The sequence below is a fragment of the Teleopsis dalmanni genome, chromosome 2 (genome assembly GCF_002237135.1).
Source record: "Teleopsis dalmanni isolate 2A chromosome 2, ASM223713v2, whole genome shotgun sequence".
Taxonomy (NCBI): Eukaryota; Metazoa; Arthropoda; class Insecta; order Diptera; family Diopsidae; genus Teleopsis; species Teleopsis dalmanni.
In genome coordinates, this window is record NC_051847.1 from 106,336,652 (window position 1) to 106,444,407 (window position 107,756).

At 32.7% G+C, this 107,756-nt stretch overlaps 3 protein-coding genes and 1 pseudogene across 3 annotated transcripts; 2 read left to right on the plus strand and 2 right to left on the minus strand.

The window, feature by feature from the left end:
- Positions 1-2,965: 2,965 nt before the first annotated feature.
- On the minus strand, positions 2,966-3,472 carry LOC119675319. The gene has a single exon (XM_038086514.1). The coding sequence runs from the start codon at positions 3,470-3,472 to the stop codon at positions 2,966-2,968; it is 507 nt and encodes a 168-aa protein (XP_037942442.1).
- A 26,175-nt stretch (positions 3,473-29,647) lies between these two features.
- LOC119675322 lies at positions 29,648-91,360 on the plus strand. The gene is made up of 4 exons (XM_038086515.1): positions 29,648-29,754; positions 86,098-86,566; positions 90,211-90,250; positions 91,227-91,360. Exons 2-4 carry the CDS (start codon positions 86,099-86,101, stop codon positions 91,358-91,360), a joined length of 642 nt encoding a protein of 213 aa, XP_037942443.1. The 5' UTR covers positions 29,648-29,754; position 86,098.
- On the plus strand, positions 49,065-50,878 carry LOC119675321 (annotated as a pseudogene).
- A 15,316-nt stretch (positions 91,361-106,676) lies between the features above and the next one.
- On the minus strand, positions 106,677-107,336 carry LOC119675323. Its single transcript, XM_038086517.1, has one exon. The coding sequence runs from the start codon at positions 107,334-107,336 to the stop codon at positions 106,677-106,679; it is 660 nt and encodes a 219-aa protein (XP_037942445.1).
- Positions 107,337-107,756: the final 420 nt, after the last annotated feature.

Here is a 107,756-nt window from a genome sequence, read left to right on the forward strand (position 1 = left end):
ATATTGTTGCAACTCTAACGCCCATCTGGCAATACGTCCGGTTGGGTTGTTAATTGAGTTTAACCATTTGAGTGCCAGGTGGTCAGTGATAATTGTAAATTGGTATCCTTCTAGGTATGGTCGCATTTTGCGAATTGCCCAAACTATTGCTAAGCATTCCTTTTCAGTGGCTGAATACTTTTCCTCGGTTTGGTTTAAATGCCGGCTTGCATACGCAATGACATGTTCGACGTTGTTGATGGATTGTGTTAATACTGCTCCCAGTCCATGGTTACTTGCGTCTGTCTGGAGAGTAAACGGGAGATTGAAATCTGGACAAGCGAGAACTGGTGCTTCTGTTAGTTTCCTTTTGAGCTCGTCGAAGGCATCTTGTTGTTCTGATCTCCACTTCCAATGTTTGCCCTTTTTTAAGAGTGTGGTTAACGGGTGTATTATTCTGGAGAAATCTGGCACGAATCGCCTATACCATGAAGTGACTCCGATGTATTGTCGTAGTTGTTTTAGACTTGTCGGTGGGTTTAATTTTTGTATCGCTTCAACTTTTTCTGGATCAGTGTGTATACCTTGTTCGCTTTTTACATGTCCTAGGTATTTCGTTGATGTCTTGAAGAACTCGCACTTTTCACTGTTAATTCTTAGGTTTGCTTCGCGAAGTCGCCTTAACACTGTACTTAGGTTTTCTTTGTGTTCCTCGTAGCTGTTGCCCGTGACGATTATATCATCCAAATATGCAAAAGCGTAAGGTTCTAGATCCACCCCTATTACTCGATCTAACGCCCGTTGAAAAGTGGCGGGCGCAGAATGTAGGCCAAAAGGCATCACTTTCCATTAAAATAATCCGCGACCGGGCACGGTGAAGGCTGTATATTGTTTACTACTCTGTTCCATTGGGATTTGCTAGTATCCATCGCGAAGATCCAGACTGCTGATATATTTGGCATTCCTTAACCTATCTAAAATGTGGTGAATGCGAGGTAGAGGGTAAGCATCGGGGATTGATTGTGTGTTTAGTTGACGATAGTCTATACAGAACCTCCACTTGCCATTTTCCTTCCGTACCAACACAATTGGAGCACTGTATGCGCTTCTCGACGGTTCGATGTAATCGTTCTTTAATAGCTCGTTAACATGTTCATTGATGATTGCTTGCATCGCCGGGTTGCGTGGGTAATATTGTTGTTTGATGGGTTGCTCGTGACACATGATAATGCGATGTTCCGTGATGTTACTGGGTCTATTAATCTGTGAAAACTTATCTAATTCCGGTTTCAAATATTCCTTGAATTTTACCTCCATTGTTCCTTGTTTTGATGTTGATACTTGCATGGTGTTTGCTACCGTAGTCCCGTGTTTGTGATATCTAAACTGTAAATTTTGACCTCCGCAAGTTAATGAGGTTCCCATAGCAGCTAAGAAGTCCAGTCCCAAAGTTACCTCATCGATCAGGTTTGGTAGTAGAATTAATCTTAACTTTGTGGTTCTTGTCCCGAGCGTGATAGATGTTGCCAATTGTTGCTTAGTGGGGTGTTGTCCGTCATCCGCCATACGTACTTGTGTGGGTTCAGAGTTAAGGATGATTTTTCCCTTAAGTTTTGCTGCCGTTTGCGAATTGATGAAACTTCGCGAGGATCCTGTATCGATCGTTGCTTTTATGACTTGTTGATTAATAGTTACTTGGGCCGACAGACGTGATTCACTGAGCTTCATACATCCTACTGGTGGGACGGGGTGTTGTCTTGTGGTCTCATCGCCCCGTTCTGTCGATGGACCCTGACTTCGTTTCCCTGGTTCCTGCAGCAATCAATTGTACGTTTTCCTCTTTTCCCGCATTCCCAGCAAAATAAAATGCTTGTGAAACGACAATTCCACCTCAAGTGGCCTTGTTGCCCGCAACGACGACAAGCTGTCCTGACATCTTTGATCTTGTCTTCAGATGCATCAATCACTCTTGCTTTGATCTCCTTAGCCGGTAACGTATTTCTTACTTGACGGTCTGTAGCGGTCAGTGCCTCCAGGTCCCCAGCTAATGTTAACAGCTCGGATAATGACTGGAAGTCTTTCCTACGGATGTACCATTGATACTCGGTACGGCTGTTCCGGTAGATCCTCTCTAATTTTATCTCTTCACTGTATGTTGAATATTGCATGATGTTCTGCAGTGCCAATACATAATCTCTGAACAGTTCCCTGGGTTGTTGCAGGCGGGCTCGTATTTTGTCCTCTAATTGTTCGAAGTATCTTGGGGGCAAGAATAATGCTAATATATCTGCTTTGAATGATGGCCACTCGGTCCATCGCTTGTTGTTATTCCTGAACCAAATCAGTGCCTTGTCTTTTAGTACTTCAGGCATTAGCTTCGGTAATAAGTCCCTATGTATTCCGTACATATCCGCCAGTTCCTCGATCCGTTCTATAAATGGTAGTATTTTGTGTTCCCCTGAGTAGTGGCATTCCCTCTGGCCATTGCTTTTCAATTCCGGTGGGTGGCGGTGTAATCTCACTGGAAACAGATACTGCGATCTCGAGACACCTTAAGTCGTTCCCGGTATCACAATCCAAGGTGTCGTCTGGACTAGCTTCTCTGTATCTCGACAGGTTTTGCGACATTGATGTAGGTGGTCGCCTTGGACAGGTGGGTTTTCGGACATACGCTAACACATCAGGGTGAACAGGAGTAGCCGGTGCATACCGGTTGCCTTTCAATTTTTTCCCTGCAGCTACTATTTTAATTTCACTCTGCTGCGCCTTGAGCTTAGCCGAGTGTTCTCTGAATTTCTGAACGCTTTGCTCCCACTTTGACATGTTGTCGTTTCAAGGTTCTGCGATCGATTGTCTTGTTTGTTGAATGGTATCGTCTTTTATACTTGATTTTTATATGGGAACCGTTATTCTCTTGTTGTTTTAGGTGGTTTATTTTTATTAATTTGTGTTTTTCGTTCTCATGTGGCTTACTTTGTTTATTACTTTAGTTCATAAAATTGGCATATTTCAAGTCCTTGACATGTGCGGTGCGTGTCTGGTGAGTGGTTACATGCGTGGCCTTTACTATGACTGGCGATACCAAGGTGGTTATTCTATATGGACACCCGTAGCGTGGAGCTAGTTTCGCGGTAAACTCCTGGGTTGCTTTTGAGACTGGGTATTCTTTGATCCACACCAGTTGGCCTATGTCTGGTCGCCACGGTCTCCTTCGCAAATTGTAATACTTTGCTTGCGTTCCGGAGGCTTCTACGATGTTTGCCCTGACCGCCGAAAACACCTGTTGTAGTTGTGATTGTTTTTGATCTTGGTTCTTGGTGACTGTTCCGCATCCTGGTGTATATTTGTCAAAGGTTGCGCCTGGTAGTCTGGCTTCTCTACCTTGAACTAAATAAATGGGGCTATAACCCGTAGTTTCAGACACCGCTGAATTGATTGCAAGCTTAACTTCAGGTATAAAGTGGTCCCATGTTCCCATGCCGATTATTGGCATATTGAGCGATCATGGTTTTTATTGTCTTGTTTGCTCGCTCCGTGGGATTTTCTTGCGGTGAGTATGGTGCCGTCCTCTGATGTTTGACTCCAACTTCTTGTATGTAGTTTTCGAAGGATTTGTTGCGGAATTGTGGCCCATTATCTGTGATCAACACCTTAGATACCCCAAAATTTGCGATGATTTTTTCTCGGAATGCGACGATGGTGGCTTCGGTACTGGCCTTTCGTAGTGGAGTCAGTTCCACCCATTTACTGAAGCGGTCAAAAAAAACAAGTAACATCGTTTTCCCCTTGCTCGATCTTGGCAGCGGACCGACAAAGTCTGCTCAAACAGTTGCCCATGGCTCCTCGGGTATTTGGGTGAGCATTTCGCCTGTCGGTTTTAATTGACTGGCTTTGTATTGTGCGCAGACGCGGCAGTTCTTTACATACTGCCCAATGTCTCTGAGCATACCAGGCCAGTAGTATCTGCTAGTTATACGCTGTATTGTCTTCCGTATGCCGAGGTGTCCTGCTGTGGGGCTGTCATGATTTTCTTTAAAGATTTGTGGGTGTAACGACGCTGGTACGCATAACTTCCATGATGTCGTGTTTTCATAATTAGTGAAGTTAAGGATACTGCGATAGAGTTGGCCATTGGCTATTGTGAAATCTGGAAACCTGTCTGGATTTGTCTGTACTTCCTCGAATTTCCTTGTGAACCACTTACAATTACTTTGTCTGGACTTTGGAATTATTCGCGCAATATTTTCAACCGGTTGTCTGGACAACGCATCCGCGATGACATTTAATTTACCTTTTCGATATTGAACTTCGAATTGATATTGTTGCAACTCTAACGCCCATCTGGCAATACGTCCGGTTGGGTTGTTAATTGAGTTTAACCATTTGAGTGCCAGGTGGTCAGTGATAATTGTAAATTGGTATCCTTCGAGGTATGGTCGCATTTTGCGAATTGCCCAAACTATTGCTAAGCATTCTTTTTCAGTGGCTGAATACTTTTCCTCGGTTTGGTTTAAATGCCGGCTTGCATAGGCAATGACATGTTCGACGTTGTTGATGGATTGTGTTAATACTGCTCCCAGTCCATGGTTACTTGCGTCTGTCTGGAGAGTAAACGGGAGATTGAAATCTAGACAAGCGAGAACTGGTGCTTCTGTTAGTTTCCTTTTGAGCTCGTCGAAGGCATTTTGTTGTTCTGATCCCCACTTCCAATGTTTACCCTTTTTTAAGAGTGTGGTTAACGGGTGTATTATTCTGGAGAAATCTGGCACGAATCGCCTATACCATGAAGTGACTCCAATGTATTGTCGTAGTTGTTTTAGACTTGTCGGTGGGTTTAATTTTTGTATCGCTTCAACTTTTTCTGGATCAGTGTGTATACCTTGTTCGCTTATTGCATGTCCTAGGTATTTCGTTGATGTCTTGAAGAACTCGCACTTTTCACTGTTAATTCTTAGGTTTGCTTCGCGAAGTCGTCTTAACACTGTGCTTAGGTTTTCTTTGTGTTCCTCGTAGCTGCTGCCCGTGACGATTATATCATCCAAATATGCAAAAGCGTAAGGTTCTAGATCCACCCCTATTACTCGATCTAACGCTCGTTGAAAAGTGGCGGGCGCAGAATGTAGGCCAAAAGGCATCACTTTCCATTGAAATAATCCGCGACCGGGCACGGTGAAGGCTGTATATTGTTTACTACTCTGTTCCATTGGGATTTGCCAGTATCCATCGCGCAGATCCAGACTGCTGATATATTTGGCATTCCTTAACCTATCTAAAATGTGGTGAATGCGAGGTAGATGTTAAGCATCGGGGATTGATTGTGTGTTTAGTTGGCGATAGTCTAAACAGAACCTCCACTTGCCATTTTTCTTCCGTACCAACACAATTGGAGCACTGTATGCGCTTCTCGACGGTTCGATGTAATCGTTCTTTAATAGCTCGTTAACATGTTCATTGATGATTGCTTGCATCGCCGGGTTGCGTGGGTAATATTGTTGTTTGATGGGTTGCTCGTGACACATGATAATCCGATGTTCCGTGATGTTACTGGGTCCTTTAATCTGTGAAAACTTATCTAATTCCGGTTTCAAAAATTCCTTGAATTCTACCTCCATTGTTCTTTGTTTTGATGTTGATACTTGCATAGTGTTTGCTACCGTAGTCCCATGTTTGTGATATCTAAACTGTAAATTTTGACCTCCGCAAGTTAATAAGGCTCCCATAGCAGCCAAGAAGTCCAGTCCCAAAATTACCTCATCGATCAGGTTTGGTAGTAGAATTAATCTTAACTTTGTGGTTCTTGTCCCGAGCGTGATAGATGTTGCCATTTGTTGCTTGGTGGAGTGTTGTCCGCCATCCGCCATACGTACTTGTGTGTTCCCTTAAGTTTTGCTGCCGTTTGCGAATTGATGAAACTTCGCGAGGATCCTGTATCGATCGTTGCTTTCATGACTAATTGATTAATAGTTACTTGGGCTGACAGACGTGATTCACTGAGCTTCATGCATCCTACTGGTGGGACGGGGTGTTGTCTTGTGGTCTCATCGCCCCGTTCTGTCGATGGACCCTGACCTCGTTTCCCTGGTTCCTGCAGCAATCAATTGTACGTTTTCCTCTTTTTCCGCATTCCCAGCAAAATAAGATGCTTGTAAAACGACAATTCCACCTCAAGTGTCCGTGTTGCACGCAACGACGACAAGCTGTCCTGACATCTTTGATCTTGTCTTCAGATGCATCAATCACTCGTGCTTTGATCTCCTTAGCCGGTAACGTATTTTTTAATTGACGGTCTGTAGCGGTCAGTGCCTCCAGGTCCCCAGCTAATGTTAACAGCTCGGATAATGACTGGAAGTGTTTCCTACGGATGTACCATTGATACTCGGTACGGCTGTTCCGGCAGATCCTCTTTAATTTTATCTCTTCACTGTATGTTGAATATTGCATGATGTTCTGCAGTGCCAATACATAATCTCTGAACAGTTCCCTGGGTTGTTGCAGGCGGGCTCGTATTTTGTCCTCTAATTGTTCGAAGTATCTTGGGGGCAAGAATAATGCTAATATATCTGCTTTGAATGATGGCCACTCGGTCCATCGCTTGTTGTTATTCCTGAACCAAATCAGTGCCTTGTCTTTTAGTACTTCAGGCATTAGCTTCGGTAATAAGTCCCTATGTATTCCGTACATATCCGCCAGTTCTTCGATCTGTTCTATAAATGGTAGTATTTCGTGTTCCCCTGAGTAGTGGCATTCCCATTTTCTGACTTGATTGATTATCACTGGATATTCTGCCATGGTTACACTTCCTCCCTTAGTTATCGAAGGACGTCTATTTTCAATGACTCCCGGTGATGAGCTTCTGATATGTAGTTTAGCGAGTTCCTGTAGCCGGGCGGTATCTTTCTCAACAGCCTCTGAATCCATGAACGTTTAAAGTTTTTTCCGAAGTTCCTCCAGTGAACCACTTGGATCTAATCCGAACTCGTCTGCGTAACTCACCAGTTCCTCCTTTTTCGCGAAGTAAATCCAAGATTTACCTCCTGATGTTAATCGTTTTGCGCTTGTCGAAGCGACTGCTGTTTTACGGCCTGCCTGTCCTGTCACTTCCTTGATTCCTGATGGTACCACCGTTGGTTTGTCTTCCATACTCAACTGAAGATGTTGGTCAGTTTTGTTCCCACTGTCCCTGCTCGGGCGCCAATTGTAACGAACCTTTCTAGCCGGGGTTTTGCTCGCCGGATTCCAGGTGCAGTCCTACAATAAATTTATTTGTTAGGAACAGTGGAACGTGTGAATACACGGTAGATGGTGACGTTGGTGCGGTGATGTGGTTTGAAGAAATGTGAATTTCTTCTTTTTAACAATGTATTTGGCGTAGAAATATTACTTTCGACGCCCCTGAAGAAAAGGTTTGAAGAAATGTGAATTTCTTCTTTAAAACAATGTATTTGGCGTAGAAATATTACTTTCGACGCCCCTGAAGAAAAAAGGTTTGAAGAAATGTGAATTTCTTCTTTAAAACATGTATTTGGTATGGGTGATAATGTTCATGGGTTATTATCACCTTACCGAGTAATTGATTAACGAAATAGGGTTTCGTTATAGGTAATGAGTAATAGAAATTTATATTTCTATTACTAACGAAATGTTAATTTCGTTTTTGCTAATAATTTTTAATAGAAATATGTATTAAAAATTATAATTTATTAACGAAAATATGATTTCGTTTTTAGTAAATGAGTAATAGAAATTTATATTTCTATTACTAACGAAATGTTAATTTCGTTTTTGATAATGAATTTTAATAGAAATGTGAATTTCTATTAAATTAAAAAAAAATTAATAAAAAAGAAATCGAGATGTAAATTTCGATTTGTGGTGCTTTCAGCATGTGTATTGTGGAACAACCTGTTCGCAGCTCGATGTCTTGCTGAATCCCAGTCTACTGCTTTTGCTTCGCCTTTTATACCTGCGATGTGCGAAGCAAACAATATATTTGTTCTTGTAATTGCAACGGTGCATTGTTTACAAGTTTTTCTATTGTTTTTGATGTGTGTTGTTTTTTTTTTATTTTATTTTATTATTTTATATATTTTGTTTTGTATTATTGTGTAGTAAAATTTATGATTGTAAATTTTATGTTACAAATTGCTTAAATAATAAGCAGCTAAAATCGTATGGTTGCCAACACTAAAAATTCGTCTATTGTCAACGATTTTTGGAGGTACATACGAAATTTCGTTATCTACCAACGAATGATTTCGTTAGTTATTCGTATTTCATGTCATTATTGTTCGAAACAAATACGTATTTTTTCTCTTTATAATTTCACTGTTAACACGCGCGAACAATAACATTTCATTCAGAATCAAGTAGAAAAAAATATTCTCATCAGTAATCGCGACAGTTTGTTTATACTATGTATGTATATGTATACATTACGAACTTTGTTAAAGTTGATTCAGCGTTTACATTATCGTTTCGGGTTTTTATTTCGACAGTTGCTGTTTTTGTTGTCTTTTGTTTATATTTGTTTTGTTTACATTTTCTGATGAAAATTATGGATCAAAATATTATCACATTGCTCTGTAGTCAATCTACACAACAAAATAAAATTCTCAATAATGATTAAATTACATACGAATAAGGCGCCGTAAAATAATTGCCAAAATATTGCATTAATAGCGGTAAATAAATATAGAACATTTTACAAATTCTTAGTCTAAGAAAATAACAATTAACAATTTTGTTAAAAACTTGTATAAAAGTTTAAAATATCAAAAATGAATTTGTAAATTATTAATGACATTTATTAAAAATCAATTTCATTTATATTTTTTTATTTTGGTAATCCGATTTCGAGATTAAACACTGTAGTAATAAAAGAAAATTATTTTAATAACAAAAGTTCCTATAAATATAATTGTTGTTATATTTCCTTTTTTATATCCAACTTTTTTTATATAGGTATAGAAAGTTTCTTTCTACTGAAAACCGCTTGCATTCAACTTATTGTTGTCAATACAAATGTAAACAAACAAAAGTGTAAACAAAACGAAATGTCTTTTCGCCATTTTCATACTAAAAACTTATCGATAACGAATTAAATTCGGCACTGTATTCAGGAAAAGGTATTAAATGAAGCCAACTTTCGGTCAAAGTTCGAGTTTTATTGTGCCTATTTTTATATAACAAAATCGACTTTGGTTGCTGGTTTTGCGCTCAAAGTCGATTCCAGCCAGCAAAGTTCGTAATGTAAACATACTATTATTTAATCACAAAAATTATTTCTAAATTTTAATAATGTACAGTGCTTATTAAATACATAACCGAAAAGTGCACAAGGCAAGACTGTTTATTGTGCACTGCTTTTTGCTTAGTCGTTCATCAGGCTTGATATCTGTTGCCTTATAGATATATTATAAGAAGTAGTGAACGCGAGTTATGTATGCCCTCCTATACTAGTATTTATTGTATTATGTTTTATATATATTGTATATTGTATTTTTGTATCATTGCATTTTTCATTTTTATCAAAAGTATATTTTTAACATTCCCTTTTTAAGATATTACAAATAAAAACAAAGTTCACAAAATCATTAAAATAAAAATTGTGTTTTGTTTTGTTACCAATACGTACAAAACAGCTGATAGACACAGCAATTGTGTTTTAACAAAAGTCAGAATTTATAAAAGTGGCGTTGCCACATTTTATACTTTAAGTACTTTTAAAAAACATGTATATTCTATATATTATTACATCAGTGATCATCAAACTATAATTATTTCATAAAAAAACAGTATTTCATGAACAATTATGAATGTACTATATGACGACATTCACTAATTACTGAAAATGGCCTAAATTGCTGTATAATGCTAAATGCAGAAAACACTACCTCGATGAGTGGGACAGTAAACTCCACTCCATTCCCCTATATAACCACGGCTTTCGTGACCCCAGTAACAAATTTTAACACCAACCTGGCTTCCACTCATCTGCTCTAACCCCACAGTCTCACACGGTGGCTTTCGTGCTTCAACCTACTGTCAAAAACAAAGAAAAAAGAAGCATTAAAATAAAAGATCAACCCATAAACAAACAAAGTAAATCAACAACTGAAATAAATATAAGAACAACAAATAAAATCAAATTAATTAATGATAAAAACAAAAACTTAAATAACATTTCTTCAAACAGACAAAAAGACATAATTTCAAACGAAATTAACATGTCCACAAACACCAGCCACATTAGTGGCAAAAATAATGAAGCTCTAAATAAAAAAATGACAGAATTAGAAGCTTTATGCGGCAAACTTCACCAAGAAGTAATTTAACTCAAAAGTGAAAATCAAAAATTAAGATCGCAACTTGTTAACATAGTCCCCATTGTAAACTAAGCTCTAGAAAAAGAGGAAACTACCACAACTTTCGAAAGTAACAAGAAAGAGCTTACTCGAGAAACCCACTGGATCGTTAAAAAAAACAAAAAAGCCTCAAAAAAGCGTAAAGCTACCACATCTCCAAGTGTGTCACCAAATCTTAACAATGTGACACAAAAACAATCAAATGAAATGGAAAAGGCATCAACCATGCTACGTCCACCACTAATAATGGTAACTGTCTTTGATAACTACAACGATGTAAGAAAAATAATAACACAGAGCAAAAATATATTCTTGCTGAAACTTATGAATAAGAACTTATGTAAAATCAGAATTTTTGATGGCAACGACTATCGGGAAGTAATCCGGGTTTTAAATGAAACAAATTACTCATATGAAGTCATATGAGTTCGCACTCATATGAACATAAACTGTTCAGGCCAATAAAAGTTATAGCAAAAAAGAATAAAAAACAATTTAAAAAGATGTATCCGCTCGAAATTTTAAATGTAGTCTATAATAAAAGAAAATTTCGCAAAAAATGACAGCAATCACGTTTATTACAAGATAAAAGAAATCTTAATAATGCCACTCAAAAACTAAGACGAGAAACCTTAAAAGTAAAAATGTCAACAAATATCTTACAAGCTTGACATATGACAGCAAACATAACTATTCTTTCTGGAAAGTTATGAAAAAATATGAAAGACCGATCACTCATAACCCTCTCTTAAAAAAAGATAATAATGAATGGGCGAAAACCAACATAGAAAAGGCACACGTACTGGCTGAATATCTAAGTAACACCTTCAGCCAAGAAGAAACCCAGCGCATAAAACCAAATAACAACATACATGACGAAGCTATTCTGCTGATAAAAAACAAAGAAGTAACTGGGGAAATCAGAAAACTAAAGTTAAAAAATCACCAGGATATGACCTCATAACTAGTGAAGTGTTGAAAAAGCTACCTCCAAAAGAAGTGGCCAAACTTGCACAACTACTTAATGCGGGAATAAAATCAAATTATGTCCCAAGTTATTGGAAAGTTGTTGAAGTAGTGATGGTTCAAAAACCAGATAAGGATCAACATTCTCCTACTTCATCAAAGAAGGATCAAATTAAAACGAGAATTCCGAACTTTTAAATTCCCGCGCTTATCCAATCGGCAAATTTTTTTATTTTCACGCTGGCAACACTATTATACACATTCTGTCAAAGTTTAACGCATATCGTACGATTAGTTTTTGTTTGGCGTCTATACAAAAAAGTTGAAAACTTTTCGTGTGGCGATTTTTATAATGGATCAAAAATTAGAACAACGTGCGTGCATCAAATTTTATGTTGCAAATGGATTCAAGTGTGCCGAAACTATTCAAAAATGTTAAAAAAGGCCTTTGGTGATTTGTGTGTGTCGCAATTACGAGTATACGAATGGTTTAAAAGGTTCAAAGACGATTCAAAGAAGGTTCAAAGACCAGCTTGGACCATGATGAGATCCCTGGCCGCCCAACAACTTCTGTTACTGAAAAAAACATTGAATCGGCGAAGCAGATCGTGTTGGAAAATCGTTGTGAACCGATTAGAGATTGCAGTGTTGTTGGACATCTTATATGGATCGGCCGAACACATTTTAACTAATGTATTGGGTTTACATAATTGTATTGGAAAAAGCTGAATTTTATTCAAAAAAAGCGTCGTTGTGATGTGACCAAAGGGATGATTTCCAACGCAGATAATGATCCCATATTCATCGAACGCATCATAACTGGTGATGAAACAGGGGTCTATGAATTTGACATGCCAATTTGAACACCAAACACCAATCGACAATGGTGCTTCAAAGGTGAGCCGAAACCGAAAAGAGAACGCCAAAGTCAGTCCAAAATCAAAGTAATGCTGACTGTTTTCTTCGATATTCGTGGTATAGTGCAGTATGAATTCCTTCCGGACGGTCAAACGGAGTATTATTTGGCCGTTATGCGTCATTTGCGTGAGGCCATTCGCAAAAAGAGGCCAAGAAAACTCATGGATTTCACATCACGATAACGCACCGGCTCACGCAGCGTTGATTGTGTCACAGTTTTTGGCCAAAAACTTCACCAATATCATCAACCAAGCACCGTACTCTCCAGATATGGCCCCGTGAGACTTTTTCCTCTCCCCCGACTGAAATTGCCATTACGAGGAATGCGTTTTGAGACCACAGAGGCCATAAAAGAGAATTCGCTGCGTGAACTAAAGTCCATACCTTCGGCGGCCTATAAAACTTGTACGAAAAATTGAATCAAGCGTTGGCATGCATGTATTGCCGCAGGAGGAGAGTACTTTGAAGACGATAATAAAGAAAATTATTAAAAATTAAAATTTTGCGTTTTTTTAAATTCTCGTTTTTTTTTGATCATAAGGTATATACAAATCTCTCTCCTGCTAGCCATAGGAAAATTGTTTCAAAAGCTCATCTGTAAAAGACTTGAAAAAATAATTTGCCAAAGGAATCTTATCCCAAATCATCAGTTTGGATTTCGAAAAAAACACACATCGATCGAGCAAGTACACAGAGTTACGCACGAAATCAAAAAGGCTTCAGAAAACAGGGAAACTTGTTCAGCTGTGTTTCTTGATATCTCAAAGGCTTTTGACGGGGTTTGGAACTCTGGTTTGATATATAAGCTAAACAGTATTTTGCCACAGCAATACTGTAAACTACTGAAATCGTATATTGGTGAAGGTACTATCGAATTAAACTACTTGACGCATATTCACAATTACATCCTATAAATCGCGGGGTCACTCAGAGGATTATACTAGGCACATTGCTGTACCTACTTTACACATATGATTTGCAAGTGAACCCAAAGTATATTGTCGGGATTTTTGCAGACGACACGGTATTAATGGCTACAGGTCCAAACAACAAGGTATCTACCACCAAGCTACAAATCGCTCTTCAAAAAATTGAACTGACAGTAAATAGTTCATAACCTAATCACGTAGACTTTACTAACAAAAGAGAAAAACAAATTCCATTATTTCTAAATAGCGTATAAATTCTAGTTGCTAATTCTGCAAAATAACTGGATATGAACCTAGATGTCAAATTAAGATGGAGGGTACACGTCAAGAAAAAATTAACTGAGCTAAATATAAGATATAAAAAATTAACTTGACTTATTAGGGGATCTAAAGTATCTCAGCAAAACAAACTTATGATTTACAAACAAGTCTTCAAGCCGATCTGGCTCTATTTGGGGTTGTGCAAAGAAACATATAATAGATATGATGCAAAGGTTCCAAAACAAAGCAGTCAGGGATGTAGTTAATGCTCCATGGTATGTGCTGATCTATATCGTTACCTTCAAATGCCTACTGTTAATCAAGAAATACAGAAGGTTGCTAAAACACATTATGACAGGTTGAGTCAACACTTAAACAGCACCATTCCGGCGTTACTTTGCAGTGTTACACACAGACGCTTATGCCACTTCAAACCAAATGACGTTTTGGGGCATATCAACCAGCAAGGAGATGACTAGCTCAGATCTATGTGCTCACCTTAGATAAGTAAACTTACTTGTAATATTAATTTTAAAACCTCTTGACTAGTTGTTAATTTAAACTCCACATTTTGTTTTAATATAATAAAAAAAAATCAATAATTGCAAAGAATTATTATTCATTTTCGAAATTTGAACTTTAAATTTTATTTCAACTTTAAATTTTATATAAGCCAAACGAAATCTCAATTTTGTCCAGAGTTGCTATCGAAAGTAGTGCTTATTTTATCTCTTCTTTTGCAACATGCTTACAAAGGAAAAGGCCAAATGTTAATTTTAATTTAAATAAATTTTTATTATAATATAATATATATTGGAATTTTAATATATATAATTAATAACAAATATATGTTTTTTTGCTTTAATCGTTTCAGAAAGCCTCATTATACTACGTTTCCACTGCTTACTTACTAAGTAACTTAGTGAAATTTAGCTTTGCATCGTTTATGTTAGTACAAGTTACTTAAGGAGTGGGAAAGAGCTTTTATGTTTACATTTTAATTGTAAAAAGCTGACATAAAATTTTGTATTGTTAGAAGAAAATAATTCAGCATGACAATCGCAAAAAATTTAAATAATTTAATGCATAATGTTTATTATATTGTTCATAACATGAATGTAGCAGTTGGTTTGTATAGAAAGGAGCGTGCAATGCTTTATAAACAAATACAAATTATTTAATTTTTAGTAAGTTTTATTTCATCTAATAATAACACTAATAACTAATAAATTAAAAATAAAATGCACTATGCCTACATTAATAATAAATAAAGATATAAATACAGTATAACTATATTGAGAATAAACAAACACTTAAAAAATCAAAAATAAAAAATATATATTGAATAGGCACGTTACTACGTCAGTTGCGGCCCTTTCATGCGGATATCCTCTTTCCATCTTCAAAATTGATTAGTCTACTGTAGTATCTCTCTCTGTAGCATCTTTTCATTAATTGTGTTTATTTTCTTTTAGGTGTTTCTTCCATGTGGCCAATATAAATAACTGCTCACCGTCCTCAGTCCACATATTCCAAATTTTCTTGTTTGGAAACAAATATTAATAAAATTTTTTTTTCTTTGAGTTGCAAACATAAAAATGCAATATACAAACTTTTAAGCTCTTATCCATTATCTGTCCTGATATCCAACTGAAATGAATATTTTTTGTTAAATAATATATGATATTGTATACTGATACTGAAGATATATTTTATCAGAGGCGAGGCGTCGAATGGTTCAGAGTGTGCACTGAACACCTTAACAAAGCTTCCTTTTTAGATCTTTTTTTTTATTATGTAAATAATCTCACTATTTTGCTATTTAACATTTTTTATAATAGCTTTTTCAAACATATTAACATAAACACAAAAGGTATAATACAAACAAAACCACACATACATATGTTAGTTACACCCAACATTACTTATAATTAATAAAAGATAAATAATATATTTCAAATAAATGACTAGAGGTTCAATCAACCTAACTGAACCATAAGTTCATACAAAGCGTGGAAATACAATCGAAGTCACTGTTGCTGTTTTATATGGGCAAATGGTTCAGTAAAAAAACTGAACCGGCCATAGTGAATACAAAGTAAAAGAGTAAATGAATGCATGAGAGTTTCTTACTCTTATGTAGAGGTTGGAAATAAATCAAAAACAAAGTCATTATTGCAATTTTATCCTAGCAAATAGTAAAAGTAAAAAAAAATTAAAGAAATTTGAAGTGAAAAATAATATTTAGAAATGGATAAATGTGTGATTAAAGATTTGATTCAAATATCTTTTTTTAAACAATCTTCTGAAAAAATGGTTTTAATTCATAAAATGAATAGACCGACCAACTCCAGATATGAAGAATTTGGTACCTGTTGTAAAAATGTCGAAATCTGTGATAAGTCGCCGTTTTCCTACAGCTATTTACCATAAAAACCATTGGATCACAGGCTGCGAACATTGAAATAAATTGTTTTGTTGGTCTTGTACGCTATTTGCTTGTGGAAAGGACAAAGGACGTTATAGTTGGAATTCAGTTTTGATCAAATGTGAGCACATTGCCAAAAAGCTTTTATCTTTTTGTATATCAATTATATATTTTATTTATAAAAAAATATTTTAAAAAAATCCTACGTCTTGTTGATTTATGTTTACATATTGTTTTTGTCTTAAATATGTCAAATATGTCAAATTCACATAATTTCCAATGTTGCATTCGTCATTTTTGGCATAATTTTGGTCGAATTTTGTTTACTAAAGTAAGTTAAAAAGCACGAAAGCTCTTTGCATGGTAAACAAAATTTACACTGTAAGGAAGGATTTTTTTATACCAAATATCCGCCTACATAAATAAGTACTAAAAACAACACTAATGCAGGACACAAACTAAAGAAACAAAATAAATTATAATGAACTTAGCAAAAGACATTACAATACAGGTTTATTTATTTACATCACATTTCGTTTACATTTAAACACTATAAAGAAAGAAATTTCCCTATCAAATTTCTATCAGCAAAACAGTGTCTGACTGTTAGTACGGTACTTAAGACCACCACACATATAAACGCTACAGTAAGACACTCACCCGAATTAGATGGCACCAAAGTTTTCTGGAGAATGTTAAGTTTGTTAAAAAGTAAATTAAACACAAATTATAATGACATTACATGCGATCCTCTGGTCTGACGAGCCGCGGGCAGGGATACCCAACTTACAAAGAAGCCTGAAGGGAAAAAATATATAATTACGAATTTAATTATATAAAGAAAAATGAATTTTATATATTTGTTACAACTTTGAATTACAATGCAAAATTTACTAAACAATAAATAAGACATTTATTTTACAAACAAAGATTAATAAACATTCAACAACTAAACACTCACTGTTTACATTTTTGTTTATCAACAAATAAAACACACTACAAGCAGCACTTTTTTAGCTTTTTTATTATTTTACGTAAGAAAAGGGTTATTCCATTCATAAAATTTAGTTGATATATTTTTATTAAAAATTCTACATTATAAACAAACAGAGAAAAAAACCACCACCGAAAACAAATTACGATAACACACCGGCACCGGATTTATGCAAAATCACGGGTATTCTTTAAACCACATTAATTAATTGCATTAAAGATTTACTCACATTCATTTTAAGTCACATTGTTCTTATTTTATTTAATTTATTATTTTATTTTAAATCAACAAAATATTCTTTGCGAGAAAGAATATAACACAAACCCGAGAAGTAAACAAAACATAAAACACGGCGAAAGCAAAAGCACACGAAAAAACAAAGTACACGAAAACACAAAAAGCACGAGAAAACACAAATAGCACAAAAAATTACACTAGATATATCAGCGGCAAATCTACCGGTACACTACACTAAAAAGCTCCGGTATATTCGGTTTAAAAGTACGCGCATTTCATACGATCGATGAGTTGTGTTTTTACTTTGTAAGCGACAAGTACGCTGGCTCATTCAGCCAACTGGTTAATTAAACCAAAACTTGGCTGATTCAGTCAAATTATTTATAATTTATTATCCTGGTCGTTTAGCCAAAATAGTTCACTGACCTAGTTTATTCAACCAATTAATTAAATCCATTTCATAAAGTTTCATTCATTTTGAAGGAGAAGACGGTCCCAGGACCTGTCAGAAGTCTTCTACTTACATGAACCGACGCCAACGAAGGAAAATAAAAACCACGCGCTTGAATAACATAATTTTTTTATTACAATAATTTTGAATTATAAGTGAATATTTTTTTTAATTTTGAATTAGAAGTGAACAAGGAAATAAAACATTTGACAATATCGTAAAATTACATCTTTTATTAAGCAGTCTGTCAAAGCGAATATAAATTAAGAATACGCCAGCAAAATTCAATATTTGAACGCTTCCGAAAAAGTGTCGTAACATTACTTAGCAAGTAATGTGCTTAAGCAGTGGGAACGTACTATGACATGCCTTTTTCAGAACTTGTGCTGCCGTGCTTTTTAAAGATCCTTTAAAGGTAAGGCCTTTGATTTTGGCTCATAAGGAGTAAAAAAGCGATAGTAAAAAATACAAATGTGTAGTGGCTACTCACTGCAGAAAAAATTCTTTTTAAAGGCCTTTCCACTCCTTATTTCTGCTACTCGTATGATACTTAAAGATGAATTGCCGATTTCTAATGAAAAGTCTGTTATTACTATTGAAATTGTGGTAAAAAGAATACAGAATCTTTATTTTAATAAAGTTTTGCTTACATAATGAGGAAACGTATTTAAAGAGTTTTTGTGTGGTTACGTATGTAAGTTATATTCTCTTTACCTCTCTGCTATGGAAATTTTAGATTTAATTTTTAAAGTAATAACATTTTGATTGGACAAAGCTTCACATATTCTGTATAAAACATGAACTGTATAAATATACATTCTGAATAGGCAGCAATTTCTCTTTTTAGCCGCGGTAATATCTGGTACGGGTGCTGGTCTCATAAGGCCTCTGTACCACGGTACAAAGTGTTGGCCCTATTGGACACAAAGTTCAGTCAGATATTGTTAAGGTAAATTCAAATTTATTTTTGAAAAATAGGGAGTGGTAGCCCGAACATTCGACGGAAAACTTTGTTCAACAGACTTTCGAATGCACAAATAGCTTTAGAATGCAAATGAAGATTAGTAAAGTAATGAATGTAAACATTGTATTGGCAACAACACAACTTAATGTTCTATAACTTTTATTATATCTTGAATTATTAAATATTTTTTAATGTCTTTTAGTAACCAGTCATATATTTTTAAAAAAATAGATAAAAAAAAGGAAAGGAAAAAATATTTTCCAACGTTCAACACAGCTGAACGGCCAACCCAAAATGTTAATGAATTGTTAATATTAAATATTAAATTTGAAATAGTTTGTTTTCATTATTTTATCTAATTTTAGGCAGCTATCCGTTATATGTCAATATTGAAATAATTGCGAGTAAAAATTAAATAATTCATATCACAAACATATGTGATTTTCTTAAATTTATCTAGTAGAAACTATAGATCAGGGCTGTCCACACTAGATAGGTTTCGACAAAAACAAAAATACGGTTATAATGTCAAATTTAGTTTTATTAATTTATCAATATAAATTCATTTATTTGGTGAACCATAAAAATAAAATAATGTGATTTTACCAGTACACGAAAAGAAAATTTGCGTAATTGCAGTAGATTAAAAGCATGTCGCGGGCCACACAAACATGAGCCGCGGGTCGCATATGACCCACGAGCAGTACTTTGAACAGCCCTGCTGTAGATAGCATAGATCAAAAATTTATTAATTTCACTGTAGCTCGCTATCAGTTTATTTTGATTAGTTAATTGACATCATCTTAAGGGTTAAATAATAAAAGAATTAGATTAAAAAAATTAATTTTACCTATAATTATATACTAAAAGGGTGTGCTTTTATTAAATTATTTTCTTTACAAAAACAATAATTATATTGTCTACTTTTTTGTTCCCTAAAAACAAAGAAAAGGTCAAAATACATGTGAAATCAATGAATTTTAGTATTAAGAATTCAAAAAATTCTGATATTCGTTGTAAAAATACTTATCTAGTCTAAAAATTTGTTTATATTTATTTGAATTTCTGTCATCATTTTGAACCGAGTTTATATCAAAAACATGGAATCCTTACTAAAGATGGTATCCAATAAACTGTTTTTTTATAATTATTAAATTTATTAGTTCAATAAAATTTTGGTAGTGTCACTGCCAAATCTACTTTATAGATTTAATTATATTGTTCAGTACTGAATTCACCTTATCTTATATGCATCTGTCATCGATAAATAATAATGGTCAAAGCATGGTAAAATAAAAATAACATATTAGGGTAATTTGAAAATAATATGTGGAAATGTTTGTTTAGTTTAATAAATATTAAATATTCAATACATTGAAAATAATGAACATAATCAAAAAAACAAACGGCGGCCTATAAAACTTGTACGAAAAATTGAATCAAGCGTTGGCATGCATGTATTGCCGCAGGAGGAGAGTACTTTGAAGACGATAATAAAGAAAATTATTAAAAATTAAAATTTTGCGTTTTTTTAAATTCTCGTTTTTTTTTGATCATAAGGTATATACAAATCTCTCTCCTGCTAGCCATAGGAAAATTGTTTCAAAAGCTCATCTGTAAAAGACTTGAAAAAATAATTTGCCAAAGGAATCTTATCCCAAATCATCAGTTTGGATTTCGAAAAAAACACACATCGATCGAGCAAGTACACAGAGTTACGCACGAAATCAAAAAGGCTTCAGAAAACAGGGAAACTTGTTCAGCTGTGTTTCTTGATATCTCAAAGGCTTTTGACGGGGTTTGGAACTCTGGTTTGATATATAAGCTAAACAGTATTTTGCCACAGCAATACTGTAAACTACTGAAATCGTATATTGGTGAAGGTACTATCGAATTAAACTACTTGACGCATATTCACAATTACATCCTATAAATCGCGGGGTCACTCAGAGGATTATACTAGGCACATTGCTGTACCTACTTTACACATATGATTTGCAAGTGAACCCAAAGTATATTGTCGGGATTTTTGCAGACGACACGGTATTAATGGCTACAGGTCCAAACAACAAGGTATCTACCACCAAGCTACAAATCGCTCTTCAAAAAATTGAACTGACAGTAAATAGTTCATAACCTAATCACGTAGACTTTACTAACAAAAGAGAAAAACAAATTCCATTATTTCTAAATAGCGTATAAATTCTAGTTGCTAATTCTGCAAAATAACTGGATATGAACCTAGATGTCAAATTAAGATGGAGGGTACACGTCAAGAAAAAATTAACTGAGCTAAATATAAGATATAAAAAATTAACTTGACTTATTAGGGGATCTAAAGTATCTCAGCAAAACAAACTTATGATTTACAAACAAGTCTTCAAGCCGATCTGGCTCTATTTGGGGTTGTGCAAAGAAACATATAATAGATATGATGCAAAGGTTCCAAAACAAAGCAGTCAGGGATGTAGTTAATGCTCCATGGTATGTGCTGATCTATATCGTTACCTTCAAATGCCTACTGTTAATCAAGAAATACAGAAGGTTGCTAAAACACATTATGACAGGTTGAGTCAACACTTAAACAGCACCATTCCGGCGTTACTTTGCAGTGTTACACACAGACGCTTATGCCACTTCAAACCAAATGACGTTTTGGGGCATATCAACCAGCAAGGAGATGACTAGCTCAGATCTATGTGCTCACCTTAGATAAGTAAACTTACTTGTAATATTAATTTTAAAACCTCTTGACTAGTTGTTAATTTAAACTCCACATTTTGTTTTAATATAATAAAAAAAAATCAATAATTGCAAAGAATTATTATTCATTTTCGAAATTTGAACTTTAAATTTTATTTCAACTTTAAATTTTATATAAGCCAAACGAAATCTCAATTTTGTCCAGAGTTGCTATCGAAAGTAGTGCTTATTTTATCTCTTCTTTTGCAACATGCTTACAAAGGAAAAGGCCAAATGTTAATTTTAATTTAAATAAATTTTTATTATAATATAATATATATTGGAATTTTAATATATATAATTAATAACAAATATATGTTTTTTTGCTTTAATCGTTTCAGAAAGCCTCATTATACTACGTTTCCACTGCTTACTTACTAAGTAACTTAGTGAAATTTAGCTTTGCATCGTTTATGTTAGTACAAGTTACTTAAGGAGTGGGAAAGAGCTTTTATGTTTACATTTTAATTGTAAAAAGCTGACATAAAATTTTGTATTGTTAGAAGAAAATAATTCAGCATGACAATCGCAAAAAATTTAAATAATTTAATGCATAATGTTTATTATATTGTTCATAACATGAATGTAGCAGTTGGTTTGTATAGAAAGGAGCGTGCAATGCTTTATAAACAAATACAAATTATTTAATTTTTAGTAAGTTTTATTTCATCTAATAATAACACTAATAACTTATAAATTAAAAATAAAATGCACTATGCCTACATTAATAATAAATAAAGATATAAATACAGTATAACTATATCGAGAATAAACAAACACTTAAAAAATCAAAAATAAAAAATATATATTGAATAGGCACGTTACTACGTCAGTTGCGGCCCTTTCATGCGGATATCCTCTTTCCATCTTCAAAATTGATTAGTCTACTGTAGTATCTCTCTCTGTAGCATCTTTTCATTAATTGTGTTTATTTTCTTTTAGGTGTTTCTTCCATGTGGCCAATATAAATAACTGCTCACCGTCCTCAGTCCACATATTCCAAATTTTCTTGTTTGGAAACAAATATTAATAAAATTTTTTTTTTCTTTGAGTTGCAAACATAAAAATGCAATATACAAACTTTTAAGCTCTTATCCATTATCTGTCCTGATATCCAACTGAAATGAATATTTTTTGTTAAATAATATATGATATTGTATACTGATACTGAAGATATATTTTATCAGAGGCGAGGCGTCGAATGGTTCAGAGTGTGCACTGAACACCTTAACAAAGCTTCCTTTTTAGATCTTTTTTTTTATTATGTAAATAATCTCACTATTTTGCTATTTAACATTTTTTATAATAGCTTTTTCAAACATATTAACATAAACACAAAAGGTATAATACAAACAAAACCACACATACATATGTTAGTTACACCCAACATTACTTATAATTAATAAAAGATAAATAATATATTTCAAATAAATGACTAGAGGTTCAATCAACCTAACTGAACCATAAGTTCATACAAAGCGTGGAAATACAATCGAAGTCACTGTTGCTGTTTTATATGGGCAAATGGTTCAGTAAAAAAACTGAACCGGCCATAGTGAATACAAAGTAAAAGAGTAAATGAATGCATGAGAGTTTCTTACTCTTATGTAGAGGTTGGAAATAAATCAAAAACAAAGTCATTATTGCAATTTTATCCTAGCAAATAGTAAAAGTAAAAAAAAAATTAAAGAAATTTGAAGTGAAAAATAATATTTAGAAATGGATAAATGTGTGATTAAAGATTTGATTCAAATATCTTTTTTTAAACAATCTTCTGAAAAAATGGTTTTAATTCATAAAATGAATAGACCGACCAACTCCAGATATGAAGAATTTGGTACCTGTTGTAAAAATGTCGAAATCTGTGATAAGTCGCCGTTTTCCTACAGCTATTTACCATAAAAACCATTGGATCACAGGCTGCGAACATTGAAATAAATTGTTTTGTTGGTCTTGTACGCTATTTGCTTGTGGAAAGGACAAAGGACGTTATAGTTGGAATTCAGTTTTGATCAAATGTGAGCACATTGCCAAAAAGCTTTTATCTTTTTATATATCAATTATATATTTTATTTATAAAAAAATATTTTAAAAAAATCCTACGTCTTGTTGATTTATGTTTACATATTGTTTTTGTCTTAAATATGTCAAATATGTCAAATTCACATAATTTCCAATGTTGCATTCGTCATTTTTGGCATAATTTTGGTCGAATTTTGTTTACTAAAGTAAGTTAAAAAGCACGAAAGCTCTTTGCATGGTAAACAAAATTTACACTGTAAGGAAGGATTTTTTTATACCAAATATCCGCCTACATAAATAAGTACTAAAAACAACACTAATGCAGGACACAAACTAAAGAAACAAAATAAATTATAATGAACTTAGCAAAAGACATTACAATACAGGTTAATTTATTTACATCACATTTCGTTTACATTTAAACACTATAAAGAAAGAAATTTCCCTATCAAATTTCTATCAGCAAAACAGTGTCTGACTGTTAGTACGGTACTTAAGACCACCACACATATAAACGCTACAGTAAGACACTCACCCGAATTAGATGGCACCAAAGTTTTCTGGAGAATGTTAAGTTTGTTAAAAAGTAAATTAAACACAAATTATAATGACATTACATGCGATCCTCTGGTCTGACGAGCCGCGGGCAGGGATACCCAACTTACAAAGAAGCCTGAAGGGAAAAAATATATAATTACGAATTTAATTATATAAAGAAAAATGAATTTTATATATTTGATACAACTTTGAATTACAATGCAAAATTTACTAAACAATAAATAAGACATTTATTTTACAAACAAAGATTAATAAACATTCAACAACTAAACACTCACTGTTTACATTTTTGTTTATCAACAAATAAAACACACTACAAGCAGCACTTTTTTAGCTTTTTTATTATTTTACGTAAGAAAAGGGTTATTCCATTCATAAAATTTAGTTGATATATTTTTATTAAAAATTCTACATTATAAACAAACAGAGAAAAAAACCACCACCGAAAACAAATTACGATAACACACCGGCACCGGATTTATGCAAAATCACGGGTATTCTTTAAACCACATTAATTAATTGCATTAAAGATTTACTCACATTCATTTTAAGTCACATTGTTCTTATTTTATTTAATTTATTATTTTATTTTAAATCAACAAAATATTCTTTGCGAGAAAGAATATAACACAAACCCGAGAAGTAAACAAAACATAAAACACGGCGAAAGCAAAAGCACACGAAAAAACAAAGTACACGAAAACACAAAAAGCACGAGAAAACACAAATAGCACAAAAAATTACACTAGATATATCAGCGGCAAATCTACCGGTACACTACACTAAAAAGCTCCGGTATATTCGGTTTAAAAGTACGCGCATTTCATACGATCGATGAGTTGTGTTTTTACTTTGTAAGCGACAAGTACGCTGGCTCATTCAGCCAACTGGTTAATTAAACCAAAACTTGGCTGATTCAGTCAAATTATTTATAATTTATTATCCTGGTCGTTTAGCCAAAATAGTTCACTGACCTAGTTTATTCAACCAATTAATTAAATCCATTTCATAAAGTTTCATTCATTTTGAAGGAGAAGACGGTCCCAGGACCTGTCAGAAGTCTTCTACTTACATGAACCGACGCCAACGAAGGAAAATAAAAACCACGCGCTTGAATAACACAATTTTTTTATTAAAATAATTTTGAATTATAAGTGAATATTTTTTTTAATTTTGAATTAGAAGTGAACAAGGAAATAAAACATTTGACAATATCGTAAAATTACATCTTTTATTAAGCAGTCTGTCAAAGCGAATATAAATTAAGAATACGCCAGCAAAATTCAATATTTGAACGCTTCCGAAAAAGTGTCGTAACATTACTTAGCAAGTAATGTGCTTAAGCAGTGGGAACGTACTATGACATGCCTTTTTCAGAACTTGTGCTGCCGTGCTTTTTAAAGATCCTTTAAAGGTAAGGCCTTTGATTTTGGCTCATAAGGAGTAAAAAAGCGATAGTAAAAAATACAAATGTGTAGTGGCTACTCACTGCAGAAAAAATTCTTTTTAAAGGCCTTTCCACTCCTTATTTCTGCTACTCGTATGATACTTAAAGATGAATTGCCGATTTCTAATGAAAAGTCTGTTATTACTATTGAAATTGTGGTAAAAAGAATACAGAATCTTTATTTTAATAAAGTTTTGCTTACATAATGAGGAAACGTATTTAAAGAGTTTTTGTGTGGTTACGTATGTAAGTTATATTCTCTTTACCTCTCTGCTATGGAAATTTTAGATTTAATTTTTAAAGTAATAACATTTTGATTGGACAAAGCTTCACATATTCTGTATAAAACATGAACTGTATAAATATACATTCTGAATAGGCAGCAATTTCTCTTTTTAGCCGCGGTAATATCTGGTACGGGTGCTGGTCTCATAAGGCCTCTGTACCACGGTACAAAGTGTTGGCCCTATTGGACACAAAGTTCAGTCAGATATTGTTAAGGTAAATTCAAATTTATTTTTGAAAAATAGGGAGTGGTAGCCCGAACATTCGACGGAAAACTTTGTTCAACAGACTTTCGAATGCACAAATAGCTTTAGAATGCAAATGAAGATTAGTAAAGTAATGAATGTAAACATTGTATTGGCAACAACACAACTTAATGTTCTATAACTTTTATTATATCTTGAATTATTAAATATTTTTTAATGTCTTTTAGTAACCAGTCATATATTTTTAAAAAAATAGATAAAAAAAAGGAAAGGAAAAAATATTTTCCAACGTTCAACACAGCTGAACGGCCAACCCAAAATGTTAATGAATTGTTAATATTAAATATTAAATTTGAAATAGTTTGTTTTCATTATTTTATCTAATTTTAGGCAGCTATCCGTTATATGTCAATATTGAAATAATTGCGAGTAAAAATTAAATAATTCATATCACAAACATATGTGATTTTCTTAAATTTATCTAGTAGAAACTATAGATCAGGGCTGTCCACACTAGATAGGTTTCGACAAAAACAAAAATACGGTTATAATGTCAAATTTAGTTTTATTAATTTATCAATATAAATTCATTTATTTGGTGAACCATAAAAATAAAATAATGTGATTTTACCAGTACACGAAAAGAAAATTTGCGTAATTGCAGTAGATTAAAAGCATGTCGCGGGCCACACAAACATGAGCCGCGGGTCGCATATGACCCACGAGCAGTACTTTGAACAGCCCTGCTGTAGATAGCATAGATCAAAAATTTATTAATTTCACTGTAGCTCGCTATCAGTTTATTTTGATTAGTTAATTGACATCATCTTAAGGGTTAAATAATAAAAGAATTAGATTAAAAAAATTAATTTTACCTATAATTATATACTAAAAGGGTGTGCTTTTATTAAATTATTTTCTTTACAAAAACAATAATTATATTGTCTACTTTTTTGTTCCCTAAAAACAAAGAAAAGGTCAAAATACATGTGAAATCAATAAATTTTAGTATTAAGAATTCAGAAAATTCTGATATTCGTTGTAAAAATACTTATCTAGTCTAAAAATTTGTTTATATTTATTTGAATTTCTGTCATCATTTTGAACCGAGTTTATATCAAAAACATGGAATCCTTACTAAAGATGGTATCCAATAAACTGTTTTTTTATAATTATTAAATTTATTAGTTCAATAAAATTTTGGTAGTGTCACTGCCAAATCTACTTTATAGATTTAATTATATTGTTCAGTACTGAATTCACCTTATCTTATATGCATCTGTCATCGATAAATAATAATGGTCAAAGCATGGTAAAATAAAAATAACATATTAGGGTAATTTGAAAATAATATGTGGAAATGTTTGTTTAGTTTAATAAATATTAAATATTCAATACATTGAAAATAATGAACATAATCAAAAAAACAATTACATCTAAGCAAGACTTGCATTCAAATGCTTTGTTCCATTTGCTATTTATATACAACTTGAAACCAATCTGAATATATTTAACAATAGGTGTGTTATAAGTTGTTCCCAGTAAAAAAAGTCACAGCTTATGCCTCTACATAAAAAAAATCGTACATATAATGAACGAATAAACGAACAATTATCCGATGAATTGTCTGATGAATCAACAAACAATATAAGCGAAGTCATTGGTGGTAGCATGAACGAGCTGTTGAACGATTCTGATTGGTTACAAACTCAACTAAATTTCTCTTTTGAAAAGTAGAGAAATGAAATGCTTCCCAATCTCTCTCGCAAAATGTACTCTTAAAATTGCCAAACACATAAGAGTTAGATGATTCTAAAGTAGTAATAGCAAACAGATATCCCAAAATATTACTGCTGGAATTCTAATTTACCATTGCTTAAGCTTTTGTTCGTGTAGTGATGAGTGCAAGCAATTTTTAATTGTTCTTGAATGTATAACATGTCGCCTTACACTACACAAGTTCGCTGTAGAGTAGTTGTGGATTAGGATTATGTAATCATATTGGTAAGCACAAACATACGAATAAACAACAAACGCACAATGTGAAGTCAAACTAAATATCTAACTTTATGTGTTGCATGCAATGAAATCGAGTTGTACATAGTCGACGCACATCGTGCTTACTGTTTACTGTTTGCCGTTTGTTGTTTGCTGTTTGCTGTTAAGATTTGTCTTTGTTGTGCTTGATATTTATTCCAACACAACAGAGGATTACGATAGATGCTGAGCGCACATTTCAGTAACATTTCAGCGAGTAGCGAGAGAGGTTTTGCGGGAAGTTTATACGCTAAAATTATTTGTATTAAGTTGAATTTATTTGTGCTGTTTACTATTTTTTCGGGTAGTAAAAATGAAAATACTTAAAATCACATTTTGCGATATAAACCGTGCGTTCGAAAAAAAACTAACAATCATGAAAAAACGTAAGAAACCAGAACAGAAGCTTGCCTATCGCAATGCCGCAAGCGTAGACAGTTGATAGGAAGAGCAAAATATTCTGGCAATAATTATTTCTAACACTATTAGCGACCGGATAGTAATAAGTGAATTAATCAATCCATGTATATATACAAGTAGATCAAATAAAAAAATATGTACATTATTTAAAATATATTTTAACTTTCTCTTTTGGTGCAACAAATACATTCCAGCTAATATAAAAACACAAAAAATATTAAATAAGTTTTTATTAAAGGAATTAGTTTTGTTAATTATAAACTTTCAAATCAAAATTGGAATTGCTCTGTTAGAGAATGCTTTATCAAATAGTTCAGAAAATTTTATGTATATATATATATATATATTTGACCCATTAGTTCAAGTCATTATCAATAATAAATTATTGTAACTAGAATTCAACAAAGTATATTTGAGTTTCAAATTTTTATATTTCGATCATGCTTTTCACACTATTTAAAATAAAACAAATTATAAGATTTGGTCGGTTTTTGTTTACGATGTAGAGGATATGGAATCCTATTAAAGCCATATATTTATACTAGATAATAATGACGAAACGAGTTCATTTAGCGAGTTCCGTATCTAAATAAATGATTAAATGTTAAATAATGATTAATAACACACTTTTCTGTAAAAAAGTATTCAAAGTTCCATCTAAGAGTTCAACTATATACCTTATACACATATTGCATTTATATACTTTCATGCTACGAGTAGAATTCAAGGATCACTCCTTTGGGTCGGCGGCAGCAATTAAACAAAGCAATTTTCGCAATAAGCAAAAGTAAGAATATAAGGAAAGGCAACTCAATTAGAAGTAGCTTGTTACTTTTTATTACATATATTTGTTACTCAATTTTTATTATATGGCCAACATTTTTTGTAAAATTATTTTCCCCACTCTTATTTTCATAACAAAAAATTAAGTGTGCTCAAGAGGACAACTGGCAAGACTTAAGTTTGAGTTGAACAAGAGGATGCTCGTGCACGTGTTGGCTTTATTGTTTGCATGAACATTTGCAAATTTAAGCTCAACTGCTACAATAACTCTGGGCCACAAATTAATCTATAGCGTACCGCTTATGAACACGAGCACTTTGCGGGCAACACTTCAAAAGTGAGCCCAGTGCACCTTAATGAACGACTTTCCGCGCGTTCACTTTTGCAAGAGAAAAAATCGAAAGAATCCTTTATTTTAACGAGTAAAATAAACATTGAGAGGTTTTGCCAAATAAATTGCGAAGTCTTTGGACTGAAGTAGTTAGAATAAGATTGTGGCGAACTTATTTGTTTTTGCAGCATTCGTTTCAGAACTTGTTTTATCCTCTAATATACTAACTAATTATGAAAATTCATTTAAAACACAGTACGAATAATAATAGCAGTATATAAGAAATAAAATTCATATACACAATTAAAAGTGCCATACATATGTATTAAGTAATTACGTTAAATAATGTGTCATAACTTACCTAGTCAGTTATAAAACACTTCTCAAATTTCATCAAAGTTGCGCATATAAATAGGGATCTTAAAATTTGAGGTAAGTTAATTTGAAAAAAGTTATTTACTTTCTCTCTGAACTTAATATATTTAAATTAAAACTTGAAATAACATTATATAAAATAAGACTGGATTATCTTACTTGGTATATTGATATAACAATATTCCTGTCTGAAGCGGTCTCAGCGTGCAATCTGACATCTTGAGTTCTACGACCCAGCAGTTGATTTTTTATTTCCATAGAAACGTTTTTTTAGTTGTATGAACAGAAAATTACATGAACTGTACATAAATTGTAATAAACTTAAATTGTACAGAAAGCCAAGTTAAGAATATAAGAATATGAATATAGTATTATTCATTCCATATCTGGACTATATATTTTAAAGGACTGCATAGAATATGCAATTATAAATTTTAATTTCGAATAAACTTATCAAAGGTACATTATGTGAGATATCATCTTTTAGCAAGTTCGATGTAATTAAATTTAGTATTTCTCGGCATAGATCATTATTTTACTAATACATTACTTTCAATAAAATGTTAACATCAATTTTAATAATTTGCAATTTCAAGCCAAGCAGAAGTAGATTTTTGAGTAATACGACTATATCATCATGTTTATGTATAAACTCTTAAGTTTTGAGTTCATGAATACCCTTGATCAACTAATCAAAACAGTAGTTTCTCTTTCTAAGTCTGTTGTATTTGTCTATCCTTTCAAATGGCAAATATGCAAATTACATTTTCAGTTTTTGTGGGTCCAGACAGAAAACAGACTATCCGATGAAGTTAGTTAAGTTAGTTAGAATATTGGCCCCATTTATGAAAGCTCAACACATACTATGGCTGGGGCATGTACTGCGCTGACTTGAACTCATACTTTAAACAATTTATTTTTGCATTCTATTTTCTATCGACGATTAGTTGAAATAAAATTAGCTAGTAAATGGTAAAAAATTCATTTTCAAATGTCAATTGGTATTGCTATAGCAATGGAATTAAATATATTAAAGCAAAAATTGTCCATCTGTAATAAACAGTTGAGATTTACATATCTAAAGCTATCTTTTCAATTTCGTTTTGAAACTCACGTCAGCCCTTGTTTAATCTGGCTGGGTATCTATCAGGCACAATCATTATAACAGATAAAACCAAAGGCGAAAATTTCCAAGCGAAATGAATCGCAATGCAAGTGTACACAAGCAATGATCGGAACAGGTGTTCCACTTATAAGACAAACTTGGATTTAACGCGCGCTGGCAAGTCTGGTACTATTGCACTCTGCGAACTTAAGAGGCAAGTGATTGTTAATAATTTTCTTTAAATGAATGAACACAATATTGGAAATAAACTGCTGTGGAATATTGTAAATAAAAATAAAACAGCCTATTTGTAATAATAATAAACAAAAGGTCTTATTGTATTTAACTTAAGAAAGCACCAGAACACAATAAAAGTATTTAAATATTCGTACGCAAAGTTCTACAGAAAGTTCTACAGAAAGTTAACTAAAACAATGTGTGACGGCAAAACGTATTGAGTACTGATGTCTTTTTTCATATATATCATATTGCAATTGCACGCAAAGATCCTTATTTAGGAATATTTTATGAATAAAGTTCCTTTGTATTATTCTTCATGTTATATTGAACACAAATATATCAACGAATATCTGCCATTTCATCGCCAGATAAGTAGTGAAGCGGAAGTATATTGTGCTTCTATAAAATTGGTTTAAATTCAACTTTGACAGTAGCAGCAAATTTTCATACGCAATGAGTGACATTTCGTAATTGTTGTTGGCTATAAACTTTGATATATACAAACAAGTGCAATAACCAAGTAAACCAGTTTCTAATTATATTAGCGAAACCAATTCAAGCATCCCATATATGCAACTGTTGGTTGGTTGAAAACTACTTCGAAGAAGTAAAGAGACAAATGTTAATATTTTTATTTGTGTCTAAATGTACAAAGTGTTTATTAATTTAGATATATCTGGTCTAGCAGGATTAAAGAAATGCAGGACCTATGCATAAATTTGAAACCTTACCGCTCATGAGAATGCGTACCGATAAGTTACAATCGAGAATAAACGGACAAACGAACGGACAAAAACAATAAAAGAAACAAACCATATTAATAATCTTGGAGGAAATATTTAGATACTTTAGCCGCACTTGTAATATGCAACACTTAAATGCGTACGTTTGAATCAGCATATACCTAAGTGTTTGTGAATATTCGTGTGCTTCAATGTATATTAAAATACTTCACATATTGCAACAGCAGTGATTACATCTGCTAAAGAGCAGAATGACAGGTTTTTATCCAGTTTTGTATAAAACAAAACAACAAAATTAATGAGGAAGAAAATTGCAATAAAAATCTTAAACAAATAAAAAATTCAAAAACAATTGACAGCGAAGTCATATGTATCTAGTGTTTCAAAGTTTCTTGATCTTAAAAAAGAATGGTTAGGGTTATATCCCATCGATCACAAGTCTAGAGTAATAATCATATTTCCATTAGAATAATAAAAAAATTTTTATATTTATATATAATTTCAATTTTTAAAGTCGATTATAAAATTCGATTATTTTCTCAATAAAAAGGTTTTTGAACAGAATTGAAATAAGAAAATTTCACTTTTAATTAATTCAATTTTTGGCTGATCATATTGCCATATACTCGTAATCAGTGTTTTTTTTTACCCTGTCAAATTTGAAGCTCAGGGTCAGACTTGGCTTGTATTGTTCTAACTTGGAGTGTTGTGTATTTGTTAAGGTTTATTAACAAATTTACTGCCTATAGAACAATTGATATAGTTTTAGAGACTACATATTTATATTCTTCACAGACTTTTACACCATTATCGCTTCTTCATTATGACATATAAAACAAGTTCATTAACCTAAAATCTTCTAAAAATCTCTGTATGTATGAAATCGATAAAGTGGTGACTTTGTGAGTTCTATAACAATCTGCAGCAGTTTAACTAATTGACATTATTTAACTGAAAGTAAAAATTACTGCTTGATTTTTAGGAAAATTTTCCAAACTGATTCCGTAACGCTTGGTCTACCAAAGAAGGATTCAGTTTAAAATATGTTTAAATAATGATTACATTTTTTTTATGATTTATTTATTATTTCAACAATGAAGTAAATAATATACAATACTTTCCGAAATTGTTGAAATTCTATCCAGAACTTTTCTAAGAAATGATATATAGCAAGATTTTGTGTTGATAATTATCTGCTTGCCCACCCCACCACATGCGCTAGGATGATGCAATTCAGTATGTGGTTTATCTAAAATGGAGTTATTATATAATATTGTATAAATAACTGAAAAAGTAGGAAATTTTTTCATATATTAAAAAAACTTAGTTTACTTTACTAGATAGTCAAGTATTTGTTGCATATTTTTTAAATTTATTTGAATGCAAAATCTACTACCAGCACCTTTACATCATTTAATTTAAATGAAAGTCAACGACATTGCGTGTGGATAATGTTGAAATGCCAGTTCAAGGAAGGCTTTGTGCTTTTGTGTCGCTCTCGCAGCGACTTGATTATTGTTTTTATATAGAACTGCATACCAATGGTCGCGATATTTCTGCTCTCGCGTGCAAACAGAAAACTAGTTTTAATTGCACCCAGTCAATCTCTGAACATGTTTGAATGCGTACTAATCCTATAAATTTGTTACAAATGCAAAGATATGTACATTTAGTAACAGTTGCTTTGTCACAGATTCGCTTCGGAACCAAGAAGATTGTGAACATTTTCATATATTGCAGATTAGGAGTTTTTAGAAAAAGTTTGTAGGTTTCATGAAGTATGAATAATATTTGAACTATTTCGCAAATGCAAATATTTGTAAATTTAGCATGAATTGAACAGTTTAAAGCATTCATATAGTCTGGACTTTTCCAATTATTTGTGCAAATTAAAATGATGTGTTTCGAAATAAACAGCACTAGTATAAAATCAGGTGTATACGGTAACCTATAAGATCAAGCAATTTAAATTCATTTGAATCAATACAATAACTGAAGAATTAGTCAGCGCATTATTAAAAGTACACTATTTGATTGAATTTTTTCTAATTGCGCTATGGTAAGTAGAGGTTTGTGCATATTATCTTCAGTCCATCTCAAAAAAAAATTTTCATGAAAATAAAAATTGTAAATTGTAAATTGTAAACTAGTTTTCTTAGGCAAAGCTCAATCTTACCTAACTGCACTACGCCATAGCAAAACAACATATAAGTGAAACACTTGACCGCAACAAACCCATTATACTCGAATTTGCTGCAACAGGTTGTTGACGATGTTGTTTGGCGTGATATGTGATATATATGGCTTACTAAGAAATTTTCGGTTGAAAACATAAATTGATATGCGTTTTGCGTATACCGAAAACCTACATCATATTCAATCTGCAAAATATTTCAAATTCGTAGCGAAAATAATGAAAATTTTAACTGTTAAAAGCATAAGTCTTTAGCCAATATTTTGCTTGTTTCTGGAAATTTTAAATTTTCGCAAACTGCAAAGAAATAGAGTATTAGATACATTTTTAGGGCAGACACAGAGCGAAATGCGATTGTCGTATTGTGTAAAAAGACTTCGGTATGAAGTACTTTGGTTTTTTAACAAAGAAATTTTAACAAATGATGAAATGCTAAAAATACTCTTCCCTGCTACTTATATTATAAACGTATATATTGTTATCGTCAGCACCTCACAGAATGTTTGCGAAGAACTCTAAGACACATGTTTAAACAATTGGATGCTTTTCACATATGTGCGGCATGTGCGATGCATGTGCCTTCAATTGTTTCTTTGTTTTTCTGGTATTACATAGAACACCACTACCACTGCCACATATAATCTTTAGAATATTGTTTTTCTGTAATAGCGTTTCTATATTTGAAAAGTAAGAATGATTATAAAATCCTGCAAAAGTGGTTATCCGGTTGCAAACCTATAAAATTTTTTGTGCGTAAAAAATATTTCTTACAATATCACTAAGTGAAGCAAGTGAATCAATAATATTTTGTATTCATAAAAATAAATTGGAAAGATCAAAGTAGCAATTACTTAACAATGTGTGCATCTGCGCAAGATGACCAGATAATTATAAACATATAAGGGACTGGTTTTATTTGACACTAAGGATTTGCCCAACGCCATGCCGGCTATTCGCATACCAAAAGTGGTTTTCACCCTTTTTCTCAAACGATGGTATGTGCGTGGAGTGACTTAAAATGACAAAAATTGTGCAATATAGTATTCAGTAAATGAACACCCTTGGGAATCAATAAAAGGTTGTCCTTTCCTTTGGTCAGTTTGCATACTTTAATAGTAAAACCAAACGCGATACTACAAAAATATCAATGAGTGCAGATATTGGCTAAGCATATGTAACTAATCTTCAGCCAAATTCATTCATAATTTAACATGTCATAAAATTAACTGAACTCAACCTTTTTGTACACCACACCATTAAATTATACCCCAATTGGCAATCGCGGTTAACAAACCTTAAGAACTCAATTGAACTTCATGGATGTTTTTTTTATGACTTCATAGAGTAGAAAATAAATAATTGAGTAGTTCATCTTAAAATGAATTTAAATCTTTTAATATCAAACGGCAATTTTAATTACTCAAATATAAATTTTTATATAACTGTAAAGAAGATCTGATAGTATTTTTCAAAATAAGAACGTCAAGTGTTTTCTCAATATTTTTTATTGAGAAAAAACGATAACTGGTGCCTATGAGCTTACATTTGATAGAAACGGTACAGAATTCATGAAATAGCAAACTCCACAAGAGTCTAGCAAAAGCTGACAGAAAAGAAATGTGTCACATATCTCAATATTTTCTTATGATGAACATTATTTAAAAAAAATCCAACCTTTACCTTTTGTTTTTTCAGGTTCTTCTATACAGAATATATAACTACGCTTAGAGTTCCCTTTTCTTTTTTTTTAGTCAACAATTTGCTAGAACTTTGTTCAAACTCGAACCTTATGAATACTTCTATGAAAAATAGATCTTGGAATGCGTAACTCAACATTCAATAATCAACAGTTGATCGCTCTTCGTAGTTCTTTCCGAGATATCAGTAAAAAAAAGGCATTGCAAATAGGGCAGAACGGCAAATTTATTATAGTAGTAAGTAAAGGAATAGGGTAAAAAATTTAAAGATATAACCAATAATAATAATAATTCCCTATAATAAAAGATATTCATTTTACATTTACAAATACAATTTTCTTACTCTCAGAAGTTTTAAGTCTGTAGAGTAACGAGTACCGAGAGACAGCTTAAGCAACTTATATATGTAGTTACACTGCTGCAACACGAAACGATTTCGGCAGTAACGCTTCTATGATACAAGTGATCACAAATAAGACGGATGAACATTTTTGAGTAAATATATAAGAAGTTGTAAGAGAGTTTACAACAACAAATAGATATAGAACAGCAATAACTTAAGAAGGTTGAGCAGTTAATGAAAGTTAACTCGAGCAATGCGACTTCTATATTAATCTGCCTTGTCGCGATAATTTGTATATTAGAATACACTTTTCATTTATCTTTTATCATTCATCTCTCCTGGCTTGCGAATTAGTAGCGGCGTTTAAGGTGGGCATGGTGGGTTAATGCTTTAGTGCGAGGGATATAAATAGGCGATAAATCTAAATCAAAAAATAATTTTCCATTTAGTATCATTTCTTTTTATCGTATCAACGTGAGGAACTAAATCAGTAACAAATATTGGATATCAAAATTATCCAGTATTATAGCAGTCCAGTATCAAACAAGTGACATTCATAGGCTTTAAGTACATCGGGCACTAAAATCGAAAAAAGAATGTTCAAGTTTCTTATGACGTTTCCAGTTAAGTGCAATACTTAAAAATTTTAACCTCATATTTCTTTGGTGATTTAGTATGACGTAATTTTTGAAATGAATTTTGTTCGTTAATACTTTCAATCAGCGGATTTGGTTCTTCGTAAATCTACAGAACTGTTGAAAAATTTGTGTGATACATGGAATAGTGTTGAGCAACGTTTTCAAAAACACTACTTTAACAGCGAAAAAATTACCTACAGAGCTTAGAATTAAACCTGTTTTTAAAACCAAAAGACTGGCATAATAAATGCCAACCTGTAGAAAATACCTGCGACAAGTCTTTTTGAAGTTGAATTTTTCACCAGACTTTTGGACATTACACTGAGTTTACTTAAAGAACATTTTATTCAGAATAAATGTGTTTTATGTTCAAAAGAGAACATAAATATATATGAATATTTAATATTATTATTATATACAAAACAGCACAATACGTAGTTTCTTATGTCCTGTTATTTTCAAAAGTATTTTCCTGTTTTTGATATAAAACAGTTTATATAATTTCAATTATTTCATAATTCTAATTGTTCTAATTGTTCTAATTGTTTATAGGTTTCGATAATAGCTATTGACGCAGTAGTACTCTTACCCAGGGTACTGGTAGTGCTAAATTTATCACTGATACGATAAAAAGGCATTTAATGATAAAATATATCTTCAATTAATATCTTCTTAAAAAGTATGGTTTGAAACTGGATTTATAAAAAGTAAAAATATTATGATATTTTATGATAATATTTAGGAAATTATAAAATGGTCTCATTCAATTCTATCACAAAGTGTAAATGTTTTTTAATTCTTATTCTTCAAAATGGTTATTTGCTTGGTAATATAAAGACAATAGTCCTAACATGGTACTCATCCAAAGAGTTGGTGTTTGAGCAGAACTACTAAATACCTCAATGTGTCAGTTAAAAAGGAGTTGTAATTAAAACAATATATCTTTTAAATTTCAACACGACTTCGAGTTCTCATTTATTACACATAAATTGAAATACAGGTGCATTAGGAAAATATAAAAATTTCTGTAATCAGGAAATAGAAAAGAAAATAATATAAAAATATAAAAAATATTTTAAATAAATATTAATTTTTAGAGATGCTAGTAGCTCTACTCAACATTTTTTGTTTGTTAAATCTAATAGTGCAGTCCCTAGCATGTCCATTTCTTCCGGAGTAGGTGGCTTCTTCTTCTTCTACTGTGTTTTTTTTTTAAATAAGTAATGTATGATTTTCGTCCGTGACGAATACTTACATTTCTGGTTGATTTAGATTAAAATTAATAAAACTCTGCCAGCGTTTCACGTAGCGTATTTGCTACGCTCTTGCAATAGAACTGCCATCAGATAAACAATTCTCACTGGCTAATATACCACAATTTCTAAAAAAAGTGTGCAGGTATCAACGATGCTAATCGTAAGAGTCGCTTGCAATATAAGTCGGTGGCTTTTGATTAACAGCACTTTATATTTCTGTTAGTAATGAATCCATTTTATTGTAATTCCACTTTGCTTTTCCAATCACTGCCTTTTAATAATTATTTATCATCGTTACAAGTCGTTCCCAAAAAGGCGTTTCATAACACTTCGTTTTATAAAATATGTAAACCATTCCAGACTTTAATGCCATTGCTGACTGTGAATTAATAAATCCGAGTATTTTTCATAAAGATTTCAAGTTTTTTAGACTGTTTCTTTGAATTTTATGATAATATCTGTGATGATATGATATATAACAGCTATGATAATAGCTTGAGTTTCTCGTCGATTTTAAAATCTTTATCAGATATTATAACGTTAGTGTGCCGACGAAGTCTATATCAGTCTATATCGTATAGTTTACTAATAATGACCCTTTCGATAAGTACTTTAGTGCAAGATTCTGATGCACTTTTTCGATAAAGCCTTTTGCAAATTCAGCATCGCTGTAGAATGCTTTTGATAACTTGCCACCATTTAATAATCTAAAATTGTTTCCATGCCTTAACTTCTGGTGAGTATCTAGACATACCTAGTGATATTATTAGATAGGTAATATTTCTGGATTAACTAAATTTTCTTATTCAACCGTTAGTAAACGGCTGGAAAGTCTTAATAAACCATCAAATAAAATAGAATTAAGTTCAATGGTTTTTGAATCCGGTACAAGTTGTTGTTCTCTACGCAAGTACAATATTTAAAATATTTTGCCAACCACTAATTTAAATTACATATATAGCGTTCTGATTTATTTCATCTACAGTAAATTTATTACCCACATTTCTAACAAAAGGTGCGCTTACATGAACATTCCATTCTTTTATTCTGCAAAAAAGACATGATGGACTAAATTTCAAAACTTCTGACAGAATTAGTTGTTTAAAATCAAAACGAGTCAACAAATCAGAAGAATTATATATGCTCCTCCAGTTATTCTAGTCACACAAATATATATCTGTAAGTTTGTTGATTTCACTAACTTTGTAGTATATGGCTTGTTTTGCTATTTCACCATCATCACCATCATGTTTCATTGCAGATATGCTATATAACATATAGACCCATGTGCAATAGAACTTGCATCTGCAAAAACATGTTACTTTAAAGTTGACAAATTTGATTTTGCCAAACATCGTTTTACTATGATATCCTGTAAATAACATAAGTCATAAGGTCATTCAATAAAATTATTTATTAGCTTACCTAGGCATCATCCAATCCCATTTAATGTTTTTCTAAATTTCTTGCAAAGTTTTAACGGTAAAATGGTCTCAAATTCATACACATTGACCGTTACCATTAATATACTACATTCAGTTTGGTTGGTCTTAGGTTTTTCGAGCTTTTTATAAGATGATCCAAATTCATGAATAAATTATCCTCATAAAAACCACATCTAACTCCAAGCAATTTTTGTATTGGAGATTGCTCCTCACTATTTTTTTGGCAATTTTTATTGTCATAAGCTTGCACTTCTAGACGTCCACTTCCGCAAATCAAAATTGCGATTTTTTCGAAAACTATAATATTAACTCTGTTGAAATGTAGGTGAACTAATTATTAATTGTCCACATAAAACGATTATTGGTTCCACGTTGTTTTGCCAATGATGCTATATTGTTGGTTCTGAAAAAAAGGACTGAACATTATTCCAAATGTTACATGTTTCATATTATAATTAACAATCACTGCAAGATTACCGTCGGAAGTTTTTATTGTTTGATATTCTAAATCAATGAGCTCACACATCATATTTAATATTTTAAATTTATTTTCGTTTTTAAATAATTTTAAATTTAGAATTCTTAGACATATGAGCGCAATATTATTTTATTATATTATATTATATTATATCATATTATATTATATTATATTATATTATATAATATATATTATAATAATATTATATATTATATTATATATTATTAAAATATTATATATTATATTATATATTATTATAATATTATATATTATATTATATATTATTATAATATTATATATTATATTATATATTATTATAATATTATATATTATATTATATATTATTATAATATTATATATTATATTATATATTATTATAATATTATATATTATATTATATATTATTATAATATTATATATTATATTATATATTATTATAATATTATATATTATATTATATATTATTATAATATTATATATTATATTATATATTATTATAATATTATATATTATATTATATATTATTATAATATTATATATTATATTATATTATATTATATTATATTATATTATATTATATTATATTATATTATATTATATTATATTATGTGCATGAACATGCAGCGCAACTTATGCATGATTTCTGTAAACTCATTGGAATATTTGAAACTGGGTATTTGTCGCTTGTTGATATCGCTTACAAATAGTTTGCAAATAGACTACTAATAGACTAATAGAAGAATCCTTGACGAATGTGACCCACTTATTAAAGGTAATTCTACTTTTGTTGTTATTTTTTCCGGCTGTTCTATTGATTTATTGTTGGCGTTGTGTTTATTATTTATTTTATTTTCGAACTTTGATTCACATGATAGTCGCTGCAATTCAAATATTTCATCCATTGATTTTTACAGAATTTTGGTATGTGGTTTACATTACCGTTTCTGAAGCAGTTACCTTTCCTTTTTAGAGTCTCCTTCCATTGTTCCATTGAAATTTTATTATGTGCACATTAACTTGTCCTATATTTCATTCTTTCACAAAAAATACATTTTTGATGTGCACATTCAGAGTAAAACAAGTTAACTGCTGTTCCTTGTGTAAATTTCATTCTATCATTTTTTTCGTTTTCTCCTTGATATAAATGTAGTCGAATGACATTATTGCTCTTTCCAATACTTCTACTCCAACTCTTAAATGTTGCAACAACGTCATCAACAGATCACCATTTTGATATTTTTTATACTTCCGTCTACATTTTCTAAAGCAGTTGAAGTTTGCACTGTGGAATGAAGTGAGGTTTTTTGGCTCTCTATAAAATTCATAAGGTATTTGATTCCATTTGATTCACTATGAACTTCTTTAATACTAAGATATTTTTGTATATATTTTTTAGTTTTTTTTTATTTGTCACCATATTCCAAACAATAATATTATTCCATCCTTGTACCTACTTTCAGTTTTAATAAATCTAGGTTTTTTTTATTTTGTATAATTAAACGTAGGTATAGCATCCAATTTTACATAATCACGTAGAACGACATTAAGTTGTTTCCAAAAAATATCCACTTTTTGAAGTCCCTGTTGAATTCATTCAGCTCTATAGGCTTAAGTTTTGTTCTGATATCACAGTTTAAATTTTCAAATCGTTGTAATATGGTGCGTGGTCCTTCATTAGGTCCTTGCAGTTTGTTATTAATGAAAATAGTTGCTGTGTTTTATGCTTAATTTTTGATATACTACTAATTTCTTTATCATCTTAATCGACTATACTCCAACACAACTTTATCTCTTTATCTTAATTTTTTGTGTGCAGAAGCTCAATTATTAAGCTCTAACTGAATATATATGCATTTATATTACCTGATGCCATAATACTGCTATATATATACCATGCATTTTTGAAAGCATTAGGGCTGCATTAATGATATATTTAATTCATGACGTTAAAATTATTTTTTGTCTAGAATATTACTAAAAAAATAGCTTATTATGCTCACAAAAAGATCTGAAATATTTTGATAGTTAAATTATAAATAATTTGATTGAAGGGAATTTGATAGTTTTGTTACAACACTTATATACTCAGACACATACGAAAACTGAAATAGTTCAGTTATCGAAACTACACGAATTTTATAACGTACTGTACCTACGATACTAAAAGCAACTCCAAATGAACTAACCGCATACCAAATCTTTTATCTTGTAGTCGAAAGGTTTACTTATTCTTATATTGCAACATCGGCATTAATTATAATTGGATTTCACAACTCAACGTCTGCAATCAATCTTTATAAATTCAAAACTTCTGCCTTTTAGAACCGATGCAAAGGCTCATAGTTCAACTAAAATAAAAGTAGGCATCGGGAGCCAAAAGCATATCCGTCTAACTGATTAGAGACGGAAACCCAAATCACAGCATTAATTCGTGAATTTTCGAAATGAGACCAGCACATTTAAGCAAACCTAAATCAGCAGTTAGGTTGCCTTATAAAACATCAATTATACATTTAAAATAATATTATTTGTAATATTTAATATTAATTGACGAAGATAGAAATTTGATCCCTACGTGATATAAACAAGATAACTAGATGGGAAGGGTGATTTAGTTTTCAAATAGGACGTTGCTAAGGCTTTCTAGTGATTTATAGAGTTTTGCTAAATCTGGACGACATAGCACCTCAAGACTTTTCTCTTAACTATTAAAAACATGAATGTGAAAATAAATACTTAAATACATAAAACTAAAGCATTAAGTTGTGGAAAACATGGAAAGTTGCAGGACTTTCTTTAAAACAATAAATTTGTTCCAAATTCCATAATAAAAACAAAAAAGTTTTTTAACCCACACGTGTAATTTTTTCCCGCAACAAAGCTAAATCAGGAGGTGTTGTACGGCTTATGGTACCGTCGTGCTGAAAGACATAAAATGCCGCAAAAACATTCCCGAATGTTGAAATGGATAAATATAGATCTTTTTTTTAAACCAAAACCATAGAAATATAAAGAGATGTAATTTGTTTCTGTTAAGAAATCAAAAATTCTGAAAAGGTGCACGCAATGGGGGAAACATATCTGTTCAAACATAAAAACATAAAAACTATCGAACTTATTATTTCATGCATGATCGCTAATATTTTGATAGTAGAGACGGCAATCAAACCAATAGAAATGATTCATAAGTATTTTCGGTAACAAATGCCGGTGCTAATGAAATAGCTTCATAATAATACGTATTATTCATAAATCATAGCATATACTTGGGTGAGTATGAATGACTCGATGACTCGTGTGAGTGCTGTATGAAATTTTGTGTGAGCGTTGTTGTTGTTAGCATTGTAAATGCTTGTATTTTGTTTGTGTTCTAGAATATTTCTTGTACATTAAAATAGGCGTTGTTGTAAGAGGAAATTATATTTACTTATTATTTCAGATTAAAATACTATTTTCCTTTAAAAAAATAAGGTATAGGAAAATAAATACTTGTAAGTTAGAACAATAAATAATTTAAATAAATTACAGGTCGATTTCAGATACCTATCTATCTTTCAACATTGAGTATTAATCCTAATTTTTAGAAATATAAATATTTAAATTTTATGACTAAATTTATTACACAAAAGTTTTCATGGTTTAATATTATATTATTGTTAAGCAAGGAAAATCGAAACTATATGAAAATGATAGGAAAATAATTCCTGGAATACTTATACCCTTTAATACATAGTTATGATTTTCTTTGATTTGTTTAAGCAGTAATTATATTAGGGATATTCACTCTCTCTTGCAAACTCATTGCAAGGTGCACGAAATTCAAGACTGCTAATTCAAGAATCGCATTATCAAAATGAATCAGCTGTTTTTGCAGCCGTATCACATTGAGCACAGAAAAATAAAAATATAACAATTCCGTGAACAAGTGATATACAAAAATGTATTGATATTTTAATTGAAAATAGTGGTTTTAATATTTTGACTGAAAGTATTAACATATAACATATAAATTCTGCTTCCTCCTCCAAAAATTCTGTTTGGGGCACTTCCTGTTCCATAAAATTCTTATGGGGCTGCAACCTTTTCTTTTTAGTTGCTGGTGCTCCATCTCCCATTTTTACCTGAAAATATATCAGAAAATTTTAAATAAGCAAAATTTGTATAATATTTTAACAAACTTACCTTTCGCAACCAAACTCAAATTTAAAATGAGAAGCAACAAATGTCAAAACACCTGATTTCTGCCATTTTTGTTTTATTGCAAGTAAATATACATAGGTGTTATTATAGGAAGATTGCAAGCTTTATGTGTGTGCGTGTATTTTGTTGTCGTTAATTGCATGCTCGTACAATCTATGCTCTTCGTGCACCTTGCAAGAGAGAGTGAGTAAATCATTTGCATAATTTTAGTGTCGAATGTCGATATTTATGAGTATCATATGAGCAGAATATAAATCATTATAAGTACTGTCAGCTGTTTGTATGAATCAGGTAATATCAAATCAACGAAAAAGAGAGTCAAACTTATAAATGAATCGCAGTCAATGATTCGAGTATGGTTCGAGTGTTGAGTACTCATTACAGTTCTCTGATACACAGTTCATGCGTAAGAAACTATGATATGTCATATGTATTATTTTGAACAACCTCCAGCAAAAAACAAAATGTGTTCGATTCCATCCAGTAAAATGAATCCAAAAAATCCGATTATATGCAAAAAACACTAGCAAGTTTGAGGTAAAATCAAAATTTTTCGATTTCCATCAAACTTTTTTGTCAAACTCCAAATGTTGCTATTACGCATTAAATTTGTCACAAAATTCACATTTCACAAAAAAATTTGACAAAAAATGTAATACGCTCTTAAAGCTAATGCTAATTACATATTAAGAAAAATAATTACACATCTAAAAATATTGTCTTACCTACCCATGCATACAAAGATATTTAATAAGTGTTCGATAACAAAGAATAATAGAAAAAATGTTTCTCTGTCCAATTAGTAAGAAACTTTAATTCGTCTTGGGCTCCCTTCTTACGCGTGCAGCAGAAGCTGTGTAGGCATTTGCGGTAATATTAGAGTTTTCTCTATTTGGTTGTGCCTAAGCAAATTATGTTGTGTTCGCTATTAGTTTGAAATAATAAGTTCGATAGTTTTTATGTTTGAACAGACAAGCAAATTACATGTATTCACACAGGGCGTTTTACTAATATTCACTATCAGTTGCTACAGTATTTATACGCATATACCAAGCCCTTCTACAATGTTGTTTTACATGTACCGCTTAATAAATTGAAATCTATGAGATGTTGTATTAATAATAACTGTAACTATAATAATACATATTTAATAACTATAATACATATTTAACAATTCAATAACAAAATAACATATTAAACAAATTAAATTAATAATTTATGTATAAGTTTAATATCATATCAATATGGAATAAACACAACTTTTCACACACTGCATATAACATCAAACCAAATTTTTTCAAAATAAAGAGTTTGTACTTAGCACCATATATGTTTATGCAATGATCAAACAAAATCGAACACACTTGAAACGTATGAACGTGTGGCCAACTTTTCCACACACAAAGCGGCTATTATTCGCTGGAGCTACAGCTAAAAGGGGAGAGACGAAATTTAAAAGAAATGTACTGAAATGTGAGCTGCAGATTTGACCGCACAAGCACTGCAAATCAACATGTTGGATTCATTTGCATGCAGTTGACATTCGAAAATAAGACAGAAGATTACTCTCATACAATTCCCACTATATAAAAATCTATTTCTGATATTACAAGAGTGAGCACTATTCTGTTAATTTTCTGTTGTGCACAACTAACGACAGAAATTTGTGAACACATTTGCAACGTATAAATGTGCGGCCAACTTCTCCGCACACGAAAGACCCCAGCCAGCATTTAGACGATTCATTTATCGCTAATCGTGAAAATTAGTCGCTTATTACTCGCCTTGCGATTGTTAAGTGATTGTTCTCTCAAAATTATTAATTTGCTCCTTTTGTTTTACCTGTAAATCTCGACGATTGTTCGACGAATGTGTTTTTGTTACTCCCATATTACGCACTTGGACGCTCTATGGCTCTATGGTCTCAAAACACATTTCTCGCAATGACAATTTGAGTCAGGGGAAGAGGAAAAAGTCGCACGGGGCCATATCTGGAGAGAACGGTGCTTGGTTGATGGTATTGGTGGAGTTTTTGGCCAAAAACTGCGGCTTTTTTTTTGCATGAAATTCAGCTTTTTTGCCACCAGCCGAGAAGCGACGCGTTTCAAACCCAAAACATCAGTTAAAATGTGTTCGGCCGATCCATATGAGATGCCCAACAACACTGCAATCTCTAATCGGTTCACAACGATTTTTCAATGATTTGTTCAGTAACAGATGTTGTTGGACGGCCAGGGATCTCATCATGGTCCAAGCTTGTCTTTGAACCTTCTTTGAATTGTCTTTGAACCTTTTAAACCATTCGTATACTCGTGGTTGCGACACACGCAAATCGCCAAAGGCCTTTTTTTTAACATTTTTTAACAGTTTCGGCACACTTGAATCCATTTGCAACACAAAATCTGATGCACGCACGTTGTTTTTGATCCATTATAAAAATCGCTACACGAAAATTTTTCGACTTTTTGCATAGACGCTAAACAAAAACTAATCGTACGATATGTGTAAAACTTTGACAGAATGTGTATAATAGTGTTGCCAGCGTAAAAATTTAAAAAATTTACCGATTGGATAAGCGCGGAATTCAAAAATAGTCCTCTCGTTCTTTTTTGATCAGAAGGTATAGGTAAGTAATATTTTGATTTCTTATTATTCAAAGTTAATAACTTTAAATATGTGATATACTAAATACAATGTAATTCTATTTCTGAATTGAAATTGTAATCAATATTACAATATTTATAATGGATGCGCCAGATCGATCGTTTATATTGGGATTATATCGAGATATTATTCGTTCGTACGTGACAATACTATAGCTGCACATTATTATTTAGTAGCATCTAATTTAATATCTATCTAATATCTAGTATTTAAAAAAAATATAATTAATATTAGCATCAAGTTATCAATAAGAAATTGAACTACTTTTAATATTTATTTCTTGTGATTTTATTTTATTATATTATTTTATTTTTGTAAATATAATTAATTATAAATATATATTAAAATTTACTAATATTGTTTTTAGTAATTTTAATAAACAATTTAATAAACCATTTTACCCTTACCTTTTTTTAAATTTTATTTTCGCTGTTTCTTTTCTATCTCTTCTGAGTAGCGGAGTAACGCTACTCTTTGATACATATAAAAAAGTACATTTTTCTCTGCGGTGTATACGAAAGAATAAGTTTTTACGCTTCTCTGCGATGCATATAGAAGAGTAATTTGTTACGCATCTAAGCGACTCGTCGATAAACGGACAAATTCTCAGAACGAAAGCATCGTCTGCGACTCTCAGACGCGCTCTTCCGTGATTAAATTGCTCAGCATTACGATTCGCAGAAAATTCTTTCGCGATTGAAAATGTTTGCTGGGACGAAATATAATAGAAATGTTCTGCGATTTGAGCTGCAAAGTTATAAGCACAATTAACAACTATAGCAGCTAAGAGAAGAAAATTGATTGAGTTTTCTTAGACAATTATATTCAATTGTTTTTGCTAAAACTTTAATCTTTAAAAAATATAAATTGAAACGTAATAAATAATATTAATTTTTGATATAAAGATATTTGATAAATTTATATATATTATTTGATATTTCACAAATTATGTTAGGGTGTGCGCGGCACACCTCCTCGCCATAGATCAGTCATCAGTGAAGAATACATATATTGTTTATTACTTGTCACACTTTTGAATCCTTTTAAAAAAAATATTTTTTTAATATTCTTTTACTTAATTTATCCAACAATAAATTTTTAAGAGTTAATAAACAAAAAATATAATAAATATTTTAATAAAATAGTTTTTGCTTAAAACTTCCAAAAATTTTTGTATGAAGCGGGTAGCTGTTGACTTTACAAACATGAAATTTTTAGTAATCCAAACAGCGGACCTGCACAATTTAAATAAAATTTTGTTTTTGTTGGATAGCGCACCCGGTAACACGTCAATGAAAACCATTGCAAAATTAAATGAATTACGATGCGAATTGCTTCCTCACCCACCTTATTCTCCAGATTTGACTCCCAATGACTATTACTTCTTTCCAAACATGAAAAGATAGCTCTAGGGAAACAGATTTACATCAAAAGATAAAGTGAAATGTGAAACTGAGGTGTGTTTTGAAGGACTTGATTAATCGTATTATTTAAAAGGTACTCAGATGTAGAAAGATAATTAGACTCGTTGTGTCGAGCTAAAAGGGGACTATATTCAAGCATAAAGCATAGTTTTCCAGAAAAAGAAATTTTTATTATTTGGGCCAGGTGTTTATGTATATATATTTTTCGCAATTTTACTATTTAACATATATACTCTTATACTCAAATGTCATTTAAAATAAGTGTAATCTTATTAATGCCTTCATCTAAAGCGTGTTCTAAAAACTTTTCTGGAAAGCGATCCATTTCGGGCGTTACTTTTTCTTTGCAATGCTATAAGATCTGTACTACTTCGAGGTAACTACTACCTGAATCACCTTGATTTTTATTTGTCTAAATTATTGTTTAAATAAGTCGTTTTGAATAGCTAAAACCAATTGTATTTTCTGTTATACCTAAAAGTTTATAAAAGTACGTTTGCATTTCGTTGCGCCGACTTATGTGGTTTTCGATTGGTAAATCGGAGCCAAAATGTATAACACTCGAGATAAATTTATAACAAACCAATGCAATTTCCATTTTTGATTGTTAAATCTGTATAACACTCAAGATTAATGTATAATACTTGAGATTAATTTATAACAATCTGGATTTTTTGCCAGAGTAGCAAGATTACCCTGAAATTAACAGCTGTTTTATATGATTTGATACGAAAAAAAGCAGAGTTGATAATTTTGTTGTAAATGTGAGAAAGAAGTTGGTGTGAATATTAAAATTCAATTTGTTTATTTATGCAATTTGTAAAAATAATTTATGCAGTTTAGAGAAAATTTATGAGTCAGTCGTTTAACTGAAGAAAAAATAATTGATCAGTTCGGAAAATCTTCGCATTATAAACATAAAATACGTGCTGGCGGAAAGATGAGAAACAGTTCTGAAACGCATGTCTTATATTTTTGTGGTGTGTTAATAACTCTTACATACAACTCAACTTGCAGGTTTGCGGGCAAAAAAACCACTCACAGAGAAGTAGCCAATTTATTCTATGTAGCACCTTCAAGTGTACCTAAACATATATCTTGCGAATCGGATTTTTTACTCGATATATCAACCAAAGTTATAAGAATTCCAAGCGGTGATGAAACAGATAGCAACGCTCAACAATTTTTTCAAGTAAGATCTTTCAATACATTAGAGAGTTCATATACTACAAATATTTTATAGATTGCAGGATTTCAAAATGTATTAGGGTGCATTGATGGTACGTACATTTATGTTAGAAAACCAGCCAATAGAATACGCTCTATGTACATCAATAGACACGGCTTATTTTCTATAACATTACAAGGTATTTGTGATGCTAAGAAAAGATTTTTAGATGTATTCCTTGGATCACCTAGTAAAATCCATGATGGTCGAATATACAAAATGTCACCAGTATCTAAGGAACTTTCTTTTGTATGTGTTGACGATGCATATTGGACGCATATTGGACGATGCAGCATATCCTTTGAAAGAATATTTCTTATCTCCGTATAAGGATTATGGAGACCTGTCCCAACAACAAAAAACATTTAATAAAAAACATAGTCAAACTCATGTTACTACGAGTATTGAAAATTCTTTCGCATTGCTGAAGCAAGGATGGCGACAAGTCATTAGAATTTTTTTTCTGTAGAAAGAATGTGTAAAGTGGCCCTTAGACATCAACGCGCGTTGACAAACGCACGAAGTCTTCTCTTGCCATTACACATTAAATTTACCAACAATATTTTAAACACGCCTCCACCAAACAATGCAAAATTTGTTCACTCATCAGTATTAAAGCAATCGCTGAAGTGTCAACAGCGGCTGCTATGCGTAATTTCCTTACGAAAAATGATGTTTTACATTTAATTTACCATATAATTTTAATTTATATATTTATTTTTATGATCTCAATTTATATATTTATTTTTATATATATTATATTTTATATAATTTAATTTTTTTTTTTGGTATATTTTAAAAACAAATTTGCACAATGCAATTAATATTTAAAACAAAATTTTTATTGTAATTTAATGTTTGGTTATATTTTTTTAGCCCAAGGTTATTAATATTTTAATTCTTCTTAATAACATGTTTTGGAAATTAAAAAATTTTACCTAGGTAGAAAATACAAATACTTAAAAGATACAATTCATTCATATTTGCAAAGCATCGCATGCTAACGACAAATCATGCGTGCATTTAAACGATGTTTACGCTTCTACTTCTCAAAATAAATAAAATTTTGCATGCCGACCAAATCCGACTGTACATATATGCAAAAACACAATCGTGGTTGAAGAAATATCAAAATTTTTTGATTTTCGTCAACGCATTTTTTAAAATTTCAAATGTTACTATTACACAAACAAATTTCGCATTTCACAAAGTAGGAGAAAAGTAGGAGAAAAAATTCTCATGTGAAAGAGATTTTTTAGTATAGTTGTTGTTTTATCTGGGGCGTGTTTTAAAAATTGTTAAAAAATTGTTTGTGTAATGGCAAGCGCGCGTTGACAACGAACGTTGCTGTGTAATGGGCCCTTAAGTTTGTGCTCGGCTGCTGCGTACTTCATAATCTTTGCATTGAGGAAAAGGATGGATAGAAAATGTTAATTGTGCAGAGATAGTTAGAAGAAAACTTCGTGACGAAATTTCAAGTGAGCAGTTGGGTCTTTCAGAGACTGTTTTACAGCACATGGGCAAATTGAAACGCAATAGAATAGCTAAAACATTTTAGAAAAATATTTAAAATTTATATTTTATAAATTTATTAAAAAAATTTACCTTTACAGTTACAAATATAAAAATTATACATCAATTCTATTTTTCAAGAATATTTTTTAAAATTTCCGTTGTTTGCTGGTGTCTGTGTTGCTTAATTTCCTCTATTTCTTGCTGCAGTTTCATTTTCTTTTCTTGCAAATCAAAATACTTATCAAAATATTTCTCTTGCTCCGTTTTTCTTTTCGTAGTGCGTGAAGTTAATGGAATAGGAGACGATTATAAGGAACTTAAAGTAGACATTTCTGTGGTGTGTCGTGAAATGGCAAATTTTCGGAAAACTCTACCAGGCACAGTTCCTACTTCAGGGCACAGTCACCTTGAGCTATAATTTTGTGCCATTTCGTCATGATACGGCGTTTCTATAATTGTAGCTCCGCTTGTAAAATTGTTTTCTATCGCCATTATTGTCCTACGAGATGCTCTTATAGCGACTTTCCACTTAAGTGCAGTATAAACGCCTGTGAATTTCATCCATAGCTTGTAACCAATACTTTACCACATTGCTTTTTTGTTTTTAAATTTTTTAGTTCCGATATTTTTTTAGGTCCAATATGTCGCTGCGACTGAGCTTGACTGAAGATATTTTCAGCATCATCTAAAATTCATATTAAATTTGTACTATAACAGCAATTATATGATTCATTTTAATTTATTTACCAAAAGTATCAATAACGTATACAATTTCGTCATCCGTTTCTATTGAATTGTTATTTGTATTCGACTTATTAAAGCTTGCTAACACTACTTCAAAAATGTTCAATTGGGCAACAAAATTTTATATATCCAGAGTAAATCTAGATTGAATCCAGAGTAACCAATCGAAAACGCCATTAGTGAAGTTTTTGCCATTTTCCTTACGTAAATTATTCAAAAAGCTTTTAGAGTCTTTTATTTCTAACGTATTCTTAGAAATTTTTGGGTATATTATATACGTATTTGCTCCCGTCGGGAACTGGACTACTTTTTCTTGCCTTATCCAGACGAATTTTCCTTTGCAATTCATCAAACCAAACATTATTCCGTTTGCTTTTTGTTGGACCTTGCTGAAATGGATTACTGCTTCTTTTTATGCTTTTATGATTGTTGCTATCATTTCATTAACTGGTCGCTCATACAGTATGTGACTGTTTACTATTTGACTAAGGCTATTCTGATATAGATTTAAATATTGTTTTCTCCATTTAAGTTTTGGTTGTTATTTATGGGAATGGATTTGATTGTTATTTCTACAAGTGAATTGGTCAGAGTATATTTTCTCTTGTATAACAATTTTCTGTATAACATTTTAGAATAAATACTTTTTAAAACAATAATTAATTGTTGAAGTTGCTGCACCACTCCTATATGTAATTTCATCTACAAATCACCTTTTATTCTGTAATTTATTACTACGAACCTTAGTAAACTAAGCAACTCTATCAATTTTTCGCCATTCCTATCAAGAAAGGTAGGAAAGATCTCGATCTTTTGCGTTTCGGTGTAACTGTGTGTTTCCCCGACATAAATAAGAAAGAAATTTAGTAGCTTTTACATTTAGGACTCTTACATCTATAACCATTACACTTACATTTTTTATTTTATATAACGCTTCTTTGATCGTTGAAATCAGCTTTCTAACTATTTTGATTTAAATATATTGGTATAATGTAATCATTTTAATCTTCTATTCTTGACTCCACCACTTCATCAAATTGAGCTGTTACTTTATTGTACAAATCCGCTTTTAATACCACAGAGGATACTAAAACTGGAATGCTCTCTGCTGTCTAGTTGCCGATATAAATATAAATGACCAAAACACAAAACTGTTAAATATGACTCCACAACTGGAATAGAAAAAGTAGAAATTTAAACTCAAAGTGCTATAGAACAACATCAACAACAGCAATTCAAAAGAAACATATGCGGACAAGCTCGCCGGGGAAACCGACTTTATTATCAAGAAAAAAGATCAAATAAAGAGCTAAAAGCGCAATACTTATAACATCTAACTCTCTGGTATCTTACAAAATTGATAATGATAACAAAATAATCGCCCGCCACCATTTATTACAAATGGTATAAAATATTTAAAAATTACACATTTCAAATTGAAAGATGTTAGCAAGCTAGAATTTTTCATTAACTTACTAAATAACTAAATATATGTGACTTAGGTGATGGTCACTTAACTACAAAGTTTTTATCTTATGAGAATATTTCCTGGTTCTATTATGAAGATGAATACGCCAGATCAATCAGAGTAATAGTGCAAAATTTTTACCCTTTCAGCGAATATTAAATAGTATAAAAAAAATTGAACTAGTAAAACTTCAAAACACGTCTGTGAGAATTGACAATCACACTTACACGTTAAGAAAATTGCCGGGTAAGCATACCACTACAGATTGTTTGAAAACAGTCAGCGACCAAGCTACATGGTGCAATTGAAGCTTCATTCAGTAAATTACCGTGGATGTGTTGTAGCAACTAAATTCTTTAACACTGAATAAAATACTAAAAAAATTTAATGAAATATAAAAGATGTAAATAAACAACAAAATAATTTAGGAGACCTACATATATCAAAGAAAGGCGATATTAATACTCAATTCACAAAAAATTCACACACAACTTCTAAAAACTATATTTTATATCACGCAATACACATTGAAAACAAACAAGCAGTGTTACTGTTTTTATAACAAACACCTTATATCAAATTACATAGACGATCAGTTAAGTCAAAGTGATTCAAATTCAAGCACCATCTCGATTGAAACTTTTCAATACGCACTGATTCTTACAGCACTGTATAGTCCACCAAGACTTTAATTAAGGCAAGATGTCTTTTTGTTTTTTCAAATATATACTAAAAATTCTCTCAGTATAGAGGAATAATTATATCTCACGCTTGGCCACTCTGCAGCAGTTCGAACAGTTCCCGAAAGTCTAAAATTAATCCAAAAACTACAAAGATTAGAAGGTAAACTGACAACTCTTTCACTTAAATTAAATAAGCGTTCCACTCCTGTCTAATATTTTTACAACTTGGTGATGAAGTGTTACAATTGACCTAAAATATTTAAATATTATATTCCAGTATCGAAAATGCAAACACGTCTTGAGAAAGTAATCTTATTTGATGTTTATCTTAGTGAACCATACGTAGGATCCGATTAAATTAAAACTTCTTCAGATTGGACAGAACATGAAATTGATATTACACTTGTTAAATGTTTACAATCAAATCAAGTCGCCAGGACTTGATCTAATAACGACATAGATGTTATGTTAATTACCTAACAAAAGTATTACACTTGTATCAAATATGATTAATTCGTGCTTTAAACTTCAATAGGTGTTAATATACTGTAAAAAGCACAGGATAATATGATTACCAAGACTGATAACCAGGAACTGAAGTATCATCATGCATCATTAAAGTTTTCTAAAAACTATTGCAATTCCTTCTCATTAAGTTGCATTTCATTAGATGCACCCAACAATTGACCAAGTTCGCGGAGTGGTTAACACAATTGAATCCGTAAAGGAAACAAAGAAATATGCTGCTGGATGTGTTGACTCATTCGTCAAGATATGGCACATGAGACTAAGAAAACAGTTAAGAAGTTTGTTACCAAAACAATACTGTGACATATTGTTTTGCATTGGGAAGATCATTTTGTTTAGAATGAGACATAACAAGGTTATTTTGATTTCAGAAGAATGAGCGCTGGTTTACCATAAGATGATGTCCTCAACCAAATTTTGTATTGAATAAATGTATATATATGTATACCAGTATCATTGCATCACTCGCTAATGATACCGTTTTCTTCACAGTGGAAAAAACAATCTATGCGGCAACGAGTAAGTTGCATTAGCCAGTTGAGTCTGTAATAGTGTGGACAGAAAAATGGTGCACTAAGCTGATTAATTCATATTCAGAAATATAACTTATAAGCCTATATACATCAACGATACACATATTCCATTTGTAAATGAAAAAAAATAATTTGGTATAACGCTCATACTTATCAATACAGGACGAGTTAAAACGGATTTAAGACTAAAAAGCATTATGGCTATAATTAAGCGGTTTCACAACAAAATATAACTGTAAATTAGTGCTCTATATTGAGAAGCTGTGACCCTAGTGATCCACATGTTCCAACCCCTAGCAATGTAGCGAAAGAATTAATCAAAAAACATAAACAGCGACTTTCACATCATCTTAACGTTGAAGCATCTGTATTATTCTAGGGATACGCTTAACGGCGACGGCTAAAAAGTTGAACTATGCTTGACCTCAAGGGAAACTGACGACTATTGTTATTTTTTCTTTTAATTTACCTAAGGAAATTGTAATTTTATGAACAAACCTGTTAATATAAAAATTTGTCATTTAGTACAACCAGTAATTGTTAAAATAATTTAATGATAAAACTTTTTATATGAGCAAAGAAATTATGTTTAATCAATTAATTTTAGCGTATTTTTAATTAAACAACAATAAAATACTTATTGTGTTATTATTCAAATGTCTCTTAGTAGTGATTGATTGACTATAGGTGGTCCTAAAGCTCTAACATAATATAACATTTCTAATAACATCCCCGGTTATTTATCTTTTCTTTTATTAATGTAGATGTAAGGTTATTTTAAGCATATTTGAGCTGCATTGTTTATTAAAGCAAAAGGGTTGCAATCCTTTATACAATATTGCACTAAAAATGTTGTATTAGTGATAATTATCGCTAACATCTTAGAATTTTTGTCAATAGAACTGGAAATAGTTACAGCTAAGATTAATGTCGAGTCCCGAACCGTAACTGCAATATCTTATGTTCCTTATATTCAATTTTATAGTTAATTTGCTTAATATATATATTATACTTAAGTCAGTGAGCTATGGAAATAGGCATTGAGGAGGTGAAACTGTTTTTCAAGCAAATAAAAATGTATGGAGATTAGTCTTTATATTTTCAACATTTTCTTTTTGATATTTTATAGTTGCGATTTTGGTGAGAATGATATCAATAAGATCAGGTAGTTTCTTACGTCCTTAGGCTAAAAATTGGGCTGACCAGGTGAAGTCATATTAAGTTTGTAACTTTTATTTAAGAATGCGGAAAATAGTTGTTTGATTTATTAGAAAGAAATAATTTAATTTTATATTGTAATATATGATGTGTTATTAAATTTATGGCAAAATATATTTTATTCTCTACAACCACAATCAGTGATTCAACGCGGCTGTAGGTGTCAGTTTAAGTATAGGACAATACAACTGTAATACCGTGTAATTATTGTTTACTATAGTAAAGTTAATTAATAGTAAAGTAAAGTTAATAAGTAGTTAATTTCATATTTATACACTATTAATTTAATTCTTATGCTTAAATATTTTTTTATTATTAGTTTCTAATTAGTATTTAAAATTATTGATAACTAGTTCAGGTACCTATATAGTTCAGGTGTCTAATATATTAATTTTTATAATAATATTAAACTTAAATAATTATTCTTATTAGGTTGTAGATTTATACAAAATTACCTATATACTAATATTAACAGAGCAATTCTGGCAAAGATCGTTAAATAGATCGAAGGCTTATTTGAAGAATTTTTTCTATTCTTCAAATAGCAAAAGTCAAAATTTCCATCAATACTTTTTGTAAAATTTCAAATGTTGCTATTACGTAAACAAATTTCGCATTTCACAAAAAAGTGTGAGAAAAAATTCTGATGCGTATATATATACACTCTTAAACAACTCTTTGTTATTTTTTATGCTGGGACGTGTTCAAAATAATTTCGATTTGTTTGATGTGTAATAGTAAGCGACGACACAAATTCTTGACAAACATTTTTGATGTGTAATACGCGCTTAATAATCAATTGAATTTTAATACAAATGTGATGAAAAGACGCAAGAGTTATATTTTATAATTACATATTATTATTTATATATAAGTAATAATTTTCTGAATTTAATTTATGTCATGAAAGAAGTGGTAGCAGCTATTGCTTTATTAAGTACAACAATGACTAAAAAAAATTAATTTGATTTAAAATTATAGCTTAAATATACACCTATGTAGGAGATGGCAACTTCAAGTGTCACCTCCAAAAGATAACTCTTGCTGAGGAAGACACTTGCAGACTATGTCTAGAAGAAAAGGAGACAGCGGTGCATATATTGTGCCAATGTCCAGCACTGGCAAGTAGGAGGAAGACTGTCTTGGGACACCATTGGGTTGGTGACGACTTGGCAGGAAACCTCAAGCTAAATGAACTGCTTGCATTAACAAAAGATGTAGTTATGCGAACGGAAGCCACTCCAGCTTTAACTCAATAACAACATCCGAGAAACGAAGGACGAAAAAGGACCCAAGTCGTTTCGTGGTCTACTTCGACTAATCCTTCACTTCAGTGGGGCCACTTGTTGGACAGTGCGCTGTCCCAACGTCCCACCATATATATACCTATGTACATATAAATAAATAAATAGATCAGCGTTAAATAAATATTAATACATACCAAAATTTGAATATATATAATATATATATATATATTACACATAAATATTTACGCCAGTATATAAATATATATATTAAATTTATATATATAATATATATAAATTATATAAATGCATATATAATTTATATAAAAATTTGCTCTTTGTTGTTTGTTTTTTTGTTGCAAGGTGCTGTTTTTTGCCACACTTAAAAGCTGCCGAAAGCACCTATTATTAATGTTTTAGCGCATTTTTAATGAAACAGCGTGAATACAAGTATGCCTACTCTATCTAAAAATCATTTATTTAATCGAGGAATCATGCATTAGAATTCAGTACTAAGGGATGCTTCAATTATGCAACGAGTATGAAACGAAAATGTGATCTTTTAACCATAAAGCCTTATTCGAGCATTAAAATGCTGAGTACGATATATGAAAGAATATGGAAAAAGTTGAATACTTTATGAAAGACACGAAATTAGAGGATAGTTTAATAAGAGATATTTTACGAGAAACGAGATATTGTTAAAGGAGATTTAAAGTTCTCTCCCAACAGTAACAGTTCTAATTTCCTGATATCGGGACTTATCAATAACATTCAACACCGTCATTAGAATTTTGTCAAGGTACAGCTATTAAACCATCAATATAACAAACTGAGTGATTAGGAGTTCAATTTCTGTGCAGTTATCTGCAAACGAGAATTATGTATTGAAACTCGAGCTCTTACCTCTAGTAAGACATTTGTAAGAAGGCTATAAATTTGAGAAGCATAAAATTAGAACATTCGTTCTCAGTTTGTATAGAGACATACCGCAATATGTTTTAAATTTGCGGAAGAACACAAATTATATTCTATTATATTGAAATTACCTTTATTTATCATTTGTTTTTATATATGTAGGAATCAATTTGGCAGAAAGAAAAATAATATGCAATTTAAAACTAGGACATATTTGGAAGCAAAATAGCTAAACCCAGTACTTGCGGAAACATCAGAGTCCCTATACAAATTATTTTTTGGATTATCATATTTGATTTATGAACTCAAAATACTTTAGAATTGAAATGTTTTAATGGAATGAAAATCGAAAAGTTGAAACTTGTAATCAGTGTTATATACGTATGATACTTTTCATTTTCTTAACTTTAACTATAAATTACTCAAAATCTGATCATGAATAAACTTATATATAATTTAAAAAAATCATAAAAAAATCTTTATTGGTTCAAAAGTTACAGGATTTTGAACACTGCAATGATCTTTAACTATTGTGCGGAGGTAAAATTTTTCAGAAAATCAATGTATAAAACACATTTAATAAAAAACTAATCTCTAAAATAAAAAACGTTATTTGATTTCATATAGTAACAACAATTAATAGGCTGTGCAAATGCCTTTATATCAGACTATACCTATTAATTCCCGAATTCCAAGTTTACGTATTATTGGCCTAAAACCTCTGGAAAAATTCAAAAATTCAGACATAAAGAGCTGTGCACAATTTTAAAACATTCATTCAATTTGAAACATTTTAGAAGGGATTAATATGCGTTTGATGCCCTAATGTAATATGCCTAATAGAATAATTCAAAGCGTTTCTTTTACATACAATATTGCAGTACAAACTGCATGGAATTGGTACATTGCGGTTCTTTATAGAATACATTCACAATGCCCGACAATATAAAGAAAACGAAAAGTTTGAGTAGAATTATTGGTCCGTTGAGCCCGTGCCGTAATTGTTTCGTTGTGCACTTGTTTGGTCAAAAACGCACAAACAAAAGACCTTTGCTTTAGAAAAGAATGCTAAATCAAGGGGATGGCCGTTATGTCATTCATAACAAAGGCAGCCATTATGTTTTGATTTGCATTTATTTATTTGCATTCCTTTATTCACAAACAAAAACTCAAAAGATCTTTTATGCTATGTGCTTGCTTCACTACTATGCATGCGAACAGTGTTCCATGCAGACCATTTGTGCTGTGCCTCTCTTTTTAGTTTCCTAAATTACTTATTATAATATTCTTTCCGGTATTATGTTTTTGCAGTTTTGTGTCGTTTTAATTCAAAGTATTATTTTATTTGAACTTTTGTTTATTGTTTTTCAAACCGTTTTCATTTATAATGATGTGTTTCTTAAGCATAACATATGTATATATATAATATACATATATATATTTCAATTGTAATCGCTTATTTTAAAACTGATATACTAAATGGTTATTCTAATTTATTCAACCTAATTTATTGAGACAACCTAACTGAGAAGCAGCTCGCTGCGAAGGGCTGATATTTGAATATATGTACAGAGTTTTTAGTCAGTTATTTTTTTAAAACTCATTTTAGCTTCTATTTTCATTCTGTGTGTAAGCTTTGGTTGAAGATGATTTTTTGTAATATTTTCAATTAAATATCAGCACCACAATTTCTGTTTATATTTTTTTGTTTACACTCGTTCTTGACTTAATAGTTCTTTGTTTAGCATCATCAAGCGTTTAACTTAGTCTCATATTTATTGTCGTCAATTTAACACGTCGTTTGCCTCAGACAACCCGACTTCACTCTCTTTGTAGTCTCTTCAAGATTTCATATATTTGATGACATTAGATGTTCTTTGTGTGAGTCCATTTTTTTTCTTTATAACTAATGACGTCAAATTTTTTGAAAAATGTTTAAATGTTTCAAGTAGTTTGGATACTTGAAAAGTGATAATCTATGTTATTGACGTGGTTACAAATAGCTTCTTTCTGTTTTTTTTTTTTTAATTTTATTAAACAGGATTTATTTTCTAGTTTAAGTTTAAGGACTTCTTCTTTGCCTGCTGCCGTAATTGTGTTCACTTTTTAACTTGTTGTTCACTTCTTCTTTAAAATATATTCGTATATCGTGATTCAATCCATTATGAAATGTTAAGGATTCCCAAACACCTCGGTTTGCTGGCCCAGGGTAAATTTTTATATACTTAGTACAGGCGTCTATTACCACGAATTAGTTTTGTAATTCCGATAGAGTTTATGGTTCCGAAAGCTCAGATGAAAAGTTGTACAGAGAGACAACAGGCCTTTCAATAGGCGAGACAAATACTTCTCTATTTCCTTGTATTGTTGTACTGAGAGCATACAATTAATGCTATTTGCTGTCACTGCATTGATATGCTGTTTTAAGTTCGGGATGAGATATTCTTTCACAATTACCGTTTGGACTTTTCGCACATTTCAGTGTCTTTGCTCATGAAATTTGGTGATTATTTTTTTCCTCATTGTCGAATTTGTAGAGTACTTCGCTCCGCATCTCATAATCTTCATATGCTTTTTTTCATAATTTTGCACATTATTTTGCCCCACAGGTGTACAAGTATACCTTGTACTGAAATTCTTCAACTTGCATTGGTCAATTGGTCACGCTTCTATTTAAAGACCTCTTAGACATTGTTTGTTAAAAACCTTTACAATCTATATACAAAAATATTAAAACAAGTACAATTGTAACTGTAAGGACTTCTAAATCGAAACTTGAATATTTTTTGTGATGAATTTGTTAAGCAAATATTTGAATACCATGGTGGTGATATTTTTCTATATAATATAAGCGCTTCATAGCTCTATATAACGATATTGGATAATCAGAATTTAAAAAATTTAAATCTGGTTTATTGTATGAGCTCTTTTTTTAGTGAAGTAGCCGCCTTTTAACTGGTTCATTGTGAAACCAGTTAATTCTTTGACATATTCCTTTACAAATTAATAAAAATAGTATACTAATCCTAGTTACTAGTTAATCCATGCAAGTGTTTGAATGTCGGTAAATTTGGTTTTCAAAAACTTGCTTCGTAATGTTGGTCAAAACAGTTATGCTCAGTAATATTTGTCTGAATTCGCGTTTCTTACGAGCAAAAGTATGGATATGTAGAATATCCATACACAAAATATGACGTTTTATATTTAGGCATAAACAAAAAGTATCCGAATGATAATTAAATCACGAAAATGACAATTATCATATGATTCTTTGTATAGAATGCTCTTTGGTCATGATCAAAAAGAGCGCAAAATTGCTTAGACCATTTGCCAGTATGTTAAACAGACCTTTAACTATTTGTGTAATATGACCATCTGAGGGTTGTATTGAGCCACGTTTTGTTTAAAATCTCAAAAACATTATAATAACGGCATTTTTTTCTTTCAGAGTAGCAAAAATACACTTACAACTTATGAAAGAAAACATGTGAAGCAACAACAGTGTTTTTAAAATCTTCAGAGTTAGATTTTTCTCACAAAAATTTTTACGTCTTAAATTTTAGTGCAGCTAAAACTAAACGAACTGATCCAAAAATCAGTTTATTGTGAATATTCACTGAAAATATGTTGCAAAATTCCAGTCATTCGTTACAATCATATGAGCATGTCATGTTCTAATAAATTCAAATATATAAATGAATAAATTAAGTTAAATATATTTATTTTGTTTTCTTTTATTTAAAAAAATTTTTTTAAAGTTTACAATATTAATAATTTATATTGTACAAAACACAATAAAAACAAATGTCACAAAAAAAAAAACAATTAAACATAACTTAAGGCTGATGCCAATTTCTTTCAACCAGACTTAACGCTGTTTTTTTACCACTCTTAAAGAGAAAATTACAGCTAATACTGTTTTTATGTTATAAGGGATTTTGCACAATTCGTACTTTTTATGTGGCGTAACAAATTATGTATACTTCATTAATACTTTGTCAATATCAACGTGAAAAAACGGTTAGACAAGTCTAGCACAATAACTTTTTTAATGTTCGACAAACGATATCACACAAAGCTATTGCTCTAGGTTTTATATGCATAGTGCATTTACAGAATTCGATAAGCTCTACTGAACGATGTCATTTTTTATCCATTCTTGAACTTGAGTCTGTAATATTATATTTCTGTTTGTATTAGTCCTTATGACCTCATGTGGTTTAATCCTTTCTTAATGTGATGTCAATTTTTATTCAAGATGTTTCTCATATTTCTGATAAATTCGATTTTGTTGGTTTCCCATTGCGTGGTTGTTGTAAAGACTCGCGGACGAATTTGCGAACTCGGTGTTTCGGATGTGAGAAAGCACCGGCAGTAGCGCAATCGTAGCAATCGTGTGAATGTTATTTGTATGTTCGGTAATGAAGATAGTGCTATGCCTTATAGTAGCGTGACATTATATATATTACTTAAATCATATAAAATAAAATAACTAGCAATAACTAACTTAATTTTATTTCTTATATTAAATAGAATTATTTATTAAATTTAATTAACCTATATAAAATTTAATTATTACAAATTTTGCAATATTTTAATTTATTTCAGTACAGTCATTCTTGAAATGTCTGCTGCAAAGCAAATCCTTTTTAGTAGTAAATAAAATTCCAAAAATTTTAAATTTTTATATCACATATTTCATTATAACGACAGTGCAATTATTCGAATATCTCTAGGTGATATTGACATTGCATCAAAATCTCTATTCGTGTTTCATGTTGAACTGTATCAAAGGCTTGCTTCAAAATCTATAAAACACCAAAATATGTCTTTGCTATAGTCTCTACATCTTTCCACCGGGACTCTAATTTCGTATACCAATTCTCTTGTACACATCCCTTTCCGAAATCCAAATTGAGTGTCACTCATCAGCTCTTTCAACTTTTGATAAATTCTGTCGTGTGTAATGCGAAGAAATGTCTTAAAAAATGCCTCATTAAACTGATTGTTCTGAAGTCTGTACAGATCAATCGTACCAATAGCAGTAATTTCTAATCCTATGCCTAAGCCTACAAAAAATACACTGTTCGCAGCACAAAGGCGCCATATTTAAATATATGGGAGTAAATTTCTAATACTGAGCCTTAACCTGAGAAGCAGTTTTGCTTAGTATTTCACTTTCGCAGACGTATCAAAGCCAACACTACACTTTGATTTCCCAAAAAATTTTTACTTACTGGTGGACGTTGTTAACAAGCGAATACTTGGTAGCCAAACAAAGTTACAGACGTTTTCATAGCATATTCTCTAGCATATTCTGATTTTCAACAGTGATAATAAATTTCAGCAACTACTATTCAAGGAACTGACATTACTACTTTCGTTCAATTCGTCGGGTACGACCAAAACAACTGTGCGACATCGCATCTACCTCAACGGATATCAACCCCAGTATGTTGCAGTAGGGTGGCTCAGAAAAACTAAAATGTGATTTTTAATGAGCGCACCCCCTAGGAATATGCCATTGACCAAAAAAATGATATTCCCAAAGTTTTGGAACAGTAGGATTAAAAATGACGTTGCGCCACTCGAGCAAAGTTGGGTTTTCAGTACAAAAAACAGAAATTTTTCAACTCAAGGTCATTTTTTATCTTTGTTACTTGTTTCAACAATTATTAATATATACTCATTTGATAGATAATTAAAATATCTTTTTAATAAGATACTGGTGAGCATAATCGGTTAAAAATTATGCTCAAAACACAATAATTAGTTGAGCGACTGTGCTCTGTTTTCTATTTCATAACTTTTAGCTGGCATGCACAATTACGTAATAGGTATATGCTACGATTTAGTTAATTATTTATAAAAAATTATAATTTCAAGAAAACTTTTTTTTTCAGTAATTAATATATTGTGTTTATTATGTTTTATAACATAAATCTGACTATGTGAAGGATAATTTTTATGATAATGTTCGACTACTTGCAGAACATATTGTTTTTCCTCTTCATACTTTGTCAAAATCGAATTATAATCCATCATAAGCCTAATTCCTCTTTCTATACAATAATTTATCATATGAAGTCTGGCACAGAATTCAAGTGCATCTCTATAATCTTGCGTCTCCATCCATGGCGAAGGATCGAAACTGATAAAACTATTAGATAGGCAAAAACGATTCAAAAAATTTGTTATTTCTTCGGTCACGAAATCAATAAGGTTCTTTGAGAAAAATAACTTCATTAGTGGGTTCCCACTATTTATCTAACCAGAGGTAGCTGAGAGCTTGGATCTATAACCGGTAACTCTACAGTTACTATCTATGCAGATGGCTCAAAGGTGGAAAGCGGTACGGGAGCAGGTATCTTCTCGAAAGATATGCAGATAAGACAGTGCTACCGAATCCCTGCTACTTACAGCGTCTTTCACGGCGAGATATATGCTATCGAAAAAGAGGTCAACATCAGACAATAAAGTACAATTCGTCCTTCGAATATCACGATTTTTGTAGATTGGCCGCACTGAAAGCAATTGAATCTAAATTCCAAGATAGTATTAAAATGTCGCGATTCACTGATGAGCATCAAACATCATAAGGTCTCTCTTTGCTGGACATAGTACATTTCGAATACTTGGACATAGCAATATTGAGGGGAATGTACTAGCAGATGAGATGGCCAGAAGAGGTTCTGAACTGCATACAGGAGAGGCCGACCTCTCAATACATACACCGATATGTAAACTGTATAGGATAATAAAGGAAATCAATACCGTGACTAACAATTTATAAACTAACCGCGAAGACTGTAAGGTCGCTAGAATCTTATGGCCTAAGTTGGACAAAAATAAAACGAAAAGCATTTTAGGCTACAGCAAACCTGCAGTTCGTGTGCTTTCTGGAGTACTAAAGGGGCACTGTCCATTGCGCCGATGCTCCAACGGTGGCGAGTTCCAACAAGTGGTTTATGCAGGAGTTGCTAAGATGAAGAGGAGGTAAAATCTATCAACCACTTCCTGCGTCTCTGTCAAGGACTTCAAACAAGTATACTTTAACGTCTTGGGGATCCTTATTTTACTGGCTTGGAAGAGATAACGAAAACAAACTTATCGGATCTCCTCAACTTCATCTGGAAAGCCAAATGGATTAACAAGGATAACAAAGATTAGCAACTCGAATCTCCTGGTCAAATTTTTTGAGGGCATCCCAATGGGCAATATATGTCTCCGAGTAGAAGTGCTGACAACCGTCAGCACGTGCCTTCCGAACATAACCTTACCTAGTATGGGTTAAAATTTTTACACATATGCTCACCATAAAAATGTGTATATCTCGTACAAATCATCCGAGTTATATGAAAATTGATCTCTTAAAATAAACATTTTTAGTAAGTACATGATTTTCGTCATCCATCGAGAATCTTAGATGGCACCTGGGCGCCATACCTACAACTACAAAATATGTGTAGCGTAGCGATCCGAAACCTTGCATTTGTCAAGGGCGGAACCTAAACTAGGAGTGATAAAATGAATCGTTCTGTCTGGGTTATCCCAATTTTTTTTGAACTGTAACTAAAGATTCAGCTTTCATTTTGAGACAATTTCTTCATCGAATTTATTCCAATTAAAATCAATGGAATTTTTAGCCGCTCTTGCTTCGTTTGCTCAAAAAAGATTATAAACTTCAGTTATACTCCCTGTACGACAATTTTCTCTTTGCTTACGAAAAAATTCTTGTTTTGACTACATTTTCAATTGTACTTAAATATCTATATAAATTATTAAGTAGAAATGTATTATTTTTATTTTTTATTTAAAAAAATTGTGCATGCCAGCTAAAAGTTATGAAATAGAAAACAGAGCACAGTCGCTCAACTAATTATTGTGTTTTGCGCATAATTTTTAACCGATTTTGCTCATCAGTACCTTATTAAAAAGATATTTTAATTATCTATCAAATGAGTATATATTAATAATTGTTGAAACAAGTAATAAAGATAAAAAATGACCTTGAATTGAAAAATTTTTGTTTTTTGTACTGAAAACCCAACTTTGCTCGAGTGGCGCAACGTCATTTTTAATCCTATTGTTCCAAAACTTTGGGAATATCATTTTTTTGGTCAATGGCATATTCCTAGGGGGTGCGCTCATTCAAAACTTCATTTTTAATTTTCCCCCTTATAACGTGAGCCACCCTAATGTTGCAGGTAGCCCGCCAAGTATTCCAATACATATTAAGTCAGGGAATTTGCACCCCCACAAAGAGAGAATAGGCCAGCTCATTAAATATGGTTGCAACAAAAATCGGAACGTTAAAACCTTGTGGAGATTTTCAACGACTTAATGCACAAACTCTACTAGAGCGATACCCTATCCCACACTTCCCAGATTTCGCACAAATATTTACTGCCAAATTGATCAACTCTATTATAGACATAAAAAAAGCCACTGTCAATATACTGTGAGCTGCAGAGGATAGGAGGAAAACCGCGATCATAACAAGATTCGGTTTTAACGCATTCAACGTGATGACATTCAAATTATGCAATGCGGCGCAAACGTTCCAATATTATAGGATCATGCTTTTTCAGCAGACTTTGTCATCTGCTATATGAATGATATTTAAATCGTAGTAGTGAAGATGCATACTATCAGCATATCATTACGATGTTCCAATTCTTACAGCAGCACGAATTGAAAATCAATGTAGGTAAGTACATGTGTTTTTGCTAATGATGAAGTAATGTTTCTAGGTATTCGCGTCAGCAAAGATGATGTCAGTAAAGAAACGTATGGACAATGTCCAGTGACATATCCATATATAATGGAAATAGAAGTGTGTGACCTAAATATATATATTTAAATCGTCTCTCGATGTTTTTCTTTTTAGCCTTGTAAAAGTGTTGGAGGGGGACATCAGGTGTGTAACCAGAGGGTTTAGATGCATATATATGCAATGAGCGCAATTCTTTGTAATTCGAGATATTTCTTCCTTGATTGTCGGAACACGTAGTTGTTTATACAGCTGTTCATTCGTTACATACCAATGTGCACTTGTGATCATTCGTAGTGTTTTAGATTGAAAACGCTGAATAATTGTTAAGTTTGAGTCTGCTGCAGTACCCCATAATTGGGCACCATAACTGCATAAGGTTTTAGTAAAGTTTTGTATATAAGCAGCTTTTTGTCTAGTGCCAGTTTGGAATTTCGGCTGAGGAATCAAAATAAGTTTCGCAATTTGACACCCAAGGCTTTACGCTTATTAAATAAGTGTGGCTTCCAGATTAGTTTACTATTCAGCTGTGTGCCTAAGTATTTTGTTTTTACAGCTTGTGGTAATTGAGTATTGTTTATTAAGACAGGCGGGCACGTAGACCGTTTTGTAGTAAATGTTTCTTGGACAGATTTTGACTTATTTGGTTTGATACGCCAATTTTTTTCCAGAGAGCAATATTGTTAAGGCAGGTTTGTAGTTTGGTGGAAGTACGAATTGGATCATAAAATATCTGTATCGTCTGCAAATGTACCGATAACACTCTTATCGGTAAGGGGAAAATCCGCAGTATATAGAAGATCAAGCATTGGTCCCATTATGCTACCTTGAGTTACTCCTGCTCCGATATCATGAAGTACTGTAGTTTCGATTCCATGCTTAATGAAGAAGTGCCTTGCCGAGAGGTAGAATTTAATAAATATGAAAAAATTTAATGGTAGATTCAGTTTTAGTTTGAAAAGAAGGCCCTTATGCTATACTTGATCAAAAACTTGTGAAATATCTATATGTGCCGCAGTTCAATTTTTCTTACCATCTATCGCACTATGGACATGTTTGTCAAGTCTAAGGATTTTTTTCTATTTTGCTACGTTTTTGGCGAAAGCCGAATTGACGGTCAGGGATGAGTCTATTTTGTTGAATAATCGGTGTAAAGCGCTTTAGAACCAGGATTTCCATAACTTTGGACAGAATTGAAAGTAGACTTATTGGGCGATATGATTTGACATCTTCTAGGCTTTTCCCTGGTTGCGGTATCATGGAAATTTGCGTTAGCTTCCACTGTGACGGAATAAGCACCCTTATTATCACAGCGTTAAGTAGATGAGTGAGAAAAATAAATCCTTCTGGTGGTAGCTGTTGCAGGGTCATGCCTGTAATCAAATCGTATCCTGATAAGCCAATGTTTTCTAATACTTCAAAATCAATTAAGTCTGGTATTTTTCTTCTATCCGTTGGCCAGTATGCGGGTTCACCTGTTGAAATTGAGTGGAGATTGAGTACATTAATTGCTTCGAAAATTTGTCTTCCTTTTGAAGATATTAGGCGAGAACCCCTACTAGAAACCTAGATCCAATCAACTGAAAAAATGATATGTACATATTCTTCGAAATACTAAGACGCCTTCTTTAATTTGTACTACAATTTTTGTTGCCTGAATTTCTTTCGAGTAATATGGTTTTACTTCATAATGTTTTATCGATTTCCTTATGAGGATCGCAGAGCCACCGTTTGCTATACCATTGGGATGCATTGTGTGATAAAGTTCGAGTTTCGGAATTTTAAAGAAACTACGCGTCGTGAAATGGGTTTCTGATACCAGCATTATGTCGACCTGGTTTATTTTTAAGAATGCTTTTATTTCGACAGAATGTTTTGGTAGACCATTTGCGTTCCATATAACTAAGACAAAATCAATAAATTCAAATAAATACATTTTAAAAAGATTTAATATAAATTTATTTACATAAATGTTCTCCGTAATATCAACTGCTTCACGGCAAAAGTTGCTCAGTTTGCGGAATGATTTGTGGATTGAACTGTAAAATGAAACTTTCGCCTTGAGAAAACTGATCGCAAAAAGCTATTATCAACTGTCTAAAACTAAACTAAAACCATTCATGATGGCGACTACTTGTACCTTTACTCAGAGTAGTAGTCAAAATAATGAGATATTTATTAATAAAACTTCAGACATAGAAAGCCACACTAGTGATAAAAATTCTAGTACTCAAGCAGGAAAATCAAGCTCGCAACTTGAAATAAAATTATCTGTTAAAAATAACAATCCGTGTTCTTTAGACGAGTACTATACTGATGAAGAAGAGTTAACTCGCGAAACAAACTGGATGAATAAAAGACATATGAAGGGAAATACACATAAAAAATGAAAAGCCGAGTCTTCAGCAGAGGTAGAACCTAATGAAAAGTCATGAGCAATAGCTAGCTCTGAAGGAGGCAAAAATATACAAGAACTTGTTAACGAAAAAGCTATTATAAACACAAATTATCTCCGGTATCACAAATTATAATATACTACAGCAAACTGTTCATAATCATGTTAAAAAGGATTATAAAATTAAATTGCTTAATAATGAACTGCTGCAGATAGTTCAGAGTACAGAACTCTCACTAGATTCTTTTTAACAAGGCTTACTTAATCATGGCTTACTTACCAAGACAAATAATCTCGTCCAATCAGGTGTATGGTCAAAAATCTTCACCATTTGTGTCATCCGGTTTGCATTATTAATTATCTTCAATCTAAAGGGTTTAAAATTATAAATGCTATCAACAAACTACAGTGGAGAACGAAAACCCCCCTCAATATCTTTATGGTGACTTTTGACCAGACTGAAGACGTAAAAAAGATACACGTATTACAAATTATACTTAGTTGCGTAGTTAAGATTGAACCTTTTAAAACAGCAATCTAATACCACAGTGCAAAATATGCCAGTCTTACAGGCATACTAAAAACTATTGCTCTAAACAAGCAAGGTGTGTAAAGTGTTCAGGCCGGCATGAGTCTGACAAATGTCAAATTAAATGCTAAATGCAAAAGGCTAAATGCTGCAACTGTGGTGAAGATCACCCTGCTAACTGTCGTGGTTGTATAGATGCTAAGTAGTTGCAAAAAATTCGAGAAAAAGCAGGAAGCAGCGCAATCCTAGAGTACAACTACCTCAAAATGAATGCCCTGAACTCTCATCAAACTTATATCTGAGATAGTGAATTCTCGAGAAAAACGCACTGCACAGTAAGCAGCTGCTACTCTGATTTCACAGGAAAAATGCACCTATGCTGGAGTTGTTAAAAACACTGGCAAAACTTCTGCATTTGCAGACAATGTCGTTTTTCAGTCAACCGATTCAATCCAGAACTTGTGAAAAAGTAACTACACTGGAATTGCATTACAGGCTTTGATCTCATCACTTTATAAATTCTCAAGAAACTAACACACAATGCTGGAAAGTTGCAGATGTTGTAATGATCCCCAAACCAGGAAAGCCACCGCACGAAACCCACCGCATATACTCGTACACAGAATAAGAAATGTCATCGATAAAATGCTTTGAACTAAGAAACATACTATCATCTGACTTTTGTGATATCATAGAATCATATTTGCATGAGAGAAATGAAATGAAACTTCGAAACCATCAAATTGACTATTTACGAGCAAATACTAAAGTCAGTCTGAATGTATGACGCACAGCTATAGCGCTGTGTAAACAAAAGTTATATAGAAGTTATACAGCACTTCCAGAATAAAGTGCTCCGATCAATAGTAAACGCCCCATGGTACATCAGAAACAGTGACCTTCACCGCGACCTAAATGTATCAACCGTCACTGTAGAGATAAGTAATTTGACAGCGTCCGATCATAAAAGACTCCGTCAGCAAACAAATGAAGAAGCCAACAAATTGCTTAACACTAACAGTTTAAGAAAACAATTGAAACGCAGAAAGCCTTTTGAACTGGTGGCGTGATCTCAATAATATTTAATCGAATGTATTGATATAAACTTATATTACAATCAAGTCGCTTCTTTCTACTTATGGTAAGTCGCTTCAACGGTTACAGTTTTGAAATTTCGTTCATTCCATTCATTTCAACGCTAACGCTTTTCTAATTTCGTTCGTTCCCGTCATTTCAATGCTTGCGCCTTTTGGAATTTCGTTCGTTCCAGCCATTTCAGCACTTACGCCTTTTGGAATTATGTTTATTTATGCCTCTTCAACGCTTACAATTTTTGGAATTTTATGTTTTCAATGCGTTTTAACTCTACGCTATATGTAATTTTTTAGTTCAGATTTAAGCTTTAATTAAAAAAATAAAATACTCACTATATTTAATTCTAATAACGAATTCTGATGTACTCTCTGGGCTATACCCCAGCTATAGATAGGGCCAAAAAGTTCTTTACAAACTCAATTTCGTGCCTGTTCCAGGCTCAACAACATTCATCGTCTATGACATATCAACGCGGAATGCAGGTCCATCATAACCAAATCATTTCTGCAGCATGTTCTCAATGCCTTACATGCCACGCATATCCTGGCAGAAAGGCTACCATCAAGCTAATAAGTGATAGAACTTACATTTCATTTCATCGTGCAAAGGTCATTAGATATAGTAAAATGGTAATTGGTAGATTAAGAATGCCAGATCAATGATTCGCAGTAATCCATATCGATTTAATCGACTTAATTAGACCACTTCCGACCACAAGTGAATACACCTACTGCTTAACCTGCATCGACCGATGTAGTATATGGCCGCCAGCAATCCCAATCGAAGTCATCCACGCTTCAGTAGTTGCTACTGTAATTGCTGGATGTTACACTTTGGCGTGCCATTGCAATTCACCACACACCAAGGCCATTACCACTGTCCCGATTGTTCAACGAGCTAGCATTTACTTTAGGCGTTAGGTATCTGTGATCAAACCCTCGTTACCCACTGCACAAAAATATTATTGCACGCTTCCGTAGCAAGTTAAAACAGGCTAAAAATGTAAAAACGATTAATGCTGGACTGAAATACTTCTGCTTCTCATTTGTGTCTTGAAGAATACTTATGAGGGAGATTTGGTTACCACACCTGCTAAAATTGTGTATGGTAGCGACGTAAAGCTGCTATATGATTTTTACGAGGAAATCAAAGATAACCAGTTAAGAATTCGTTCTGCACCATGAGTAATCTCAGAGAAGCTCTTAGTTAAATCTGCCCTGTACCAATATTGCTATACTCAAAGGACAAAGACTTCGTCCAACGCGAGGTGGTAAAATGCATTCACATTTTCTTACGTTTTCTTGAACTTATCATAGAATCGTCGGCAACTCAATTACTGTCAGGAGACTGATGCGGCAAAACCTTTAGCAAAATTTACTTGAAAGTCTCATTTGAAAAAACTTGGTATATGTTGCAAAATTACGATTCAAAGCGATGTAAAAATAGTTATACTACGCCCATTCTTAACTCATTTCATTTCTGCAGCGGCCTGATATAAGCGGCCACATTGATATAGAGCGCGTACATTCCACGTCGCGATTTTAGTACGTACTTTAAAGTGTCGATTCTATTGTTGCGTTCTTAGGTTTCTGCTATAATAGACCTATTGTTTCAGATATATGAATTTTGCACTTACAGATCCGATGTGTGTGCCGCCGAAGCAGGAGAATTTCTCAAGTATCGAGTGTCTTGAGTACCTCTTGGAGACATATCATCCATATTGTTTGAATTAATATATATATTTTCATATCAAGAGGTCACGTTTGGCAATTTCCATGAGTTGGCTATAGGCACAAATCTTTGACTTAGGATGGATTGCCTACCTTTTGAAGACTAAGCTCGTTTTTTACACGTTTTTATAATGAATCGCTTGTTGCAAGACCGTCTTACGCTCCAGCCCCACCTACCTGGTAAACAGATGCTGTGATGTTTTCCTAACCGGGCTGTATCTCTGTATCCTCTGTATCGGCCACCTGGAGACACAAGGGAACTATCTAACTTCTTGGAAATTAGTAAAAGCAATTGTAATAAAAAAGTATTAAGATAAGCTATTGAGTAATAAAAAATGGGCCTCAGAAGAATCGAGTGATCAGATAAATGACTGAATAAGTTTATTTATAAATATAGCACCAGATATTTATCGTTAGAGCGAAGTTAATGACTAAATAAATCACGAAAGCATAGTAAGAAGCTATAGCGAGGCGTCTGCTTTTTGGCAGGGTGTTCACAATTTGATCAAAACGGAACTCCAACTATAACATAAGCATATAGCATAAAAGACCAACATAACAATTTATTAAAATCTTCGCAGCCTGTGACTGGTTTTTATGGTAAATAGTTACAGAAAAACGGCGACTTACCACAGATTGCAACATTTTTACATCAGGTACCAAACATTTCATATCTGGAGGTGATGTTTTCATTTCATGAACTAAAACCTTTTCTTCAGCAGATCGTTTAAAAAAAGATGTTTGAATCAAATCTTTAATTACACATTTATCCATTTCTAAATATTATTTTACATTTCCAATTTGCTTTATTTTTTCTTTATTGCAATAATAACTTTGATTTTCGTTTTGTTTCCAAACTCTACATAAGAGAAAGGAGTTCTCGTGCAGTCATTTTTTCTTTTATTTTGTGTGAACTTTGCGCGGTTCAGTTTTTTTACTAAATCAGTTACTCATATAAAACGGCAACCCTGACTTTGATTTTATTTGCACGCTTTATATGAACCTAATGGTTCAGTTTGGTTGACTGAACCTTTAGTCATATGCAAAACGATTATCGCTCAGTCATTTTTCTCCTCTTTTGTATTAGCTTTGCATAGCTTGAATAGGATCATTTTTTTTTATTGATTCACATGCACGCATTGATTTAAGAGTTATGATTATTTTACTTACATATTTTCTTGTTTTTTGTTTTATTTTTATATATGCTTGCATATTGTGTTGTGTATTCAATACTGAACATAGTCCCACTGTAAATGTGATTTTAATTGCGTGCTTTGTAAGCAGCACAGTGCAGTTTTTACTCTGAACCTCAGAATATTTTAAGAGTAAGATATATTTTCTTTTTTAATTGAAAGTAATGTTGGGTTTAACTAACACATGTTTGATTTTGTTTGTATTGTACGTTTTTGTGGCTATGTTATATCGGTTTGGAAAAGCTATTATAAAAAAATGGTAATTACCAACATTTTGGTATATTAATAAAAGTCAAAAAGAGAAGCTTTGTTAAGGTGTTCAGACAACACTCTGAACCATTCGACGCCTCGCCTCTGGTAGCAAGTGAAAGTATTAAATCAGAAAAGGAAGATGTTGAACAAGGAAAAATGTTGCACATTCAGACACACAACAACATTTAAAAACGAATTGACTACGATGAACAAAATAACTTTGATAATTCGCACAAATCGATAATACGGACGATAATACTCTTCTGCAAAATCTTTAATTTTACAAAAAAAAAACATAGGTTGTTTAGACTGATCTAGAATAAAAATTAAAAGAAAATGAAAAAATGAATTTCCTGAAGAAATTGCTAACGCCAAAGCTGCTACATACATAAAAACAAAAAAGTTGGAGTCTCATGTTAACAATAATCAAAATTGATTCGCTATATTAGTAGTCAAAAACAATTAAACTATTAAAAAAAATTAAGCCATCTCCAACATATTTACTTCTATAATGCTAAAACACACTTGTTAAACACCTATCACAACTTCTAGATTATAATAGCTACCATATGTTATGGTCAAAGGTGGCAATGCCAAGGTGCAAACGATCGAGGTGCGCGCATTCTGCATAGGTACGAAACATCCCGAGCTGTTGCATGAATACCGTGACCTGGCATCGATGAGAGCGAATCGAAGAAGTACCGTTACGTCAATGCAGCACTGCATCCAAACTACAGGGCTACTATCATTCGCCCGTCCGAGACGCCTAACTGGTAGTAAACTTGAAGAAGCAAAGAAACAGTTCCAATTTTTAGTGCAAGCAAATATCTGTCAACCATCCAAAAGCTGTTGGGCTAGTTTACCTCATATGGTGCGTAAAGACATGCAAATTGGGAACCTTGTAGCGATTATCGTATGCTCAATGCACAGATGAAGCTCGACCATTATCCAATTCCATTTATATACGATCTATTTTACAAACAAAAGCTGTGTTTTCGAAGATAGACCTGCAGAAAGCCAGTGGCGGCCATCGACATCCCAAAAATAGCTATACCACTCCATTTAATTTGTTCAAGTTTAAATTTATAGAGTTTGGACCTGACGTTTGTCATTCCTAGATACTTGCGGTATTTAAATGTGAAACTCGGTTTCCAGAAATTTCATCTGGAATATATGTGTTTCTCTTATAATAAGTGTGTTTAAAGTTGACAGCTCTCTGAAGCAGTTGTATGGATCCCATTGCAGTGTCAGCAACTGTGAGAATGACCATGTCATCGGCAAACGTAAAGATGACCGAATTAAGGGGCAGGGGAATATTGCATGTGTATAAAAAAATACGGTATCTTATATGCTGTTTTATGGAATGACAGCACTGAAACGCATTAACTCAGAGTGATCATTTTCGATCCTTACATAGAAGAAAGATTCTGTAAGAAATAAGTCGAGGATATTACAAAATTGGACTAGAAAAAAGCTTCTTAATTTTGTTAATAGACCTTTATTCTAAAATTTATCAAAGGCCTGTGTCACATCTAGGAAAACCGTGGTGCAAACCTTAGTGTCTTCTAGACTTTTTTCTATTACATCAATGATTCTAAGAATTTGTTCTATTATTGAATACCCAAACTGATGGATGAGAATAAGTTAAAGTATTTCAATGATTGGTTTTAAAAGCTAAAGTAGCGATGACTTTTTGGAAAGTCTTCCAAAAACTTGCGGTACCGTTGGTGAAAATGATATCGGTATTGATAATAATATGATAATGGATAATTGGGTTAATACTTTAGCAAAAGGTATGAATTTATAATTAACGTTAATCAAACAAAAGTCGAGTAAAGCAACTGCTTTAATATTTCTGTTGTCATCAGGTCAAAGCCTAGTGATTTTTTATATTTCAGTAGAGTTTTAATTAGGTTAAAGACTTTATTTATAGGAACTTGAGTTAATTTTTTTTAAATTATGTTATCTAATGAGAAAATATTCATTAGCGGCTCAATAAAAACGAATGCTTTTTCTAGAGAACTTCTAGTCCACTGACTTTTACTTTTTAATTGGCAATACACATTGGATTAGCCTTTTTAATTTTTTTGTGAGTTTCCACAAAGGCTACCCAGAGTTCTTTCAATACTGAGACACTAACATACGTTTGAAACAATTCCTTTTTAATATCTTGAAGTGGTCTTTTGAATTTTTAGGATGCGTTATTGAAATTTCGCCTATCAGTTGGCGATCTCTTCATATGTCATTAATTTCTCAGCTTATGTTTTGGAGCTATAAGATCTTACTTCTCGAGGGAAATTAATTCTGATTTGATTTTTTTTCCCCGGCTGCCTTTTTAATTTCTTTTATGAGTATGATGCATTCGAGTTCTAAGTTTTCCATTGTGTCTATTCTTTTATAGTTGTTGATGTTTTCGTTGTGTCGCAAACAAAAGAACTCCTAATCTGTGGTCTTATTGGTGAAATGGAGCTTATCTTTCTTCATTATGATTTCCACAAATACTAAGAAAATATAGAATGTAAAGAAATCAATACAATTTGGAATTTTCGAATCATTGATATGACAATATGTAGGCTTTCCAGTAGATATTGTGTCTCAAATTTTTTTGTTAATTGCAAGAGAATGTGCTCGAGGTATTGTAGTTATTAACCTGGAACGCCAGGAGAGATGCTTGGTGTTAAAATCTCCGCCGAGATTTTAGATCGTTGTATAACGATCTAAGAGCTGCTTATGTACATCAGTTGTTATTGCATGCATTGAAGAACTGTATACAGCTTCAAGCGTTATGTATTGTTGATGTTTTTTTATGTTTACGTTAAAAGTTTAAAATTTATCTGAACGAAAGTGTTCTAGTCCATAATATTGCATACTTTTTCTTATAATAACCGGACTCCTGCCCCGTGCGTTGTTGATTGGATATATACTATGATGAAAAGGTAACTTTTAAATTTGATGTATGATTCTTTATTGAAATGGGTTTCTGATTTGTAATTTTTTGCAGTTCTTTGGTTACTGCACAATGTCGTTCATTTGCAGGGTGATTTTCACCGCAATTGCAGCACTTTGATTGTTCGGTTTTCTTTAACTGACATATTTCAGCACTATGCTTACCCGTACATTTAACACCTCGTACTTGTTTCGAACCACAATTTTTGGTAGGTCAAAAGACTGGCATTTCTTATACTATGGGATAAGTGTACTATCGTATTGGTACAATTTGTACTATATAGTTCAGAATACCGCGAATGCCTTGAATCGTGTTAACAATATCAACACGGGTATTATTACGAATGATTGCTTATCTTGGTAGGTATGTCTACCATATTATTTGTTTAGTTAAGAGAAATACAGTAAAATATCTACAATCTATACTATCTGCTGTGTTTATTTTATAAACATCATTACTGAGCAACTTTTTTGGCGGTAAATGAGAAAAAAATAACATATTGTTTATGATAAACTCCATTAAAGCTACGTAAAGCGTTGGTAACTAGAATGTCAGCAGATCCCAAAACAACGTTTCGACATTAACGTGAGTTTATGTGTTGTGGATTCGTGCCATTATATTTTATTTTAAGCTCCATACAAATTAAGAATTTATATCTTCTAATCATACACATATGCTTAAACGATTTTATATACACAGATATAGCATCCGTATACAGGTCATTGAAGATATTTTTGTACAAAATGTTATTAATGACAGTATGGGTTCTTTATCTTGCTGAGCACGCAAGTTTGAATAAAAATGCGTTCTCTATGCGGAGCCGCTCTTTTTTGTTTTAATTTTTCTATTCTCTCTCCGAAACCTCTTTATTTATTGCAAAAATAGTCAAATAATATCGTTTCCTTTCTTTCCTCTGCATTCAAAGAGACAAAATCTCATCCTTCTAATATTGCAATGTCATGTTAATCATATAGTATAGTATTATTACATATTTCTATTTAAAATTAGCAATATTGTGTAGTGTTTCCATATGAATTCTTTTATGTGCAATACAAACATTAAAAATTATTGCTGCTACCACAGAAAATGATTAACAACTTACTTATGATAACAAGGTTTCAGTGCGATGCCAAGCAAAATATAAGTAATCGTGAGCTGATGGATGTCAACCCAGCAAGAAATAATGGACAACACTGAAGGAGATTTTGCCTTGCCGGTGAACTCTAACTAGCAATTGCCAGTGTGTCAGGTGCTTTCTTATAATGTAGCTAATTTAAAAAGTAAATTTAATTATAAAAATTTTTTTTTACTTTTGTTAATTTATACATATGACATATTTTTTCTATTTGAAACACATGTACTGGTCGAAAACCAAAATAACTTTACTTATTTCTTTCAAGATTATGTATTGTGCTGGGTGGGAACGCCTAAAATTCATAATGTTGGCAGAGCGAGTGGTGGTTGTCTTTATGGTTATAAAAAATGTTTGGAGAAGATATATTCCTTTAAATTTCTAAACATTGGTGATAATGTTGTGCTATATTCTTGTACTAACAAAGTTGACTGTTTCTTCATTCCACGTTAAGAAGATTTTTCTAAACTGGAAAAATTTTTATACGATTTTAATAAATCCGTTTACTATATTGTTGGCGACTGAAATGCCCATGTAGCAGATAATCAAGTAGTTGATGACACGAAGGGAAGAAAATTTTTAGGCTTTCTGGAGTACATTGGTGGTGTTATAATTAACGGCAGGTGTGGAGGTGATGAAGGTGGGGAGTTTACATATGTGGGATCAAATGGGTCAACTGTTGTTGATTTCTGTATCTGTTCATTTCAGTTACTTAGATACATAAGCTTCTTACATGTTCTTTGCAAATCATACTCTGATCACATGCCGCTGGTTATTGAGTTTCGTTTTCCATCAAGTTTAAAAGTACTTCCGAATAACGTACAAATTCCGAAAAAGAATCTTGTGCAGGTAGATACAGAAAACGTCTAGAAATAACCACTTGTTTTGATTATATAAGTTCTAATAATATCAAAAAGTTCGCGATGCGTGAGGAAACCAGACATTGAATAAGCGTTTTTAACCCGAAAATGAATGGTTTGACAACCAGTGTCAGGAATTTAGGAAAAAAATGTTTAATTCCCTTAATTTACATAGTTCGAAAATACAATCTAGAAACACATCGTACTTCTTACTTTGCACTCAGATCTCGATACGCATACCTCTACCGTAATAAAAAACTTCAATGGCAATTAAAAAATATTCAAGCACTTACTTATATCTTATATCAATGTGAAGACTTTCGAATTCACTATGAATCTCTACTTACATGCAATTCCGACCTTCCAGTTATCTCTTGTTGTCTTCCGCCTTTTGTTAATTCTTTCCTTGTATCTCCTTTTGAAATTCGTGAACTCTAGCTTGTGCTTGCAAACACCAAATCTACTAAAGCTCTACAAAAACGTTCCTCCTGGTTTCCTCAACGAGTTACTCACGCTATATAATTATATATTTCTTCACGGTATCATACCTTCTTTGTTTTTAAAATCGATAATTCAACCCTTGTTTAAAGAAGGGGTTCCCAATATAGTTACAAGTTATCGTGGACTATCATTGCTTGACTCCATCTATAAAATATTTACTGCTATTCGCGTATATACTACTTTTGCGTATGAATGCGAGCTGGGTTGCGCTCAATAATATCTTAAATGAATACCAAGCTGCATTTCGCATATTTTACTCAACTGTTGATGACATTTTCAATGTGGCTTCTATAATACACTTAAATTTAAGTAACAATAAAAAAATATACCTAGGAATGCTTTATTTGTTAAATTAACTACTTTAGGCTTGTATCATAAGTTTTTGACCACACTATTGAAATTATACTCGAACACCAACAGTTGCGTAAGGGACAATAATGTCTTCTTCATTTAAAGTTACTCTAGGAGTAAAACAAACATGTCTGCTTAGCCCGATTTTGTTCTCCCTATACTTAAATGATCTGCATGACTTTTTAACGGGTGGAGTACCTATTAACTCAACTCATATAAAAATGCTTTTGTATTCTGACGATGTGGTTCTGCTTGCGGACTCACCTGATGTATTGAAAATTATGATAAATGATCTGTTTAGGTATTGTTCACAATGGAATCTTATCGCGAATCTAGATAAATCTAAGATAATGATTTTCAGAAAAGGTCATAGAGTAAATAATTTGTTGTCGTAGAAATTTGGGGAAAGGCATGTAAAAATTGTCAATGAATATAAATTTGTTTTTTTTTTGATATCATCTAGTTTCGTATTATTTTTTTATAAACTAAAATTTTTTCAGCTATCAGACAAATCACAATAAAACGCTTTTATTTAGAAATTTGAATCTTTATTTTAGAACATCCTCAGTGCTTAATTTTCAATAAAAAACTTAACTTAAGGTTTAATTTAAAGCATAACTTACAAAACCAGATGATATAAAAAAAACAAACTTATTTATGAATAGTAATGGCCTCTTTGATGAATATAAATACCTCGGAATATTAATTACGTATAACCTTTTCTACAGTATACATTTAACCTCGAAACTCTTCTTAGGTAAAAGTTCAATTAACTCCACGTGAGCAAAGTACTTGTCTAATCCTAAAACAACTTTCATAAAATAATTGAAAGTTTTCTACACGGCAGCGTTCGATTATACTTTACGGTGCTCAAGTTTCGGGTTAAAAACACTATGATCAAGTGGAAAAACTCTTTAGATTTTTTATCCAAAAGATACTATTCCTACTTACTAACACCCCAAATTATATGCTCCACTTAGAAACGGGTTTGTCGACGCAGTTTATAAACACAATGCAAACACATTTCGCTTATGTAAGATAAATTCTTAATTCTACCTCCACAAGGCTTCCTCGAATACTAGCTGAACTTATAATTACCAAAGGCATATATTGGGCTAAAGATTAGAAAAATATGTGTTTAGAACTGGGTGTTTCAATAACCAGTTTTCGGAGAATGGATCTTAAACTATTGCACAATAATATTTTAACTTTTCCCTTGTTGCAAATGCTAGATCGGGATCTCATGACATGTACCCACAGCTGCAATATGACATTATGCATAATTTTTATTTTGAAAACACTCAGTCTACTTTTTAAATGTACAGAGGGTCTTTTTAATCTGAACGGTAGAGAATTTGATACATCTGAACGTGATTGTTCTTTGTGTAATCGTCATAAAATAGAAAATGTATGTCATATTATTGGTGTATATCCAATTTTCAGAGAACATAGACGTATTTTTTCTGATAAAGCACTTCTGTCCGAAAAAGAAGTGAAAGTCTTTTTAAACGGTAGCAATATTTATTACCTGTATAAATTTATGAAAAATGTTTTAAGTTACAGAAGATTAATTATTGATGAGTTTATATAAATAATAATGTTAATAATATGCACCACTTTTTGTATGACAATCTGATATATAACAAATACGTTATTGTCAAGTTAGATTTTAAGAAAAATTCCATAATTTTTGTAAATGCTGCATGAATTTTTTGAAACAATAACTAATAAATAATAATAATAAAAACATAAGAACCCTGTAACGACACTTTTGGGGTGACGTTCAAAAATATATAATTTTTGCTGGGGTATCCTCAACCGTCGTCCAGGGTCGTAACAATAATATTTATATTCGCTGAAACAGAGTTTTGATTGATAGGAAAAAGAAACGTAGTTGTATAATATTTTATTAAATACATTATTTACTTTAAAAAAAATGTATCAAACAAAATGTATTTAAAATTCAAATAAATCTCTACGTATACAAAAGAAAAGAAAAAAATATTTTCTATTTTGAAGAAAATAGTTTTTAGACAAAGATCGAAGAAATTATTATCCCCGCTCATGATTATATCATTGCGGAGAACTTATGTCTTCTGAATACGTAAATTGTATGCTTCCAATCACAAGAGATCCCTGTTGTTAAAGACGACGATGCTTCTGCGGTTGGCTTTGGTTTATGTGTTGAGAAGATTCCTGGCAGGACCGCGTGGCGCCCTATGTTTCTATTTTCATTTTTGTAAGCGACGGATGTTCTATGCTAAGAAATATAATAATTTGGCTGAATGAGCCAGGTTAAAAGAAAAAAGAAATGATAGTAATTTTATAATTTGACCGAATGGGCCAGGTTTATAATACTTTGACTGAATGAGCCAGGTTTTGGTTTGATGAACCAGTAGGTTGAATAAGGCAGCGTACTTGTCACTTTCAAAGTGAAACTCCAAGTCCTCGATCATATTAAATGCGCGTCCTTTTATACAGAATGTGCCGGGGCGTTGATATTTTTGCTGTATATTTTGTACTATTTGTGTTACTTTTTTGTGCTTTTTGTGCTTTGTGTTTTGTTCAACAAAAGCTATCATGCTGTGACATTTCTAGTGATAAAAAAATAGGAGGAAAAGGCAAGAATAATCTTTTAATGCTTCCACAATTACTTCAGCACTTTATAAATGATAATAAATTAAGTTTTTATTTAAATTTATTAAATTTTTTCCATCAATTAGTTGAAAAACTGTTTTGGTTACAAAATGCACTTATTAAAATTAGTATTACATTCGGGTTGTACCCAAAAAAATTATTTTTTAAAATCTGTTTTATAAGTAGTTTAATTGAACACTTGACTCACTCTGCTCTTCGAACTGTTCGAACATCATAAATAAAAGTAAGGCACGTGTGCAATCAAATGTAAGCACATATTGCACCCCTAAAACCGCCGTAATGTAATATTGTTTGCTATTAGACTTGGCACAATTCTGTTTTGATGGACCTAATACGAGTACGCACGTAGAGAACTATTATCAATATGCATGGGCAAACAGAGCTATAATATGCAACATGTGAAGCAAGTACACAATATAATTATAAATAATAAACATTTTAAAACATAATGACATGAAAATACTTACATATATTAAATACATTATGTTTTTAATATAAACAAATAATTTATAAAATATTTAATACACAATTTATCTTCTCTCTTTTCTTTTGGAATCCATAGAGTTAACAAAATATTAGGCACTGTTAAATACCTATAACTTCACTCGTCTAATGCTGATGTAACGCAAGCGAGAACCTCGTCAGAGGGAATTCGTCCATAAGATTTACATACATACATTTCAAATACATAACATATATTGAGTCTAATTTTTGCAATTTTGAGCAGTTTAAGAGGAAAAACGGTTTGACACCCAATGCCAATGTATGTAACTTAAGTTGTTTTGAAAATAGTGAACATTATATAAAATTTTTAGCACAAATTGTCCAACCTTAATTTGCTGATGAGTCAATCAAGCTTAACGTTAACATAGTACCGTTTATGAGACGACGTAGTAATACATGACCATCTGGAAAAAACGCATCTCTTTTCTAAATATAGATGCATATACCATATAGACAAATAGTAATGATAACAATGCATTGATGAAATATTAAATATAAAATAGCAAATCGCCTAGTTTAAATAGAGTGTGTGATTGGAAGAATATATCCCTTATTATTACTTCCTTATAAATCATTCAGTTTTAGGAAAATTATTCAATTACGCTGTAGGACTAAAATACATTGCAACAGTATGAATAATTGCTAAAACAGTTGCAACACCAAACTTTAATTAAGATTCACCAAATCTGATTTCTTGTAGGCTAATATATTTGCTACTTAAATTGCTGAATACTTGTCGAAAATTACTTTTAATACTAGAATGAAATTAAATCATCCCTAAACATCAATTTGGCTTCTCAAAATGACTACTCTGATATTAAATCTGATCAAACTTATCTTCCATTAGATATTGTGTGTAGGCTCCTGCTATTTTTGTTATATATTTGGACACCAACACCTTTCGATAATGCCGAGAAGTTAACTTAACCTCCTTTTGAAAAAGGACAATCACTTTAATAATGGTTTCAAATTATAATATTTGTAGACCCTATGTATGGAATAAAATAAAAAGAAATTTAGTACAGACATTAAACCATAAACTAAAAGCATAGTGAATTGACTGCAACTTAGACTTTGGTAAAAAAAATTTAAAGAGCTCTTTCCAGCGGAATAGTCAAGATATCGCAAAGTGGATATTTCCAAATTATTCCAGGAAAAAAATAAGGGATCAAAAGTTGAAATTTGGTTTTTTGTTTGAAACAGTGAAATAAAAATGTTCAATGCTTTTTCAAAATGTATTCTGCTTTATGAATGTGATTACTGGTTAGTTGATATTGTCAGCAATAGAAATCTGTTGAAATATTTTCAAAGAACTCTACATATGGCAATATTGTATTCGCTAGTGAAACTATGACAAAATCTATTAGTCAGAATAGATTGTTAGTTAATTACGCTAATCATTCTCATAAAGCCGAGGCATGATAAATTCGCTGGTTGATTATATGGATGGTGTTTATTGTCCTTTCAGCCTTATTCAACTAGTTGATTAAAATTATCACCAATGTATCATGTTTCTAAAGGTAAATGGCAGTGGCGTGCTGTTAAGGCTGCTTTTGAAATTTTTTAAATTGTTCTGTTCTGTTCTGCCTTCTGAAACCGTATTTTTAAAGACACTGCTTCAATATAACATACCTTATGTAAAGAGTTCGAACTCGGGTTATGAACTTTAAAGCAAATATTTTTACAATAATTTTGTAAATGATTTAGTAAAAATCATGTTGCACTTCTGACTACTAACCGGTTCCTGATGTATCTGTGAGTAGATAATGGTTAGCTGATATACCTATCACATGAAATTCATACTAATCAGGAATATAATTACAAATTTATAAAAGAAATATGTTAAGATAATCACCATTGTAGATACTTGACATTATAATTTTCCTATAACTAGGACACAACTGCTAGAAATTTTGTTGTTTGGAGAACACATGTCAATCAAATCTTTGTATAGATTAACTTTAGAAATTATATTAATATTGAATAAATAATGAATATGAAATCTAATGAATAAAGACATATAATCAATTTATATATATATATATATATTAAATAAATACACATTAAATTAGTTTTAAAACAAATCTTTTTTGAATAATTATTTTAATAATATAATAAGTGTTGTATAAATTTATTATTTACAACACAAAATTTAATCGTAAATAAAATTTTAAATAATTTATTATATTTTGAACGATAAAAATTGACCGTTGTATTTCTTTCTGTTACTAAAAATTAGTCAAATTAAAAATCGTTCGGAAAGAAATTGACAAATGAAAAAGGGTCACGAAACGTTATAAAGCTTAGATTTTCAATGGAGAAGAAGGCTCACACAATGATGTCGAAACAACCCTGCTTACCCAATTTCACTTACTTAAAACATCAATAACGAAATGAACAACATTACGTCCTTTTTCCATTAACTGAGGGTGATAGAGTCTCTAATATTTATTAAAGCAAACCGTTTTTATATTACATCCATTTGAATTTATAAGCCGTATTTTTATAAAAGCAATCCGTGACTTTACAAATTGCGGATATATTGCGGAAGACACTTGCAAGTGCATGAGTCAATATTTGAATTGTGGCATCGGAAGTTATCTTTATAAATAATTTTTAAACCCAGGAAGGCAGACGCAATATTGCAGTAAATCATTTATTTTCGAGTACGTATAAAGTTATTTCAAAACGTATAAAATTATTTTATAGTGCTATAAGGGTGTTATTCTCTTTGTTCTACAAGTTGAGAGATTTGTAAAAATTTTTATTTCTTTCATGCGTACTAATATCAAGGGTCTTTCTTTAGAATTAAAAAAGATTTGGTTGATGATATACTCTCCAAAATTTTTCTGCCTTAAATTATTTTCTCATTGGTATAAATACATTTTAGTATATTGATGTCAAAGTTCTATATCTGCTATATAATTTAACATTATTTATAGTCATATATATTCTGATAACAGTCGTTTTTCAGAATGTCAACTAAACGTAAATCAACGCCAAATAAATTTAATGTAAAAAATTTAAACTTAATGGTCAAAAAGGAGTTAATGTGCTCGTCAAATGAAACAACCGTGCTACATGGGACAACTTCAAGCAAATCATCTAGGCAGCGTGAATCTAAATCAGAGAAAAACAAATATAGAAATGAGAGTCATTTAGGAGAACAACAAATACATAAGAATAATTTTCAAAATTCAATATTAACAAACATGAATTTCATTAAAAATTCAACAGACGTTGCTGTATATGAAAACAGAAATCAAATGGAAAATGCTAGTGGTACACAGAATAGTTCTATTATTGAACACAAACATGCAAAAAAACATTATGCATTCCATAACATTGACTCCGATGTTTCTGATCCGGAATCTGGAGCAAGTGAAAACGGTGCGCAAATTATACCAAAAGATAGCATGGCAAAAACGAAGAAACTGAATCAGGTATATTGTTTGAAAATGATATATATTTTTCTTAGTTCTTATGTTAATACTTATTCATTAAATAATATAATAAATGTATAATATTTGAATTTTTTTACCTTGATATCTCTTTGCCTGTTTAACATATCAAGTAAGTCGTTGTGACATATATCCAGTTTCCCGAGCAAACTCATTTGACAACGTATTTCATTAGAGTCGGCTAGTGAGAGCAACTACTCTTATTACTCTTATACGAGTATACGCCATATATTGCCAGCTAGTTTATACAATTTATGTAGTAATTACAGAAATAGCAGCTAACAGTTTGCTATAATAAGATCTTTTTAATAATAAGATCTTTTTAAAATAGTTTTCGACGGGTTGGTACACATGACTGGCAATCGATTTTTCTGACCAATTCCGTCACTGAAACCTGTGATTACATAGCAAGGATATTTTTGTGTAACGAAATGAAATTGGACTTTATATGTGTTGTGGCACCTTTTTGTTTAATAATATATGTTGCACATTCGTTATTTATTTTTTGAAAGAAAATTGGTAATCAAAAGGGTGTGGCGATCAGAATTGTCGATTTGTGTCACATTTTCGTCATTCAGAACAACACGACAACACGAGCCTATCACATCACCAGACTAAACGCTCTAAAATGTAAAACGACTGAATCACCACTGATTTTATTTGGTTTTTAAAATATTATTAATATCTATAATGGCGCGTCTTATGACTAAAGGAGACTAGAAGAGTTCGAACAGTAATGAAGAAGCAACAACAAAAATTTGATTAATTTATTCAAATTTTTGTTGATGCTTCTTCCTTACTGTTCGAACCCTTCTAATATTTACAATAGTTCAACAGTTGTTAAATTATAAATATTGCGAAATGACAAATGTCTATAATTACAGTTCCTTTTTACATGAGTTACGCAAACAGAGTTGACAAGTAAAGGTCACGAAATAAGTAACTTATAAATATACTTCTTTTGCACTATAAGTTATGGTTTAAATTTGAATTTTTAAAGCATGAAATAGTAGAATAGGTAAATCAATTCAACATTTTCTTGTAGATTTGTGCTCCAGAATGTTAAAGAAAGCAAAAGCTTGTACGCTTCCACGTTCGTCAGTAACAATCAGTTCTTTATGAGCAACTAAACACAAAATCCTAATTCAGTGCTTTGCTTTTATTTACAGTTATTACTCCACGCAGTGGCGTAACTACAGGGAAGCGACTGGAAGCAACGCTTTAGGGCCCCCGAATTTAGGGGGCCCCATTATAAATTTATGCATTCATTATATTTATTTTTAATAAATTCTCAAAAGTGGGACGAAACGTTTTATGTTGGAATAACTTAAATTTTGATTTTTGAACAAAGTTGCATTTGTAACTTTAAGAAAATCTTTAAAATTTCTTTGTGTTGACATTTAAGTGGAGCCAAGAAAAGAAAAGAGCAAAACGAACGAGAAAAAACATTAAAGAAATTACCAAAACTAAACAATTTTCTAAAAATAAATGAAAACAAAAGTGAAGAAGTAAACGATTTAAATAATGTCTTCGCTAATTGTGCTACACAGAATAAATTGACATATTGTTCAAATACTGGAACAGGCTTCTGAACAGACTAATTCTTCCGACCACGAGAGAAGAAATACTGAACAGACTAATTCTTCTGACCTCGAGAGATTACAAGGGCCTTTCCCAAAAGATCCTAATCAAGAAAATAGAAGTTTCTAATCTTCATACTATAATTTAAAAATAAAATATGTAACAGTGCCACGACTTTGGTTATGCTATTCAAAGTTATTGGATTTATTATATTGTAAGCCGTGCTGGTTATATTGTAATCAAACAAATCAATAGTGTTCTGGATTTCGGGATTGAAAAAATTTGTCAGGAAAAATAAAAATACATACATCTATAAAAATTAGTAGGCTAATTTTAATCAAATCAGATGGTGAACAGCGTCCGCTCCCGAAAAGTATGTGCGTAAAGTTTCATTCAAAGAGTTCAAAAGCTGAGAGAGTAATTTGAACTGAAAAAGTATATACCTATATACATATACTAATATATACTTTATGGTATCTTCGACGTTTCCTTTAATGCGTTATGAAAATCTTGACAAGCTTAATATACCCTTTTTACACTTTTTCGTGTAAAGTGTATAAAAAGATGTTAGTGGGAGCCCCTTAGTTAGAATTTGCTTATGGGCCTAAAAAATGCAGTTACGCCACTGACTCCACGCATAGTTTATTAAGTAAAAATTGAGCAGCTGAATTACTACCGCGATGTTGACTCTTAGATACCCATATTTCTACCTTAATCGAAATAATGTTGTACACAATTGCATTTACAACTGAAAACTGAGTTTTATTAGATGTTTGAAAAGAGGTGATATTTTAAAGAGGAGACATTTAAAAATTTTTCTCTATGTTTGTTACCAACAGTTGTGCAGTAAACACGCCTCAACGTGGTCTTTTTTGAAAGAAACACCTAAATTTATTTTCCTGAAATTAATTTACATTAAATATTTCAGGAATACAAAATTTTTTATTAACATAAAAGCCTAGTCAAGTCTTACGGCTTTAATAACCTAGAACAAATAAGATATTAAAATCACTGGATGATAAATATTTCACGATAATTACTGATTTCCAACGGAGCTCTGATATTATGTAAAAAGGAAAACACTATTATTCACTCAGTTTAAAAATTTAATTAAAAAACTATTCACATTACACATCACAGTTACTGACTTAATAATATTAATTCAATATAACAAGTTATTGGACAAAATACTCACGTAATATTATCACAACTTAAAATTATTAAATTTGTTTTTAACAAATTCGAAGAAAAACACCACCACCAACTATACGAGGTAAAGACGTAAACAAAATCTCTATTGTAATTATGGTAAACGCCATCAGAAAGCTTCGTTTCTTTACATTTCGTTTTGCTCACCAAAACTGCAGCGAATATTAGAAAAGCAAAGAAAAGAAAAGCTCTCGTAAGTCCGAAAATAAAACATTTATTAACTGGTGAGGTGAAGTTTTACTAAATAACCACCGAACCGGGTAACAGGAAAATTCAGACTTAACCAGTTATCATTATAAAATATAAAAGGCAGAGTCGTGTGGACAAGATGGTCTTCAGTTTTTTTGGAAAAGAAGATCAACGTGTACAAACAATAAATCTATGGGTTTTAACAGGAAATATGAGTATAGGTATAAATGGAAGTGTAAAGTATTTTTGTTCGATATTAAACTTCAAACAGAGAAGATAAAAAGTAAATTCCTTCAGGAATTAAATTAATAATACTAGCATCTAAATTAAAAATAAACTTGTGAACTGAGACAGAAGTAAAAATATCTAAATCACATTTTATAAAATTTCAACATCAAACTATCGCCGAATGGCTATTATATTTAAGGCACATTATATGAAACTATATTATATAAGCTAGGTTTACTGTCTTGAATTTTCTTTTAAATAATATAAATATATATAAATAAGCAATGTTAGTTTTTTTTTAATAAGAAAAAAGTGCAAAAAAAGAAATTGTAAATTAAGTGAACTTTAAGTGCACGGCTATATCTAGTTTAGTTTTTTTTGTTTTTTTTTTACATATCAATAAAATTTCCAACTTTTAGCTAGGTACAACAGTGAAATGGGAACATCACAACAGCTGCGGTGAGTACCTGTCTATTGTAAATTAACTAATTAATAAAAGAAAACGGAATAGAGGTACATACCCAAAGTAAACAGTTTAAATTTTATTTATTGATCCTAAAAAAAATATTTAACTTTGCTGAGGTATTTCTGTTTTTTATCTATTTGTAGTGTTTTTGTATCTATATTATTATACCGGAATATCCACAATCTATGAAAACAAATTAATTAACTGAATTTTATTGTTTTGTATTCAATATCTAGCTAGAAAACGTACTAATCAAATTTTTAAGTCTTCCGTTGAACCCTGGTATAGTATGAGTATACCAGGACGTACGGGTAAGGCTCCATTTTAACAGATACCTTACTGCGTCACCGGGACATTGGCGTGGTGGACCGACTTTCCCTTTTACTTGTGGGATCAAAAATGAACACAAATAATAAAATAACTACTGGCGAGAACGGCCATCAAAAAACTTATCAAAAAAGACCACCATACCTCAACATATGGAGGAACAGTAGCCTTGAATTGGCGCGAGCCAAGAAGCTGCTACTCAAAACCCGATAGACACGGCACTAACAGAAGGAAAGCCTAAAAAACTCAGCGGTGCAAAAAGAGGTTCAACTACCTCCTCAGAAAAGAGTTCAGAAGAGATGGGGCATATGCCAAAGTTGTTATTCCTATGCCAATTAACAAGAGCAATTATGCAGAACATTGAAATAAGAGGCAAAGGGCGACAGAAGAAACACTTCCAGAGGCAACTCATAAAAAGCGACTTATAGATGACCAATTCCTCAGCTCCAGAAGATAAATTAAGCAATCTTTTGTTTAAGTTAGTCTTCTTAGACTCATTTTATTATTATATAAACAAATAAAATTTAAATTAATATATTTACATTGAATTCAATTCTTTACATAGAAGCACGCAGCACATTCTGCTTTAAGCAATAACTTTGTAATTTATGATTTATTATTCTCTCCAACTCTCAATTTTAGTCAACGAAATTGTCGAAAATGCTAATGAGAATGTCTTTATTCAGCACAACTCAGTGGACAAAGCATTCCCACGTAAAATTGCTAACTTGCAGTTTATACCGCCAGAATACATTGTACCCACGTTGTGCTCATAAGGTAGTTATATGATGCTACATATAAGGTGCTACATATGACTCAGAGCCGCAGCACAAGATCTTCAGCAAAGTTAGATGTCAACACAACCGCGAAGGGGCAACCCACTGCCTCCTACAAAGACGTGATACTAGGCATTAAAATGGTAGTGCTCTAAAAGGGCAATCTCATTCTTATCTGAAAATAAGAGTAGCCGAAAAAAAACAGGTTACAAAATCAGCATCTCTAGGCGTCATCTATAAAGTAGAACACAAGGCTTTGCACTGTAATAATGGTGCATCAACAGAATGGTTAAAAACGACCATCACAAATGCGTCACCATCGGTAGGCGCCTCGCTGTAGTCCACAGAGCAAACTAAAATACCTTAATCACGGAGCGCAGTGGGGCACTGTTCCAGTTCTCAGACCCTAAAAATTTCTAGGATTCTGAACCTTTTACAGGTGTAGAATAAAGGACTCTACATCGATACATGGTGTGCACTTAAAAGAGTTAAAAGCTTTGGTCAAGTGACCCTTTGGCTAAAAGCTGCACCTATTAATGTAGAAGCAATGGTGGAAAGATTAGACGTAGTGAAGTTGAAAGAAGAGGACTCCACCCAACCCTGACCCCACAAACAAAACATGATGTGCATTCAGGCAAATCTTCATCGTGCTAAAGCTGCAACAGCCGAAATAAGCAGAAGGTTTGCTGGTGGAAGCACCAATATAGGACTTACTCAAGAGCCCTGGATAGAGAGAGCCAGATTAACAGGCCTCAAAATACCAAACATGAAGCCAAACCAAAGGCTACGTTTATCATTGATACCAATATTACATTTTTGCTATTTACAGGATTTATGAATGAACGAACTCAACTCAAATAGAAAGATAATAAAGGCTGTTATAATCTCATCTTACTTTTCAGGAGACATCAACGAAGTACCACCACCGAACATAATAGGTTTAATAAACTACTGTAAGACACATAATAAGACTCTAATAATTGAATACCATACAAACACACACAATACAATATGGGGCAGGACATATACAAACACAAGAGGTGTGTTACTCATGGAGTTTTTACTGCAAACAAACATAGCTATTGTAATCAGTGGTAATAAACCAGCCTTTGAGAATGTAGTACGGCAAGAAGCTGTTAATTTGACAGCTAATGATCACTTCATTTGATCATTAACTGGAGAGCCTCTGATGAGGACTCAATGTCTGATTATTAATACATACTCTTTGAAATAAGGAGGTTATATAAGAGCATAGTGTTTTATAGAATCCTAAAGAAACTAAATGAGAGAAACACCTAGTATGTCTAGAATCTAACACTAGACAGAGGAACTAAACACATCAGTTAAAATTTTGACCGACTCCATAATATCCTCATATCATGAATGTAGTCCACTCAAGATAACGAAAAGGGTTTCCTGGTGGAATAAAGAACAGAATTCAAAAATCAGTGTCCAAGTATGTTACTAATCCAATCAGTACACAAAAGGCACCGGACAGGACCTTCACAAACTCCTTTGCTAACACACTAGATCTTCTTCTTGCAACTCATTTCCCTGGTTGTCGACTAAAGGCAACCAGTAACAATGAGCACTGGGCACTAGTTCGCAATAATCAATGAAGTAGAAACTCCACTATGACCAAAATATGGTAGTAACCTTTGAAAGGGTAGAATGGGGCATAAATTCAGAAGAGGTTGTTCCCAACAATTCGATACACAAGTCACAATTTGCCTATCAAAAAGACAAATCTACGGTTATAGCACTTCACACCATTGTTAAAATTATAAAAAAGCATAAAACATAAAATTTAGTGAGTAATATATTAAACTAAAGAAAAATAACTTAGTGTTACAACAGTAAAAAGATGGCCGCGAGGGGGAGTACCCTTACCGTTGTTATGGTTCTTAATACCGGATAACCTAATATAAATCCTCAACAACAAAGGGTATAAAACAATTAGATGTGCAGACGACATATCAGTAATAATCACAGGTAACCACGAATAATCACTGGCAATACAATATGGGAATGATGAGGAAAATAAGGATTATCAATTAATCCTGCCAAAACTACCACTGTCCTATTTACTATGCGCATATCAACAATAAAAAAGATACAAAATAAAAAAGATGGAAAAGTTGAAATATTTAAGAATTATCCTGAACAAAAACTTACTTGGGAAGTACACCTCAATTCTGTAATTAAAAAAAGCCAAGAAAAACCGTTGGACTAAAAAAGAACTCCTGGGGCCTGAACTCCAAAATGGCTATGGTGAGGAAAACTACACAAATCAAAATTGGGGTCATGAGAACTACACCAACCGTGGCATGGAAGCACTATTAAATTAACCACCGCTACACCTAGCAATACAAAAGAAAGCTGCAATGCAAGCACTCTCAATATACACAAAAGAAAAATTCAAACCAGGAAATCTCTCAGACGGTTTATCAGTTCTCAAAGCTCTAAACAGCTACACGTTCACATCAAAAGTCCTCATCGAGTGTAACAATACACTCAATCAACGGGTCGCCTTCAACCAGGTCTCTCTGATTTGGAAACTTTAACATGAATGACACGAAGGCAACGAAAACGCAGATGCCAAAAAAAGGCAAAAGCGCTATACATCGGCACAACTCCTTTCTTTAGCTTCAACAAAAATTACATACAAGAAGAGACCATAAAATGGATTCAACAAAGTGTCATGGAAAAAAAAATTCTTGAATTATGATGCCAATAGAGCAAATGTCGTTTTCAACGTAAACAAGAAGAGTCTAAAGTCACTTTTGGTGCATTGCCAGGCCACTCACAGATTCTGCAGGTTCTGCTTTGATGAGAAAGAGTTTATGGAACATCTGATCATTACCTCTTATGCACTAGGCCACAGAAGAAACAAAATTTTAGGCGCATACCAACTAGAGGATGAAAACATTTAAAAACTCCCTCCGAAGGAGCTGGTTCGATTCCTCGATTCCTCGGCCTTAGCTTAACCCATGAACCATTACCATACCATACCCCAGCCTTAGAAAAGGTTGAAAAGATTATCACACTTTTTACTTGAGCTTTACAGAGTCTTACAGAGCTGTTTTATGCAACTAAAGTTGTAACCGCAAAGGTATTTTGGTAAGTTTGCATTTTTATCTAAATATTTCTATTACGTATTAGAAATAATAATATTAGGTGTATTCGGCCGCTTGAAAGTGTGGGAAAAAACAACAAGTCGCTAATTTGTACTCAAATCAACAACACTACTCTCTCTCTGTCTAACCGACTAGCTATGAACTGGCTGAGCATCTTAACTACTTTAAAAAAATGTTGCCAAAGCGATAAGCGATTTATTGTGAATCTTCATTGAAACATTCAACAAATATTCTAATCATCTGCCAATAGTTTGTAAATAAAAATTCACACAAAATTAAAAAATTTCACGAATTTGAAAATTATGACTATAAATATTTTAAAAATACACAACAATACATGAAGGAATACATTAAGAAAGTATATGTAATGGAAAAGCGTTTTAAAATTTTTTAAAGCGCTTTTCTCACATCTGCTAATGAGCAATTTTGCTTTATCAATTCTTTCACTTTGAAGATGTGCAAGAAGGGTGATGAGCAAATTTTAAATGATATATAAGAATAACATATGTTCCTAATTCGCCTTGGTACATAATGACAAACTCATTTAAATATATTCGGTAAAAATTGAGTCTTACTTATTCAACGGTCACTAAAATTCTTGCTTACTCGATTTTCAACGTAGACGGTTACTGTTTGACTTGTTTACATGTCTGATAAATTATGGTGCCTCCAGTTTTAGTCCAAGGATTTCCGATTGCACCATGGTCTTGCCTTAATAAAAATTTGTGGAGAAAACTAGAAATCGATCAAAAAGTTATAGAAGTATAACAGGAGTACAATAGGGTTTAGAGAGGCAACGTATGAAAATTATGCGTCTGTATAATGAAAGTAATGTAGTGTATTTACTTAACTTATATATCATTGTGATCATCAATTTTTCCATAGATTATTGCTATAAATAGTTAACTTACAATCATTTTTGGGTTTTTGTAGTGATCAGCTTCAGGATTATTACACGATTATTACAATCATTACGCTGTTTAACTGTAGGTTGGACGCAAAGATGCAGGCATGGACTATATCAGACATTTTTTTCGTGTTTACGTACAAATTAATTTCTGTAAATTTATTGTATATTTTCTTCCTTAAAAAATACAAAAAACAATTTTAATTGCCAAATTGCATTTAAATCTTGGTTAGCACAATAACCTATTACGAAACAAATCACTAGAAAGAAAACAGTAGACTCATAGCTGTGTGGAATTTTACTCAGGTTCGTCCCAGATCTCAGATTGATCTAACCTAGATGTAATTAATTATATAGTGCTGACTTATACAGTTGTTGAGTGAAGAGTTTCTTCAATGAAAAAATTCCGCCCGTTTTACATTACACTTAGAGGATTTTTGGAAACATTTCATAACTTATTGATTATCGGTTTCCAATACTAATAAGCTAATTTTTGCGCTGAAAGAATATATTTTTGTGAAATGAATTTACTGTGTGTGGGTCATAGTTTCAAGGTTTTTATTAAAAGAGAGGAGACACGTTTTGTCGGATTAAATGGTAAATAGAGCAGTTGTTTTTAACTTTTGATTTGTTTCAATTTTGCTTCAAGGTTCCCGAATCTGAGTGAAGTTATATATACCTAAATATATTCTGGGACAATTGGACAGCGCACAGTTCAGCAAGTGGCCTCATTGAAGGATTAGTCGAAGTAGACAACGAACCGACTTGGGTTCTTTTTCGTCCTTCAATTCTTGGATATCATTATTGAATTAAAGCCAAAGTGACTTCCATTCGCATAACTATATCCCTTGTTAGTGGAACAACTCATTTAACTTAAGATTGGCTGCCAAATTGTCACGAACCTAATGGGGTCCCTCCTGACATCCTCCTTCTTGTCACTAATTGACATTGGCACAATATATGTATCGCTGTCTCCTTTTCTACTAGACAGACAATATCTTCCCAAGTTTTTTCTTCAACAAGAGTTATCTTTTTGAGGTGATACTTGAAGTTTCCATATCCAGTAATTAATGAGGTCAGTCAACTTAGGGTGCTCCGTGGATAAGTATGCACTTTTATCGTTCTCCTGACCAACAGTTTTGGCATCATAATTTTAGTCTGTCTACAAATGCTCATCTCTCTCCACTTGTTAGAATGAAATGAAGTTATCTACTTATCTGGGCCACAGAATTAGCTTGATTCTTGGTTTGCAGGTTCATTTGCCTTTTCATTTTGCTTAATACCGATATGCTCTTTAACCTACATGACTGTCACATGACATTTCTGTCCCATTAACTATTCTTATAGTTTCCAAAGGCATTTGCACTTCTTTGACCGCAGTCTGGCAGAGGTCAAGAAGTTTTTGATGGCCCACCATTTTTCCGAAGTTATTCCACATAGAGTTCTCTTTATATATAGCAGAAGCAGACCTAGTATCGCATCTAAGGCCGGTGTTGCTGTGATAAGCACCCGATATTCTAACACAGGCTAGTCTCCACATCTTCTTTTCTTTCTATTGCTAATTGTAACTCTTTGATATTAGATCTGATATTTTTTCGATATTAGAAGCGCATGCTGTACTCCAAAGTTCTGTGCCATAGGACCAGATAGGTTTTAAGATTAATTTATATACCAGGACTTTATTTTCCAGGCTTAGCTTGAAATTTTTATCAGTGAACCAATGAAACTGCTGTGATTTGAATTTTACTTAATTTTTTTTTTTGATTTCAATATGCTTAGTTCAAGTCAGCGTTCTGACAAGATGAATGCCAAGATATTTCACATCATTTGACTGGGGTATTATGATATTATGCAACTTATCAGGGGAGTACGTTTTTTTTCGTAAAGTAAACGTGATATAAACACTTTTTGTTTCGTTTACTTTTATACGTTATTTTGTTAGCCACTTTTCCAATAGTCTTAAATGAGTCGAGAGACTTTGGGATGCAGTTACATATATGATCACTATGAGAACTGAAAATTGCAGTGTCATTCGTGAAAAAAACAATGATGTGATTTGAGAATAGTGGGAGATTAGCTATGTATATTATATATAGAAACGGCACCTTTCCTTGAGAAACACCAGCCATTATATCGATTTCTCTTAAGATAAAGGTACTTTTTTCACTCTAAATGTTCAGGAGCTTATAGCTTACGCATATTTTCAGGAAGATAATGCTTTATTTTATACTTCCGACCTTCATGCAAACCTTATCAAAAACTTAGGTTACGTCCAAGAAAACGGTGGAACAGTATTTTTTGTGCTGAAGGGCAGTATGTATTTCTTCAGCAATTTTGTGAACTTGCTCAATGGTACCATGTCAAGTTCGAAATCCAAATTGATGGTTTGGAATCACATTGTTTTGAATTATTATGGGCATAATATTTGACAGCAGCATTTTCTCAAAGATTTTGGATAACTTTGGCAAAAGACTTATTGGTCTATATGATGAGGACAAAGTTGAGTAGTTTCCTGGTTTTAGAATCATTTTTATTTCTAAAACTATCCATTGCTTAGGGTAGTCATCCAAGCGCAACGTCAGCAATAGAAGGAGATTCAATATTAAGTTGGAAGTATGTTATTTGTGGGTTTGGCTAAAAGAGATCCTTTAGATGTTCTGCGAAAATACAACCTTTTTTTGGGTTTTCTAAGTAGTGGGTCATTTTGTATTGGAATTTCAAGTTTTTTCGTTGCCTTCTACAGAGAATTATTGTTTTCTTTAAGTGGATCAAGGACGGGACGGAAAGTCAGATGTTGTGTAATTTGGCAAGTTGGGCTGGGGAATACGCTGTCTTTGGGCAACGTTCTCTTTGTCTTAGAACAGCGAAAACTGGACAACTTCTGTAGTTTGCTGAGTGGTTATCATCGCAGTTTGAATATTTTCTAACTGCTAGGTTTTCTTTGTTTTCAAGACATTTTTCTGAGCTTGGTATTTTGGCCTTATCTAACTTCGCTTTTTTTCTTTTGTGTGGCTTTACACCACCATATATCTGACACATGTATTGTAATAAGTCTGACCATCATCGTGTAGATCCAGTGCGTTGCCTTTGATGTTAGCCACCATCGCCTTTCGCACATTATCTTACACAGAAATAGCTCTTCGTTTTTCCGATCTTTTCATACATAACATATTTCATTCCAAGTCAGTTTGTTATCTAGAATAACTCCCAGATCTTGTTTCCTACCCCATTATTTGATGCATTTGTGATTACTTCTCATTACGTTTTTAATGATGTTTGGAAACTTGCGGTTCACCATCAATGGTACATCGTCCGCATAGTCTTTTGTGAGTATGCCTTTAAAGTCAAACTGTTGAAATAGAGAGTTTATGGTTACGTTCCATAGGAATGGTGAATTCATACCTCCCAGTGGGCAACCTTTGACTGCTCTGCCTCTCAGTCTATGTCTTCCATTTTGCAGGTATCGCTTTTTGCATGAAATCAATCCATCCAATAATGAGCGAACTGAACTCTTGGTCAGCTAGAGCAGATTTCAACTTATCGAAGCTTACTTTGTGAAAAGCTCCTTCGATGTCCATCATAATAGGTATCGATATACCTCCTGAAGTTAGTTCTCTCTCAGCTACCTTAAGTGAAGCTATGCTATGTCTGTTAAGTGACCCGAGCGTGATGCCCATCTTTCGCCAGTAGATAACATTGCCAAACAATCGCAGAAAATTTATAGCTAATATTTATCCATATTAGCACTTGATGCAAGTATAAAATTTCTATATAAAGAAATAATATTACAATCGAAGGAATAATTTAAACTAAAAAATATATCGTTACCACCGACTGTAGTACGTTTACTGTAACTATATATGTTTCAAAGTAAAATACTACAGAATACTTCTATATAAGGATATATATGTATAATCGAAAGCATAATAAACAAATAATACTACACTTTCAGCCAACGAGCTATCCTTCATCCAGAAGGAAAGTTCGTTGTCTATTTCAACAGCACTGATGGCCCTAAACCTCGAAAGTTGACGTACCAGTGGTGTGGAATTATTCTAAGTTGATAACTAACCTTTTTTGTTTGTTTTATCAGGTTTATATGCACATAAGAGAGTCACTGTTCAAATTTTAAGCCTAATAACGAGAAAATACTAACTTGTCGATAAAAATTGCTTTATTATTTCTCGAAGTATTCTGCTTTATGATTAATTTGCTAAAGCAATTTTTCCAATCTTCTTCAGACACCGCCAAAACATAGTTTTTAAATGCAACGACGGCTTCTATCACCAACAATTTATTCTTGACCTTCGGGAATAAGAAAAAGTCATTGGGTGCCAAATCAGGATTGTACGGCGGATGACCCATCAATTTGATTTTTAAATGTCCAAATAGTCGGTTGCTAGACGAGATATGTAAGTACTTGCATTATCTTGATAGAGAATGATCCGATCGCGCTTGTTTTTTTTCCGTTACTGGAAGTCACTGAAAACTTCCGGTGAATAAATGGTTGTATACAAATCGGAATTGACGGTTTTATGTTCCTGTAATGGTATACTTGCTACATTACCAGTTTTCCGAAAAACACAAGCGACCATTTGTTTCGAAATATTTCGAGGGTGAACAACTTTTGTTCAATTTAATTTATCTTGATATGCCCAAATAGTCGATTGCTGTTTACGTTCCGGCTCATACGCATTTATCCATGATTCGTCACCTGTTACAATCTTATATACGTGTTTTGAAGCACCGCCATTGTAATTCTTGCTCATTTGTGTGAGCAAATCGATACGAGCATCTTTTTAAGATTTTGTCAAATGATTGCCTGAATGGGTAAATGGCCGATAGGGCTAAATAACCGTTCAATATTTTATATATGCTGGTGGAACTAACGCTTCGTATAAAAAGCAGTTGATACATTAAATATGTACTTTTCAGTCTTCATAAGCAATACATATTCAGTCGGAAACTTGAGAAAATATCACCGCATCGAGAAAACAGTCATTGCTTTGTAGTCAATTCCTTAGTGACATTCTTTTCACTTTGATAGTATATTTCAGTCTATACAAGGAACATTATCAGCTGCAAATGGAGCTACATTCTATGGCAGTTTCCTGCCAAACTAAGAGGCGGATCAGGTTTTTCTCTTAGAAGCATATACTACCGATGTCAAAGGATATATGATACTGGTACTAACTTAAATTAATTGTTTCTTGCGTTGGCATGTGGTGATTCCTGTCCCAGAATTTGCAAACGAAGTTATAGCCGTTGGGGGTTGCATAGTAGTATACAGTTTACCGCACACTGTCACGATATATTTAGGATGTCAATTTAAGTCATCAATTTTTCTTGAGCTTTCCAGATTAATAGGCAACAAGAAAATTCAAAGGGGATATGTCAAACGAATAATATGGTTCAATGATTAATGAGGATGATTAAATCGTCAATTGGATAGTTGAACAATCTATTAAAACAATGAATGTTAAAAACTAGTAATCGTCTCTGAAACACTAACGACTGATGTCAGAAGATGTCAGAAATTGTGGCAAATTCGATTTCATACTACATTAGCCCAGCTAAAAGCAAATGACATCAATAAGCATGGCAGCACTAAGTGTATGTTCTAAGCCATTTTATCAATACTAATTTCATGTTTACACATATCGATCGAGTGAAGGCCATAAGAGGAACAATATCGAATGTTGTTGGGAAAGGTCAACTAGCTTACCTTAGCAGTGATGAGTACATTGGTGAGAAGGCCTTTTCATTCCTTTAAGCTAATTGTTAGTCGGAAGTATTGTTTAAAGCTTTTCAACCATGTACCAATTCTAGAAAGAAAGCTTTATCCGCATTGTAAGTTCATTTATGATTATCAGTGCGAGGGCTCAAAACATCTGTTCAAAAATAGTAGTTTAGTTGTGCACAACACATATCTTTGTATTCTTTTGATATCGGTATGCGGTAATGAATACCATTGGCGTATTAAAGAATTTCTCGTTTCGAACATGAAATTTTTTTATTATGTAAAACCTTATTTTGTCCGTTTCAATTCACTACATTGACATACATCTCAGTCACATATATCAAAACACACGTGAGGTAAGTGCAGCAGCTGTTCTGTATCTTAGTGTGTTGTGCTGGAAAGTGTGTATATTTGTAGCAAATCGGAATATACGAAAACTTAACAAAAGCAGTATCATTTCGAAGTGTCGGTTCAATCGTCAAAATATCGTTAAGAGATTCCTAACGACTCTTAATTTCATTGAGGTTGGTTTCAATACTCAGTAATATGGACTATAATAATGAGGTCCATAAACACGTAGTAAAATTTAAAGTTAGAGTTTCGAAAATGAATAATAATTCTTTAAATTAAAAAAATTGAGTACTATGTGTCAAATATTTGTTGACAGTTAACTAAAAATTTAGCACGTACGTCAAAAATCATTCACAATAGACGAATTTTTAGTTTTGGCCACCATGCATTTGTTTTTTTTTTTTTGAACCCACTAAAACTACCTCTTAAGAATGAAAGGAGAAGATTTCCACAGCAATGTGGAAACTCATTCCAGTAATCATGGGGAGAGGAATGAACTGCTTATTATTTAAACAGTTTGAAAAAGGTTGGACTAAATAAGCCAGCCGTGTTGTTGTTTCATATGCTTACAAAAGAAAAGGCCTATTAGTAATCCAATTCCATATTTTATTTGATCTACTAATAGGACACTAAACAAGTTTCGTTGCCCAGCAGTAGATCAATATGATTTTATTTGTCAAATTGTTTGACAGCAAAGTAATTATTTGGTGGTAAATTTTAAGTTAAGATTATTGTTTTAGAATCCGCTTAATAAACAATATGCAATGTTATAAAGAATGTCAATAGAAGTTGAAAAGTGGTAAAACGAGATTTGATCGATGCCTTTATTTTAATCTTTGTAGATGCATTTCCAATGCTTGCGTTTTTTCTGACTTCTTAGATATGATATTTCCATTGTAATTTTTGGTCAAAGATTATACCCAAAAAATTTTCCTTCTTTTCTGGTTTTATTTCTAACTATCTAAGCGAATGGATTTAAAATGTTTTACTTTGCATTTTTTTGTAAATAAAGAATTGGTTGTTTTTGCTGGATTTATTTTCAGCCCAACTGAATTGCACCATTCTTTTGTTAGTGTTAAACCTAAGTGGATCCTCTCGCACAGAGTATGTTCAAATTTTTCTCTGCAGATTATTACAACATCATCGGCGTAACCCTGAACCTAGAACCCATTCCTATCCAGTTTTACCAATAGATCATCTACTTCATACTCCACATTAGAAGTGATAATATTCCACTTGCAAAAACATTGCCAGTACTGCTTGAAATTTCTGCTCTCCTGGTGCGAAGCATGTTGGTCATCCAGTGTGAAAGTGTGTCATTGATATCTCTGAAGTATTATCAAAGGGTCCTTCAATGTCTAAGAAAGTGTAAGTTGCTATGCTGTCTTGTCTATGCTATCCTGAATCGTGTTATTTAGTTGGTGACGAAGCAGTCGTACCTTTTACTCTTCACCTTCGGTGAAACCTCCATCTTCTCGCTTGAGATTGGTGAAAGTAAGGCTACTGCCTTTTGAAAGCACCTTGTATAGCAAGGGAGGTATCCTTGTGCTTTTTATACTTTCGCAGAGTTTTCGGAAGCTTCAGCGTTTTGAGGACCTATTCTCTCTATTATACAGAGTAAGCTGTTACTTATATTCTGAATAATATCCTCTTTGTTTTGATTAGTTAAATAGTCCTCTGACAGTGTTTCTTAGATTTTTTAGGGCATTGCTCCACCAATGCACATTCTTGGTAGAATAAGTCGAGCTTAATTGAGAGAGCTATCCTCATATGCATATAATATAGCACCATTGAGGTTTTCTAGGTTATCTTCTAGTCCTAATTGAACAAAATTGCATATAGATTTTCCCTATAGGCTTTTTAATTTGTTGTTCTTGAATTTCTTCGCATGTTTTTGATAATCAATGTCGAACCTTTTTTTTTTTTTTTTTTTTTTGGTTGCGGCAAGGAGGAGTGGAATGCCTGCGCACTGACCACAATCCGGCGGCCTGGAAAGTGAGTGTCCGACTTGCACGGACTAAACCAACTCCCCCTCATTCCTAAAGACCTTGTCCTACCCCGGGACTACGTTAGTATTACTTCAAGGTAGGGTCTCTATTAGTCATCTAAGACTTCCATCGGTGTGACCTGCGTCCTGCATCTCCTTATCTCCTTATCAGCCCCGCATCTGCTGAAGGTGATTAACCTTATCCTTCGTCTTTGTGTGATTCATCTGTTTTACTCCAGCTGTCTTCTGTCAAGGTCTACTTTTTTCAATCTCAGGATCTTTTCAGCAAACATTTTTACGCGATCCCAGTTTGTTATGTTTTCGATCATTTTTCCCGATACCGTCCTGGGAGTGAAGGTACCAACTTGCATTGCAAGTGCTTCTCGTTCGGGCAACCACTTATTGCACTCAAAGAAAGTGTGTTCTGCGGTATCATCCTCCGCTCCGCAATATATGCAATTTGGTGACTCTACTTTGCGCATGCGATAGAGATAGCTGTTAAAGTATCCATGTCCCGACAGAAACTGAGTGAGGTAGTAGTTAACCTCGCCAAAGTCTCTTGCTAGCCAGGTTTTTAGATCTGGGATAAGCCTTGCAGTCCATCGTCCACGGTTATCTGAGTTCCAGCGTTGCTGCCATACTGCAATAGTTCTGCGTCTTACCAACTGCTTGCCGGTGTTGTTGTTTCCCATTCGTTTTGCCTGCCAACATGTTTTTCGCTCTTGAGCCTGTAGGTCAATAGGAATATTTCCAGTAATCACGAGAACCGCTGCTTCTGAAACGGTGCGATACGCTGAGCATATCCTCAGAGCTGCTGTTCGCTGCACTGACGCTAACGCTCTTCTTCGGTATTTTGCTTGTAGTGCGTCTGCCCATATTTCGCTTCCGTATAGAAGAATGGAATTTACCGTAGCCATGAGGAGCTGTCTTTTACTCTGTGTGGGTCCCCTTATGTTTGCCATAAGTCTGCTCAATGCTGCTGTAGCTTTTCCCGCTTTAGATGCCGCTTCCTCAATCTGAGCCCAGAATGTTAGTCTGGAATCCAGTCGAAGGCCTAAATATTTGACTGTTTTTTGCGACATTAAAGTTTTGTCGCATTCTCGCATTTCAACTTCTAGCTGTATATGCTTTCTTGTGAGAAAGATCAACTCTGTTTTCTCCGCGGCGAGTTTGAGTCCGTGATCCTCTAACCATTCCTGTGTTCGTATCATTACCATGGTTAGCTTTCGTTGCGCTTCTTCTATATTTCTTGCCTTTATCACTGCTGCAACATCATCTGCAAATGCCACCAGATGTGTATCCTCCGGCATTTCCAGCTCTAAGATGCCATTGTAATTATCATTCCACAGCTCAGGTCCGAGAACTGATCCTTGCGCTGCTCCTGATGTGATTTGTTTTTCTTTTGGTCCATCGTGAGTGTCGTAGACTAGCACGCGATTTTTCAAATAGCTATTATATCCATCAGGTAGCGTGGTACTCTAAACTTGTTTTCCAGTGTATTGAGAATATCAGCCCATCTTACACTATTGAACGCGTTTCGTACGTCAAGTGTTGCAAGCAAGACAATGTTTCTCGAATAGTGGTTACCAGTCTGTGCAGTCTTTACTGCCGTAATTATATCTTCTATTGCACCTAGCGTGCAGCGTCCTGTCCTGAAACCGTGCTGTCTCGGTGACAAGCCACCTGCTGATTCGATTGCTGTTGTAAGTCGAGGCTTGATCAGTCTTTCAAGGAGTTTTCCAGCGGTGTCGAGCATGCAGAGTGGTCGGTATGCTTCAGCACGTTCTGGGTCGCCTTTACCCTTACTAATTAAAGTTAGTTTCTGTTTCTTCCAAATTTCCGGAAAGTTGCCTTCCATTAAACAAGCATTGTACATTTTTAGTAGTACATGTGGTCGTTCATTAGCAATCACTTTTAGTATCTCAGCCGGTATTCCATCTGGCCCCGGAGCTTTATTATTTTTTAGCGCGCTAGCAGCTGCAAAAAGCTCTTGTAGAGTAAATATTGGCGGCATTTCTCTCAGGAGATCATCTGATCTGCTTGGGAGCACCTCATGTGTCGGGAATAATGTGTCAACTATTTCCTTCATTTTTTCGCTTCCTAGTGACGGGGTGGGTTGTCTGGCACCCAGCTTTTTAGTTACAATCTTGTATCCGGTGCCCCATGGATTGTTGTTTATATCTTCTCTTAGTTCTTCCCACTTCGCCTTTTTGCTTTGTTTTATGGCTTCTTTCAAATTTTTCTTAGCTATTTTAAACTCCACCTCCTCTATTTCAGCAGTACTTCTTCTCCGGGCTCTGGTCAGCTTTCGCCTGCACCTCCAGTATGCGGCTTCTCTGGTCCTCTGGTCCACCAGTATGCGGCTTTCTTTCGGGTTGATCTTCTCACTTTTGGCATGGAAACATTACAAGCTTGTAGAATGCTATTCATGGTGTATACTGTTAGTGTGGTCGAGTTTAGTAAGGGATCTCTATCTGCAACCCTGCTGTCTATAGCAGCAAGTAGAGATAGTACATCTAAACAGTCCACCCTCCATTTCCGCGTACCGCTAGGTTGGTAATCTGTTGCAGCGCTATCCCGCAGTGTAATCTTGAATTCAATATATTGGTGATCGCTGCCGGTATAATCCTCCAGCACTTTCCAGTCTCTGAGTGCTCCTGAAAACATATCCGACACAAGTGTTATATCTGGAGTTGTGGCTTCACATCTGGGTCTTCTGAATGTTGTAGCGAAACTTAAGTTTGCTACTGTAAGCCCCAATCTAGACACCATGTCAAGTACTCGTCGACCGCGTGAGTTTGTCGTCGTGGAACCCCATTCGATTGCTTTAGAGTTGAAGTCCCCTACAATAATTAGGGAGCCTCCGATTTCTCTAGCCTTATCTTCTATATTATGGAGTTTGTTTTCAAATTCACCAATAGTGTCATTGGGTGTTAGATAGCAGCTTATAACAGTGTAGTCATTTGTCCTCACCCATACAAAACCTTCCCCGCTTCCATTATTCACAGCGTTAAGTGTTCCTTTTGATGGCGTCCAGATAGCTGCAGTTCCAGTGTGGTCCTCATACCATCCTGTGCTACTACTTTTCTTGTATTGCTCGCTTATGATGACGACGTCGATTTTTCGTTCTAGAACTAATTGGGAGAGCAGAGCGTCAGCCGTCTTGCTCCTATGCATATTTGCTTGGAGTATTCTCATATTCTTTTGCTGGCTTCACATTTATGGGAACCCGGTATGTGGTCCACCTTGATGCATCCTTTACTTGCGCAAATGCAGCATTTTGGCGGCCTTGTGCACTCTTTCAGCTTGTGTCCACTTTCTCCGCATCGAATGCATAGGCCTTGACCTTTTCTGTCAGGTCCTTTGCAATTGTATTGAAGATGTCCTGTTTCAAAGCATCTGTAACAGCGTTCTACATCTTGCAAGAGTTTTATTCTGCATCTTACTAAGCCCATACGAATACGTTCCGTCTTTTGAAGTGTTTTAGCTGCTTGGCTTGATATGCATACATAGGCTCTCCGTTGTTCTCTGGTATTTGCACCAGAAATTTTTACATCCATTTGCTCCGTGGGTTCTTGGAGTGCAATTCTTACTGCCGCTCTTACCTCATCATCTGTTGTAAGGCTATCCAAGTCGCGGATTTCTATTTTTGCACGGGGTTTCAATTCAGTTACCTTTGCTACCTCTCCCATTGTTCCTTTTAATTCGGCATAAAAGTCGTTTTTTTTACCACCTTTTCCTAGTTCTAAAAGTACAGCCCCACTCTTAGTTTTACGTATGGACCGGATGGCCACCTCTTCATCATCTGGCTTTATCTTCGTAATGTCGAACCTTAGGATTCTATGATTAGACATAGATGGTTCACTGTATACTCTCGAGTATTTTCTACAGTAATATCTAGGAGCTCTTTGCGTGAGTTAGATACAAATGTTGGTGTATTGCCTACATTACATATTTCTCAAACAAAATTTATATAGCAATGAGGTTCCTGGACAGAAATTCTGAAAGATAGATAAAGTTGATTTTAATGTTCAATAAATTGCAGACTCTTGGTTTGTTACATCTTACATCACAAATTGTCTGTGTATCCAGAGTTCTAGGACCAGCACTACACTTAAGTTCGATTTGAGCGTCACCTTTTCAATAACTGCCGATGCAGCTTTTGCATAGTGGTTTATTTGGGCGATTTTAGTGCTGATGATAAAGTGGTTATTCCTTCCTTTTTTCTGTCAGATCATTGTCAATGTGTGACAGAAAGGTTCTGACGGAGTCGT

Coding starts and splice junctions, on each gene's coding strand:
- LOC119675319 (XM_038086514.1), bottom strand. CDS start 3,472: ATGCCAATAATCGGCATGGGAACATGGGACCACTTTATACCTGAAGTT.
- LOC119675322 (XM_038086515.1), top strand. CDS start 86,099: ATGTCAACTAAACGTAAATCAACGCCAAATAAATTTAATGTAAAAAAT. Junction 86,567..90,210: donor AAACGAAGAAACTGAATCAG/GTATATTGTTTG, acceptor TCCAACTTTTAG/CTAGGTACAACAGTGAAATG. Junction 90,251..91,226: donor GGAACATCACAACAGCTGCG/GTGAGTACCTGT, acceptor TCTCAATTTTAG/TCAACGAAATTGTCGAAAAT.
- LOC119675323 (XM_038086517.1), bottom strand. CDS start 107,336: ATGTCTAATCATAGAATCCTAAGGTTCGACATTACGAAGATAAAGCCA.